The sequence below is a fragment of the Pinus tabuliformis genome, chromosome 4_2 (genome assembly GCF_031772625.1).
Source record: "Pinus tabuliformis cultivar Carrire ecotype Pingquan chromosome 4_2, CPIR1, whole genome shotgun sequence".
Classification (NCBI taxonomy): domain Eukaryota; kingdom Viridiplantae; phylum Streptophyta; class Pinopsida; order Pinales; family Pinaceae; genus Pinus; species Pinus tabuliformis.
The window spans coordinates 923,148,579-923,292,757 of record NC_142304.1 but is presented as its reverse complement, the minus strand read 5'-3'; the positions used below and the strand labels follow the sequence as shown (position 1 = coordinate 923,292,757).

General features: G+C 35.5%; 2 protein-coding genes and 1 long non-coding RNA gene across 8 annotated transcripts; all 3 read right to left on the bottom strand.

The window, feature by feature from the left end:
- Positions 1–31,614: 31,614 nt before the first annotated feature.
- On the bottom strand, positions 31,615–78,704 carry LOC149172705 (uncharacterized). Of its 5 annotated transcripts, none has more exons than XM_089424415.1 (9): positions 78,386–78,704; positions 78,110–78,303; positions 49,117–49,304; positions 34,691–34,762; positions 34,492–34,589; positions 33,592–33,795; positions 33,285–33,483; positions 32,844–33,113; positions 31,615–32,750 (listed from the first exon to the last, which is right to left on the bottom strand). In XM_089424415.1, the coding sequence occupies exons 6-9, from the start codon at positions 33,791–33,793 to the stop codon at positions 31,904–31,906; spliced, it is 1,518 nt and encodes a 505-aa protein (XP_089280541.1). In that variant the 5' UTR covers positions 33,794–33,795; positions 34,492–34,589; positions 34,691–34,762; positions 49,117–49,304; positions 78,110–78,303; positions 78,386–78,704; the 3' UTR covers positions 31,615–31,903. The 5 variants fall into 5 exon arrangements, with proteins under 5 accessions (XP_089280541.1, XP_089280540.1, XP_089280538.1 ...); XM_089424414.1 differs by having other exon boundaries at positions 78,435–78,704; XM_089424412.1 differs by lacking the exons at positions 78,110–78,303; positions 78,386–78,704 and adding exons at positions 57,017–57,177; positions 57,281–57,467.
- Positions 73,633–78,095, bottom strand: LOC149172706 (uncharacterized). Its single transcript, XR_016259091.1, has 2 exons — positions 74,648–78,095; positions 73,633–74,417 (listed from the first exon to the last, which is right to left on the bottom strand). It is a non-coding gene; the product is annotated as an uncharacterized LOC149172706 (long non-coding RNA).
- A 23,441-nt stretch (positions 78,705–102,145) lies between the features above and the next one.
- Positions 102,146–120,269, bottom strand: LOC149172704 (uncharacterized). 2 transcript variants are annotated; one of them, XM_089427793.1, is made up of 7 exons: positions 120,153–120,269; positions 119,553–119,740; positions 104,541–104,597; positions 104,106–104,353; positions 103,796–103,994; positions 103,345–103,614; positions 102,146–103,246 (listed from the first exon to the last, which is right to left on the bottom strand). In XM_089427793.1, the coding sequence occupies exons 4-7, from the start codon at positions 104,305–104,307 to the stop codon at positions 102,358–102,360; spliced, it is 1,560 nt and encodes a 519-aa protein (XP_089283919.1). In that variant the 5' UTR covers positions 104,308–104,353; positions 104,541–104,597; positions 119,553–119,740; positions 120,153–120,269; the 3' UTR covers positions 102,146–102,357. The 2 variants fall into 2 exon arrangements, with proteins under 2 accessions (XP_089283919.1, XP_089283918.1); XM_089427792.1 differs by lacking the exon at positions 104,541–104,597.
- Positions 120,270–144,179: the final 23,910 nt, after the last annotated feature.

The window sequence follows — 144,179 nt, the reverse complement described above, 5'->3', positions numbered from 1 at the left end:
TTAAATTAGAAAGTCGATAGTTTGAATTTTAGATAATCTACATATTTAGACATCCTTAATTAATTTTTCAATCCACATGAAATAATTGTTTCTAAAAAACAACATTTTTTAACAATGGACATAAAAAATAACCATTTTTAACATAAATATAACAAAAAAACTAAACGTTTTGATAATTTTTTGCTAGAATTAACATGTCAAAATCACAATTTTTATACAAAAATATTAACTAAAAATGGTCAAATAATAGTTTTTTTTATGAATTTCATGTCAAAAAGATAATAATAACTACTTTAAAAAAAAAAAAAAAACGATTAACTTAAAAATCAATGCAAAAATGACATATTACCAATATTGAACGTATAACAACTCTAATTGAGTGTTTATTCTTCTCATAAAATGTCAAAGTCAAAACATTGCAAAGCTTGAGTTACAAGCATAACTTAAATTTAATCAAGAATGTCACGTAATCCAAACTCTTCGTCCTCTAGAGTTTCATCATTGTCCTCTTCCACAATATTTTCTGTTTCATTTTGCTCATTTTGCTCATTTTCCTCTTCTAATGGGTATTTCATGTCTGCAAATCCCCCAATATGTGTCTTTCCATACATTCCATGTAATGGTGGTTGGGGTTCCTTTGCCTTTTTTGCCACACGTGATTCACTAAAGTCCCCTTTCTTCAACCCAATTCTTGCATTGCATCTGGAAGAAATTGAAGAGCATTAATTCTTTGCTGAATGAAATTGCATTGTAATGGATCTTTCTCAATTGCAATGCAATTTCTTCCTTTTTGAAGGCAGCATGCTAGTGTTGTACCTAATTATCAAGCACAAAAAAATAATGAAGTAAATTAGTACAATGACATATTAATTAAAAAAAAGAACATATTGAAATTCAATTCCATGTGGCAAAACGTACCTGAGCCAGAAAATAAATCCAGAACCCAATCTCCTTCATTTGAACATATGTCTATAAGATAGTTAATCAATAATTGTGGTTTCTGATAAATGTTAACTATCTCTCCTTTCATTTCTTTGTCTTCATATGTTAGTTTTCTCACAATAGCATCATAAGTCAGTATTTGGCTATGACTCTTTTTGTCCACCCGATTAAAAATCATAGACATATGGCTATCATCTTTTGCCCAACTATCAATATGAATGAACTCACAGTCATTTATAAATTGTTGATCTTCATTGTCAAGAAGATTTGACTTTTGCCTGTAACATAAAATAGTAAAAGTTCAATTAACTTGTACATAAATTAATTTTTCAACATTAATCAAATATACCTTTAAACATCTTACCATGTAAGTTGCATCCTTGAATTTGTTTTCCCCTTGAAGCTTGACAATAACATTGCCAATTGTGTGTCTGAATGAAATGTCACAAATCTCCATAATGGTGATGACGTCACTTCCTTAAATCCCGCCACCACTTTATTAAAAACTTGATAAGTATAAGGGTCAATATCATAGCAAATGTTTGGAATATTGAAACCATGGGGAATATCTGCAATAACCAGGGCATAATCCCTTTTTGGTACGAGTTTCGCAATGTCTTCACAGTCGCCTTGTATTACTTGATATTGAATAGTGTCTAGCCCATTCCAAATGAAATGATTAAGTGTTGGATCAAGTTCAACATTCTTAATACGTTGTTTTCTCAGTATTTCAATCTTTATTTTTTCAATAAAAGTCTTGAAACTGTCTGGTGCTCCATTATCTTCTTTCTTCATCTTTTACCAAACAAACAAATGTATGTGTAAGTTTTAAATTAAAAATAGTACACAGATGATTAAAACTGAATGTATAAATCAAGTTACCTTTTTAAATGCAAGATAAAAAGCTTTCAATGTTGATGTAGAACTTGAATCTGGATAGTTGCGTACAACATCATCCCAACTATCTTCATTCAACAATTTAACCATTTGTTCCTGAATTTTCATGTAAACTTTGTGACTGCATAGATAAAGTAAGAAAAAGTTAATATACTGATATGTATAACAAATACTACCAATAACAACATGTTTTAGTTAAAATATAACTATAATCCTGGAAATAAGTAAAAATAATTAAGCAAACTTACTTTTGAAATTCTTCAGACATTTCTTCCAATGATAATTCCCCCGACTTCACACGAGATAATATTGTTTTGACAATTTTTTCATCTTTCACTCCTTGCATCGCCCTCCAAGGCGTGATGGTCATATCGTCTGGAAGTTGCTTCAGTTCAGGCGTTGATTTATTGTTGCTACATATCAATGGCTTAGACTTTCTAACCCTCTGGATTTTAATGCGAATGTCTTCCCACATGCTAAAAATGTCATCAATCAAATTCCAAATATCTCCAGTTCTAAATGCCAATTGGAAAATGTTATCAACACCTCTGAATAAATCGCTAGATCTGTTGTCTTTTCCATTTTTTGAATTGCCTTTATCTTCAATTTGATACCCTATTTCCATACAACATTCCTTTCGGAAATCTGTAGTAATATTGATCTTATCCCCACCACATTTTTCTAGGAATTCACTATGAATAAATCTAACCTTTTGGATCAAAGTCATAGACATCCTATATTCATTATCTGAATTATGATCCCATGCCACTAACTTTGCTTCTGTTTCATTTAAACCAGCATAAATGATACATTTCATCGTTTCAAAACGTGGGTTATTAGGATATTCCTCCATCAATTGTCTTTGAGCTTCAACAGAATGGTTCCCCCCAAGCACATAATAATTGTATTCAAAACATTTTGACTTATCAAATGCTTCTTTGTTGGGAACTTGAAGTGGATCAACAAGAAGCACATAACTAGCCACATGAGCATATGGATTGTACCTCATCAATGTCTTCAAGTTGTGAACATGCAGATGATGTGGCTTTTGGACTTGATATTGGCATTGTCCTTCACTTGCCTTATAGGTTTGTGTGACATTTAACTGAAATGTACGACCACCATCAACTAAGTTTCTCTTTGTCAAATTCTGTCGAATGGCATTTTGTTTTGTTTTGATAATGCCATCACCTAAATCAGCTCCTGGTGTAATGATTTATCTGCTTTCTTTTGAAGTTTCACTAGGTTCTTGACTGCTGGTAATGACTACTTCAAGATCTTCAACTCTACTTTTTTTCGTCTTAACATTCTCAAGAGATCTATTCTTGGGCATTGTTACTTTTGGTCTTTTACGACCTTCCACAATTTCAATGTCATCTTCAGTAATGGCAACATATGCTTCATTGTCAATTTCAACTTCATCGTCCTCAAAAGTAACTTGTTTACCCTTGCTAGATTTATCCACCAGAGGCCTTTTTTTCTGATTCTTTGGATGTAGTTTTGTAGCATCATCAATTACTACATTTTCCATGTTTTGCATATCTTCTTCTGACACTGAGTAAAAATGGCTGACAACTTTCATGATATCATGATCAATGTAATGAATGCCTCCCAACATAATTGAACAGCTTTCAACAAAATTCTGCCAAACAAAATATCATATGTTAATATAATCAAAGTTAAAAAATATAGCGAGACATTTTCAAAAGGCAAAATAAAAATACAAATAACAATACTTACCGTGTTTTGTGTCATTTACGATTTGTTTACACAACTTTGTAGATACCTCTCTCCTGTCATATAATGAATATGATAGTCGATATTTAATCCTTTCATGTGACTTGGCAGCTTTTGTAAGTACGTAAACAACTTCAGTGTTTGGTACCGAACACATATCTATGACTTTTCCCATCACCTCCAAATTTTCATTATTATTGCGTGTATCAATGTATAGATATATATTCACAGTTGTGCTCTCTCTTTCTTTCACATACCAGGCTCTTGATGGAAATTTCACCTCTTTTGAACTTTTCCAATCTGAGATTAGCTTCTTATCACTTAAAGCAGTTGACATACTTGTAGGTATGAGCTCAGGTGGAGTTCGTTCACCAACGTTTTTTGAAGATACACCTTTAAGACTCCTTGCTCCAGAAAGATTCACAGAAATTTTCCTTGATGCCATTTTCCTAAATAAAAAACACATAAATTAGTAAATAAAAAAACATATTAACTTAAATTAACAACAAAAATATACCATAAATTTTTTATTTGTATAATCAAAATTGCCCTCCCCCTCCCCCGACCCGCCCGCCAGCCCACCCCTAGGCCCCCCGCCTGGGCCGCCCCGCCCCCCTCCCCCTTCGGCCCTCCGGGCCGCCCTGGCCCCCATCCCCCTGCCCGGGCCGCCCCCCCCCCCCCCCCCCCCTCTCCCTGCCCCTCCGGCCCCTCGGGCCGCCCCTCCCCCTCCCCCTCCCTCCCCCCCCGGGCCGCCCCCTCGCAACCCCCACCTCCACCCCCTTCCCCTCCCTCCCCCGGCCGGGCCACCCAAACCCCCCTCGGCCACCCTCGCCCGGGCCGCCCCACCCCCGCTCCCCCTCCCTCCCCCGGTCGGGCCGGCCCCTCCACCCCCCGGGCCGCCCCAACCCCCTCCCCCTGCCCCTCCCTCCCCCGGCTCGGCCGGCCCCCCGCCCGCCCGGGCCGCCCCCGCCCACCTCCCCCCGGCCACCCCCGCCCCCCTCCCCCTCCCTCCCCCGCCCGGGCCACCCCCTCCACCCCCCGGCGCCCCGCCCGGGCCGCCACACCCCCCTCCCCCTCCCTCCCCCGCCGGGCCGCCCCACCGCCCTCCCCCTCCCCCTCCCTCCCTCGCCCGGGCCGCACCCGGGCCCCCCCCCGCCCGGGCCGCCCCACCCGCCTCCCCCTCCCCCTCCCTCCCCCGCCCGCCCCGCCCCCCCCCCCCCCCCCTCGCCCGGGCCGCCCCCCCCGCCTCCCCCTCCCCCTCCCTCCCTCGCCCGGCCACCCCCGCCCGGCCGCCCCCGCCCCACCGGCCGTAGCCCCCCCCCCCCCGCCTGGGCCGCCCCACCCGCCTCCCCCTGCCCGGCCACCCCCGCCCGGGCCTCCCCACCCCGGCCGCCCTTCCCCCTCCCGCGCCCCCTCCCCGGCCCCGCCCGCCCCTCCCCCCCCCTGGCCCCGCCGCCCACCCCGCCCGCCCCCTCCGCCCGCACAGGGCCACCCCCGGGCTGCCCCGCTTCGCCCTCGGGCGGGGGCGGGGCGACCCGGGGGTGGCGCTGCATGGGCGGCACTGCGCGGGCGGCGCCGCCCGTGCAGTGCCACCCCCGGGCCGCCCCACCCCGCCCTCGGGCGGAGCGTCGATTCCCAGAATCGACGCTTCGCCCGAGGGCGGGGTGGGGCGGCCCGGGGGTGGCGCCGCGCACCCCCGGGCCGCCCCGCCCCGCCCCGCCCTCGGGCGGAGCGTCGATTCCGGGCGGGGGGGGAGGGGGTAGCCCGGGCGGGGGTGGCCGGGCGAGGGAGGGAGGGGGAGGGGGGTCGGGCGGCCCGGGCGAGGGAGGGCCGGGGGGGGATGGAGGGGGAGGGGGAGAGGGGTGGGGCGGCCCGGTGGGCGGGGCGGGGTGGGCGCCGGGTGGGCCGTGCGCCAAGTGGAGGATGGGCGGGCAGGGGTGCCGCGGAGGGGGCGGGGGCGGGCAGGGTTGGGTCGTGCGCCAGGTGGGGTAGGCGGGGGTGCCGGGGAGGGAGGAGGGGCGGGTGGGATGGGCAGGGGGGCCGGGTGCCGGGTGGGCCCGGGGTGGGGTGTGGGATGGGCAGGGGGGCCGGGGTGGGGGCGGGTGCCGGGTGGGCCCGGGGTGGGGTGGGGTTGGAAAATTTTTTAATTTGAAAAAAAATATGGGGGGGGGAGGGAGTTAGGGGGGCAGGGGTTGGAGAAGGGGGGAGGTGTGGCGGGCGGGGTGGGGTAAATAGCAAGATTAGGCTAGACAGTTACCGATTCACCATGTGGTAAAAAAAAAAAAAAAAAAAAAAAAAATTGGCTTGGAAAATTTTTTAATTTAAAAAAAAAATTATTTTTCATTAAAGTAATTTAATATGAAAATTTCGAAAAAATAATTGTACTTACCTTTCAATTGCGACAATTCTTCGTTGTATATATTGTTGATAGCAATATCGCTGCTCCACAAATTCACGAGTCTTTCAAGGGACTTCAGAAAACCTAGATGTGAGGAGAGTAATAGTGATAGCGAAATTTATTATATAAGTGAAATTACGAAGATGTTTTTCCATACGATTAATGTGGGATAGTTTGTTTTACATTATTATAGAGAGAATATTGTAGAGTTGTTTTACAACGGATTGAATGTGGGATTAATTTGTTTGAGAATATATTATAAAAATTAGAAAAAAATAATTGTTAAGTAAATATTATATACTTTAACTTTTAGAATAATTAATGTACAAGTTGTGATTTACAATTTGAATTTTAGTGATTTATTTCATAAAAATAAATTAGTTTACGTTTTTCAATCAATTGTAGAATAAAATAATAAAGGTAAATAAATCTAACAAACTTTTGGAGGGAAATATTTTCGCGAAAATTTTTGGAGGGAATATTTCATTCTTTAAGCTATATAATATTCTTAGGAGACTCCATTTGTATCATTCAACATTTTCTATTTGAAAGTGATGGATTGCTCTGATGGTGAAGTTTCGGTTTATACACCATCAACATCTTCATCGCGTAACAACTCTATTCATATTGATGAATATAGCGGGAATTCTTCCACTATGAATAGAAAGTCAATTCTTCCACTTAGTCCCGATTCTAAAGACTACGAGAGCAACACTGATGAAAGAGGGGATGGAGAATTTCAAATTAATAAAGAGACACAGATTCCACTTAGTCCAAATTCTAAGGACTATGAAAGCAGCGGTGATGAGGAGCATGATGGTGAAGTTCAAAAGAATGGGGTGTCACAATGTCCACTTAGTCCTGATTCTGAGGACTATGAGAGTAGCAGTTTTGAAGAATGTGATGGTGAAGTTCAAAAGAATGGAGGGTCACGATGTCCACTTAGTCCTAATTCTGAAGGCTATGAGAGCAGCAGTTTTGACGTGCATGATGGAAAATTTCAAAATAATGGAGTGTCAAAGTGTCCACTTAGTCCTAATTCTAAGGACTATGAGAGCAGCAGTGATGATGAATGTGATAATGAATTTCAAAAAAATGGAGTGTCAAAGTGTCCACTTAGTCCTAATTCTAAGGACTATGAGAGCAGCAGTGATGAAGAGCATGATCATGAATTTCAAAAGTATGGAGTGTCACAGTGTCCAGTTAGTCCTGATTCTAAGGACTATGAGAGCAGCGGTGATGAAGCACGGGATGATGATTTTCAAAAGATTGGAGTATCACAATGTCCTCTTAGTCCTAATTCTAAGGACTATGAGAGCAGCGGTGATGAAGCGCGGGATGATGATTTTCAAAAGATTGGAGTATCACAATGTCCTCTTAGTCCTGATTCTAAGGACTATGAGAGCAGCGGTGATGAAGCGCGGGATGATGATTTTCAAAACATTGGAGTATCACAATGTCCTCTTAGTCCTGATTCTAAGGACTATGAGAGCAGCGGTGATGAAGCGCGGGATGATGATTTTCAAAAGATTGGAGTATCACAATGTCCTCTTAGTCCTAATTCTAAGGACTATGAGAGCAACGGTGATGAAGCACGGGATGATGATTTTCAAAAGATTGGAGTATCACAATGTTCTCTTAGTCCTGATTCTAAGGACTATGAGAGCAGCGGTGATGAAGCGCGGGATGATGATTTTCAAAACATTGGAGTATCACAATGTCCTCTTAGTCCTGATTCTAAGGACTATGAGAGCAACAGTGATGAAGAACAGGATGATGCAGTTAGTCCTAATTCTAATCAGTATAAAGGTAGCAGTGACAAAGGACAGGATGTAGCATCTTCAATAAGTAAACAGCCACATTTTCAACATAGTCCTAATTCTATGGACTATGAGAGTAGCACTGACAATGTACATGAGGAAGAATATCCAGTAAACATCGAGTCAGATTTTCCATTTAGTCTGAATTCTAAGGACTATGATAGTAGCACTGAAGAAGGGGAAGATGAAGGGTATCCTCTCAGTCAAAATTTGAAAATCAGAGCAGATCATAGTGTGGATAACGTTCCTCTTAATGATGATGAAAGTCCTTATAAAAATGATGATCCAATGATGGAGATGTTGCCAATAAATATTGTATCGAGGAGTAGGAGTAGACCTTTTCGTATCGATGCAAGCTATTCTAGTTATACAAGGGGTAGAGCAGAATATCTGACGAGAAGAAGTTCTATCAGCGCTCTCATTTCAAGTGAATGTTGCCAAAAAAATTGCTTGAAACGTATGGATTTCACATTTGCATTAGAAAGCAGGAAGAGATATTTGTCAATGAATAAAAGCATGCAAAACTCATATTTAGTTGGCTGCATGCAATCTACATTGTCAGGTTATGATTATCATATTAGAAATTTTTTATTATGTAGAAAAGCTTTCAAAATGTTTCATTCAATTGGGAATTTTCGTCTCTCGAGAATTCAAGAAAATTTGGAAAAGGATCCCACATTTTATTCAGAAGTACGTTATAAAAGACAGTTTGGGCCATTATCAAATACTGCAATGTCATGGATGAAAGATTTCTTTTCAAAGCATGGAGAGTGTATGCCAAATAGAGAGACAATACATATTCCAGATAATTTTTCAAGACGAGAAATCTACAACTTATACAAAGAATATGCAGAAAGTGCTAAGGGACAGGGCCACTTTATTACATATCAATATTTTGTGAAGATATGGAAGAAAGAATTCAATAATGTTCGTATTCCTAAGAAGACAAGGATGGGGATTTGCAGTACATGTGCTTCTCTTAAATCAAAAAGGGACAAATGTGAAGGCTCAGAAAGAGGTAAGTGTTCATAACTTTTACTTTTAAAATTGTATAGTCATCAACTATGAAAACATATTTCTTAATGAATTTCTTTTATGTTGTGTAGATTTAATTGTCAAAGAACTTCAGGAGCATCGCGAACAACAAACAAATGAAAGGAAGAAGTTGTACAAACATCGAAAGAAGTTTTATGATAATCCAAATAAATATTTGGGTTTGATAATTGATGGTATGGACCAGAAGAAAACACTTTTACCACATTTTGTTCGCACACCCAAAAATCTACAAGAGGAAAATTTTATTCAGTTTCACTTGGTCGGTTGTATGGTCTTCAATGGGAAAATGTTGCCAAGGGTGTACTTCACAGCTCCAAATATTCATAATGATGCAAATCTGACCATAACCATAATTCATGATGTGATTTCTCATTGGTCTGGTAATCTTCCTGAAGTTTTGTATCTACAATTGGACAACACTTGTCGTGAAAACAAAAATCAGATTGTTTTTGGGTATCTGAACATGCTTGTTGAATTGAGAATTTTTCAAAAGGTAAAGGTTGGTTTCCTTCTTGTTGGGCACACTCATGACCATATTGATCAGATGTTCAGTCGTTTTTCAGTCACATTGAGGAGGAAGGAAGTTGGGAGCTTGCCATCACTAATTGAATGTATTAAGAAATCATACATGCCAGAGCCTGCTTTTGAAGTGTTGGAAGAAACTGTTGACACGCGAAGGTTTATTCTGGGATCATATGGTGAGGGGAAATGCATTGAACAACTTAATGACATTAGCTTCCAACATCAATTTCGTATCAAAAAAATTGATGGGAAAACACTAATATGGGGCAAGAAGTATTCAACTACTACAGAGTGGGCACCGTCATCAGGATTGCAATTTTTGAAGTTCATTCCAGATCATCCAATATTTGCATCAAAAATATTGTCATTACAATCAGTTGGTGAAGTTCAGAATGCACGTAGACAGAACAGGGCTATAAATTATTCTGATTGCCTGGAAGAAATTAAAAAATGTATTAGATATACATATGAGTACTTTGACATTGCTGATTCAGTTTGGTGGGAGTCGTTTTTCAATAATCAAAGTGATCTCATTTCGACAACAATAAATGAAGATATACCTTTGAAAAATCCATTTATTTGGCCACAAAATGTGTCGAATGAACATGAGGAAGTAAACATTGTTGAACAACAACAATCTCAAGGTATTATTAATTCTTCACAGGCAGAGGAAAGAGAGATGTATATAGGTTCCAGAAGATGTCGTGCACAACGTGAAGCCATGGAAGACCTTTATAGGGGTTCAGTACAGGATATTAAGGAGGGTTGCATGATTGCAGTGCTAGCAGATGGAGATCCCAATGGCTATCCATTTTGGGTTGCTAAAGTTTTAAAGGTCTTTACAGAAAATGAGGATGTTACAGGTGTTGAAGTACATTGGTATGCCACAAATACACACCCATTCAATGGTGTGTATAAGCCAGAGATGGTAGTTGACAAAAAAAATGGAGGAAAAAGAAAAAGAAAGGGTACAAATATAAATCGCCGCCGCACAGACATATTAAAATTGAAGGATGTTGACATACTTGTTTATGACTTCAATTTAACAAAGAGAGGAACTCTTCGCTTCAAGACGACAGAGATTCTGAAAAGGTTGTTACCAGAAGGAACAGTGTTGACATGGGACTCTGCTGAAACCAGTCGTAGATCTAGAAGACTTTTGAAACCTAGAATCTTGGGCATGCATGTGGACTCAGATGGGGCACTAGTTGATGACAGAGAAGAATATGGAACATCTTCGTCAGCATCCAGTCACTCATCTGAAGATGTGAATTCTGATGGTGTGCAAGAAAATATGAGTGATTTTGAATAATTGTTTAAGACAGTTTATATAACTGATGTATGCATCGTATCTTCAAATAAAATTAATGTTTTCCATATTTTGTTAAATGAGAAGTTATGAAGCATTTTTATGTTGTTGGATTATGTCTTAAGTATGATAAATTTTATTGTTTAAATATCTACAATGCAATATCAAATTAGAGATATAATGTCTCTTTTATTCAGTGTACAAATAAAGACTTTTGAATTCATTCAGTGATATAATTTGTTCATAATGTCATGTTTTTTTAGTTTTGTGGTCGAAAACATGTTAAATTTATACTTAGGAAAGAAAAATGATATTCTACCAGAAACATTAATGTGTTTTTCCTTAAAAGTTAACTTTGTTTGAGACATAAAAAATTGGTTTTATTAGCATTGTTTAAAAAGTATGAAAATTGACCCTAAAAGAAAAATCATTATTCCAGTATCAACACTTTCGTTCTGAAGCTATATTTTGCAGGAAAATTTCGTAGAAAATTTCATAGTCGCTGCCATTTTTAAAACAACCGCAAAATTGACACCTAAAAAAAAAACATCGTTCCAGTATACACACTTTTTGTTTTGAGCACTGTTTTTTGTGGTTTTTTTGGGGTTTTTGGGCCAGAGTTCCCGTTTCAAAGTTTACATTGTTACAAAAAATCTAGCAGCACAAATGAAGGTAAGACCATTGTTGTAGCTTCTGAAAGTGATGGTTTATTTACTATTTCACTCAAATAAGCTTGTTTATATATTTCTATAAGTAGCATTGACTCGGTACTTGACTCTAGAGCATCTCACCATGTGACCAAATGCAAAAATAATTTTGTTACATATGAATAAGTTTATCATGGTATAGTACAATTAGAAAATAATCATTTTTGCACAATTGTTGGAGTGGGAGATGTGTGAATCAAGACAAAGGATGGGCAAGGTATCTTGTTGAAACAGGTTAGGCATGTCCCACAGATGTGTATGAGTTTGATCTCTATGGGACGATTGAATGATGAAGGTTGTTCCACAACCTTTGCGAAAGGTGGTTGGAAAATTATTAAAGGGTCATGAACCCTTTAATAATGAGGGCAACAACAAAGATATCAGATGAAACTGTTGTTGTAAAAGAATAAAACTCATTGGAGTTACAACATAAGCACTTAGGCCACATGATTGAAAAGGGCCTAAAAGTTCTTCTTGGTAAAAATCTACTTCCATATTTGAAATCCTATGAACTTGATCTTTGTGAGCATTGTATTTATGGTAAGCAAAGAGGAGTTTATTTTTATGAGACGTGGTCATGAAAGAAAAATAAATTTGTTAGAATTAATACACTATGATGTGTTTGGTTAGTTGAATGTTAAGTCTTTAAGGAGCCTCATATTTTTTTACATTCATAGATGATGCATCGAGGAATGTTTGAGCCTACGTTATGAAAAGTTAGGGTGGGGTGTTTGAGATATTTAAGAAATTTCATGATGTTATCGAAAGGGAGACTAATAAATTGCTCAAGTGTTTGAGAATATGTAAAGGTGGAGAATATTGTTCCAATGCATTCAAGAAATATTGTAATAAATTTGGCATTAAACATGAAAAGATTGTTCTTGGTACTTTCCAACAAAATGGTATTATAGAGAGGTTGAATCACACTATTATGGTGAAGGTTAGGAGCATGTTGTCAAATTTAATATTGGAAAAGCATTTCTAGGTAGACGCAGTGCGGGAAACTTATTATATCATCATTCACTCACCTTCTATAGTCCTAGATGATGGTATTCCTGAAGAAGTTTGGACCGGTAAAAAGGAAAATTATTCTCACCTAAATTTTTTTGGATGTGAAGCATTTATGCATATTCCTGAAGAACATAGAACCAAATTAGATGATAAATCGAGGAAATATGTTTTTTGGGATATACGAATGGTGAGTTTGGTTACTGTGTATGGAATCTAATTAATCACAATCTTTTTAGAAGCAAGGATGTAATATTTAATGAATTTGAGATGTATAAAAGGCCTGTAGATGAAATGGAGGTCAACAAAAATGTTGGCAGGTTTATAGAACAACAAGAAAGTATCCCATCATTTGAGGAATTCGGGTTGTAGAAATTTTGAATAATTTAACACATATTCAACAGAGATTATTCTGATCATGTACTATTGCGGAATACATACACAATACATAAGCTCCTCTACGTTGATCATCAATATAGCAGCATCAATAACAATAAAACATCAAGAGCATTCACACATTAACACAGTACATAACCCGGGGAAAGCATCTCGCTAAAAACCCCACACTATCTGTATAATGATTGAGACCATGTAACATTACAAAGTACAATGCTTATCACAAGAAATCCAGTACCAGCTCCACCTGTTACACACAATACAGCTAAGATCTGATCTCCAAATCTATTCCACTGCTTGCCTGCCTCCACTGCTCAATTCCTGCTCAAGAATGAATGAGAATGGTCTACCAAACTCGTATTTCACCTCCAAAGAATCACTCACAATGTGTAAGACGTGAGCAGAAGCTACAAACTGGGCAAATACATGAGCAAACTCATTGGCATACTCAATCCCTTGATTGTGCAAGATCTGATGCACAACTAGTCACAACTGATAGCAATCTGATTCTCTAACACCTGTCCATGCTGAACTGAACATGCACTGACATGAAACTGAGTTAACTAATGTATTCTATAGTTGTATTATGAGTTAATAATTCGTTTAACAACTCATCATTAGTCTATTTGCAGTTAGACTAACTACAACTAGTTTAACCAAGTCAAACTGAACACAACTCCATCAACTCCACAATCAACTCCACCAAACTCAATTGATTGAGTTCTAACTGAAGTCATGCATGCAACAACTCAACTAACTCATAAGAAAAGCGTTCTTTCTTCTAAAATCTGCATGGGCCACATCTGTAGCTCAAACTGAAGTGCTCCAAGAGAATAAGATCAAGTTTATAGTCCAAATATTATTATGAGACAATAATATTTGACTTTTCTATTTTTGACAGCCAGTCTAAAAATAGACTTTGATCACCCACACTGTGATCACTCACACTTTGGTCACCCACATTGTGATCATCCACAATGTGATCACCCACAATGTGATCATCCACACTATGATCAAAAATAGAACTTGCGCCATAATTTGCCTGTGGGCCCACTTAGTGAAGGCGACTCTTTTCACTAAGCTCCATCATCTTGTTGCAATCTCAACACTCCCTCTCGACGAGATATGGATTATCAGCAACCCCTATCCTGCCTCGGTGGTACTCGAATTTGCTCCTGGTGAGAGCCTTCGTTAGAATATCAGCATCCTGATCCTCCGTTGGAATGTATGAAAGCAACATGATCCTCCGCTGCACACAATCTCTGATATGATGGTACCTGATGTCAATATGCTTAGATCTATCATGAAATACAGGATTAGCAGAGAGTTTAATGCAACTCTGGTTATCACAGTAAATCACAGTAGGATCCAAATGAGAACCGAACAAACCAACCAGGATCTTCCTCATCCATATAGCCTCGCATGCAGCCAAACTTGCTGCCATATACTTGGCCTCCGCTGAACTGAGTGCCACAAATCTCTGCTTCCTGCTGTACCAAGAAACTGCTGTCAATCCAATACTGAAGACCCCTCCTGATGTGCTCTTTCTATCCGTTGGGCTCCCTGCCCAATCTGCATTCGTGAAGCCACATAGCTTCACCTCATCCTCCTGTCTGTACCACAAACCATATCCCGATGTGCCTCTCAAGTAGCGCAATACATGCTTGCCCACCTTCCAGAAGAGCTTGGTAGGCTTAACCATAGCTTGTGAAAGCTGGTTAACTGCATAGCATATATCAGGTCGTGTATTGACCAAATACATCAACGACCCCACCAACTGTCGATAAACAGTGGCATCCACTTCTTCTCCCGAAGTGGCATCCTCCTTCCTCCAACCTCCAGGAAGAGGAGTATCAACAGGCTTGCAGCCATGCATGTTGAACTTCTCCAGTATCTCCCGAGCATACTTGCCCTGAGAAACAAACAGTCCACCACTGCGCTGCCATATTTCCAATCCTAGGAAATAGTGAAAGAGGCCCAAGTCCTTCATCTCAAACTCTGTAGCAAGATCCTTCTTGCATGACAGTATCAACAGCTCATCACCCGTTAGAATCAAATCATCAACATATAGTACAATGATAAGCAACTTACCCTCCACCACAATCTGGTATAGGTTAGGATCCGCCTCGCTCTTGGAGAATCCAAGTCCTGTAAAATAGCTTTCTATCCGTGTGTACCAAGCACGTGGTGCTCGCTTCAACCCATACAGCGCTCTCTTGAGCCTGCACACATGCGACTCGCTGCTGAAGACCTCAAAGCCTTCGGGCTGCTCAATGTACACCTCCTCCTCAATGACTCCATTGAGGAACGCAGTCTTCACATCCATCTGATGAATGTGCCATCCCATCTGCGCTGAGAGAGCAAGAATCGTCTGTATGGAAGAATACCTTGCGACAGGTGCAAAGGTCTCCTCATAATCGATCCCCTCTATCTGTGAAAAGCCTCGGGCAACAAATCTTGCCTTGTACTTCTCCACACTCCCGTCAGCTGCCTGCTTGACCTTGTAGATCCATCTCGAACCCACCACTGATTTCCCTTCCGGTCTAGGAACAGTCTCCCATGCACTGTTTCTGACAATAGAATCATACTCTTCCACCATGGCGTCTACCCATGCAGAATCCTCCACAGCTTCCTCGAAAGAGGATGGCTCATTCACAACACACTTTCTCATCAGAGCCATGTATCTAGTGTACCGATCAGGTGACTGTCTCTGCCTGCGTTGGGCTGTAGGTGGTCCTACAACTTTCTCTGAATCTTGAGCCAGTCGCTCAGCTTCTGTCAAGCGCTTTTGCCCTCTAATGGTTGGTGCTGCATGAGTGGTCTCTTCCACTCCATGAACCTCGTCCTGTGGCTGATCCACGTCCTGAAGCTCATCCTTAGGAACTAATAGCTCCTCATCTGCATGCAAGTGTAGCTCCCTCTCAAGCGAACACTTCATGGCTTTCTCCTCCTGAAATTTTATATCCCGTCGTACAACAGTTTTACCACTGTCTGGAAAATACACACGATAGTTGTGGGGCATATCAGTGTACCCCACAAATATCCCAACCTCTACGGTCGGCTCCAACTTCTTCCTGGCATCCTTCGTCACATGCATGTAAACGTTAGCACCAAAAATCCTCAAATGAGAAAGATCATGCTTCTTACCAGAATAAGTCTCCTCATGTGTACTCATGCCAAGTATCCTATGAGGACAATGGTTCTGCACATAAACTGCTGTATTGCATGCTTCCGCCCACAAGTGAAGGGGTAGGCCCTGATCATGCAACATTGCCTGTGCAACACCCACAATCGTTCTGTTCTTTCGCTCAACTACCCCGTTCTGCTGTGGGTTATGGCGAGCTATGAGCTCTCTACGAATCCCTTCTGCCTTGCAGAAATCCTTGAACTCGTCTGAGATGTATTCACCACCATTATCACTCCTAAGAGCCTTCACCTTCTTCCCCGACTCCTTCTCGACCAGTGCTTTGAATTCACAGAACTTTGAATATGTCTCGCTCTTCTTCTGCATGAAGAAAATCCAGCACTTACGAGAGAAATCATCAACAAAAATCACATAATACTTGTGTTTTGTTGTCGAAGCAACTGAGAAAGGTCCACACACGTCTGTGTGAATTCTCTCAAGGATCGTCGTGGCGCGACTATCCTTCTCGTGAAAGGTGGCTTTCACAAACTTCCCCAAAGTACACCCCTTGCACTGATCTGACCGCGCAAGTGTGCCTTTAGGAAGCCCTATAGTGATCTGCTGCAGTATCTTCAAGGCTCCATGGTGAAGGTGACCCAATCTCCTGTGCCACAACTCACCATCATCCCAGCTCACCAATCCTTCTACCTTGCCTGCCATTGTTGCGCATCCATCTACATGCAACTGATAAAGGTTCCTCACTCGAACCCCTATTTTCCGGGTCTCACCAGTTGTCTTGCTGCGTAGGAAAGCCTTTCCCTCACTAAAAACAACATCATACCCCTTGTCTTCTAACATCGCCACTGATATGAGATTCTTCGTCAATCCTGGAACATGCATGACTTCCTTCAATACGAAGGGTTTACCAGACTCCCTCTCAAAGGAAATGGTACCGATACCGGTCGCACTGTATCTACCATCATCGCCCATCTTGATGTGCACTCCAAGATCTTTGTCCTCTAGATCAGAGAACAAATCTCTATCTCCCGTCATGTGAAAAGACGCACCACTGTCCAAGAACCACACTGATCCCATCACACTTGAAACCAAGCATGCGATCAATGAAAAATCAAGCTCAAACTGTGAGGCTAGAGCCTCTCCTGCTGAAGATCCAACAGCCTGCTTGTTTTTCTTCTTCTGCGGACAATTAGTGGCATAGTGTCCGTGTTGGTGACAGTGAAAACACTTCACCTTGGACATATCCTGCTTCTTGCCTTTCGCACCAAACTGAAAAGCTTTCTTTCTCTTCCCTTTCTTTGCTTTGGCAGCCAAAGCACAATTCTCTTCATCAGATACCTTTGATGAAGATCCATTCTCATACTTATTGTTACTGAGTTTATCCTTGAGCGCCAGGTCGCTCTTGCTTTGGAATAACATTTGCAATCCGTTGAAAGACATTTTCAACAACACTGCTGCAAATTCGAATTCCACCAGCAACCAACTCAACCGCTTCCGATCTAAGATTCGTGAGAACACAATATTTATCGTACAAAGATTGACTGTATGGGCATTCACCAGATATCTCACCTTCCAAAGGAAGGATGAATCCAGAGGCTACCTGGCCCGATTACAGATTCTGCCTGAAGAAATAGAATGTAAACACTTCCTGAATAGTAGATCTGATGATCAACATCTCTGATACCATGTAGAACTTCTTCTACAAATCAGCTCGCTCTGATACCATGTAGAAATTTTGAATAATTTAACACATATTCAACAAAGATTATCCTGATCATGTACTATTGCAGAATACATACACAATACATAAGCTCCTCTACGTTGATCATCAATATAGCAGCATCAATAACAATAAAACATCAAGAGCATTCACACATTAACACAGTATGTAACCCGGGGAAAGCATCTCGCTAAAAACCCCACACTATCTGTATAATGATTGAGACCATGTAACATTACAAAGTACAATGCTTATCACAAGCAATCCAGTACCAACTCCACCTGTTACACACAATACAGCTAAGATCTGATCTCCAAATCTATTCCACTGCTTGCCTGCCTCCACTGCTCAATACCTGCTCAAGAATGAATGAGAATGGTCTACCAAACTCGTATTTCACTTCCAAAGAATCACTCACAATGTGTAAGACGTGAGCAGAAGCTACAAACTGGGCAAATACATGAGCAAACTCATTGGCATACTCAATCCCTTGATTGTGCAAGATCTGATGCACAACTATAGTCACAACTGATAGCAATCTGATTCTCTAACACCTGTCCCTGCGGAACTGAACATGCATTGACATGAAACTGAGTTAACTGATGTATTCTATAGTTGTATTATGAGTTAATAATTAGTTTAACAACTCAGCATTAGTTTATTTGCAGTTAGACTAACTACAACTAGTTTAACCAAGTCAAACTGAACACAACTCCATCAACTCCACAATCAACTCCACCAAAATCAACTGATTGAGTTCTAACTGAAGTCATGCATGCAACAACTCAACTGACTCATAAGAAAATCATACTTCCTGCTGACAGCTGCATGGGCCACATATGTAGCTCAAACTGAAGTGCTCCAAGAGAATAAGATCAAGTTTATAGTCCAAATATTATTATGAGACAATAATATTTGACTTTTCTATTTTTGATAGCCAGTCTAAAAATAGACTTTGATCACCCACACTGTGATCACTCACACTTTGGTCACCCACATTATGATCATCCACACTGTGATCACCCACAATGTGATCATCCACACTGTGATAAAAAATAGAACTTGCGCCATAATTTGTAATTTGCCTGTGGGCCCACTTAGTGAAGGCGACTCTTTTCACTAAGCTCCATTATCTTGTTGCAATCTCAACACGGGCAACAAATTCAAGAACAAGATGGACGTATCCACCCTCAAATTATATTTTTCTAATTGATGAAGGTAAACCTCATTGTTTTCAAGAAGCTTGTGAAGTGGAAACTAGCAAAAATTGGAAGAAAACAATGTGGGAAGAAATGGCCTCTTTGTTGAAAAATAAAACTTGGGAGTTAGTGAGGCTTCCAAAATGAAAAAATGGGTATACAATATTAAACATGAGAGTGAGGAGAAGAAGGAAATATACAAAGAAAGTTTGGTGATGAAAGGATTTGCACAAAAGGAATATATTGACTTTACATATAAAAAAAGTCACTTGTTGTTAAAATGTCATGCATAAGAGTTATCCTTGGTCTTGCAATCGCTTTAGACTTGGAATGTGAAGAATTAGATGCGAAGACATATTTTCTCCATGGAGAATTTAAGGAGGAAATTTATATGAAACAATCGAAAGGCTTCAAGGTAAAAGGTAAAGAGAATCTTGTCTACAGGTTGAAGAAGAATCTTTATGGGTTGAAACAGACACCTTGCTAATGGTACAAGAAATTTGATTCATTTATGCTTGAGCATGGCTTCAAAATACTAAAGGTTGATCATTGTGTCTACATCAAGAGGTATGACCAAGAAAGGTATATTATACTACTATTGTATGTGGATGATATGCTAATTCTTGGACATGATAAGAACATGATTAATAAGTTGAGGAAGATTTGGGTAGTCAATTTTCAATGAAAGATTTAGGTCCAACACAACAAATATTGGGAATGAGGATTATACGTGACATAAAGAAGATAAAGTTATGGAGGTCACAAGAAAAAATGAATGAAAAGGTTTTTAGATAGGTTAAATATGAAGGATGCCAAACCCGTTGGTACACCCATAACATGACATTTCAAACTTAATGTTGGTTTGTGCCCTTATGGTGACAAGAAGGAGGAGGAAATGAGTAAAATCCCTTCTGATTTAGATGTTGGTATCTTCATGTATGCCATGGTATGTACTTGTCCATATATTGCAAATTCAATGGGATTAGTGCGCAAAATCCTTGAAAATCCAAAAAAACAACATTCGAAAGTAGCAAAGTGGATTTTGAGGTATCTCAAGGGTATTAGTAATTAATATTTATGTTTTGGTAATAAAAATATTGTTCTTAAAGGCTACACAAATGCAAAAATGGCTAGAGATATGGACACTAGAAGTCCACCACTGATTATTTATATACTTTTGCAGGTGCAGCAATATCTTGGATGTGTAGATTGCAGAAATTAGTGCCCATCTTCACAACAGAGGCAGAATACATAGTTGCCACACAATATTGCAAAGAGATGTTGTGGATGCAACTATTTTTAAGAGAGTTGGTAATAAAACAAGATAAATATTTGTTGCATTGTGATAGTTAGAGTGTTACTCATTTAATAAAAATGCCATCATATCATTCTAACACAAAGCACATTATTGTTTGATATCATTGGATCCGTGGAGTGTTAAATGGCAGGCCGCTACAATTGGAGAAAATACACACTACATAAAATCCAGATAATATTTTAAGGAAGACTTTGACAAGGCATAAATAAGAACTTCGTAGAACCTTGGTTGGAGTAATGCAAATGTGATAAAAATGTACCTTGGGAAAGGGTTAGTAGCGAGAAGGGAAAACAATGTCAAAAACATTCACTCAAGCTGCTATTTGTTCTCAAGTGGGAGATCGCTAGGCATGAGATGAAATCAAGTCAAAGTTGCTAGTGCCCATGGTATTCACAACCCATTGTATTGTAATAAAATATTTTTTATATAGGGGTGTGAGTAAAAAGGAATCGTGAGTGAGAGACAGATATGAAGCGAGTGAAATGTAAGACGATTTTCATCGTTAATAAAATTATATTAAACTCTTTCCACGTGGTTTTCCCCAAATAGGATTTTCCACGTAAATCTGGTGTTCTATGTCTTTTTAGATTAAGTCTTGATTCAATGAGTGAAAATTTTATTTTTCAATTAAATTTTTCTATTGTCTTTTTTAACATATTATAAAAAAATACTAATATATTTACATATGTTACATTTAAATATATTTTTTGTTTTAAGAAAATAAAGTTGTAATTTTTATTTCATTTGAAAACAAAAATTAATAAAATACTTGTGTCCAAAATATTAAAATATAAATGTATATGTAATTTTAATTAGAATTACATAATTAATGAAAATCTCATTTCTTTCTTTTGAGATAGCCTTATATGCGGAAGGACAGGAAAATCAATGGTACATCGACAGTGGATGCTCGAAACATATGACAGGTAATAAAGAATAACTTCAGTCATATAGTGCCTTAGAAAAGGAAAAGAAGGTCTCATTTGGAAATGACACCCTTGCATTCATAAAAGGTAAAGGTTCTATTCGTTTGAAAGAAAAGGTCAAGGCTGTAAATGTTATGTATGTTGATGGCTTAAAGCATAATCTATTGAGTGTCAGTCAGATGTGTGATCAAGGAACTAAGGTAATATTTCGATCAAATGGTTGTATTGTTCGTGAGCTTGATACAGGAAAGACAGTGATCAGAGGCATAAGAACTCCTAATAACTTATATGTACTCAAGGGAGAACAACAACAATGTTATTTAAGAAAGAATGATGAACACTGGCTATGGCACAGAAGACTGGGGCATCGTAGCTTCTCTCAGATAAGGAAAGCATGCAAATATCAAGCAGTTCGTGATCTTCCTGACATCAGAATTCTAGACAATACAATATGCAAATCATGTCAATTTGGTAAGCAAACCAGAACTAATTTCCCTGAGAATGAAGGATCAACGAGCAGGCCACTTGAACTTGTCCACACCGATATATGTGGTCCAACTAGGAAGAGGTCACCTCGAGGAGAAGAGTATTTCATATTGTTCATTGACGACTTTTCAAGGATGTGTTGGATATGACTCATGAAGTATAAAGATGAAGCTTTCGAAAAGTTCAAGTCATTCAAAGCTTTGGTTGAAAACCAATCAGATCGCAGATTCAAATGCCTCAGTCTGATCGAGGAGGGGAATTTACCTCAAATGAATTTTTCAATTTTTGTGAAGAACGTGGAATAAGAAGGGAATTTTCTGCTGTAAGGACTCCTCAGCAAAATGGAGTTGTGGAAAGGATGAACAAAATAGTTCAACAAATGGCTCGTGCTATGCTTGATGAGTTTGGAACTCCTGCGACCTTCTGGGGTCAAGCCGCATTTGCCGCTGTTACTATTCTCAACAAGACAAACGTCCGGGTAAATAGCAATCAGACTCCTCATGAACTTTGGTACGGTAAGACACCCACGGTAAAATACTTCAAAATTTTTGGAAGCAAATGCTACATTAAAAGGACTAATGAAAATCTTGGTTAGTTTGAACCTAGAGCAGATGAAGGCATCTTACTTGGCTACTCTCCCCATAGCAAAGCTTACAAATGTTATAATAAAAGACTTGGTAAAATTGTTAAAAGCATTGATGTGGTGGTTGATGAAGGAAACACTCCTAAGCAGGTAAAATATGAAGATTTCGAAGATGGCGAAGACTATCTGTCAACATCAAATCAGATTCATGATGAAGAAGAAACCCATGAGGCACCAGAAGAACAGATAAGGATAGAAAAAAAGACTCCATCCAGATACGTTCAGAAGAATCATCCAGAATCTCAAATTTTGGGGAAGAAAGAGGCAGGTATACAAACAAGGAGAACCATTTCAGAAGCTTCAAGTTATCTAGCATTGCTCTCCTCCACTGAATGACAGAATGTAAGAGAGGCTTACAAAGATGAATGTTGGGTCAAGGCCATGGAGGAAAAACTCGAGCAAATTGAAAAGAATAATACTTGGGAGTTGGTTCCTAGAACAAAAGATAAGAATGTCATAGGGACAAAATGGATCTTCAAAAATAAGCGGAATGAAAATGGGGATGTGGTTAGAAACAAGGCAAGACTTGTTTGTAAAGGGTATGCGCAACAAGAAGGCATAGACTTTGAAGAAACATTTGCACCAGTTGCCAGACTTGAGGCTATAAGGATGTTCCTTGATCTATCTAGCTTTCAGAAGTTCAAAGCATTTCAAATGGATGTGAAGTCTGCTTTCCTGAATTGAGACTTGGAGGAAGAAGTATATATTGAACAACCAGATGGGTTTATTCTTGGAAATGATCCAAAACTTGTATGAAGACTCAAAAAGGCTCTCTATGGCCTTAAACAGGCTCCTAGGGCATGGTATTATCGGTTGGATAAATACCTCCATCAACAAGACCTTATAAAAGGATCAACTGATAGCAATCTATATATAAAGTTTGACAATGAAAAGTTGCTAATACTTGTTGTGTATGTTGATGATATCATCTTTGGTAGCAATGAAGAAGACATGAGTTAAAATTTGCCTTGGTGATGCAAAAGGAGTTTGAAATTTCCATGCTTGGTGAGCTCACATATTTTCTTGGTTTACAAGTCCAACAAAACAAAGACAATATTTTTCTATGACAAACCAAGTATCTCAAGCAGATCTTGAAGAAATATGGGATGGAGGATTCGAAACCAGTGTGTACCCTTATGGTGACAGGATGCAGCCTCAGCGCAAATGACGAATCGGCAGTAGTACATCAACCAACCTATAGATCCATGATTGGTAGTCTGCTCTATCTAACAGGTACCCGACCAAACATTATGCTTGCAGTGGGAATAGTTGGAAGGTTTCAGGCAAATCCAAAAGAAACTCATCTTCAGGTAGTTAAAAGAATTTTCAAGTATCTTCAAGGAACTCAAAACTATGGCTTATGGTTCCTAGAGGTACAGAGCTTACACTTCATGCATACAGAAATGTGGATTGGGCAGGAAGCGTGGATAACAGGAAAAGCACTAGTGGTGGTGCATTCTTCATGGGTCCTATATTAGTATCTTGGTTCAGCAAGAAACAAAGCTCTATTGCATTATCTACAGTTGAAGCAGAATATGTAACTGCTACATCTTGCTACACAGAACTCCTTTGGATGATGTAAAAATTGCAAGATCTTCAAATCACCTGCACTCCACCTATCTCTATTTTCTGTGTCGATACAAGTGCAATTAGTATTTCAAAGAATCCTGTCATGCATTCAAAGACTAAGCATATACCGATCAAGTATCATTTTCTCCAAGAACAAGTGCTTGAACAAAAGGTCAAATTGGAATATGTTCCCTCTAAGGAACAAGTTGCTGATATTCTCACCAAATCACTGCCCAGGGAGACCTTTGAATACCTCAGACAAAAGCTGGGGTAGTTGATGCATCATCTTGTTGTTGAATATTGTCTATTTCAGAGATTGTTGGTTGTACGCGAGTTTCATATGGGGTATATGCATACATATGTTGGTTTATGTGGGTACAGTCAACTTGAAGAAGAGCAAGGATGAAGAGTCTGATATGGGTCTGTCAGAGACAATCTGGCACAGGTTCAGGGGGAGCATATATTCTTCTAATAATGCATTGTTGGCATTATCATAGAAGATCTTGGTTCAATTCTTCGGTTGTCTTGATTTCAGGAGGAGCAAGTGAAGAAGGAGAACATGGATACTGATCTGAATAGTGCTTGACAGATGCTACTGATATTTTGTCTCTATCTTTCTTTTGTCAAGGTCATGTAACGACCTATCTTGGTTGCCCCACTATGCCTGGGATGGATAATGTCATATGCCTATGGGAGTCGTATGTATGAGTCTTTGGTGATAGGAAGGTCAGTTATGATGTATAAAGTCATATTTCTTTTGTAGATCATCTTCTTGCAGATCTTGCCTATATGTCAGGGGGAGCTTGGACAACACAGCCGAGCAGAGATTTCAGCATGTACTCAGAGGGAGCATAGCCCTTTTCCCTTGATGTCAAAGGGGGAGAAAAGACTTTGAGTGACTTTGGGTTGCCATCAAGTCCAAAGGGGGAGATTGTTGGCATTATGACACAGGTTTGGCTCGATGGCATAAGTGTTGTCCTTGATGGAAACTCGCTCAAAATTGCAGATCACAAGTTCAGGCTCTCAAAATAGAAGAAAATGAGATACCTGCAGGTTCCTATTTACGAAGCCGCGGATGTACGCAGGCGCGTCGAACAAAAGATGCGAACATATCCGCAGGTGTACCAAACAAAAAGTGCGGTCGTAAAGTACACGCATTTTCATGCAGAGAAAAACGCGCGCACGTGGGAAATCTTATGGTTGATCCATGGTATTTAGTCCGACATTTTTTATCTTATGGTTTTGGTCCGTGATTTTACTTCTAAAGTATTGAACCCAGGTTTTGGGTCCCTAGTAATGGATCTCTATGGTTCTGGACCATGGTTTGAGTAAGGCCTAGTCTATAAAAAGGAAATGAGATCATTTGGTTGGGCACTCATGTGTTGAATATCTTAAGAAGAGCAAGATCTGAACTACTAGTGATCGGTTGGTGAGTTATAGTTGGCCCTAAATCAAGGAGAAACCTGAGAATTAGAAGGTAAATCTCTGATGGGTCGAGATCTCTGTGGCGCATGATCAAATCTGTAAATCTGATAGTATGGGATATACTTGAAGTATGATAAAGTATCTATACTCACAAGATCACAGGCGTGACACAGCGCAGGTGCGGAGACCCGCATAGCAGAAACGGTGCAGGAGCGGAGAACCGCAGGCCAGACAGGACGCAGGTGCGGAGAACCGCAGGACAGACAAGGTGCAGGTGCGGAGAACCGCAGGCCAGACACAGCGCAGGAGCGGAGATCCGCAGGCTTGGCACGACGCAGGTGCGAAGATCCACAGGTTTCACATAGAGAGGGTGCGGATATCCGCATGTTTCTATTGGTGAAGTTGCAGACTTTTCTTGAAATATGTTTTAGCTGTTTCTGTCTATTACTGTTGTGTTCAGGGTTCTGAATTGGTGTCTGGTTGCTGTGTGTTGAGAAGTTATTGATTCAGTATTTGTACAAGGAAGTTGGTTGATTGCATATCTATTTGATGTTTGATTGATATTCATGGATCCAGTCTGAAAATTTATGAAACGTGGTCCCTGGAAGAAAAGAAAAGGTTGTATCCTTCTGCAGGTTGAAGCATGCGTGCTGGTATAAGACTGCACCAGTACAGAATCATTGTAAAAAAAAGTTTCTAATTGAAAGAAGATAGAGACATATTGCAGCAGGTGGTTTTCACCCACATTGGGTTTCCACCTTATATCTTGTGTTATTTGGTGTGACTATCTATTTTTCTTGTTTCTGTTTACTATTATATGGTTCTGACTCATAGATTAATGATCAACATCTGAAGAATATATTAAATTATAAGTCTGGAAGGTATACGCAAGTTTCATTAGTCAGATCTGCAAATATTTGTATAAATTGAAAAGAATTTGATAACACTGATTCACCCGCCCTCCCCCCCTCTCAGTATTATTTTCAACAAAAGTGGGTTGGAAGGTGTCTTAAGGGCCAGGGTGTGGAAGGGAAATATTAAAAGAAGGGTATCCTCAGTGCTTTGGAGTAGCAGAGACCAAGTTGGAAGGGTTGTAGCAATGGTTATAACATGCCCTAACCAGAGGTCTGAAATCTGACATAAGGACACAAAGTCATGTTGAAAGAGGAGTAAAGGACAAGGTATGTTAGTCTCCTTTTGGTGATGTTTTTCTAATGGATAGATGATCCAATATTACACAAATTGTTGGAGCATATTTTGGTTGTTGGAGAGCAGCAACTAGGTGTCCCTTGTGTGCTCTAAGTGTAGATATGAGAAGGATATTTGGTCGAAGTCTAGATGGATGGTTCTGAGAAAAATAAGTAAGATTATCACAATCAAGAAAGAACAAGACTACTATGTAATTTCAAGTTGAAAGAAGGACCTATTTTGGACGCCAAATTTCCTAGTAGGCCTTCCAAAACAAGGTCACATCTCTCTATGGAAACTACACAAGGAGAGGGTCCTTTGGTGAGGATTTTCTATTGTGTTTTGCATGTAGGAGGCCCAAGATAGGATTGAATGGTGCAATCTCAGATATGAGATTGTTTGGAGGGAAGCCTTGAAGAAACTCTTTGTACAGTGAACACAAGAGTTGGTTCACTATTGTATGGGCAAAATTTTGGAAACCCTAAGGATAGTGACGCAATGGAAATTCACTATCAAGTGGAGTGTGCTTGGAAGACCTTATGATAGTAATCTTGGAGTAGCCAAGTTATTATTGAAAGGAAGTTTAATTGATGCCCTAAGGACTGACAATTTGAAGCAACAATAGGACAGTTATAGGGTTGTCTATAGAAGAGCTAAGAATAGTCATCTAAGAGGCAGTTAGAGGAATAACAAGAAATTTTATTTGAAAACCTTGAGAGTTGAATATTTTTAAAGATGAGGATAATAGCTAGAGGGAAAAATTATTTGAGTTTATGAAACTACATTCATTGATAGACATTGATTAGACAACTTAACCAAGTTGTGTTTAAGGTTGACTAAACAATAAATTAGTTAACCTTGCTCTATGATAATCAGTGAATTGAAGGAATTTTGTGATGAACTGTCTTCAAGGAAGGAAGCAGTACAATGCAAGAAGTAGTGTTGGACACAGTTTAGGATGTTGTTGGTGAAGACCTCAAGTAGAATATCATTAACTATTAGGACGCAGATTTGGATCCCTAGTTCAAGAAGTTGCAAGATGAGAAAACTCAACGATAAGAGGGTTGGTTGAAGAAGCTACAACAATAACAAGTAGTTGATGTAAGGGAAATATGAGTACTCCTAACACAAGTTGAGGCTTGTTGGTGAATTCTCTCTGTTTGACAGGGAGTGAGCATGGATTTCTCCTCTCAGGTTGAGAGGGAGTAAGGTTGGACATTCGTTCTCCCTGTGTCATATACTATACTAGGACTAACTATTGTAAGTCTTGTGCATGCATCACGAATAGGGAGAAGGATGGATTGAATAAACATGGTTCTCCTTATGCCAGGTATTATGACAGATTAGGATTGATATCCCAAGTCAAATACATGGACATGGATAAGGAGAATGGTGGATTGGATAAGCATCTTGAACAAAAATTCTTGAGTCATGTACTGCAATGGATTAGATGGAGATCCTAAATCAAGTACATTGACTTGGATAAAGAATGGTCCACAGTGGACAAACATTTCCTTGAGGGAAATGGTCCAGTGGAGGACATACTTCAGGTATCCTAGGTGGAGTATGTACCTAGGTGAGGCAGTATGGTGTCGCATGTAATGCCTCCCAACGTCGTGCTCTAATCTTGTAGAGAGATAGAGTGTACCTGTCGAGGCCTTGGTAATGCGACATTGTTGGCTTGATGATACTATCATCTTTGATGCTTATCAATTCGGATCCCTTCTTATGAGAATATTTCAACTTGAGATAGACCTATTAAGTAGCTATGAATACCTCCCTAGTAAAGAGGGAGTGTTGGAAAAGTATCTAGGTTCGGTCTTCATTATTACCTTTGTACTTGTGTCATTTTGTATTTCATATAAAAGAAGAAAAATAATTTTATTTAAGCATGGGGTTCATGCTCAAATCTAGGTTAAGAGTGTTCTTCATACTCCTATGGTTTAATGAGTCAAAAGATTCTTTTTCATAGGTATAAGACCCATTTGGGCATTTTGAAACAAGAAATAAAATTTATTTTAGAGTCTAGAAAGTCATTTTTGTCTCCCAAGACCAAGTCGACCCTACCAAAGAAAGCCAGCCTAGGAGAGGCCTATTCAACCCCTTTAAAAGGGTATATATTGGAGGAAGACTTCAACTTATTGGCATATACACTAAATCATTTGATCTCTACACCAAGAAAGGAAGAAAAAAAAGCAAATGATAAAGAAGGAAAAAAATTTAATTTTTTATCATTTTCTCTCACATGTGCAAATATCCCAAGGTTTTTGTAGTTGTTGCAGCACCAAAGATTACAGGGAGAATTGCAGACCTGAAGTTGTAGGGCTGATGTTTTGACATAAACAAAATTTTGAGAGTTTTAACCATCGTTGACTTTGGTAAACTTTGACTTGATTGGAAGATATCTCATTAGAGCGCTGACTCAGTGCTTGGAAGGAATATTGACTTTGTTCTTTGGGTCTTGGAGGTCTCATTTCGATATGATTCTATAAGAAGAGGATTGTTTGGGTTTTCCCCAATTGTGGAGTTTTGCCCTTGTTTGGAACCTATTTGTTGTTCTTCGTTTCTTTATGATCTTATGTTTTGGTAATTCCCTAATGAAAAAGTAAAAATTATTTAATAAAGACCAACAAATATCACAAGTAATCATCAAGTAAGGAGAATCAATTATAATCTTCAAACACATTGATTTTGCAGAATTAACAACGCCATAACAAAGGTTATACAAGTTATCCAAATCCTTTGAAACACATGGGAAAAGGGCACACATGCCTATCCAAGTCTTACACCAATATACCCTCTACATGTTACATACATAGATATAGGTACATATCATTTACACACTCATGCAGAGACCAAATACAAGCTTTAAAAATGATGCTTAGGCACTATTATAATATTTCTCTCAAGTACCATCTCTAGACGATATACAAGCTTAAAATATTTTAATTACAATACATAAGATTTATACATAACATCTTTAACTTGCCATAAATATAAGGAGTGATTAACAATTCCGTAAAACATAATACATAAAGTTCATCTCATTTTCCCCACGCCCTTTGATTTCCACTACTACCACAAGACTATCATTGACATCCCTTGGACCAAGTTCAACAGATAATTCGATGTTGTATACAAGACAACATCCTTATCCTTTTTGTTGCAATCTCCCCATTCCAATTTAAATTTAAGTCTACCATCAACCTTGGGCTTCTACAAAGAGAACAAAGCAACTTTATTGTATCTATAACTACCATGATAATCAACCAATGGTTATTCACCCAAGCAACTCGCTTCCATCTTTGATTCAGGATGTTCACACTCCATTCACTCATTGGATTGTCATTTTGAATAACAAACCAATTGGGAACCAATCATATCTTAGATGAAACATTGGTACCACACAACTCAACTCAACTCAAAACATATATTCTAGGGCCCAACATCAACTTGACAATAAAAATTCAACAATTGACCATCCAATGAACATATTTTCATCTACCGAGACATTTAGGTATCCAACAATAATGTTTTGTTTGTTTTCTAGAGAAAAATCTATTTATAAAATACATCCGAATCAATTTTACACCCTTTACACCTATCAAAAGACTTGCAACACCTTGTTCTTCCAATAACCTTTTATCAAGGAACAATAAGACAAAAAGCCCCCTTCAAACTATAACACACGCATTATAAAAAAGACTTAGAAATAATTTTTAAGTTTACATAGTATTGTCATGCAAAGCTAGAAAATTTCAATAGTAAATAATGACACTTGTGACCACACCCATATATTTTCTTGGTCCACTTATGACCACACCCATATGTTTTCTTGGTCTCTGCGATTATTCATTTATTTGAAATCTTTATGTTTCTTTGACCTTTTGGCACATATGACCAAACAAATAGTCCTTTTTGCTCGTCTACAATTTTGTTCAAGTATTTGGAATCTTTATCCACATCTTTGACTTTTGCATATTAAACATTTCTATTCAATAATCTCCTTGAAAATTTTGTGATTGTCGAACTAGTCAATTTTAACAAAATTATATAGTTACATGTCAAAAAACACATACCACTTGAGCTACCAACATGAGTTCAATGTCGATTCAACTTTGTGACACTAATAACATTGTTGCATACTTTGTATTTTCTATGTGATTTCCTCACAACCGTTAAACACATAAAAAGCAATGGAACATGCTCCCATCAGTGATACCTCAATACATCGCCGATTTTCAGACATCAAACAATACACAGGCCCACGCATCTGCTCAATTACAGCTTCCAGCTTCTACGTACAGCCGTATTCATGAACAGATGAACTAGGCAGCGGGCAACAGCTCAAACAAGATCATCACCAGGGGTAGTTTTACTATCACTGTATCTCAATCACCACCAGCACTAAAAACAGAGAACGGTCATCTTGTTTGGTCAATTCAACAATCCACACTTTGGCCAGACACAGACACAAATTTGAATCTCAGCAGGCCATCATTTACAGAAAACAGCTTCAACCTGTGGATCTTTAATGTTATCTTCCATTATGATAAATGCAGCAACCCACCATGCACATGGTCTCATAACCCTTTATGAATAAGCAATCCACCTGTCATTGTTATTTGGCTACAGTCATCAAATTAATGAGAAGAACAACGCTCTCACAACAGCATCGGTAAACAATGGTTAAATAAATTGTCATGAACACATCATGGAAATCATTTAGAAAAGCAATCCACTGTTTTATCCTAGATTTACAATGTAGATTTGTATTATCACAGTTTCTTTTATCCTATATTTACAATGTAGAATTTGCATTATCAGAGCTCTTATTGTGAGAGTATCTGAGTTGTACCAGCTCTACTATCATGTAAAAAATCCACTGTTTTATCCTAGATTTACAATGTAGATTTGTATTATCACAGTTTCTTTTATCCTATATTTACAATGTAGAATTTGCATTATCAGAGCTCTTATTGTGAGAGTATCTGAGTTGTACCAGCTCTACTATCATGTAAAAAAATTGGGAAGTAAACATGTCTCTACATATCAAAAGTTAGTTTGTATATTTTATTTTCATAATTGTACACATATGGATACATCAAACTTTGCTTTAAGATGAGCACACAATTTTAACATACTAACAAAATCACACACCAACATTAAAATAAGAGTTGTTAGAAAAAAGCCTTTCATTATACAACAATCTTTTAGAACTTGAAAGCAAACTATTCACATAGAGACTATTTCTACTCCATCCCATTTAGCAATACAGTAGCTATTACATCTTTCAATATAATTACAGATAAAACAAGTAAGAATTAGTCATCCTAAACAATAAAGAACCCTGAGCTCAAGCTACATCGAGCATACTTGTCTGACAAATACTTACTTAGTAGCTCTTTGGCCAAAGTTTGTCATTATAGAGCAACATACAAATGCTTAACAAACATACTAACTCCACAATAATATATACAGGAATGGAAAGCAGGTTATAATATATAATCGCCATTGCTAGAGTCTTGCTCATTCTTGGAGGCTCCTTTAATTTTGTTTCTACATTTATGAAATAAAAATAATGCAAAAGCCACAGAAGAAGACACAAATGAGGGCATCATTCCTTTCTGCATCTGTATGGCAGTGTTTCTTTGTAGTCTGCCAGCTTCTTCCCTTTGACGGAGGGCCTCATCCCTTTGCTTTGTTAATTCATCATTTTTTTCGAGTTCCTTAATTAAAATCATCTTCAAGTGATTTAATGATGCCCCTAATTCTGCTTTTTCTGTTTCAGCATCCTCCCTTGCTCGCCTTTCATATTCAAGCTCCAAAATAGTTTCCTTAAGGCATGCCTCTTTTCTCAGAATTGCATTTTCTTTCAAAAGGGCCGCGTCCCTTTGCCTCTTTAATTCATCATTTTCGTTGAGTTCCTCAACTAAAACCAACTTCAAGTGGTTTAAACATGCCTCCAAATGGGCTTTATCTGTTTCAGAATTTTTTCTCGCTTGTCTTTCAGATTGAAGTTCCAAAAAAGCCTCCTTAAGGATTGTCTCTTTTCTCTTAAATGCATTTTCTTTCAAGTCTAAAGCTGCATCTAATTGCTCAGCAATTGTTGCTTTCACTCTCCAAGCTTGTGCAATTTGATGGAGGGTGTCAATCCTTTGCCTTGCAAATTCTTTGTCTACAAGCATCTTCAGCTGGTTAACTGAAGTCTCTGCATTTGCCTTTGCCAGTTCACCTGCCGTCCTCACTTGCCTTCGAAGTATTTCTGCATAGGCTTCAGATGAAATGTTTGGCAATACTGCTTGTATGGCCATTATTTCGCGCTTGTAAAGAATGTCTGGACTGCAAAATGGAAATTTCAGATAAGTACGTAACAATGCAATCCTACAAAGGAAAATGTCTCAAACAAAAAGCTTGTTCCAAAATATTTTTTACCCCAGGACAAACTTATAAGTTCGGCACTCTCCCAAGGAGAATGTTCCACCAGCTTTGGGTGGAGCTCCTCTTCTATTAACATAGCCAGGATAATCTTCCTTCGAAAAGTTAACTGACTCTTTCAAATGTAAGCCACATTCTTCAGCTTGTTTCACCAACTCCCACTTATTGTACGAGTCTCCTACTTTGTGAGAAACATGAATTTCTCCAATTTCGCTTACCATTGTCTGTGCATTCTTGAAAAACATCTTCAACAAGTGACGGTGCTTGCTGCAAATTACAGAATAACAAATCTGACCAATTATAATATTTGTTCATGCAATTGCGGCTAAATGCTCTAATCTCCACTTACAAAGGAAAGACCTTGATTTAACCAAAAAATTATATCACTTCAATATATTTTGTTGGAGAAGGAAATTATACAAGGTCCAAAAAACTCACTTGATAACTGTTGAATCGTATTCCTGTCCACAAAATCCTGCATGAGGGAAGTTATAGACAATTCTATGGAACTTCATTTTCCCTATGATATGGTGCTCCTCCATTGTGGTTACGTCAACACCATGCAATATCAGTGCTCCAAGCCTTTCCAAATTTGAGAGTGTTTCATGGGCCGATTTATAAAACTGTAACAGTTCCTCTGCATCAAGGGCATAAAAATAGAAACTGAAGCATAACACAAAACGTAAACAATAGCAATTATAAATACAACAAAAGAGACAGAAAAAATGGAGGAAACGTTTGAGACCTCTACTGTTAAGAGAGGTGGCAACCATGTTTTCTGCAGACCCAAATGCATTAGCCAGAGATAAAGAAAAAGAAAAGTCCCCTTCTCCAACTAATAACATCTGATGGAAGTTGGAATAATGCTTGATACTCCTCTCCAAAAAAGGATGCCCCTGTAGATAGCTCGATCTGTTCATATGTCGATCATGCACAGGATATTCCATATCTGAACAGACGAGAGATTCCACAAAATATTTCAGAATTAATCCCCTGCATCCCAAGTCAATTACATGATAATGCCCATTTCCAAAATTAAATCATTTGGAAAATCCTGTCAAAATGTATGGTAATTCATTAAAACATTAGACCTCTCAAATTGACATTATTCCTAGCCCTCGACAACCCAACCGTCTCTCCATTGAAACTCAACATACAAGCCCCAAAGCCTAAAGAAGTTAACATTGGATTCTCTCATCATAACATTATGTCAATAGATACTTGATATGTGCTTGAAACCAGAAACTTCATATGTGCTTGAATCCTACTCAATTACACAGTGCAGGCAATGGCCAAGACCTTTAACCTCGATAACTGTGGATTTAAGATTATTCTTGCCATCTAGGGAATCGAGCTATATACATAAAACATATAAATACAACATTAAACAAGTTTTAAATTTCTAAATTCAGGCTTCCGTGATCTATATTTTGTCTACTGTTTCGAACCATTTAATGTGGTTTATTGTCTGTGATCTATATTTTGTGACTTGTCCACTATTTCGAACCATCTAATGTAGTTCATTATCAGACAATATGAAAATCAAATTAACTAAAATATAATTAATTATAATAATTATATTTAAATTAATTATTATTATATCAACCTGCAATCATTCTGGAGGTTTGACAAGAAATAAACCTACTTTCTATGTTCAAAAGTATGGCAAGATCCTTTCTATGTTCAGAAATATGGCAAGGATCTGAAGAATGATGTCGCCCCTTGCTCCAACTCTTCTCTCCCCTACAAATCAGAAATAAAATGGCCATTACTGTCATTTTCTTCCAGCTAACATTATTAATAATTCCAGGTATTTTCTTAGTTAACATCCTAGCCAAACATACCTTAGCTTTCTGGAAAAATGTCTAAAAGAAAACTGGAAACCATTTTTGTCACGTGATTCAGCTCCTCTTCCACTGCAGTTAAGAAATGAAATGATCACTATTGTCATTGATTCTCTGCTCAAAACCATCTCCAACAAAAGATATAAAGAATAATGATGTTCCATGTTCTAGATCTTCTCACCCATCACAATCGAGAAGTGATTCAAATGATCCATTTCTCTATCATTTGTGAAATGATTATTATTGTTATTTTCATTTATCTACACTCACATAGATTATGCATGCATGCTTTCAACCTGCAACTATTTATTTCACAATTACTTAACAATTACTGCAATTTTTTTAACAAATAACAAACTTATCTCACTGGTAAACAAAGGATGTGAAGAATGATGTTGTCTGTTTCTCCACGTCTTCTCTCCCACTACATTAAAGAAATAAAAATGATCATTCATATCATTTCTCTTTTACGAATTCTATCATTTAACAGAGTAAAAATTCTCAGAATTCTCGAATTATAAAACATATCGTGTACCCCACTCACAAAATATAACACATAGCATGTACCCAACTCACTGATGTACCAAACTCCAATATTATTTGCCACTATATTATGTGCCACCAATCTGTTAGAATAATAATCACGAGCTGTCTGTCCTTTTTGTATGACAGCGAGTAGTTGGTGTCAGCCGGCGATATTCGGCCGAATTAGATAAGAAGTTAATGATAGTCCGTAAAACTTCTGTAACTGAGTTTTGTATAAATTTATGTATTTGGTAATGCAATAGCTAAGCTCTTCCATGAGTCTTCATGGTTTCTGTCATGGTATCAGAGCACAAGTGAGCTGTGTTTCGCAAGAGTAGTGAGGGTTTGGTGGCGGTGGCTCCGTGGTGTGAAGGGCATGTGGAGTCTGCCCGTAGTGTGATGAACTGTGATTGACTGGTTAGAGGGGCCGTTGAACTGCTGCCTTCAGCGCTGTCTAGAAGTGTTGCTGTCTTGCTGTCCGTAGAGCAACGTGAGGGAATGTTGCTGTCCTGCTGGGCGAAGAGGCGTTGTTGAACCTGCACTCTGTGGAGACTAGTGGAATGCCCAGGAGTTATTGTGTTAAGCAGTAGCACTGAGTTTAATGTGTGGAGCTTTGGCTCTTTTGTTGTGATTTCTCCTCGCCGGTTTTGCGTGTGGAGAGATGTTGGTATGAGCTGAGGGTATTCTTGATCAACGGAGTTAAGTGTTTTTTTTGACCGTGGAGTGTTCTCCTCTGGCTATGAGTGGAGATGCTTAGAGCAGTGTGGAGCTGTGTTTTGAATATAGAGAGTCCGCTGTGGAATAAAGCCAAGGGCCGAGTCTGTTGGTTATATGGTTGCTGTTAGTCGAAAAGGGCCTTGGATTGTGAAGTGCGGTGAACCTTGCGCTGTTTGATGTTAATCCTGGAGATTTTGTTATTTCTGCCTAGTGGTGTGAAGAGCCTTTGAAGAACTAGTCCTCTGTTTTTGAGTTTGCTGTGTATTTGGAAATGCTGTGAAGGTGGGGTTCAAGTGTGATAGTGCACTGCCCAGCGTGAAGGACCCTGAAGGCCGAGGAGTGGAGACACTTGTGAAGGTCTCAAGAAACGATCTGTGTGAAGAGTGGTGGACTGTGTGCCACCTGTTAGCGTTGTGAAGCTGTTCGATCCCTTTGAAGAAATTGTTGGAAAACGCTGATCAGAAGAGTGGGGCAGCGTAAGTGTGGTGCCCCATCCCTTTGAAGAAAAAAGTCATACCCTATTCGTGGCACCCTTTAGAGTAAGAAAAGTAAGAAGAATAAGAGTAAGAAGAGTTGGAGCCGGAGTCGGAGTCGGAGTCGGGGCAGAGTCGGGGCATATAGCTCAGCAGTAGAGTCAATAAGTAGGGTCGCAGGGTTCGAGTCTCGCTATGTCCAGCAAGGCATAGTGTTACTGGGTTGGGCCGCCATCTCAGGAATGAAATTGACTATACTCATATGCACCTCACCTCGTGCTGGTAATATTGAGCTTGAAGCAACACTGAGCCGTAAGCCATTGGGTGCAAAAAATAGTACGTCACACCTTTAAAAAGTGCTTAAACACCCCTATGTCTTGTCCAGTCGTCTGTGTCTGATTGTGTCTTGTTCGTGGGGTTGCTAGCACTTCGAAGGATGATTTGGCTCTCATTCCGTTAAAATTAGATGTCCCTTTAGCCTGTCCCTCTCCTCCAGTGCTCACGGCTGTGTCCTCGTTGTGCCCGCGTGTTGAGAGGGGTGGATGGAGTGACAGTGCGTTGTCTTCCTGTGAGCCTTCATTCTTGGGTATGGCGGCGATATGAGGGCTCAATCAGCCCAACGTTGGTCAGTAAAACTGACAGCTGGTGTTCCTTGGTGTCTAGGTCCAGGTGCCATATTCAAGAGGTGGTGCCTTGTGACCGGGTGCCGCATTCCAAGTGTGGTGCCTTTCTATGAAAAGATGTTTCTTAGTCCGGAGTGTTGTAGGGCAGGTTCCGTCAAAATCCTAAGCCTACCGTACGCTCTTCTAGGTCAGTGATTTGTTCCTTGAATGTCGGCTATAATGAGGAGGACGGTGTTGTTGGTCAGGAGTTTTTGCTCAAAGTTGATGGATAGTTTTTCAGGAGACCAAGGCTGGCCGAAGGCTCATTTCAAGACCCTGCCTTGACAGGTGGTGGAGATTTGTGGATGACCCAAATTTCATTTGAAGCAAGGCAAGGTCTTGAAATGAGCCTTCGGCCAGCCTTGAGCCTTTGGCCCAGGGTGGGTCTCCTGAAAAACTATCCATCAACTTTGAGCAAAAACTCCTGACCAACAAAATCGTCCTCCTCATTATAGCCGACACTCAAGGAACAAATTACTGACCTAAAAGAGCGTAGGGTAGGCTACTGTTGGAATATGCTGATCAGAAGAGGGGGGCAGCGAAAGTGTGGTGGCATCCGGGGAAGTGAGGCAGAGCCGAGAGTGGTGTTATTCTGAAGTCAAAGCTCCCCAGAGTTTAAGGGAAATTTGAGCCTAGCTAAGAGTTGTGTGGGAGCGTTGTTAGATTTCCAACCTGTCTTATTTGCTGGGTTCTTTTTGTGTGGTGGAGGTAAAGTAGACCCCGCTGATATGTCTATCTTTTTAGATTTTTTTGACAATGACCTTTTCGATGATCATTTTCTCAAGAACCCATTTGGAAACATTTTTGAGTCTTGCAGTGCTTTTGAGTTCGAATAAATCTTTGACAAACAATGTGATGCTATTGAAGATTATGTTATTGATTATCACGAGCTAAAATCTATTCCACATGATTCTGCAATCACTCAGAGTAAAACTTGCTTATCTCCTAACCCAATTGTTAGAAGTTTTATTGGATCTGCTTTCAAGATGACTGCTACTGTGGAGAATACTACCATGGATGTTGTTCGGAAGCTGCTCATGTTCAAAGACGAGTGCATTTTGGTGGCTCCTCATGGAAAGTGGGGAAAACATGAATTAGATTACCTTGTTCGAGATCTTGCATTGCATCCCAATCTGGAAAAGGTTGCTGATGTTAAATATGTAAGCAAGGAGCAAAGGAAGCTCATAAGGAAAGCGATAAAGGTGAAGATGAAACTGCACCAGCAAAGGAAAAGGAACAAGCATGGACCTTTTAGCAAAAAGACAAAAATGAAATGTTTTGTTGTAAACCTAACTGAGACTTAGACCAGCAGGGAAGTTAAAGTTTAGGTCGTCGTGATTAAGGGGAGGTGTTAGAATAATAATCGTGAGTTGTCTGTCCTTTTTGTATGACAGCCAGTGGTTGGTGTCAGCGAGCGAAATTCGGCGAAGTCGGCTGAATTAGATAAAAAGTTAATAATAGTTCATAAAACTTCTGTAACTGAGTTTTGTATAAATTTATGTATTTGGTAATGCAATAGCTAAGCTCTTCCATGAGTCTTCATAGTTTCTGTCATAAATCTACATATATAGTGACTAGAAATCATTCGCCACTATATCTACATTTATACTGACCAGAAATCTGCACTATTATTTGTCATTGTATCGAATAATATGGCCATTCATTTAATTTCTCTTCTACAAATTCCATCATTTTACACATACAATCCAGTAAAAAAATTCAAAATATAAAAAATATCATCTACACAACAGATTGATGTACCAAAGTTCACTATTATTTATCGCTATCTGCATCTTTTATTTGCCACTATATCTACATTAGTGGTATCTACATTCGTGGCTGGACATCCAAGTTTTCTCAATAATGGTACACTTTCCTCTAGCATTTAATATTTTTTAAGTTTAATAAATATATTTTTTAATTCGAATTTTTTTTTATAGCAAGTTTGTTGGACTTTCTGTATTAATCGAGGAAAACTAAGTTGTAAGTTCTGTATTAATTAAGGAAAACTAGATACCACATAAGCAGGGCTGTTGTTCTGTTATTACGAAAAGCAGATTGGGGAAAAAGTATTATGTTTATATGGTCTAAGTGATATTATCAGTACAAAAAATTTAGCTGTGAAATTGAAAGCTGAGAAATTTAAAGAGATATCCTATCCAATAAACCTGTGTTTAGAGATGGGAGAAGCAGTGCTCCCCAATTAGAAAACCGGGAAAAGTGTGCAGACATAGCATAGCAGAGCCTAAACAAGAGTATTGCCATTAGAGTCAGGAAACCCATCAGATGTCAGAGGTTCAATGTCCATAGTTTTTTACACCTGAGCAATAACTTTGTGATCCACTTCCTTGATTTACAGTCGAAGCTTATTCAGGTAGGGGCAGAATGGCCTGATATTCCTCACTTGTTCTATCAGAAGTTTGGCCATGGTTATCTTTACCTGCAAGTATAGATTCACTGTCATGAAATACTAGGTATCTGAGTTTTTAGAGGTTCTTGTGTCAAAAACCCACAGCTCAACCTTTTCAAAAACTTCCTCATTGCAAAGAAAAACCCTTATTATTAGATTCAGGGAACTGAACGTATGCAGCCTCAGATGGCAGAGGCTCAATGTCCATGGTTTTTGACACCTCAGCAGTGACTTTGTGATCCACTTCATTGACTTGCAGTTGAAGCTTATCCAGCAGGGGCAGAATGGCTTGATATTCCTCCTGCAAATATAGGTTCAACCTCATAAAGTACTTGGTATCTGAATTTTTGGAGGTGCCTGTATCAAGAACCCACGGTTCAACCTCCTCACAAACTGCTTTATCGCGAAGAAAAACCCTTTCCAGATGCATAGTCGCTTGGACCGCTAGACGGGTGCACCTGTTATAAACGGCCTTGGAAGATCCCACTTTGTGCTGAGCATGGGTAAGAGACCTTAAATGAGGACCTAATTTTCTATTTCTACGTATTCCACGAGCCATATTATTTTAACAAAAAAAATTCATCCGGAAGAAACCACTATTTTATAGATTTATAGTCGATTTCCAGCAAAGTCTGCAACTGAGAACCAGAGCAGAGAAATCCACTATTTTATAGATTTATAGTCGATTTCCAGCAAAGTCTGCAACTGAGAACCAGAGCAGAGAAATCCACAGCCTGAGAGTGTTGCCACGGTCCACGACACCAAACTAAAGCTAAATTAAAAAAATTGAAATGCGTGACACCACCACTTGAAAATATAATCAAATCCCTTGAAAACCGGCCAGAAGTGAGCCCTAATAAATTGGCAAAAAGATAATCAAATCCCTTGAAAACCGGCCAAAAGTGAGCCCTAATAAATTGGCAAACCCTTCAATGAACATTCAAACCTATAAAAGCTGCATATCTATACTGTCAGCGTGTATTCCTGGAAGGCTACTCAATCCCGGCTGGATTGTGTTCCTGGAAGGCTACTTTTTTACACAGGAAGAAAATTATTGTGTTCCTGGAAGGCTACTTTTTTACACAGGAAGAAAATTTATCATAATTTACAATATTGTTTTACATAGCTAAAAATATTATCATAATTTAGTTATAAGATGAGTAGTATTAATTGTTATTAGTAATGCAGGGTGACTCATCACTTTTATTTAAAAAAACCATGTCACTTGAAACAGTAATGCAGGGTGACTCATCACTTTTATTTTAAAAAACCATGTCACTTGAAATTAATTACGCAAGTGTGTAGAGTTTCACTCCTGCTAAACTGTGTGCATTCTTGGAAGGCAACTCAATCCTGACAGAATCACCTTTTTTTTTACACAGTGAGATAAGATAATTATATTTATGTCCAACTAATGCCCACAAAGTAGATCAAAGGGACTGTTGAGTACAATGATATCCATAAAATGCGGGAGAACCAAACAATCTCCTAAAAAAAATACAATGCATGAATATAAAAAGTACAATGCAGGAACATAAAAGATACAATGTATGGAATGCCCTAATGAAGAAGATCAAGGCGCTGATGGGTCTGAGGAGACCCATCTCTCTTAGCATCCCAGGCTGATTGAAGAGCACTGAAAAAAATTCCACAAAGTTTGTTGGCCAGATGAAAGGTCAGCCGGAAGTGCGGACTGTCCACTAACTCGTTCTCTGGGGGAGTTTGTGCACTGGTAAGGTCTGGAGATATTAATCTAAAACAAATAATATCTATAAAAATAAACAACAAGTTGGAAATGGGCTACACTAACCCTAAAAAAATATCTACAAGTTGGAAATGGGCTACACTAACAGTTTCGAATGTTTAGAGAAACATCATTAGCAAGACAACAGGTTTAAGAATTGAAGTATGCTACAAAACATTAAAGTTAGGTAACAAGAGAGGGGCAATGTTCTTTGGGCATGCAATTTTTGTAACCATTAATTCAAGAACATTTATTTTTGTGTGAAAAGACATTTATTGGGAACATCTTGTGGAATTGGAGCATTCGTAGGAGTGAGTCCATATGAGAGGAAAGAATTGATAGACTAATGTTGGCATGGCAATGATGGTTGCAACATCTAAGAAAAACAAGAATGAGGATCTCTTTGCATTCTCGAGGAAAAATAATCATCCATTCGAGAGTACCAGTGGGGGTGCTGGTCAAGTAACAAAAAGGAGGGCACTTGGTCCAATGGACAATATATTTCAACAAAGTCTGGAGAAGAGATTTATATTACCATTGCCTCTTTTTTCTTTTTTATATATAAACTTCAAATTATTTTGAATGTTGCATAATCACCTTTATTTATTGAGATGTGCCAAGCTCTAGCTCAAAGAGCTTCATTGATGTATGTGCCTCTTGGTTCAAAGAAGCTTAGAGCCACATTGTTGATTAAGGCAAAGAAGAGGGTGAATAAAATGTTTGAGCCTATTAAATCAACATGGCCAACATCTTGGGTTAGTATTATTTCTGATGGATGGACAGATATAGCACACCATCCACTCATCAAATTCATGGTGTCTTCCTTGACTGGACCAGTTTTCTTGAAAGCATTGGATGCTCTTGGAAAATACAAGGATGCACAATATATGGGTTCTTTGTTCATTAAAATTATTGAAGATGTAGGTGTTGATTCCTGTGTACAAATCATTATAGACAATGCATTTGTTTGCAAGGTTGTTGGCATATTTATGGAAGCTAAATATCCAAAAATATTTTGGACATCTTGCATTGTCCATTCCTTGAATTTAGCACTTAACTATATTGCTTTTGATGTGCCATGGATCATAAATCTTATTGAGGATGCATGACACATCCCCAACTTTGTATAGAATCATACCAATGCCATCACAATCTACAAAGGGTACACACATCTATCATTGTTGAAGATTGCAAATACATGTTTTGCCTCTACATTCATCCTGATGAAGAGATTGAGGGAGGTCAAGACTACTCTTGGAGCCATGGTTACTTCAAATTTTTGGTCTTTTTGATTAAAATATCCAAAAATATTTTGGACATCTTGCATTGCCCATTCCTTGAATTTAGCACTTAACTATATTGATTTTGATGTGCCATGGATCGGAAATCTTATTGAGGATGCATGACACATCCCCAAATTTGTATAGAATCATACCAATGCCATCACAATCTACAAAGAGTACACACATCTATCATTGTTGAAGATTGCAAATACATGTTTTGCCTCTACATTCATCATGATGAAGAGATCGAGGGAGGTCAAGACTGCTCTTGGAGCCATGGTTACTTCAAATTTTTGGTCTTTTTTATTAAAATATCCAAAAATATTTTGGGCATCTTGCATTGTCCATTCCTTGAATTTAGCACTTAACTATATTGCTTTTGATGTGCCATGGATCGGAAATCTTATTGAGGATGAATGACACATCCCCAACTTTGTATAGAATCATACCAATGCCATCGTAATCTACAAAGAGTACACACATCTATCATTGTGGAAGATTGCAAATACATGTTTTTCCTCTACATTCATCCTGATGAAGAGATTGAGGGAGGTCAAGACTACTCTTGGAGCCATGGTTACTTCAAATTTTTGGTCCTTTTTATTAAGCAACCTCAAAAAGAGTCAAGGACACAATGTTAGATGTTGCTTAGTGGGAAAGGGTAGATCTTACTATTAAGATCATGGACCCTATCATTGCTTTGTTACGATTTCTAAATACAGACCAACCCATCCTATGAGAGCTTTATGAGGGATGGGATTCCTTGATTGAGTCTGTGAGGACCATTATTTTTCAGAATGAGTGCCTTGAGTATGAGACATAAGGGGAGGCCTTCTTCACCACCATACAAGATATTCTTGTCAGCATGTGGGACAAGAATCACACACCTTTTTGCATTGCTTGGCTCGCTCATTGAATCCAAGATACTACAACCATGAGTGGCTCAATGGTGGACCTTCATGCAAATTCCCTCCTCACATGGATGACAAGATTTCACAAGGGTGGAAGGATGCATTGAGACAAATATTCCAGGAAAGAGCATCCCTTGATGACGTTGAGGATGTCTTTGCAGAGTTATCCACTGGGACTAGGCGATTTGTATGCTATGATGTGATTAGAGACAGGGGGGCTAAGAAAGCCTATGCTTGGTAGGCAACTCATGGGGCAACATGTCCTCCTCTACAACAGTTAGTCGTGAGACTCCTCTCTAAGGTTACTTCATCCTCTTGTTGCAAGAGGAGTTGGAGCACATATGGGAATCTATATAGGGGGGCTAAGAAAGCCTATGCTTGTTAGGAAACTCATGGGGCAACATGTCCTCCTCTACAATAGTTAGCCATGAGACTCCTCTCTCAGGCTACTTTATCCTCTTATTGTGAGAGGAGACACCTCTCTCAGGTTACTTCACCCTCTTATTGCGAGAGGAGTTGGAGCACATATGGGAATCTATATAGTTTGAAAAAGAGTAAGATTGATCAATCTAAGGCAGAGACAATGGTGTATGTGAACACGAACCTTCGTTTTATTTACAAGTAGAGGGGGGAATGGTTGAAGGGAAAGACAAAGATGGGGGATGTGTCTCCTAATGATATTGGTTTAAAGGACAGTGTTGAGTTTGCATTGGCCAACTTGGATTTTAATGCGCTAGTGTTAGGTCCAAACACTTTGATGATGGTGATACTCTTGAAGAATCATCCTCCACACCAACAGATGTAGATATTACATTGGATACAAAGGAGGAGAATGCAGAAGAGAGCAGTGGTGGTACTGATGTTGATTTTGATGTTGATAAACTATAGCCTGTTAGCAGTGGCCTATGAGATTCTTCCATCCCAATCTATGATTCTAGTATCTATGTTGTTTTATATTTGTTATTTTTCATTGGCATTCCCACATATAATATATGTGACTTATTTAGTCAAAGAGTCCTGAGGACTTAATATCTATGCAATACATTTTTATTTTGATGACTTAATGATAAAATTGCAGTTTATTGTTAATTTCTTGTGTATGTCAATTTATTGTCATTGATGTAGTACTAAATACTAGTTGTAAACTTGTATCATTGATGAATTATGATTGTATGCATCATCACAAGAATTTGTGTGTGTATATATATATATATATATATATATATATATATATATATATTGTGTCCTCTATGTCATGTTTTTGTGGTCATTGTATGAAGTGTCATATATTTATATTTTTGTGTCCTTCATGTCCCATGTCCTTGTGTTAAGGGACTTAACACAAAAATAATGTTATGAAATTAATCTAAAAATTTATTTCAAAAATAATATTTTTATAATTTTTTATTAATAATTTTAATAAATGAATAATATTTTTATTTTTAATAAATACTTAATAATTTTAATAATAAAAAAAACTACAAATATATAATAATTTAAAAAATTAGATCAATTTTAGAAAAAATATTTTCATATTTTATCTCAATAATATCATGTATCAAAATATACTTAAAATACCAAGCAAAACATATTATTGAGACCTTATATCAATAGAGGTTTTTCATGGCACTCAATTCATTTTTTATAAATTCAAAATTGCAAAATTTGTAATTTCATGAACATTAGTGTTATTAAACCTTTCATCACATTATAACTTAAACAAATTTAAAATTTTAATATTTAAAATTTCAATTAATAAAATATTTACGTGAAATATTTTATTATAAAAAAACTAATAATTATCATCAACACTATATAAATAAATAATTATTTATATTAAAAAATATATTTACCATTCAAATGTATATATATTATAAAAAAATATAAAAATACAATTCATTTTAAAATAATAATTATTTTAAATAAATAACTTTATATTAACATTTCATTAAAAAAAATACAACTAATCCTATTAATAACCCCTATAAGGTGGGGCCACTACAACTTGAAAGGAACCCATGGTTTTGCTTCCTTACATTTATGATCATAAATTATAAAATATGAGAGTTTATATCTATGTTTGTGTAAGCTACTCAAAAAAATAAGAGAAAAAACCATATAACGTGGAGTTGAAGGGATTTCAACTTTTTCCCTTTCAAGCTCATAAAATAGTAAGAATTAATCCAATGATTAGTATCCTTGATCTTTTCATCGTTGTAGACCTATTTAGATTTATCGTCTTTATCTAGAAAAATAGAGTTCGATGGGGTTCTTTTTCTTCGTCATTGTCATCATGACTCTCTATATAACTATGCAGTATAATTTTAACATTCTTTTTATAGGGCATCAAATTTTATTTTCATCACAATTAGCTTGTGTAGAATATTTTAGTTTTGGCTACCTTTCTCCTCTAGTGTTTGAGCAATGAAGGTTTTATTAAACTAATATATTTATATTTATATTAGTTTAAATATCTTTTTATTACATATTCTAGAATACTTTAGGTCAAAGATCTATTTTTCGAATTCTATTTCCACATGATTTTTGGATATTTGTTGACTTTTTTTGTTGACCATTTTTTGATTCATAATATATCATCTTTAGGTTTAGCTAAACATAGACTATGAAAGTTCTTTGTTGCACTCATAGGATATGTTTGGTTATGTGGTATGCATTGATGCGTTTGGGTATGCGATGCCACTGCAATGGGTGCTTGCCAATAATTGTGTTGCTTCTAAGAAGTTCATGTTTGCTACTTTCAAATGCAAAGTCTTTGGCATGGTTTTAGGCTTTGGGAGAGCTTAGTGACCACCTAACAAATGAGGTAATTGTCAACCTATCAACCTCAACATGAAGATTCCCAAATAAAGAACTTGGAAGCAAGTATATCTTTTAACAATGTAAGGGGACCTCCACTATGGCCAAGAGGGGTTAGAAAAGCCAAATCAATTATGATTAGAAACGTAACCACCCGGCAACTCTAAGAAATTAAAGGGTGAGGACCAAAATTAATACAAGCTAATGTCACCACAAACTACACTAAGCATTAAATGCTATGAGTAAGGCATTGAGGAAAACACAACTTCCTTACAAATGAGTAAATTAGGGAGGGTATATAGAGCTATTGCCAATAAGATGAACAAGGTAGTGGAATAAATCCACAACTCCAGCTTGAAAATAACCCAATTCTAAGTCAAACCACTCTCACCATATTAACAACTAACTATTATAATCACACTAACTCATAGAAAAGCATATACATAATGCTATGAACACAAGTTTAAGATGCTAACCAACTATGTTCTACTCAAACTGAGTATTCTGTGTGCATTGATCCAATGGTATCCATCCATAGCCAAAGCATTGTCATTCTAAAAATGATCCTTGCTTTAAGATGTTGCATACTTGTATTTTCCATAATTATAGGGGGTATCTTCAACCTATGCAAATAATGGATTGAGCTGTTGTCTAGACAAAATGCCCTTGTATGATTTCTTGTCATCCTTCCACTAAGGATAACCATTAACTTGGCTTCCCACTTCCCTTTGAGTTGTAAGGAATTGGAAACCTTTATAGAGCTAATCCCTACAACCCCTCTTTGAATATGTGCATAGGTACCTCATCCAAATAAATAATAATAATAATTTAATTTCAAAATTACAATTTAATTAAATACCAAATTTAAATATGAAACCATTTAGACCTTATTTATTAAAGTGTACATGATCTTCAAATCTATAATATTCAAATAAAAAACACATAATTTTAATAGTTAAGTTTACTGAAACTATTTTCTAAATTTATGAAAAGTAAAGAAATATCAAACTTTTTAAAACTAAAATTTTATAACTTACATCTACTTTTAAAAAAAAATAATCCTTTTAAACAGTTAATAAATCCACAATCAAAAGCATATGTCTCTCTATTGTTTGCATCTCAAACAAAACCTTATCACAACAATCAAAAGCATTAATGGATGTCTTTCTCTATGGTTTACATCTCAAACAAAACCTTATCACAAGGCCCTTTCCTTGATTGGGCTGGGGAATATGGCTGGATTGAAACTAAGTCGTCTTCAAAGATAAGTTTATTTTTACAACTAAGATTGTTATTCAAAGCCTAGTCATTGAACAAATTATTTCTTACCAAGAACTTGTTTTACATTCTCATCATCCTCTTGTTACAGATATACAGACATACACAATTTGAGCATTCTTGATAGCGCTGCACAAAGGACCCCTCTCTAGTGAGAATAACTGGAATTCTTAATCTTTCTCCAACAGTTTCCACATATTTCTTTACAAATATTGATCTGTTTCAAACAATTATGCTGAAATTTTTTGCTCTTAAATTATTGCTTCAGATGGCTATCTCACAAGGAATCTCCTCTATTTATGTCTTTGGGACTCTCAAGTTGTCATTATTTGGATAAAAAAAACTGCAAGAATCAGCAATTGTACTTTCTTTCAACATTTTTAAAAACTACAAGAGCAGATTCCTCACTCTACTCGCATTTAATTTCGTTCCAAAAAAAATTATTGAAATGAATTTTAACATTCATGAGACTAAATATAGTCTATGGGACCATTAGCTTTCCTGTTTTTTGCTTTAGCTCTACTCAGATTTAATTTCGTTCTGAAAAAAATTATTGAAATGAAATTTTAACATTCATGAGACTAGATATAATCTATGGGACCATTAGCTTTCCTGTTTTTTGTTTTTTGTAATTCAATGTGTCTTATTATTCAAATTAATGATGCGCTGACCCAACCTTCTAACAGTGCCCTCACTAAAAAGACAATGCCAAGGAACCAATGTTAACGTACTATTGTAACTTTCTCTGATGTCTCTTAAAGCATCACATTCCAAAATGAAATGTTTTTCCTATTCCACTGCCTCAGAAGTGCAAAAAGCACACACTCGTTCTTCTCAAGCTTCTTTAGGTCTTTTCCACCAACCTGTTTCCCACAATAGTTTATGCCAGTTAATTCTTAATTGAGTAATAAAAATCTTTGCTCTCTATGGAATGCTAGCTCCAATGTATTCTTTTTATTGAAGATCACAAATAAGATTGAATTCTTTATGAAGCTCCATACCAACCTAATACCATACATAATACCTAGAATTTATAATTTTATTTAAGAAAATTTTAAAAAATATTATAATATCCATTCAAATATACCATTGAAAAATAAATAAATAAATTCATAACTATAATGTGAGGATATATAAAATATAACCTTTATATACAAAAATTAAATACTACAGAGATATATTTTATATTTAAAAAACTTTTTGAGCGTCCAAGCCTAACGAGTGATTTCAATAAAAAGTTACATTTTAAAAAGTAAGTTCAGCAGGTGAAAGATAAATGAGTAGTGTATTTGAAGTATTAGTACTGTTTCTCTAAACCCATAATTGCAGAATGTGGTTCTGTGCAAGTCGTAATTACCAATGCGACTCTGATAATAAGCATTCTAGGGGAGGAACAGATTTCAATCAGACATTTTTCAGAATGTTTCATCAACTGCATTCAAGGTTTCATTCCTTATGTTCAAAAGTTCAGGAGGCCTTTCATGAGAATCAGTAATCAAAATATTTTGAGAAGAAAACTCAATCTGTAAAAGATGAACCCACACAACCTTTTGCTATTTATATAACCCTGTAAAACCCCAAAGAAAGTAATTGCAAATTTGCTTACCTTTACTCGGTGGGAGCTTTCTTCCTTTGGCAGGGGATTTGAAACCCAATCTTGTGAAGATGCCAAACCACCAATGGTAGTGGCAGCTGCTCTAGTATCCAGAAGTACTCTAAACGCGAGGAACAGGAACAGGAGATTTATTGGAAGGCTGCGCATTAAAGCAGTAACTGGGAGAGTTGCGCACCAGCCTGCAGAAAACCAAAATTAATAGACATTAATATTACTTTCAGAAATGATCGATTACCACGAAAAGAGCCCGCTCTCAGAAAAACCAAGGAAACAGGGTTAATCACTTATTGCCGAGAAAAAATACCAGAAGGTAAAGTGAAGCCCAGTTCGCAGAAATTTATTGCTGATTGTGACTTTAATGCCGCGTATGAAGAGCCAAAAAGTGGGGGCAAAACAACTGAGCAGTACCCATCCTTTAATCGCAGTCATTCATCAATCAGCTTTTAAGGTTTCTTTAATTTACAGTATCATTTCGTATCGAGACCCGAGGGCCAGGCGACTAAATTGAAATATTGGTCACACTTCGAGATATTTATCGTACGCCCATGTCAATCACTCAGTACGAAGATTTTAAGGTTTCCGTAATTTACAAATATATTTCATGTCACGGCCGGGTGAATAAAGGGAATTATTCTCCATGTTTTCAAAAGCATGGTATTTTTCGTACGCCCATGTCAATTTCTATTATAAATTATCCCATGGCTTGTTCCTGTGCCTAAAATGAAATGACAGTAAATGCGAAGTGGAATATATATGTATCGTAATCCAGGAACCCAGAAAGCACAGATAGTATGAGAAACGTTCATTCTGTGTAGTCAAGGTGGTGTGACAGAGGAAATATGGAAATTTATACTATCAAGAATACAGACTTCTAGAATACTCAATAATAAATAAAATGGTTTTTTTTGTTTTTTTTCTCTTTCTCAGTTTGTTTTTTGGCATTAATTTTGTTAGTAAATATTTTTTAAAATCATATGTTTAAATGTTGTTTGGTTTTTTGCTTTAATTTCGTTTAAAAGTTAGTAAATATTTTTAAAAATTATATGTTTGAGATGTTGCTTAATTAAAATAAAGAGAAAAATTTATTGGAATCACACGTTAATAATAAATCATTAGCGTGTGATATCAATGAAGGAATTGTGTATCCGTGAAGCCAGCTTAAGTGTGGCTATTGAAGCTCTCTGAAAAAAGTGTGGCTATTGAAGAATCTTTATAAACTTTACAAGTATACCTTGAGACACTTCACAGGTATAGTATAAAAGGAAGGGATGCGTGAGTGTGAAGAAAGTATATATATATAGAAACGAACGTTTTGTGAATTTGAAGAAAATACAGGAGTTGGGTGGAGTCATAAATGAATCTTGAGAAAGTGGATTCCGAGAACAATCTTGAGAATCTTGGAAATTTATTATCTAAAACAATAGAAATTAAAGAATTTCATGGATGATAAAACTATTTTGCCTCGAAATTTTAGTATGCAATTTTTTATTAAAAATATGTATATTATTAAATATTTATATTAATTATATATATATATATATGTGAATTTTTTTATTTTTATAAAATTAAATTAAAGTTGTGTTTAGTTAAAAAAATGAAAAGTTATAAAATTTTCATGTTTTTAAATTCTTAGTTCAGGGTTGAGATTAAATAGTGTCAAAGTTGTTAGTGCTTATGGAATAGTGGGTGAAAGAGAAATATAAAGTCACTGAAATGGATTTTCAATGTGATAATAAAAATTTACCAAGCACACGAGTGCATGGATCAATGGTTGGGGCAGTAGGTGCCACACACCCCATCAACGATAGAGTCCCGATTTGAGGCGCTGCACAGCACCGTATAAAGTTTCTTTGAGATGTAATGAGAATGTAATGAGATGTGACGGTTGTCAGCTTGTCTGCCATATATATGGACAAAAAAAGAGGGCCCAATTATGCTTCTTCTGGGAACTAGCCCCTCCATTTTTAAAATAAAAAATAAAAATTTACTAAACTCTTTCTCCATTGTTATTCTCTATATGAGGTTTTCTAGGTAAATTTGGTGTTCTTTGTCTCAGAATTTTTTTTAGGTTAATAACTTAATTCTTATTTGAGTGAGTGAAAATAATTTTTCATTTAAAATGTTCAACTATTAATAATATAATACATAGTTGGTATCAGACCTTGGTTGTTATCTAAATTTTGTTGTATGCCAGGGTATTGTTGGGGAGCATGGAGATAGTTGTGTTAAGTCATATGGAGAAAGCTTGGTTGTTCTTTTAATTCTGTTGTATGGCAGGTTATTGTTGGGGAGCATGGAGATAGTTGTGTTAAGTCATATGGAGATATTAAACCGGGTTAGTTTTGCCCTATGGAAGGTGCACATGGAGGACATAGTTATGAACATGGAGAAAGTTGTTATAAGTCATATGGAGAAATTAAACGAGGCTAATTTTTCCCTACGGAATGTACAGATGGACGGCATATTGATTTTAAAGGATCATTATTTGTCGATTCAGGGACACTTAGCAGAGAGGCCCTCATCAATGACAAATGAACACTGAATAAGCTAGACAAAAAGGCCATTGCCACAATTCGTCAATGTTAAATAAAGAATGTATATTTAATGTCGATGGAGAGAAGACAACAAAAGGCTATGGAAAAAGCTAAATGATATATATGACAAAAACACAGTGTCGAACAAAGTCTTCCTGATGAAGAACTTGTATAATATCATGATGAAAGAATGTGTTTCAGTGGTGGAGCATTTGAATGAGTTTAATATAATTACAAGTCAGCTTGCCTCTATCAAAATTATTTTGGATGATGAGATTGGAGCCATATTATTATTGTGCTCTATAGCAGATAGCTGGGAGAATTTGATAGTAGCTATCACCACTTCAACACCTACATGAGCCCTCAAGTTTTATGACATCAGTAGCAGTGTAATGAATGAGGAGTTGCGTCGCAAATTAATTGCGGAAAACCAAGGAGGAGAAGCTCTAGTCTTAGATGATCGTGGAAGGAAAATTGAACATGGTAGACAAGGGAATTCAAAATCAATGGATAGATCAAAATCAAGAATAGGAAGACTTACTTGTTTTCACTATGGAAGAGCATAACACAAGAAAAAGGATTGTTGATTTTTGAAAAAGAGACAAAAGGAGTAGAAGGAACAAAAATCACTCAACACAAATAAAAAATCAAGCAGCGCAAATGAAGGTGAGACCATTGTTGTAGCTTCTGAAAGCGATGTTTTATTTACTATTTCAGTGAAAAAAAGCTTATTTATATACTTCTAGAAGTAGCATTGATTAAGTACTTGACTCTAGAACATCTCAACATGTCACCAAATGCAAAAAAAAATTGCTACATATGAAAAAGTTGATCATTGTAGAGTACATTTAGGAAATAATCATTTTTGCAATAATGTTGGAGTAGGAGACGTCTAAATCAAGACAAGGATGGACAAGGTATCTCGCTGAAACAAGTTAGGCATGTCCCGCAGATGCATATGAGTTTGACCTCTATGGGACAATTGCATGATGAAGGTTGTTCCACAACCTTTGGGAAAGGTGGTTGAAAAATTATTAAAGGGTCATAAACCCTTTAATAATGAGGGCAAACACAAAGATATCATCAGATGCAGATGTTGTTGCAAAAAGAAGAAAACCAATTGGAGTTACAACATAAGCACTTGGGCCACATGATTGAAAAGGGCCTAAAAGTTCTTGTTGGTAGAAATCTACTTCTAGGTTTGAAATCCTATGAACTTGATCTTTGTGAGCATTGTATTTATGCTAGGCAAAGAGGAGTTTCTTTTATGAGAGGTGATCGTGAAAGAAAAACAAATATGTAAGAATTAATACACTATGATGTGTTTGGGCCGTTGAATGTTAAGTCTTTAGGATGAGACTCATATTTTGTTACATTCATAGATGATGAATCCAAAAAGGTTTGAGCCTACACAAGTAAAGGTGAGGTGTTTGAGATATTTCGAAAATTTCATGTTGTTGTCAAAAGGGAGACTAATAAATTGCTCAAGTGTTCAAGAATATGTAATGGTCGAGAATATTGTTCCAATGCATTCAAGAATTATTGTAATAAGTTTAGCATTAAACATGAAAACACTGTTCCTAGTACTTCCCAACAAAATGGTACTATAGAGAGGATGAATCATACTATTATGGAGAAGGTGAGGAGCATGTTGTCAAATTTAAGATTGGAAAAGCATTTCTAGGCATACGCAATAAGGGAAACTTGTTATCTCATCAATCACTCACCTTTTGTAGTCTTAGACAGTGGTATTCCTAAAGAAATTTGGATCGGTAAAAAGGTAAATTATTCTCACCTAAATTGTTTTGGATGTGAATCATTTATGCATATTCTCGAAGATCATAGAACCAAATTAGATGATAAATCAAGGAAATGTGCTTTTTTGGGATATACAAATGGTGAGTTCGGTTACCGTTTATGGGATCCAATTAATCACAATTTTTTTAGAAGTAAGGATGTGATATTTAATGAATTTGAGATGTATAAAAGGCCTGTAGATGAAATGGAGGTCAAGAAAAATGTTGGCAGGTTTATAGAACAAGAAGACAATATCCCACCATTGGAAGAATCTGAGCAACAAATCCAAGAACAAGATGGGCGTCAAGTCGAAAATGATGGACAACAACAAGAAGAAAACTTGTTGCAATCATTACAAGAGATTCAAGTGGAAAACACATCACCAGAGTTGGTTCGCAAGTCTACCAGGCCTCATAATCCCTTGCAAAGGTATCCACCCTTAAAATTTATTTTATTCACTGATGAAGGTGAACCTCATTCAAGAAGCTTGTGAAGTGGAAACTAGCAAAGAGTGGAAGAAAACAATGAGGAAGAAATGGCCTCTTTGTTGAAAAATAAAACTTGAGAGTTAGTGAGTCTTCCAAAAGGAAAAAATTCGCTACAAAACAAATGGGTATACAATATTAAATGTGAGAGTGAGGATAAGAAGGAAAGATACAAAGAAAGGTTGGTGGTGAAAGGAATTGCACAAAAGGAAGGTGTTGACTTTACATAAAAAAAATTCACCTATTATTAAAATGTCACCCATAAGAGTTATCCTTGGTCTTGTGGTCGCTTTAGACTTGGAATGTGAATAGTTAGATGTGAAGACATCTTTTCTCCATGAAGATTTGAAGGAGGAAATTTATATGAAACAATTGAAAGGTTTCAAGGTAAAAGGTAAAGAGAATCTTGTCTACAAGTTGAAGAAGAATCTTTATGGGTAGAAAGAAGCACCTTGCCAATGGTACAAGAAATTTGATTCATTGATGCTTGAGCATGGATTCAAAAGACTAGAGGTTGATCATTGTGTCTACATCAAGAGTTATGACAAAGAGTCATTGTATGTAGATGATATGCTAATATTGGACATGAAAAGAACGTGATTAATAAGTTAAAGAAGATTTGGACAATCAATTTGCAATGAAATATTTAAATCTAGCACAATAAATATTGGGCATGAAGATTATACGTGACAGAAAGAACATAAAGTTATCGGTGTCACAAGAAAAATTATTGAAAAGGTGTTAGATAGGTTCAATATGAAGGATGCCAAACTAGTTTGTACACCCATAGCATCACATTTCAAAATTAGTGCTGAGTTGTGCCCTTGTGCTGACAAGAAGGAGGAAATGAGTAAAATCCCTTATGCTTCAGCGATTGGTAGCTTGATGTATGCTATGGTATGTACTCATCCAGATATTGCATATTCAGTGGGAGTAGTGTGCAAGCTCCTTGCAAATCCAAACAAGCAAACATTGGCAAGTACTAAAGTGGATTTTGAGGTATCTCAAGGGTATTAGTAATTATTATTTATGTTTTGGTAATAACAATGTTGTTCTTAAAGTTTAAACATACGCAAACATGGCTAGAAATATAGACACTAGAAAGTCCACCACTAATTATTTATATACATTTGCAGGTGCATTGACCCAATGGTATCTATCAGGGGCATTGACCCAATGGTATCTATCGATAGCCAAAGCATTGCCATTCTAAAAATGAGCCTAGCTTTAAGATATTGCATACTTGAATTTTCCATAATTATAGGGAGTATCATCAACCTATTCAAATAATGGATTTAGCTATTGTCTAGACAGAATGCCCTTGTATGATTTCTTGTTATCCTTCCACTAAGGATAACCATTAACTTGGCTGCCAGCTTCCCTTTGAGTTGCAAGGACTTGGAAACCTTTATAGAGCTAATCCCTACAACCCCACTTTGAATACATGGATACGTACCTCATACAAGTAAATAATAATAATAATTTAATTTCATGTTACAATTTAGTTAAATACCAAAGTTAAATATGAAACCATTTCCAGGTTTTTAGAAAAAAAGACTTTATTTATTAAGGTGTACATAATTGTCAAATATATAATATTCAAATAGAAAACACATAATTTTAGTAGTTAAGTTTACCAAGACTATATCTTAAATTTATCAAAAAGTATAGAAATATCAAACTTTTTAAAACAAAATGTTTATAACTTCTACTTCTAAAAAAGTTGACCCTTTTAAACAGTTAATAAATCCACAATTAAAAGCATTAATGGATATCTTTCTGTATGGTTTGAATCTTAAACAAAACTTGATCACAACGCCCTTTTTCTGATTGTGCTTGGAGAATATGACTAGAAAGAAACTAAACCATCTTTGAAAATAAGACTATTTCTACGACCAAAATTGTTATTCAAAACCTAACCATTACACAAATTATTCCTTTCCAGGAACTTGTTTTACATTCTCATCATCCTCCTGTTACAAATATATATACAGACCCAATTTAGCATGGCAGGGACCCATCTCTAATAAAAATAGCTAGAATTCTTAATCTCTCTGCAGCAATTTCTATATCTTTCTCTACACATATTGGTCTATTTCAAACAATTATGCTGAACGTTTTTGCTCTTAAATTATTACTTCAGATGGCTATCTGACATGCAATCTTTTCTATTTGTCTTTGGTACTCTCAAAATGTCAATATTCAGATAAAAGGAACTACAAGAATCAGCAATTATACTTTCTCCCGACATTTTAAAAAACTACAACAATGGATTTCTCACTTTACTCAGATTTTTACTCAGATTTGCTTTCGCACCTCTATGGTTACACGAATATTTTAATACTTCTGCTTTTTATGTTTTGGAATGTATCTAAGACTCTCTTAAAGAGGGATAGTTGTAATTTTGTAAAAGATGGACAGCTACCATCTTCCCTTCTCTTCACAAAGAGAAAAGTTCCCTTTATAAGACCAAAAAAAAATATTGACTAGGCTCCCTGCCAACGTAATACCATATGAGTTTGGATAATATAGAGTTTGTAATTTTGTTTAGGAAAATTTGAAAAAATGTTGTAATATCGATTCAAATATACAATTGAAAAATAAATAAATAAATTTAGTTTATAATTTGACCATATATAAAATATAACCTTTATATACAAAAATTAAATACTACAGAGATATATTTTATATTTAAAAAACTAAGTTAGCGTACAAGCCTAACGAGCGATTTCAATAAAAAGTTACATTTTAAAATAATCTATGTAAAGTATTAGTACTGTTTCTCAAAACCCCATAATCCCCATAATTGCAGAATGTGGTACTTTGCAAGTTGCAATTACCAATGGCAGTCTGACAATAAGCATTCCAGAGGAACAGATCTCAATCAAACATTGTTCAGAATGTTTCATCAACTACATTCAAGGTTTCATTCTTTATGTTCAAAAGTTCAGGAGACCTGTCATGAAAATCAGTAATGAGGAGAAAACTTAATCTGTAAAAGATGAACCCAGACAACCTTTTGCTATTTATATTACCCTGCAAAACCTCAAAGAAAGTAATTGCAAATTTGCTTACCTTCACTCGGTGGGAAATTTTTTCCTTTTGCAGGAAATTTGAACCCCAATCTTGTGAAGATCCAAAACCACCGATGGTAGGGGCAACTGCTCTGGTATCCAGAACTACTCTAAACGCGAGGAACAGGAAATTTATTGGAAGGCTGTGCATTAAAGCAGTCACTGGGAAAGTTGCGCACCAGACCGCAGAAAACCAAAATGAATAGATATTAATATTACTTTCAGAAATGATCGATTAATTCGAACGCAACAGCAAGGAAATTACCAGGAAAAGAGTCCGCTCTCGGAAAAACCAAGGCAACAGGGTCACTCACTGCCAAGAAAAAAGACCAGAAGGTAAAGTGAAGCCCAGTTCGCAGAAATTCATTGCAGATAGTGACTTTAATGCCGCGTATGACGAGCCAAAAAGTGGGGGCAAAACAACTGACCAGTACCCATCCTTTAATCAATAATCAATCAGCTTTTAAGGTTTCTTTAATTTACAGTATCATTTCATATCGAGGCCCGAGGGCCAGAGGAATAAATTGAAATGTTTGCCACACTTCAAGATATTTATCGTACGCCCATGTCAATCACTCAATACGCAGATTTTAACGTTCCTGTAATTTACAAATATATTTCATGTCACGGCCGGGTGAGTAAAGGGAATTATTCTCCATGTTTTCAGAAGTAAAGTATTTTCCGTACGCCCATGTCAATTTCTATTATGACAGTAAATGTGAAGTGGAAGGAACCCAGAAAGCACAGGTAGTGTGAGAAACGTTCATTCTGTGTAGTTAAGGTGATGTGATAGAGGAAATATGGAAATTTATTTCATCAGGAATACAGACTTATGGCATAGTCTAAATAATAAATAAAATGGGCTTTTTGGTTTTTTCTTCTTTCCCCGTTTGTCTCTTTTTTGGCGGTAATTTTGTTCAAAATTTTAGTAAATATTTTCAAGAATTATATGTTTTTTTTGTAAAAGAGAGATTTGTTGAAATCACAAGTTTGATATTTTTTCTGTAAAAATTGTTTCAAGAAAAATTTATTGGAATCACAAATTTGAGTTGTAAAATCAAAATATTCAAAAAAATTTAAAAGTGCTAAATTTATATATACAATCAGAAATCCAATTTAAACAACAAAAAAAATTAACAAAAAATAAAAATTCAATATTTTTTTAAATATTTAATAATTAAACAATACAATAAAATATTATTTCAACATATTATTAAAAATACATTTTAAATAATAAAAAAATCTAATAATTAAACAATACTATAAAATATTATTTTAACTTATTATTAAAAATACATTTTAAATAAAAAAATCATAAAATACATTTTAAATAATAAAAAAATCATAAATTTCACTTGAAATTATATTTATATATTAAAAACATACTTTAAATGAAAAAATCATAAAGTTCACTTTGAAATTATATTTATATATTAAAAACATACTTTAAATAAATAAATAATTCCATCCTTAATTTTTTTCATAGTTGTTGATAAATACAATATAATAATAAACCATTGGTGTGTGATATGAATGAAGGAATTGTGTATGCGTGAAGCCAGCATAAGTGTCGGTATTGAAGAATCTTAAGAAACTTTACAAGGTAGGAAAGATGTGTGAGTGCGAAGAAAGTATATATATAATGTATATATCATACGAATGATTTGTGAATGCGAAGAAAATACATATGAGTGGGGTGGAGTCATAAAGCAATTTTAAGAAACATTATGAGTGGATTCCGAGAGTGATCTTGAGAATATTGGAAATTTATTATCTAAAAATAATAGAAATTAAAGAATTTCGTGGAAAATAAAATTATTTTGCCTCGAAATTTTAGTACGTAATTTTTTTATTAAAAATATGAATTATATCAATTATATATAAAACTATATTTGCATATTTTATATTTTTATAAAAATAAATTAAAGTTTTGTTTAGTCAAAGTTGTTAGTGGTTATTGTATTGGCAATTCATGATATTGTTTATGGTATTAGGCTTATAGTATTATACTTAAATATTTTTGCTAAAAAAAATTTATTTCAAGTTAAGGTGGATGGGAATTTGTTGAATTTTTTTTTAATTGAGGGTCTAGATTGATTGTCATATATGCTTAGTTTTAATGCTTATCAACGGTTGTAGTTTATTAAAGAGTTTGTCAGGTTGTATTGATTTTTAATAAATTTAAAAAATTATATTCCTCCCACGTTCCTCCCCCGGCCCATCAATTTCCTAGGGATTTGAGATTATTCCAATTCCAATAAGTTCCTCCATGATAAGTTCTTCATCATTATTTATAACATTAATTTATATATAAGCAAATTTTATTTAGCAAATTGGTCCATTACTTTTAATAAATTTAAAAAATTAGATTCATGCCACATGGCTCCCCACCCACCAATTTCCTAGGGTTTTGAGATTATTCCAATTCTAATATGTTCCTTCATGATAAGTTCTTCATTATTATTCATAACATTCATTTATAATTCCTTTTTTTCTTAAGTTAAAGTTGACCCATAAGGCATTCTTAGTGTTGCAATAGTTTTTTGGTTATATTTATGAAGCCTTCAGCTATTTCAACCACATTAATATTTGTAATGTGGTTGTACTAGTTTATATAGGGGTGTGAGTAAAAAGGAATGGCAGGTGAGAGAGAAATATGAAGCCAAGCTAGTGAATGTAAGACGATTTTCATTGTGATAATAAAAATTTACTAAACTATTTCCCCAATGTTATTCCCCATATGGGGTTTAGTTTTTTTTTGTTATATTTATGAAGCCTTCGACTATATCAACTACATTAATATTTGTAATGTGGTTGTACTAGTTTATATAGGTGTGTGAGTAAAAAGGAACATTAATATTTGTAATGTGGTTGTACTAGTTTATATAGGTGTGTGAGTAAAAAGGAATGGTGGGCGAGGGAGAAATTTACGTTAATTCTTGTTTATTCTTGTTTGAGTGAGTGAAAAAAATAATTTTCAGTTAAATTTTTCTACTATATTTATTAATAGTTGGTATCAGAGCTAGGTTGTTCTTTTAATTTTGTTGTATGTCAGGTTATTGTTGGGGAGAGTTATGAGCATGAAGATAGTTGTGTTAAGTCATGTGGACAAATTAAACATGGCTAATTTTGCCATATGGAAGGTGCAGATGGAGGACATACTGATTTTAAAGGATCAATGTTTGTTGATTGAGAGTAGCAAAGAGGCCCTCATCATGACAGATGAAGACTGAATAAGTTGGATATAAAGGCCATCACCACAACTCATCAGTATTTGGCAAAGAATGTATGTTTTAACCTCGCTGAGAGAAGACAACAAAAGGTTATAGAATTTTATACATGGTTAATCAGGTAAATGTGTGCATTAGTAAGTCATTCTTCATGTTGCAATAATTTTTTGGTTATATTTATGAAGCCTTCAGCTATATCAACCACATTAATATTTGTAATGTGGTTGTACTAGTTTATATATGGATGTGAGTAAAAAGGAATGGTGGGTGACAGAGAAATATGAAGCCAAGCCAGTGAAATATAAGACGATTTTCATTGTGATAATAAAAATTTACTAAACCCTTTACCAAATGTTATTCCCCATATGGGGTTTAGTTTTTTTGGTTATATTTATGAAGTCGTCGGCTATATCAACTATATTAATATGTGTAATGTGGTTGTACTAGTTTATATATGGGTGTGAGTAAAAAGGAATGGTGGGTGACAAAGAAATACGAAGCCAATGAAATGCAAGGCGAAGCGAGTGAAATGTAAGGCGGTTTTCATTGTGATAATAAAAAATTACTAAACAATTCCCCGTTGTTATTCCCCATATGGGGTTTTCAAGGTAAATCTGGTGTTCTATGTCTCACAAAAAAAATTATGTTAATTCTTGTTTGAGTGATTGAAAAAAAAAAAATTTAGTTAAATTTTTCTACTATATTTATTAATAGTTGGTATCAGATCTAGGTTGTTCTTTTAATTTTGTTATATGTTAGGTTATTGTTAGGGAGAGTTATGAGCATGAAGATAGTTGTGTTAAGTCATATGGACAAATTAGACATTGCTAATGTTTCCCTATGGAAGGTGCAAAAGGAGGACATACTTATTTTAAAGGATCAATGTTTGTTGATTGAGAGTAGTGAAGAGGCCCCCATCATGACATATGAAGCCTGAATAAGTTGGATATAAAGGCCATCACCACAAATCATCAGTATTTGGCAAAGAATGTGTGTTTTAACGTCATTGGAGAGAAGACAACAAAAGGTTATAGAAAAAGCTACATGATCTATATGAGAAAAACATAATATCGAAACAAAGTCTTCTTGATGAAGAAGTTGTATAATCTCAAGATGAAAGAAGGTGCTTCAGTGGTGGAGCATTTGAATGAGTTTAATATAATTACAAGTTAGCTTGCCTCTGTCAAAATTATTTTAGATGATGAGATTGGAGCCATCTTATTATTGTGCTTTATGTCGGATAGATGGAAGAGTTTGATAGTAGTTATCACCACTTCAGCACCTACAGGGACCCTGAAGTTTGATGACATCAATAACAGTTTAATGAATGAGGAGTTGTGTCGCAAATCAATTGTGGAAAACTAGGGAGGAGAAGCTCTAGTCTTAGTTGATCATGGAAGGAAAATTGAATGTGGTAAACAAGGGTGTTCAAAATCAACGGGTAGATAAAAATCAAGAACAAGAAGACTTACTTATTTTCACTGTGGAAGAGCAGGGCACAAGAAAAAAGGATTGTTGATTTTTAAAGAAGGGACAAAAGGAGTAGAAGGAACGAAAATCAATCAACACAAATAAAAAATCTAGCAGCACAAATGAAGGTAAGACCATTGTTGTAGCTTCTGAAAGTGATGGTTTATTTACTATTTCACTAAAAGAAGCTTGTTTATATATTTCTAGAAGTAGCATTGGTTGGGAACTTGAATCTAGATCATTTCACCATGTGACCAAATGCAAAAATAATTTTGTTACATATGAAGAAGTTTATCATTGTATAGTACAATTAGAAAATAATCATTTTTGCACAATTGTTGGAGTGGGAGATGTGTGAATCAAGACAAAGGATGGGCAAGGCATCTTGTTGAAACAGGTTAGGCATGTCCCACAAATGTGTATGAGTTTGATCTCTATGGGACGATTGAATGATGAACGTTGTTCCACAACCTTTGCGAAAGGTGGTTGGAAAATTATTAAAGGGTCATGAACCCTTTAATAATGAGGGCAACAACAAAGATATCAGATGCGACTGTTGTTGTAAAAGAATAAAATTCATTGGAGTTACAACATAAGCACTTGGGCCACATGATTGAAAAGGGCCTAAAAGTTCTTCTTGGTAAAAATCTACTTCCATATTTGAAATCCTATGAACTTGATCTTTGTGAGCATTGTATTTATGGTAAGCAAAGAGGAGTTTATTTTTATGAGACGTGTTCATGAAAGAAAAATAAATTTGTTAGAATTAATACACTATGATGTGTTTGGTTAGTTGAATGTTAAGTCTTTAAGGAGCCTCATATTTTTTTACATTCATAGATGATGCATCGAGGAATGTTTGAGCCTACATTATGACAAGTCAGGGTGGGGTGTTTGAGATATTTAAGAAATTTCATGTTGTTATTGAAAGGGAGACCAATAAATTGCTCAAGTGTTTGAGAATATGTAATGGTGGAGAATATTGTTCCAATGCATTCAAGAATTATTGTAATAAGTTTGGCATTAAACATGAAAAGATTGTTCTTGGTACTTTCCAACAAAATGGTATTATAGAGAGGTTGAATCACACTATTATGGAGAAGGTTAGGAGTATGTTGTCAAATTTAAGATTGGAAAAGCATTTCTAGGTAGACGCAGTGAGGGAAACTTATTATATCATCAATCACTCACCTTCTATAGTCTTAGATGATGGTATTCCTGAAGAAGTTTGGACCGGTAAAAAGGAAAATTATTCTCACCTAATTTTTTTTGGATGTGAAGCATTTATGCATATTCCTGAAGAACATAGAACCAAATTAGATGATAAATCGAGGAAATGTGTTTTTTGGGATATACGAATGGTGAGTTTGGTTACTGTTTATGGGATCTAATTAATCACAATCTTTTTAGAAGCAAGGATGTAATATTTAATGAATTTGAGATGTATAAAAGACCTGTAGATGAAATGGAGGTCAACAAAAACGTTGGCAGGTTTATAGAACAACAAGAAAGTATCCCATTATTGGAGGAATTCGGGCAACAAATTCAAGAACAAGATGGACGTATCCACCCTCAAATTATATTTTTCTAATTGATGAAGGTGAACCTCATTGTTTTCAAGAAGCTTGTGAAGTGGAAACTAGCAAAAAGTGGAAGAAAACAATGTGGGAAGAAATGGCCTCTTTGTTGAAAAATAAAACTTGGGAGTTAGTGAGGCTTCCAAAAGGAAAAAATGGGTATACAATATTAAACATGAGAGTGAGGAGAAGAAGGAAATATACAAAGAAAGTTTGGTGGTGAAAGGATTTGCACAAAAGGAATGTATTGACTTTACATATATAAAAAGTCACTTGTTGTTAAAATGTCATCCATAAGAGTTATTCTTGGTCTTGCGAATGCTTTAGACTTGGAATGTGAAGAATTAGATGTGAAGACATATTTTATCCATGGAGAATTGAAGGAGGAAATTTATATGAAACAATCGAAAGGATTCAAGGTAAAAGGTAAAGAGAATCTTGTCTACAGGTTGAAGAAGAACCTTTATGGGTTGAAACAGACACCTTGCCAATGGTACAAGAAATTTGATTCATTTATGCTGGAGCATGGCTTCAAAATACTAGAGGTTGATCATTGTGTCTACATCAAGAGGTATGACCAAGAAAGGTATATTATACTACTATTGTATGTGGATGATATGCTAATTGTTGGACATGATAAGAACATGATTAATAAGTTGAAGAAGATTTGGGTAGTCAATTTTCAATGAAAGATTTAGGTCCAACACAACAAATATTGGGAATGAGGATTATACGTGACATAAAGAAGATAAAGTTATGGAGGTCACAAGAAAAAATGAATGAAAAGGTGTTAGATATGTTAAATATGAAGGATGCCAAACCCGTTGGTACACCCATAACATGACATTTCAAACTTAATGTTGGTTTGTGCCCTTATGGTGACAAGAAGGAGGAGGAAATGAGTAAAATCCCTTTTGATTCAGATGTTGGTATCTTCATGTATGCCATGGTATGTACTTGTCCATATATTGCACATTCAATGGGAGTAGTGCGCAAAATCCTTGAAAATCCAAAAACACAACATTCGAAAGTAGCAAAGTGGATTTTGAGGTATCTCAAGGGTATTAGTAATTAATATTTATGCTTTGGTAATAACAATGTTGTTCTTAAAGGCTACACAAATGCAAAAATGGCTAGAGATATGGACACTAGAATTCCATCATTGATTATTTATATACTTTTGTAGGTGCAGCAGTATCTTGGATGTGTAGACTGCAGAAATTAGTGGCCCTCTTCACAACAGAGGCAGAATACATAGTTGCCACAAAATATTGCAAAGAGATGTTGTGGATGCAACTATTTTTAAGAGAGTTGGTAATAAAACAAGATAAATATTTGTTGCATTGTGATAGTTAGAGTGTTACTCATTTAATAAAAATGCCATCATATCATTCTAACACAAAGCACATTATTGTTTGATATCATTGGATCCGTGGAGTGTTAAATGGCAGGCCGCTACAATTGGAGAAAATACACACTACATAAAATCCAGCTAATATTTTAAGGAAGACTTTTCCAAGGCATAAATAAGAACTTCGTAGAAACTTGGTTGGAGTAATGCAAATGTGATAAAAATGCACCTTGGGAAAGGGTTAGTAGCGAGAAGGGAAAACAATGTCAAAAACATTCACTCAAGCTGCTATTCGTTCTCAAGTAGGAGATCGCTAGGCATGAGATGAAATCAAGTCAAAGTTGCTAGTGCCCATAGTATTCACAATCCATTGTATTGTAATAAAATATTTTTTATATAGGGGTGTGAGTAAAAAGGAATCGTGACTGAGAGAGAGATATGAAGCGAGTGAAATGTAAGACGATTTTCATTGTTAATAAAATTATATTAAACTCTTTCCTCGTGGTTTTCCCCAAATAGGATTTTCCACGTAAATCTGGTGTTCTGTGTCTTTTTAGATTAAGTCTTGATTCAATGAGTGAAAATTTTATTTTTCAATTAAATTTTTCTATTGTCTTTTTTAACATATTATAAAAAAAATACTAATATATTTACAAATGTTACATTTAAATATATTTTTTGTTTTAAAAAAATAAAGTTGTAATTTTTATTTCATTTGAAAACAAAAATTAATAAAATACTTATGTGTTCAAAATATTAAAATATAAATGTATATGTAATTTTAATTAGAATTACATAATTAATGAAAATCTCATTTCTTTCTTTTGAAAAATAATCAATGATCCTTCTCTCACCCATTCCCTCCCATTTTTTTTAACTTCCTCCCATCCCCATCAAAACAAGAATTACAATAACTCACTAAATCTTAAGAATCATTCCCCCTTTTCTTTTGTTAACTACAAATCATAATGGAGGAGATAAAAATTCATAAAGGGAACAATTTTTTCATCAAAGTATTAGTTTTGCAAAGTTTCTTTATTCTACATAAAGGGGCTTCATGTATAACCCTATCCATGTCTTGCAAATTTTCTTTATTCCATGTAAATGGGTTTCACATACAACCCTATCCATGACCGGATGCCCAATCAACATATTTAACTCATTCTTATTAGTGTCATTTTTCAACATTGGTTTATCTAAATAATTATAGAAATTTGGTTTTGACTTTGCGAAAGTATCTTGTAGATGTCACAAAAGTTGACATATCCAACATATGAATGATATACCCCCATAATCCAAGACTTGGATACATTTGAAATTTTTCCATTTGAGAAACATTTTCTCCAAAAAAAAAATGTATTAAAGTCTATCTCAACATAACTTATAGCATAAATTAAAGGAACTTAGCTCGAGTGATAGCAAACATTTTGTGTCCCTATTTGTGTGGGTTCAAGTCTCCGGAGACACGTTGTAAGCTGGCCCTTGTGGCATTTAAGAAGAATATGTTCTACTTGGTGAAATAGTGGTAGTTATATGTACGAATTTACCAATTCTGTATGGAGATCATTGAAAACATTATTTTTGGACTTTTGATGTTAAGTTTGGATGCCCTGTATTTGAAGGTATTTTTAGTTTAAAGATCTATCTCAAATGGAAACATAGGATATATGGTTGAAAAGCTTATTGCACTAAATTTCCAATGTATAAGGCTTTCCCTCTAACTCCATATGCATGAGGAGATATGAAATATATTATCAGTTCAACCCAACCAGAAATTAAAGGTTGGCTTAGCTAATTTTTATAGGTTGAACCCATAAGTGAAGACAAAAACACTATAAATAAGGAATAAATGAGCACATTTAAAGTGTATCCAAGCAAGAAGATCAAGTATAAGTGTGCAAAAGAGACCTAAGGTGTAGAAGAGGAGCTAAGGAGTATTCTTGGGGTTTAAAGGTTCACAAAAGGAGTTTAAGGATTTTTCGTGGAATATTAAGGGTGTGGTATGAAGGACTAAGGTCTATTATGGTGTGAAGTGCACTAGTCTAGGATTATATTATAGGGAATGATACTATGAGGTTCCCTATGACATGAAGCTTAAATATGACTAGGGATTGATGTTATGTCTAGGTTACGAAGTAGAGAGAGACGATAGAGAATGAGAGTTAAGAGTATGATGATGTTGTGAAATGAATGAAGTCTGAAGCATGTAGGTGAAGGCAAAAGTACTTTGTGTATGAAGACTTTACATTAATGCCTATATAGGTCTTACTAAGTTTGTCCTTAGCCAAGGAGATCGGTGTCTCTAGTAGGTTGGTAATATATCACCACCTAGATCACTCAAAGAAATAATGATCACTAAGGCAATATTATGAGCTTGAGTAATCCTGCTATGGACCTACAAGGAACCAAAACAACACCCAATATAAAGTTACATGAACGAATACAAGAAATGCATAGGGATACCAAAATAACACAAACACAACAAGATGCCAAACAACAACCATACCCAAGATCAAGGTGGCCAAGCAACAATTGTTGGACCTCATGTACAAATTTTACTAGGATGGGTGAATGCTCATATTTGGTTATAGTTGACTACATTTCTTAATAGATTGTATTATATGGTTTCCACTAATGTTTTGAGGATAAAACAGTAAAAGGAGATGAAATGTAATATGTCTACATAGGTATCTAGGAATGATAAATAATGTAATATTAGGTTCCTAGGGAGGTGCTTAAGTGAAATAATTAATGTAATGTAGCCATAATAAACAAATGAAGCTCACTTGGTAGTTGGTGCATAATAAATAGGCCCTCCAAATCGTTAGATGGAGTAAATAATAATGAATATGTCGAGGATTGTATTGCGACAAACATGGTTTTTGTAATGATTCTTTCTATAATGAGTAATTGATGGTGTCATCATATCTAATATATTTATCTATATTTTTATGTGGAAGTGATTAGTTATTTTAAAGTGAAGGGTTGTATTTTATCCTTTATATACCAATGTTTATTAGAACTTCAAAATGTAAGATAAGTAATCATTCAAGTAGTATAGTGAAGGAATAGGAAACATGTATGGAACTTATTAGTTTTTGTCTTCCCTTATATATATATATATATATATATATAGTCATCCAAACAAGGATATGGTTACAACTATCTCGACAATTATGTCACTTGAATCGATAGATGATAATATTTTAACTAGTCTGTGAACTAGTTGATATAAGTACACATACAATTGATCAATCAATGGGTTTGACCATGACATCAACATGAAAGAGATCTACCTACGACATATGTCTTAGCATTAAACTATTCTCTGTTCTAAAACAAAACAATATACAAATTTTCAAATGTTCAAACTTTCAAAATCTACCTATCTCAAAAAAACATAAAAATGTTCATTCATATTATACAGGGGCTCTACTCAACAACTTCTTCAATAATTCCTTCATCTTCATAATGTTAGTCAGTGTATATAATTTAATGAATTATTATACATAAAACAATAAAAATAGTAATAAGAATATTCCCCAAACCATTTGAGATGTTGATCACATATGCCTATGTATTCTAAATATTTGGAGGTTGCTATAAAGGAACAAGGCACCCAAGCATGATTGTAAATAAACACCAATCTAGATCCATGTTAACTTTAGATCTAGCAAACACCAATATATATTAAATACTTGAGTCATAGTATTTTTTTAATTTGATTATTATATATGATGATATGTTAATTCGTCAAAACTAAAATCTGAATAAATGTGTTAATCAATTATTTTAATTAAAGAAATAAATAATCCAAGACGTATATAATGACTAGAGAGTGAAGAATTTTAACCATACGATGATATTGAACTAAATAAGTATATTTAAAGAAAGTAAGTACATGGTATTGAAATCATTGTAACCTGAATGTATATTTTATATAAATTTTATTTTAAACAAGTCTAAAATGTAGTGTTGCTACTTATTACTTGCCTCTTATGCAAAAATGTAATTGACAATTGAAGTTATATTGATGACAAAAGTTATACACACACACTTAAGAAATTAGTATTTAAAACACTTTTTAAATTTTTATTCTCCGAATCAATACAACATAAAACTATAGAAATATAGGAAGTTTATAGTTATTAACATTTTACTATGTGACAGTGTTAACATATTTTGAAATTCCTTTGCAACTAGTAAACACATGATGAAAATAAATGTAATTAGAATTCCTTTACAACTTCTCGACATCAGTGGGGAGAATAACTATAATTGTTACAATATGGTATAAGAAGAACACGAATCATTGCAATTATCATAATAGGGACTAGGAAAAACATGAATAACTATAATTGTTACAATATGGTATAAGAAGAACATGAATCATTGCGATTATCATAATATGGACTAGGAAAAACATGAAGAGCATGCATAAAACATTTAAGTAAATAAGTAATGTGACAATCTTTTTTACTCAAAAAATTTGACCAGGTGAAAGAGACAAGATTATTAGGTTAAGTGATTTGGAGTATCTACAGTGATGGTCCATGGTATTGCATAATAAATATACTTTTAACTTGGAATTGTACATTGTGTGCTACAAGAAATAATGTTGGTTGTAATGAAGTGGCATGATGAGAGCACATAGTGTGAGTATGTGTGAGGAATGATAGTACAACAATAACCAAATAAAATTACTTTGCAAATGGAAATTTGCAAAGTACATGTAAATGGGCACTCTCTTGAAAAGTAGTTAGTACCCATAAAGTCTTGACATAGACCTAGGTGATAGGGAGAAGAGCATATAGGTTTTCAATAATCAAGTTTAAAGGAAAGATTGTTAAATAAACTTGACTTTGTAAAAGAATCAATGTTGTTAACTCATAATAAAAGTTTCAATCAATATTAATGATCCATAATTTTAAGTCCTTGATATTACATAGTTAAAGCATTTAAAAGATTTCATATTATATCCTCTCTTGATTTCCTATGTACATTGACTCATAGATACATACATGTAACATCTTTGATCTTCCCCTTCTCTATGTAGTAGTTTACATTGCATACCACTAAATCCCACTTTGGTGCCCCCCAACACAACTTTAACAGTTGTTGCTAAGACGATGACACTTGGTTGATGAATATATATATATATATATAATGTCACTTCGCTAGTAGAAATATAAAGAAACAAAATTACATGTTTCATATTGAGTCATTGGAGCATTTATGTCTCTTCAAAGAAATATGTGGATGGTAGCGGGTGGACAAAACCTGTTTAATTAATTTCAACACAAGTGTGAAAGAGTTGTGCACGGATTTTGATGAAGAAACACACACATGATTTGACATATTCCTCTAGCCACTCTATTTCTCCTCGCTTTCTTTGACACCTTGGACTTGATGTCACCACGTGATAAATCCATAAATCCATTCTTATTTTGTGAAGGCTTCACTCTTCAAGCTTTCATTTTTAGAATTTGGTTTTTCAGAGACGCAACTAAGGTAACACTTGTATTTTATCAACAACATTTATGGTATAATTTAAATAATGTAACTTTAATATGGACAACAAAATGTCGTGTGGATAATTGCCCATCATTTTTTGTGCAAATAATTGCTTAAATTATGACGGACAACTATCCATATAACATTCTGTTATGCAAAGTTATGGCACTTGCAAATATATTTTTTTCTTAGATTTTATATTTATTAATATAATTTTCATAATTCATAGTTCAATTTGAAATCACATAAAAATAATTATCAACCTCTATATATATATTCCTTAAATTTTTTATTTATTAATATAATTTTCATAATTCATAATCCATAATTCAATTTAAAACCATATAAAAATAATTATCAACCAATTAAAAAAAACATAAAAATAGTTATCAACCAATTAAAAAAAATTACATTTTTAAAAGGTAAAAAAACAACAAAATATTCCATTTAATATTTATTTTTTCCAAAATTTTAATAAATTTCATAAAATAAGTTAAAAATTTAAAAAATAAAGAAAACCAAAAATTTTTAATATCTCATTATTATTTTATGCATTTTGAAATAATTTAGAAATTTGTTAAAATTTTAAAAATAAAAAAAAAACCAACAATTTTTAATATCTCATTATTATTTTATGGATTTTGAAATAATTTAAAAATTGGTTAAATTTTTAATTATTTAATTTTAATTATATAGATATTCTAGAATTTAAGATTTAACATTATTCAAATATTTTAATATGTATCCTTACCTAAATCAATATTGCTTATAAAGCCCTTGTTTTACATCTCCACTTCATAACTTTATTGAAATTGAAGTTCGTTAATTTTATTGGGAATTTGAAAGTTTTTCAAGCCGACCAATTTAAGAATGGCTGGAAAAACTAAACGTTAATATTGATGATGTACCATATCTATGGATTCCCCTTATTAAAATAAAAGTGAATAGGGAAATTGTATTATGAAGATTCAATCCTACTGGGATTATTTGTAAATCAATTTTAAACACTAAAGTTTTAGAGGTCGGAGTAGGTGATAAGATTTATACTTATATTGTTTGTATCTTCTTAAACTATGAAAGTATATGTGACATCTCTAGAGATTTGAACACCAGTAAAACTACTTGCAAATCAATTCCAAACACTAAAACTCGAGAAGCCAAAATTGGTGATAAAACTTGCACTCATATTGAGTTATTTTCCTAATTACATTCCAAATGATTACAAATATTGTTTTAACCCCTATATATATATATATATATATATATTTTTCAAATATTATTCTTAAAATAAATTTTTATTTAAAAAATATTATAATTAAATAATTTAATGTAACATAATTTTCTATTAAATAAGATAACTCTTTTTAATGAATTTTTTAAAATTAAGAAAAACTTATATTCAATGAAACTAACTATAATAAAATTATTTATATAAAATATTTAAGAAAAAACATTGCGCCCAAGTTAATGGGCATATAATATTCATATAATGGTCATAGAACGTCACAAAATATTCATATAAAAATATTAAAAAAGATATTCTGGTCAAGTTAGTCAAGTTAGGCGAATATAACATTATATAATGAGTCTATAATGTTACATTAAATTAAATTATTTGAAAGGCTCGAAAAATTTTGTAGTTGGTCAACTTAGGCGCATATAACATTCATATAATGTGCCTATAACGTTAGAACAGATCATTTAGAAGCCATGCATTGCAATATACTTGAGTTTGAGTATGGGTAGAACTTACGTATTTGTTGAATGTATAAATAAATCCGTGTATGTGGTAACAAAAGCGTGGAGAAATGGATCCATGGAATACAAATTTAAATCATAAACATTCAACAGAAATTCAAATTATTGAAAGAAAACTATGCTAGGAGTAAATTACACCCATTACCTGTAACTAATGTCATAAGTAATTATAAGTGGTTGAAGAAGATTTTTTATTGGAAAGAAAAAATTATATAATGTTATATTAAGTTTGAATAATCAGTTTCAGATTGTACATATTATGCATATAAAAAAACATTGGACAAAAACCAGAAGAGAGGTTTTTCTGTGCAGATTGCCAATAAACTCAGAGATACATACATGCAAAGGACAAAGTCGTTGAAGAAGATTGCGATAACAACAGATTGAGGTTTGACTCGGCGGTGACAAAATTATAATTTTACAATAATTATTACCCAAATGTTTCTCATTTTGATATATTATTTATCTTTCTTTTATAAAACACAACTATTATGGATCATAGTTTTAATATTTTAGAATAGTCAGTGGGTTTTGATTATTTTATGTAATTAATAATAATAAGAATTTCATCTTTATGGATCATAGTTTTAATATTTTAGAATAGTCAGTGGGTTTTGATTATTTTATGTAATTAATAATAATAAGAATTTCATCTTTATATCAACACATTGTGTATCTATTTTGTTCATTTTTTCTGGTTTTCTACTTGTTACATAGTTGGACTATGTCAATTTAAGACTAATATTTAAGACTGTACATAGTGTTGGGAGAAATTGGGAGAAATTGGGAGAAGTTGGGAGAAATTGTTAATACATAGTGTTGGGTCATCTATCTTCATTAAGACTGTAAAAAACATTTTTTGAAATGTACTTAAGTGAATATGGATCATAGTTTTTGCAATGTGAGTGAACTCCTTGTACTATATACTTATCCACTTGTGGATTAGTAGTTTGTGATATGGATGCAATCACATTCATGTGATTGATAATTTTGCAAGACGGATGCATAAACCTTTGTAATATTGGGTTTAATTGAATTATCAAGATGGCTGCGAACTTTTTCGGAGAAAGTTGCAAGCAATGTAACGAGTGCAACAACCTATTGAGTGATTCTTTGACCTATAGTGTTAATGCCAATTTCTTTTTAAGTTACTTGGTATCCACTCAAGTTTTAGGTTAGACTTTCATAAGCAGCTTAAAGATCAAGACCCCGACCTTCAACCCAAGAAATCTAACTAGACAAATTGACAGAAGAAAATTAAACTAGAGGGGATTAACGATCTATTGCATGGAACTAAAACAAAGCAGAAGTAGCGATAAACTGTACAATTAAGGCAGATATAGTACTAAGCAAACAATATTTTGCAACCTTATGAATTTTGAAAAAACGAAACTTTCCTGTCAAATGAGTGCTAAAGAAAAGACATATTTCATTTACCATTAGTGCAATACAAAGACGGGGACATTATAGAATCTATATAATGAATTAGTAATAATGCAGGAAATAAACAAATTTGTACATTAAAAAATGACAATTTGACATTGTGCCATCTGTTATGTCTTTACTTGCCAAGAAGAGCAAAATTGTACAACCAATTTATACCAGTTTGTAAACAATACAAAAGTATAGGCCTTTATGGAGGAAAATACAGTCCGTAATGTCCAAATTACCCAGTTGACATTTCTTTTGAACAGAAAACACAACAAAGAAACCCTGTAGTGCACAAGAAATGAACCCGACTATACTTATGTGGGTTCCATATTTACACAGTTTGAAAATCAACCCCCAAAATCTAGGATCTAGTAAATTACAAATTGCAGTCAAATTGACTCGTCCCGGCATAACCTATGAGATAAATTTGAACCAAACCCTACCCAAAGGTGGGTGACACCATTATATCAGTGAGTGGCTAAAAGAGAAATGGAATAGTGCAAGAAATTCTTCTCTCAGGGACAATAAACTAACTAAGAAGTGCCTGAGTTAAACAAGAAACAAATCCCATGCACAAGAATCAACTAAATTGATACCTGGTGTGCACCCATAGAAAGCTAGTTAGACTTGAACCTCAAGTAAACAAACAAATTGGGAAGGTGAATATAAAACCCTTACCTGTACGAGAGACTGTAGTGAAGAACCATCTGGGCAGGGGATGCAACCTGAAAACACCAATAATGGTAAGAGGACCTCGTTATCAGTAACACTGGCAGCAAGTAGCTGAGACTTTCTACCTATCAAGATCTTGCGAAAGTGCTTGAATGCATATGAAAACCCCTCTTATGAATATATGTGTAATGTAAATTAGTTAGAATTACGTCCCAGAGAAAAGATGGGCAGAAGAGGATGAAGTGGTTGGTTAACTGCATGAGAAAATTACATGTGGAGCCAAGAGATGAGACCCTTGTTGTTGCAGAGTATTCATACCCATTGCCCACCTCAAATCTGCAATTCGAAACGTGATATCTGCCTCCCTCACTCGAGAACCATCTAGGCAGGGGATGCAACCTGAAAACACCAATAATGGTAAGAGGACCTCATCACCAGTAACACTGCCAACAAGTAGCGGAGATTGTCTACCTGTCAAGAGAAAAGCAATGAGTCTATGAAAGTGCCTGAATGTAGATGAAAACCCCTCTTATGCATATATGTGTAATGTAAATTAGCTAGAATTGCCTCCAAGAAAAAGGATGGGTAGAAGAGGATGAATTGGCTAGTTAACCGCATGAGAAAATTACCTGTGGAGCCGAGAGATCAAACCCTTGTTGCTGCAGAGTATTCATACCCGTTTCCCACCCCAAATCTGCAATTCCAAACCCAATATCTGCCTCCCTCACCCTGAAGACAGATCTGGCGTTTTTGTAAATCGAATGCTCTAGAAGGGGTGTAATGGCCATAACCATTTTTAACTGCACCAACATCATAATAAACAATTCCAACCACCCAAATACTTTCGAGTGATCAAACAATCGACAATTTTCCAATCGTCTAACACACAATCTAATCCAATCGTCTAACACACAATCTAACGGTTCAGAGTGATGATAGGTAGCTTTTAGAAAAGTTCTTTTCAGAAAGAACACCTTACGACGTAATTGTTAAGAAAAAATAAAAATAGAATACATTTTATTATATATATATATATAAATAATATAAAAAGTTTATGTTACTTAATAATTTAAATTTAAATTATTTAATTTATTGAAAAACAAAATATTATTAAATTATATATATATATATATATATATATTACACAATTAAGATGCTTTGGGTAGGGGTTAGCTCATCAGGGGAATGCTATTATTAGGATTTTGTGAAATTTGATAGGATTTAGATGCTCCTAGTGATAATTTAAATTTTCTAAAAATAGTTTCATTCTTAATCTTTTCCATGAAGTTTTGAATTTATATTATTTAAAGGTAACACCATCCAAATTCTGCCTGTGAGCCATTATAACATTTGAAATTGCAGAAAAAGACCACAAGCCAACGAGTCTGGCAAAGTTATTAAACGAAGGGGCTGAAAGATTACAATCTGGCAAAGTCTCAACAGCAGTATTGCAGTAGTCGTATGAGGTTAACTGTAATGTTAATGTCAAGGTATGAAATTCTGGCATTCAATTTTAAGAGCTGGTAAGCAGAATGGGAAGGGCGCACTTATATATTTGATATTGGTTCATTTAGAATAATGTTAAAGTTAAATGATGGGGCATTGTCTCATTGACTTCTGAGTATATGAAATTAGATACTGAAACCCATATATAAATGATTGTGGAAATGATTCAAGAAGAAGATTTTGGGGTTAAAACCAGAATTAAAAGGGTTTATAATATGGTTCTGCCAAAAGGGCTATTGTATTGAGGTTTGGTTGAGACAAAACTTTGTGCAATTTAATGTGAAATGGAAACCATATAGATAATGGCCAAGAGTGAGTGAAATGCCAAGCTTTTGATTGAATCTAGCATATGTGAATGTAATTATGGTAATGGATCTGAAGTATGAGAGCATTCGAAGTTGATGGGATTGATAGTTAAAACAGAATGAGGATGAAGGAAACTTCACATACAGTGATTGATTTTTATTGAGTTTTCATGAACCATGAAATATGTGAACAGGTGTTTGAGAAGCTTCCGCGTGCAAATGATAAAATGTGAATTTGCCAGGAATTGAAAGGTAAGCTTCCGCATATTAATTGAGATTGCCAGTGGTAGAAATTTGCCAGACATTGAGATACTGATTGAGCATAGGCCGAGATGCATGTTCAAAGGCATTTGAAGAAAGATTCTGGGTATTGCAGGTTGGCCCTGCATCAGAAAGTAAACCAGCAAGTCAATTTAATCAAGGTCAATTTAACAGGGCGATGTTCTATTCCCCCCACCTGAAGGCCCTTACTCTGCATATTTATTTTTTCAGCAAAATTGCGGGAAGGCGACGAGGAGCAGGGTGCGTGCTGTTGGGGTTGCTGCTGTAACGAGTTGCGAGAATTGCACACGGATAGAGTGTATTTTATTCCAGTTCTAGGCCAACCCATCTCCTCCAATCGGTACTACGTTGTTCGAGCTGAACGCAAGTACAAAGGGTGAGCATTTCTGCTATTTATCATTGTTTTCCGCTATAAAACCCTGCATTATTGTTTTAATCGCAATTAAAAACAAGCAGAGGGTTACTTGACTGAGAGGATGCTAACAGGTTGGTACCTGGGTGGCGAGCTGCAGAGCGGAATTGCAGAGCGAGAAGTTCCGGGTCGAAGAGTAATGTGAGGGAGCAGCGCGCGGGTGACCATTTTCTTCTCAATTCGAATTGGAACCTGCAATAATACTCCGCGGATGACGATCGGTCAGGGGATGTCATGCCCTCCGGCTGCATTCGGATTTTTTGGCAGGTAATGTCAGGATTGTCAGGGGAGGGTGGTGGAGAAGGAGGGTTGCGGAGCTAGGGGATGGTGGCAGAGGGAGGGTGGTGGAGAAGAAGGATTGCGGAGCTAGGGGATGGTGGCAGAGGGCGGAGAGATTGTCGGTGGCCGGAGTCGGACGATTTTTCGACCGGTGACTGAAAATGGGCCATTCTATCACCTAGGTAAACTACTCCAATAAGAATAGCTGGAATTCTTAATCTTTCTGCAGCAATTTCTATATCTTTCTCTACAAATATTGGTCTATTTCAAACAATTATGCTGAACGTTTTTGCTCTACAAATATTGGTCTATTTCAAACAATTATGCTAAACGTTTTTGCTCTTAAATTATTACTTCAGATGGCTATCTGACATGCAATCTTTTCTATTTGTCTTTGGGACTCGCAAAATGTCAATATTCGGATAAAAGGAACTACAAGAATCAGCAATACTTTCTCTCGACATTTTTAAAAACTACGACAATGGATTTCTCACTTTACTCGGATTTTTACTCAGGTTTCCTTCGTCACCTCTATGGTTTGACGAATATTTCAATACTTTTGCTTTTTATGTTTTGGAATCTAGAGAAGACTCTCTAAAAGAGGGATAATTGTAATTTTGTAAAAGATGGACAGCTACCATCTTCCCTCCTCTTCACAAAGAGAAAAGTTCCTTTTATAAGACCAAAAGAAAGTTATTGACTAGGCTCCATGCCAACGTAATACCATAGGGAAAATATAGAGTTTGTAATTTTGTTTAAGAAAATTTGAAAAAATGTTGTAAAATCGATTCAAATATACAACAGGAAAATAAATAAATAAATTTAAACTAGACCATATATAAAATATAACCTTTATATACAAAAATTAAATACTACAGAGATATATTTTATATTTAAAAAACTAAGTTAGCGTCCAAGCCTAGCGAGTGATTTCAATAAAAAGTTACAATGTTAAAAGTAATTTGGGACGGTGAAAGATAAATGAATAATCTATGTAAAGTATTAGTGCTGTTTTTCTAAACCCCATAATCCCCATAATTGCAGAATGTGGTACTGTGCAAGTTGCAATTACCAATGCCAGTCTGACAATAAAAATTCTAGAGGAACATACGTTTTTCAGAATGTTTCATCAACTGCTTTCAAGGTTTCATTCCTTATGTTCGAAATTTCAGGAGGCCTTTCATGAGAATCAGTAATCAAAATGTTTTGAGAAGACAGCTCAATCTGTAAAAGATGAACCCAGACAACCTTTTGCTATTTATATAACCCTGCAAAACCCCAAAGAAAGTAATTGCAAATTTGCTTACCTTTACTCGGTGGGAGCTTTCTTCCTTTTGCAGGGGATTTGAAACCCAATCTTGTGAAGATCCCAAACCACCGATGGTAGGGGCAGCTGCTCTGGTATCCAGAAGTACTCTAAACGCGAGGAACAGGAACAGGAACAGGAGATTTATTGGAAGGCTGCGCATTAAAGCAGTAACTGGGAGAGTTGCGCACCAGCCTGCAGAAAACCAAAATGAAGAGACATTAATATTACTTTCAGAAATGATCGATTAGTTGGAACGCAACATCAAGGAAATTACCACGAAAAGAGTCCGCTCTCAGAAAAACCAAGGAAACAGGGTCACTCACTTATTGCCAAGAAAAAATACCAGAAGATAAAGTGAAGCCCAGTTCGCAGAAATTCATTGCAGATAGTGACTTTAATGCCGCGTATGACGAGCCAAAAAGTGGGGGCAAAACAACTGACCAGTACCCATCCTTTAGTCGCAGCCTATAATCAATCGGCTTTAAGGTTTCTTTAATTTACAGTATCATTTCATATCGAGGCCCGAGGGCCAGAGGAATAAATTGAAATGTTTGCCACACTTCAAGATATTTATCGTACGCCCATGTCAATCACTCAATACGCAGATTTTAACGTTCCTGTAATTTACAAATATATTTCATGTCACGGCCGGGTGAGTAAAGGGAATTAGTCTCCATGTTTTCAGAAGTAAAGTATTTTCCGTACGCCCATGTCAATTTCTATTATGACAGTAAATGTGAAGTGGAAGGAACCCAGAAAGCACAGGTAGTGTGAGAAACGTTCATTCTGTGTAGTTAAGGTGATGTGATAGAGGAAATATGGAAATTTATTTCATCAGGAATACAGACTTATGGCATAGTCTAAATAATAAATAAAATGGGTTTTTTGGTTTTTTCCCCTTTCCCAGTTTGTCTTCTTTTCTTAAGGTAATTTTGTTCAAAATTTTAGTAAATATTTTCAAGAATTATATGTTTTTTTCGTAAGAGAAAGATTGGTTGGAATCACAAGTTTGGTCTCTTTTTTTTTTTAATTGTTTAAAGAAAGATTGGTTGGAATCACAAGTTTGGTCTCTTTTTTTTTTTAATTGTTTAAAGAAAGATTGGTTGGAATCACAAGTTTGGTCTCTTTTTTTTTAAATTGTTTAAAGAAAGATTGGTTGGAATCACAAATTTAAGTTGTAAAATCAGAGTATTCAAAAAATTTTGAGGGTGCTAAATTTATATATACAATAAAAACCCAATTTAAACAACAAAAAATAAATATAACAAAAAAATAAAAATTCAATATTTTTTTAAATATTTAGTAATTAAACAATACAATAAAATATTATTTCAACCTATTATTAAAAATACATTTTAAACAATAAAAAAATCTAATAATTAAACCATACTCTAAAATATTATTTCAACCTATTATTAAAAATACATTTTAAATAAAAAAAATCATAAAATACATTTTAAATAATAAAAAAAATCATAAATTTCACTTGAAATTATTTTTATATATTAAAAACATACTTTAAATAAAAAAATCATAAAATACATTTCAAAAAAAATCATAAAGTTCACTTGAAATTATATTTATATATTAAAAACACACTTTAAATAAATAAATAATTTCATCCTTAATTTTTTTATAGTTGTTGATAAATAAAATATTATAATAAACCATTGGCGTGTGATATGAATGAGGGAATTGTGTACGCGTGAAGCCAGCATAAGTGTGGGTATTGAAGAATCTTAAGAAACTTTACAAGGAAGGAAAGATGTGTGAGTGCGAAGAAAGTATATATATAATGTATATATCATACAGAAGCGAACGATTTGTGAATGCGAAGAAAATACATATGAGCGGGGTGGAGTCATAAAGCAATCTTAAGAAACATTATGAGTCGATTCCGACAGCGATCTTGAGAATATTGGAAATTTATTATCTAAAAATAATAGAAATTAAAGCATTTCGCGGAAAATAAAATTATTTTGCCTCGAAATTTTGGTACGTAATTTTTTTATTAAAAATAAGAATTATATCAATTATATATAATATATAACTATTATATTGGCATATTTTTTATTTTTATAAAAAAAAATTAAAGTTTTGTTTAGTCAAACTTGTTAGTGTTTATTGTATGGTATTAGGCTTATAGTATTATAATGAAATATTTTTGCTAAAAATTTCTTATTTCAACTTAAGGTGGATGGGGATTTGTTGAATTTTTTCTTTTAATTGAGGGTCTAGATTGATTGTCACATATGTTTAGTCTTAATGCTTATCAAAGGTTGTAGTTTATTAAAGAGTTTGTGAAGTTGCATTGACTTTTAATAAATTTAAAAAATTATATTCCTCCCACGTTGCTCCCGTCCACCAATTTCCTAGGGATTTGAGATTATTCCAATTCCAATAAGTTCCTCCAGGATCAATTCTTCATCATTATTTATAACATTAATTTATATATAAGCAAATTTTATTTAGCAAATTGGTCCATTACTTTTAATAAATTTAAAAAATTAGATTCATGCCACATGGCTCCCCACCCACCAATTTCCTAGGGTTTTGAGACTATTCCAATTCTAATAAGTTCCTTCATGATAAGTTCTTCATTATTATTCATAACATTCATTTATAATTCTTTTTTTCTTAAGTTAAAGTTGACCCATAAGGCATTCTCAATGTTGCAATAGTTTTTTTTGGTTATATTTATGAAGCCTTCAGCTATATCAACCACATTAATATTTGTAATGTGGTTGTACTAGTTTATATAGGGGTGTGAGTAAAAAGAATGGTGGGTGAGAGAGAAATATGAAACCAAGCTAATGAAATGTAAGACAATTTTCATTGTGATAATAAAAATTTACTATACTCTTTCCCCAATGTTATTCCCCATATGGGGTTTAGTTTTTTTTGTTATATTTATGAAGCCTTCTACTATATCAACTACATTAATATTTGTCATGTGGTTGTACTAGTTTATATAGGTGTGTGAGTAAAAAGGAAGGTGAGGGAGAAATTTACGTTAATGATTTTAAAGGATCATTATTTGTCGATTGAGGGAGACTTAGCGGAGAGGCCGTCATCAATGACAAATGAAGACTGAATAATCCAGACAAAAAGGCCATTGCCACAATTTGTCAATGATAAATAAAGAATGTATATTTAACGTCGCTGGAGAGAAGACAACAGAAGGCTATGGAAAAGGCTAAATGATATCTATGACAAAAACATAGTATCGAACAAAGTCTCCCTGATGAAGAAGTTGTATAATCTCATGATGAAAGAAGGTGCTTCAGTGGTGGAGCATTTGAATGAGTTGAATATAATTACAAGCCAGCGTGCCTCTGTCAAAATTATTTTGGATGATGAGATTGGAGTCATCTTATTATTGTGCTCTATGGCAGATTGCTGGTAGAATTTGATAGTAGCTATCACCACTTCAACACCTACATGAGCCCTCAAGTTTTATGACATTAGTAGCAGTTTAATGAATGAGGAGTTGTGTCGCAAATCAATTGCGGAAAACCAAGGAGGAGAAGGTCTAGTCTTAGATGATCATGTAAGGAAAATTGAACGTGGTAGACAAGGGCATTCAAAATCAAAGGATAGATCAAAATCAAGAATAGGTAAACTTGCTTGTTTTCACTATGGAAGAACATGACACAAGAAAAAGGATTGTTGATTTTTGAAAAAGGGACAAAAGGAGTAGAAGGAACGAAAATCAATCAACACAAATAAAAAATCAAGCAACACAAATGAAGGTGAGTCCATTGTTGTAGCTTCTGAAAGCGATGTTTTATTTACTATTTCAATAAAAGAAGCTTATTTATATATTTCTAGAAGTAGCATTGATTGGGTACTTGACTCTAGAACATCTCAACATGTCACCAAATGCAAAAAAAAATTGCTACATATGAAAAAGTTGATCATTGTCGAGTACATTTAGGAAATAATCATTTTTACAATATTGTTGGAGTAGGAGATGTCTGAATCAAGACAAAGGATGGACAAGGTATCTTGCCGAAACAAGGTAGGCATGTCCCACAGATGCATATGAGTTTGATCTCTATGGGACAATTGGATGATGAAGGTTGTTCCACAACCTTTGGGAAAGGTGGTTGGAAAATTACTAAAGGGTCATGAACCCTTTAATAATGAGGGAAAAAGCAAATATATCAGATGCAGATGTTGTTGCAAAATGATGTGTCCAGCCCCCTCTTTACCCTTAACAAACTATATAAATTGGGTGATGATTAATATAATGATTTCAATGGTGATTAGTTTAATCAGCTCGTGATTACAATGATTCGCATAGACATTTTGGTTCTGGATTTGATTGTTTGTACCTGCATCATTGGATGATGGACATGTGTCCCTGCCTCGTAAAACACCCTCCCACCTTGGTTAATGCTCTCAAACCCTATTCACTTGGTCATTTGTTCATTGTTCTGTGGTGGCTCGAGGGTTTCTACTGTTTGTTCTCTGGTGTTGGTTTCTCTGTATGAATGTGCTGCTATCGATGTTATTATTCGCCTTGGTTTGGTTACGTTCTCTGCTCTGCCAAGTGGTAAGTATGCTCGTCATTTTGTGCTTATTTTATTCCTTTGTCTCCGCGTTTGATGAGCTCTGTCACTCTATGGAAAGTGTGCCTGTCGTGGAGGCTTTCAGCTCCTCTGTATACATTCTCTGTCGATTGTTTTTCCTAACTGTTAATGGTTGCCTTTTTCTCGGTTTCTTCCACTCAGTTGCTCTCGAAATTTATCAGTTTATGTTGCTCGGTTGCATTTGCAGGTTGTGGTCTTGGGGATTTGTGGCTTCGGCTCTGTCCACAGTAACAAGGTAAGTCGTTGCTCCAAGCTATCACTAACTTATGCTTTTCCCTCCGTTAACTGACACAACTGCTCCTTGTGAGCAGAGTACCCTCCGGTGGCCGCGACCTCGAAACTCTGTCTCCTCTCTGGTAAGTTTCGACCCCTGGAACTCTCTGTCTTTTCGTTCCTACAACTTGCTTTACTATGATTGTCACACCCAGTTCTTAGTGAATGCTTGCAGGTGGAAACGGCTTTGGAGACCCTGGCTTCCAATCTTATGCGTGCTGGCAAGACCTGGTAGGGTCGCTCCTTGATAACTCTGTCTATTTAGTTGTTTCTATGGTCGTTGGTTTAATATTGGCCGGTTAGGTTGTAGGCTTAGAGATCTCTGCCTTTACTTCTGCATAGTGTTACTGTAGGCCTCTGGCCTTGCATTGTCACAGTTGATGTTTGCGACTGTAGGGTTTACATGTTAGGTTTCTCAACCCGTTTTCCCATTGTGAACTTGTTGAACTTGGACAGCGTTTAAATTTTGTATGGATTGTAATTTATATTGACAGAGACTGTACTGTTTCTTTTTATGAATAAAAGAAAAGGGTTTCGTTGCTCAGGAATTACCTGTGTTGTTTCGTTCTGTTTCGCTGTCTGGAACTATGTGTTGTTAAGGCTTCCTTTCGCTCTATTTGCTTTGTTCTATCTGGAGCTCCAACGTCCGTTCGGCTACTGTAGGTTCTCCTGCTTTGACACTTAAGAAGTATGGCTATCTATAGGCCTGTTAAATTTATGCAGATAGGAAAATATACATGCTCTGTAGAATAAAAAAACTTTCTTTCACTATATTAAGTAACTCAAATTGAAGGACTGTGAATGGACTACTTGGGAATTCAAAATGTAAACTTCTGTGTATTCAAAGATTTCTATTACTTTCTTTTCTTCAAATCGAACCCGTTACAATACATTCTATTGTCTTTTGAATGATTTTGAAAAACAGTTTTCTCTTAACTGCTGTTAGTTACATTTTATGGTTTTCTCAGTTTCTAAAATTGTTTGTTTTTCCTACGCTGTAATTTGTAAAAGATAACATAATAATAATATTAAAAAACAGTTAACTACAATAGTTCTTTTAACTTGACCTTTACCTTCCTGAATGCTACATCACTAAGAAATAAAGTAAAAATGAAACTAAAATGTTCACTTGAAAGTTTCTCCTCGGTCCTCACAGAGACCAAATGACCCTCTGTCATGATGATCCCCTTCAGCTAGATGCTCCTGCATCAGGCTCCTGGGGTAATAAAAAGTCATGGCTCTGTTCCATGAACTCCTCCACAGAATAACCTACTTGTTGTCTTTGTGCCGCGTCGAGCCACAAACTATCCTCAATGGGATGGTTCTTCCACTTGACAAGGTACCACAGATACTCCTTTCTGCGAGTTCGCTTGGCCACATGTGTGTCGAGAATCTTCTCGATCTCATGGGGTTGAGCCGAAGGCATTTGCCTCATCCAAGAACCTCCTTCCACCTGGGTGTCTCGTTCTGGCTGTACCACACTCTTATCTTCAGGATTGGCAGTATATGGGAACAGATATGCCACGTTGAAAATAGACGATATGCCTATACCCGGTGGCAACTGCAGTTCATAAGCATTGGTTGAGAACTTACGCAGAATTTTACAGGGGCCAATCTTCTTAAATTTCAGCTTATTATATGCGCCCTTAGGAAACCGTTCTTTGCGTAAGTGTGCAAGGACTTCATCCCCCACATTAAACTGCACTTCCCGCCACTTCAAATGTGCCTGTTGTTTATATCTTTGACTGTTGTCCTGTAACTTTGATTTTACTTGCTCGTGTAGATCATTCATTGCTTTGGAGAAATCTTCCCCATCAACACTTCTTTTTTCCAATTTTCCCAGATCCTACAACTCATGTACTCCGCGAGGGTGCATGCCATACAAGATCTGAAATGGACTGTGCCTTGTGTTGCGGTTCGGTGAATCGTTATAAGCGAATTCCCCCTGAGCAATCGCACGATCCCACAACCATGAATTTTCTCTAGTTAGGCTTCGTAGCAAGTTTCCCAAACTCTTGTTCACCACTTCTATTTGCCCGTCAATCTGTGGGTGATATGCGGAACTGAAACTTAATTGTGTATCCAATTTCTTCCATAGGGTACACCAAAAGTGTCTTGTAAATTTCACGTCCCTATCAGAAACAATAGATCTGGGTAGGCTGTGTAATCTGACAATCTCAGTGAAAAACAAGTGAGCTACATGAGTGGCATCACTAGTTTTCCTACAAGGGATGAAATGTGCCATTTTCGAAAACCGGTCTACCACCACCATCACCGAGTCGAAACCTCGTTGCGTTCTTGGCAGACCCAAGACAAAGTCAATGCTGACCGAGTCCCACGGTCTACTTGGAACAGGCAGTGGTGTGTAAAGTCTTGTGTTTTGACTGTGTCCCTTCGCCAATTGGCAGACTTTACACCTACTCACATATCGTTGCACATCCCTTCGCATTCTTGGTTAGTAATAAAAGTGTCCGAGCTGATCTAGTGTTTTGTCTATGTCGAAATGTCCGGCTAGACCTCCACTGTGCTTCTCCCGAATGATATTATCTTTCATCGAGCAATCGGGAATGCATAACTGTCCCCCTTTAAACAATAGCTTCTCCTGTAAATTATAGTCCAACCATGGACTATTGTTTTTGAGCAAGGGATTCTGACACGATTCATAAGCCTCTTTGAAATCCGCGTCAGTCTGATACAAGTCTTTCAAATGCTCAAACCCTAGCACTTGTATCGTACTTTCTTGTAAAAGCAAGGCTCTTCTGCTCAACACATCTGCCACCTTGTTGGCCTACCCGCTAATGTGTTTCAACACAAAGGTGAAACTCTGCAAATATTTGACCCACTTAGCATGCTTGTGATTCAGCTTATGTTGTTGCATTACATATTGCAACGCAGAATTATCAGAAAATAAAACAAACTCACTCCCCAGCAGATAGTGTCTCCAATGCTTCAATGCTTGGACGACAACATAGAATTCTTTGTCGTAAGATGAATACTTCTGCCTGCTCTCATTCAACTTCTCACTAAAAAATGCAATAGGTTTGTCTTCTTGGCTAAGTACAGCTCCAATAGTTGTACCGCTTGTATCACAGCAAACCTGGAAAAGCTTATTAAAATCGAGAAATCTCAGAATTGGTCTTTCTGTAATCTTCTTCTTTAGTAGCTGAAAGCTTTTCTCTGCTGCCTCGGTCCAATGAAAAGGTTGACTTGCTTTTTTTATAGTGTCCAACATAGGTGCGCAGATTTCACTGAAATTTCTTATAAATTTGCAATAAAAACTTGCCAACCCATGAAAACTACGTACCTCAAACAGGCTTTTCGGGGATGGCCAGTTAATGATCGTTGCAATCTTCTCTGGGTCCATCTTCAACTCGTTCTCTGCAATCACAAAACCCAGATAAACCAGTTCTCTTTGAAGAAAAGTACATTTTTTCAAATTTATCAGCAGCTTATTCTGCTGCAATTTTTCCAGCACACTTCGAACATGTCGAAAGTGTTCCTCCTTAGTCTTGCTGAAAATTAATATGTCATCAAGATACACTATTACAAACTTTCTAATGAACTCTTTCAGCATTTCATTCATCAGTCGCATAAAGGTACTAGGGGCGTTACTTAAACTGAATGGCATTACTAGCCACTTGTACAGCCCTTCATTGGTCTTGAAGGTTGTCTTCCACTCATCTCCTTCCCTGATTCGAATCTAATGATAGCCACTCTTTAGATCAATCTTTGAGAAGTATGTTGCCCTGCTCAGGCAGTTCATCATATCATCCATTTGTGGCAGTGGAAATCTGTACCTGATGGTGATCTTATTGATGGCCCTCGAATCTGTGCACATTCGCCATTCTCCTCCTTTCTTGGGAGCGAGAACTGTTGGTACTGCGCAGGGGCTTAAACTCTCCCTTATTAGCCCTTTATCTAGCAATTCCTACACATGTTTTCGGATTTCCTCGTTATCTTTGGGGCTCATCCGGTATGCTACCTTGTTCGGTAGACTTGCCCCAAGTATAAAGTCAATATGATGATTGATACTTCTCTTAGGAGGCAACTTGTCTGGTAAATCGTCCACTAAAATATCGTTGAATTCCTACAGTGTTTTCTGAATTTTTGCAGGTAAATCAGACATTTTTGTGTGCAACAGCATTGTCTTTGCCCTCCTCACAACAACATAGTTCACTTCACTATCTTCAATCTGCTTCAAAAATTGTTTTCCACCCATTAGTAACACTTTCGTCCCACTTGTTTCTGTTGTCTCCTCCTCCTTGATGGGCACAAGTGTGTGCTTGATCCCATCTTTGACAAACTTGTAACAGTTTGTCTTCCCATCATGCACTACCTTCCGGTCATACTGCCATGGCCTTCCTAGCAGTATATGACATACATCCATTGGCATAATATCACAAATAACCTTGTCTTTATACCTGCCAATATGGAACTCAACTTCACACTATTCATCCACCAACAGCTGATGGCCTTTCTGCAGCCACGATACCATGTAAGGAGTGGGGTGCTTCAGCCGCTTCAAACCCAACTTCTCTACCATCTCTGTGGCAACCAGATTATCCATGCTCCCACTGTCGATAATCAACTTGCAGCATTTTCCGTGCGACTTACAAATTGTTCGGAATAATGCCTTCCTTTGAGTTCGTTCAACTGTTTCTTTAGCTGGTTTCAACAGCACTTTATTCATAACTAAGGCTTCCCCTATTTCCGACACATTTTCTACGTCCTGGGGCGATGCCTCTGTTTCCTCTGGCTGTGCAACAAACATTCCTCTCTGTCCAGCTTGTTCCGCTTCAGGACATTCAAAAGATCTGTGCCCCCACTTGTGGCACCTGTAGCACTGATAGTTAGCTCCTCTGCCTCGGTCATTCCCTCTTCCTCGCTGATATGGCCTGCCACCTCTAGTGTTGTCCCCTTTTTCTGTTGTTCCTGAAGTCTTGGAACTGCTGCCCTCTTCACTATTACTGGCAGTTCGTCCTCTGCCATAGGACTGTCCTCTTCCTCTACCGGTTCCCCGTCCTCTCCTAGCATTTTGTTTTCTGGTGATCTTCTCCTCTGCCTTCATGGCACTCTGGTAGGCTTCCTCTATATTTTTTGGGGAAAGAATGTTGATTTCATCCAATATTTCCAATCTCAGACCATTTACATACCTTGTTGTTTTCTCCGGGGTGTCCTCCGTGTAACCAGCTCTTAAATTTACCCAGTAGAATTCTTCAGTATACTCTCTCACTGTCATCCCTTTTTGCCTCAGATTTTGCACTTGCCGATGTAGTGCAATCTGGTAATCTTTGGGCAAAAATCTGCCCTTCAGCTTGGCCACCATTCTTGGCCATTTCTTTATTGGCAACTTGTTCATCCTTCTTCTTTCCGCTTGGACACTGTCCCACCACAGGGCTGCATGTCCTTTCATCTTTGTTGCAGCAAACTTAACTCTCTGATCCTCACTGACCTCTTCACATTCGAAATATTTGTCTGATTCACTAATCCAGTCCAACAGAACTTCTGTGGACAATCTGCCATCGTAATTTGGAATCTCTGGCTTAGGCTTGTTGCTAGCCGATAGGACCGACCTCAACAATCTCATCTCCGACCCTTCTTCATTCGATCCATCTGTTGTAACTATGCCTTCTTCGTTGTCATCTCCTACCTCCAGATCCCTTCTCCTTCCTGCTTCAACTGCCTCCAAACAGGCAGTAAGGATCCTTATTTCCTCTCTCAGTCCTTCATCTGCTGCTCTGCGCACACCTCTCCCATAACCTCGTCTTCCAACTTCCATGTCTATCCTGGCAATTTTAATTTCTTGCTCTGATACCACTTGATGGGTCCAGCCCCCTCTTTACCCTTGACAAACTATATAAATTGGGTGATGATTAATATAATGATTTCGATGGTGATTAGTTGTGTGATTAGTTTAATCAACTGGTGATTACAATGATTCACATAGATATTTTGGTTCTAGCTTTGATTGTTTGTACCTGCGTCGTTGGATGATGGACACATGTCCCTGCCTAGTAAAACACCCTCCTGCCTTGGTTAATGCTCTCAAACCCTATTCACTTGGTCATTTGTTTATCGTTCTGTGGTGGCTCGAGGGTTTCTACTGTTTGTTCTTCGGTGCTGGTTTCTTTGTATGAATGTGCTGCTACCGATGTTATTGTTCACCTTGGTCTGGTTACATCCTCTGCTCTGCCAGGTGGTAAGTATGCTTGTCGTTATGTGCTTATTTTATTCCTCTGTCTCTGCGTTTGATGAGCTTTGTCACTCTATGGAAAGTGTGCCTGTCGTGGAGGCTTTCAGCTCCTTTGTATACATTCTCTGCCGGTTGCTTTTCCTAACTGTTAATGGTTGCCTTTTTCTTGGTTTCTTCCACTCAATTGCTTTCGAAATTTATTAGTTTATGTTGCTCGATTGCATTTGCAGGTTGTGGTCTCGAGGGTTTGTTGCTTCGGCTCTGTCCACAGTAACAAGGTAAGTCATTTCTCCAAGCTATCACTAACTTCTGCTTTTCCCTCTGTTAACTGACACAACTGCTCCTTGTGAGCAGAGTACCCTCCGGTGGCCCCGACCTCCAAACACTATCTCCTCTCTGGTAAGTTTTGACCCCTGGAACTCTCTGTCTTTTCGTTCCTACAACTTGCTTTACTATGATTCTCACACCCGATTTTTGGTGAATGCTTGAAGGTGGAAACGACTTTGGAGACCTTGGCTTCCAATCTTATGTGTGCCGGCAAAACTCGGTAGGGTCGCTCCTTGATAACTTTGTCTATTTAGTTATTTCTATGGTTGTTGGTTTAATATTGGTCGGTTAGATTGTAGGCTTAGAGATCTCTGCCTTTACTTCTGCATAGTGTTATTGTAGGCCTCTGGCCTTGCATTGTCACAGTTGATGTTTGCGACTGTAGGGTTTACATGTTAGGGTTTTTCAACCCGTTTTCCCATTGTGAACTTGTTGAACTTGGACAGCGTTTAAATTCTGTATGGACTGTAATTTATATTGACAGAGACTGTATTGTTTCTTTTTATGAATAAAAGAAAAGGGTTCTGTTGCTTAGGAATTACCTGTGTTGTTTCGTTATGTTTCACTGTTTGGAACTATGTGTTGTTAAGGCTTCCTTTCGCTTTATTTTCTTTGGTCTATCTGGAGCTCCAATGTCCATCCGGCTTCTGTAGGTTCTCCTGCTTTGACACTTAAGAAGTATGGTTGTCTATAGGCCTATTAAATTTATGCAGATAGGAAAATATACATGCTCTGTAGAATAAAAATACTTTCTTTCACTGTATTAAGTAACTCAAATTGAAGTAATGTGAATGGACTGCTTGAGAATTCAAAATGTAAACTTCTGTGTATTCAGAGATTTCTATTACTTTCTTTTTTTCAAATCGAATCCGTTACAATACATTCTGTTGTCTTTTGAATGATTTTGAAATACAGTTTTCTCTTAACTGTTGTTAGTTACATTTGATGGTTTTCTCAGTTTCTAAAACTATTTGTTTTTCCTACGCTGTAATTTGTAAAAGATAACATGATAATAATAATAAAAAAATAGTTAACTACAACAATTCTTTTAACTCGACCTTTACCTTCCTAGATGCTACATCACTAAGAAATTAAAATAAAGATGAAACTAAAATGTTCACTTGAAAGTTTCTCCTCGGTCCTCACAGAGACCAAATGACCCTTTGTCATGATGATCCCCTTCAGCTAGATGCTCCTGCATCACAAAAGAAGAAAACCCAACGGAGTTAAAACATAAGCACTTGGGCCACATGATTGAAAAGGGCCTAAAAGTTCTTGTTGGTAGAAATCTACTTCTAGTTTCGAAATCCTATGAACTTGATCTTTGTAAGCATTGTATTTATGGTAGGCAAAGAGGAGTTTCTTTTATGAGAGGTGGTCATGAAAGAAAAACAAATATGTTAGAATTAATACACTATGATGTGTTTGGGCCATTGAATGTTAATTCTTTAGGAGGAGACTCATATTTTGTTACATTCATAGATGATGCATCCAGGAGGGTTTGAGCCTACACAAGTAAAGGTGAGGTGTTTGAGATATTTCAGAAATTTCATGTTGTTGTCGAAGGGAGACTAGTAAATTGTTAAAGTGTTCGAGAATATGTAATGGTCAAGAATATTGTTCCAACGCATTTAGGAATTATAGTAATAAGTTTAGCATTAAACATGAAAAGATTGTGCCTAGTACTTCCCAACAAAATGGTGCTATAGAGAGAATGAATCGCACTATTATGGAGAAGGTGAGGAGTATGTTGTCAAATTTAAGATTGGAAAAGCATTTGTAGGCATACGCAATAAGTGAAACCTTTTATCTCATCAACCACTCACCTTCTGTAGTCTTAGACGGTGGTATTCTTGAAGAAATTTGGATCGGTAAAAAGGTTTTTTGGATGTGAAGCATTTATGCATATTCCCGAAGAGCATAGAACTAAATTAGATGACAAATCAAGGAAATGTGTTTTTTTGGGATATACGAATGGTGAGTTTGGTTACCCTTTACAGGATCCAATTAATCACAATTTTTTTTATAACTAAGGATGTAATATTTAATGAATTTGAGATGTATAAAAGGCTTGTAGATGAAATGGAGGTCAAGAAAAATGTTGGCAGGTTTATAGAACAACAAGAAAATATCCCACCATTGGAAGGATCCGAGCAACAAATCCAAAAACAAGATGGACATCAAGTGGAAAATGATGGACAACAACAAGAAGAAAACTTGTTGCAATCATTACAACAGATTCAAGTGGAAAGCACATCATCAGAGTTGGTTCACAAGTCTATTGGGCCTCATAATCCCTCACAAAGGTATCCACCCTTAAAATTTATTTTGTTAACTGATGAAGGTGAACCTCATTGTTTTCAAGAAGCCTGTGAAGTGGAAACTAGCAAAGAGTGGAAGAAAACAATGGAGGAATAAATGGCCTCTTTGTTGAAAAAGAAAACTTGGGAGTTAGTTATTCTTCCAAAAGGAAAAAATTCCCTACAAAACAAATGGGTATACAATATTAAATGTGAGAGTGAGGATAAGAAGGAAAGATACAAAGCAAGGTTGGTGGTGAAAGGATTTGCACAAAAGGAATGTGTTTACATTGCATAAAAAAATTCACCTGTTAATAAAATGTCACCCATAAGATTTATCCTTGGTCTTGTCGTCACTTTAGACTTGGAATGTGAACAGTTAGATGTGAAGACATCTTTTCTCCATGAAGATTTGAAGGAGGAAATTTATATGAAACAATTGAAAGGTTTCAAGGTAGAAGGTAAAGAGAATCTTGTCTATGAGTTGAAGAAGAATCTTTATGGGTTGAAAGAAGCACCTTACCAATGGTACAAGAAATGTGATTCATTTATGCTTGAGCATGGATTCAAAAGACTAGAGGTTGATCATTGTGTCTACATCAAGAGTTATGACAAAGAGTCATTGTATTTAGATGATATGCTAATTGTTGGACATGAAAAGAACGTGATTAATAAGTTGAAGAAGATTTGGACAGTCAATTTGCAATGAAATATTTAGATCTAGCACAATAAATATTGGGCATGAAGATTATACGTGACAAAAAAAACATAAAGTTATGGATGTCACAAGAAAAATTATTGACAAGGTGTTAGATAGGTTCAATATGAAGGATGCCAAACTAGTTCGTACACCCATAGCATCACATTTCAAACTTAGTGCTGAGTTGTGCCCTTGTGCTGAGAGGGAGCAAATGAGTACAATCCCTTATGCTTCAGCTATTGGTAGCTTGATGTATGCTATGGTATGTACTCGTCCAAATATTGTACATTCAGTGGGAGTAGTGCGCAAGCTCCTTGCAAATCCAAACAAGCAAACATTGGCAAGTAGTAAAGTGGATTTTGAGGTATCTCAAGGGTATTAGTAATTATTATTTTTGTTTTGGTAATAACAATGTTGTTCTTAAAGGTTAAACATACGCAAACATGGCTAGAAATATAGACACTAGAAAGTCCACCACTAATTATTTATATACATTTGTCGGTGCATTAACCCAATGGTATCTATCGATAGCCAAAGCATTGCCACTCTACAAATGAGCCTAGCTTTAAGATATTTCATACTTGTATTTTCCATAATTATAGGGAGTATCATCAACCTATGCAAATAATGGATAGAGCTATTGTCTAGACAGAATGCCCTTGTATGATTTCTTGTCATCCTTCCACTAGGGCTAACCATTAACTTGGCTCCCAGCTTCCCTTTGAGTTGCAAGGACTTGGAAACCTTTATAGAGCTAATCCCTACAACCCCACTTTGAAGACATGGATACGTACCTCATCCAAGTAAATAATAATAATAATTTAATTTCTTGTTACAATTTAGTTAAATACCAAAGTTAAATATGAAACCATTTCCAAGATTTTAGAACAAAAGACTTTATTTATTAAGGTGTACATAATCGTCAAATCTATAATATTCAAATAGAAAACACATAATTTTAGTAGTTAAGTTTACCAGGACTATATCTTAAATTTATCAAAAAGTAAAGAAATATCAAACTTTTTAAAACAAAATGTTTATAACTTCTACTTCTAAAAAAAGTAATCCTTTTAAACAGTTAATAAATCCACAATTAAAAGCATTAATGGATGTCTTTCTGTATGGTTTGAATCTCAAACAAAACTTGATCACAAGGCCCTTTTTCTTATTGGGCTTGGAGAATATGACTAGAAAGAAACTAAACCATCTTTGAAAATAGGACTATTTCTACAACCAAAATTGTTATTCAAAACCTAACCATTACACAAATTATTCCTTTCCAGGAACTTGTTTTACATTCTCATCATCCTCCTGTTACAAATATATATACAGACCCTCTTGTTACAAATATATATACAGACACAATTTAGCATGGCAGGGACCCATCTCTAATAAGAATAGCTAGAATTCTTAATCTTTCTGCAGCAACTTCTATACCTTTCTCTACAAATATTGGTCTATTTCAAACAATTATGTTGAACGGTTTTGCTCTTAAATTATTACTTCAGATGGCTATCTGACATGCAATATTTTCTATTTGTCTTTGGGACTCTCAAAATGTCAATATTCGGATAAAAGGAACTACAAGAATCAGCAATTATACTTTCTCCCGACATTTTTAAAAACTACAATGGGTTTCTCACTTTACTCGGAGTTTTACTCAGATTTCCTTTCGTCACCTCTATGGTAAAGAGAATCTTTTCTACGAGTTGAAGAAGAATCTTTATGGGTTGAAAGAAGCACCTTACCAATGGTACAAGAAATTTGATTCATTTATGCTTGAGCATGGATTCAAAGACTAGAGGTTGATCATTGTGTCTACATCAAGAGTTATGACAAAGAGTCATTATATTTAGATGATATGCTAATTGTTGGACATGAAAAGAACGTGATTAATAAGTTGAAGAAGATTTGGACAGTCAATTTGCAATGAAATATTTAGATCTAGCACAATAAATATTGGGCATGAAGATTATATGTGACAAAAAAAACATAAAGTTATGGATGTCACAAGAAAAATTATTGACAAGGTGTTAGATAGGTTCAATATGAAAGATGCCAAACTAGTTCGTACACCCATAGCATCACATTTCAAACTTAGTGCTGAGTTGTGCCCTTGTGCTGAGAGGGAGCAAATGAGTACAATCCCTTATGCTTCAGCTATTGGTAGCTTGATGTATGCTATGGTATGTACTCGTCCAGATATTGTACATTCAATGGGAGTAGTGCGCAAGCTCCTTGCAAATCCAAACAAGCAAACATTGGCAAGTAGTAAAGTGGATTTTGAGGTATCTCAAGGGTATTAGTAATTATTATTTATGTTTTGGTAATAACAATGTTGTTCTTAAAGGTTAAACATACACAAACATGGCTAGAAATATAGACACTAGAAAGTCCACCACTAATTATTTATATACATTTGCAGGTGCATTGACCCAATGGTATCTATCGATAGCCAAAGCATTGCCATTCTACAAATGAGCCTAGCTTTAAGATATTGCATACTTGTATTTTCCATAATTATAGGGAGTATCATCAACCTATGCAAATAATGGATTGAGCTATTGTCTAGACAAAATGCCCTTGTATGATTTCTTGTCATCCTTCCACTAGGGCTAACCATTAACTTGGCTCCCAGCTTCCCTTTGAGTTGCAAGGACTTGGAAACCTTTATAGAGCTAATCCCTACAACCTCACTTTGAAGACATGGATACGTATCTCATCCAAGTAAATAATAATAATAATTTAATTTCATGTTACAATTTAGTTAAATACCAAAGTTAAATATGAAACCGTTTCCAGGTTTTTAGAACAAAAGACTTTATTTATTAAGGTGTACATAATCGTCAAATCTATAATATTCAAATAGAAAACACATAATTTTAGTAGTTAAGTTTACCAGGACTATATCTTAAATTTATCAAAAAGTAAAGAAATATCAAACTTTTTAAAACAAAATGTTTATAACTTCTACTTCTAAAAAAATTAATCCTTTTAAACAGTTAATAAATCCACAATTAAAAGCATTAATGGATGTCTTTCTGTATGGTTTGAATCTCAAACAAAACTTGATCACAAGGCCCTTTTTCTGATTGGGCTTGGAGAATATGACTAGAAAGAAACTAAACCATCTTTGAAAATAAGACTATTTCTACAACCAAAATTGTTATTCAAAACCTAACCATTACACAAATTATTCCTTTCCAGGAACTTGTTTTACATTCTCATCATCCTCCTGTCACAAATATATATACAGACCCTCTTGTTACAAATATATATACAGACACAATTTAGCATGGCAGGGACCCATCTCTAATAAGAATAGCTAGAATTCTTAATCTCTCTGCAGCAATTTCTATATCTTTCTCTACAAATATTGGTCTATTTCAAACAATTATGCTGAACGTTTTTGCTCTACAAATATTGGTCTATTTCAAACAATTATGCTGAACGTTTTTGCTCTACAAATATTGGTCTATTTCAAACAATTATGCTGAACGTTTTTGCTCTTAAATTATTACTTCAGATGGCTATCTGACATGCAATCTTTTCTATTTGTCTTTGGGACTCTCAAAATGTCAATATTCGGATAAAAGGAACTACAAGAATTAGCAATTATACTTTCTCCCGACATTTTTTAAAACTACAACAATGGATTTCTCACTTTACTCGGATTTTTACTCAGATTTCCTTTCGTCACCTCTATGGTTACACCAATATTTTAATACTTTTGTTTTTTATGTTTTATGTTTTGGAATCTAGAGAAGACTCTCTAAAAGAGGGATAGTTGTAATTTTGTAAAAGATGGACAGCTACCATCTTCCCTCCTCTTCACAAAGAGAAAAGTTCCTTTTATAAGACCAAAAAAAGTTATTGACTAGGCTCCATGCCAACGTAATACCAGAGGGATAATATAGAGTTTGTAATTTTGTTTAAGAAAATTTGAAAAAATGTTGTAAAATCGATTCAAATACACAACTGAAAAATAAATAAATAAATTTAAACTATAATTTGACCACATATAAAATATAACCTTTATATACAAAAATTAAATACTATAGAGATATATTTTATATTTAAAAAACTAAGTTAGTGTCCAAGCCTAACGAGTGATTTCAATAAAAAGTTACAATTTTAAAAGTAAGTTTGGACGGTGAAAGATAAATGAATAATCTATGTAAAGCATTAGTACTGTTTTTCTAAACCCCATAATCCCCATAATTGCAGAATGTGGTACTGTGCAAGTTGTAATTACCAATGCCAGTCTGACAATAAACATTCTAGAGGAACATATCTCAATTAGACGTTTTTTCAGAATGTTTCATCAACTGCTTTCAAGGTTTCATTCCTTATGTTCGAAATTTCTAGCATATAGTTGTAGCTATGGCAAGAGTTATTTATGGTGCTCGTATAAGGAAAACAAGGAGGCAAGTGACCAAGGGTGCCCAACTACGATGCACTTCATCAAATGAGGACAAAGTGGATCATGTGAATGTCAACAATGCTCCCAACAATGTTGTTGAGGATGACCATGTGATAGAAGATAATGGTTTGCCACCAAAAACCACAGTTCAAGGTGTAAGTTCAACTAAGAATGTCAACGCTATAAGAAGACGAGAAAAAGAAGACATGTTAGCTGTAATTAGCGATATATAGTTTAATGGATATTCAATTCGGGCAACTGCAAAAAAATATGGTATTTCTCCCTCATCAATACATTATTGGATAAATGGGATCACTCATACAAAATGTAGAGGGCCTCTTACAATTAATTTTGAAGAGGAGGAGGCCTAGGTGGTTCAATGGTGCAAGGAGATGGCATAATTGGGACATGGGCTAGAGTTGATACAACTCAAATCCACAATTTCTCAAATCTGTCAGAGGAAGCCAAACCCATTCAGAGATGGGTTTCTTGGTAAATCATGGTGGTTTGGGTTTGGAAAAAAGCTTACAAACCTTGTATTATGTACAATCGAGGGCCTTGATAGAGACAATTAGCTTTAAATCTACGACCTGCAATTGTGTCTAAGTTCTATGATACTCTTTCTAGTGCATACGAGAAACACTCTTATGCTCGAAACCATATATGGACCTTTGACGAAACATGTTTACAGGGAAGAATGAATTATGGCATGCGGGTAATTGCTAAGAGGAGTCAAAACGTGCCAAATATTTTGCCTAAAAGCAGGGAGTGGATCACTATTCAGTGTTGTGTCAATGTAATTGGTCTTTCAATCCCAAGATTTTATCTATTCAAGGGTAAAACTCAACTGAAAATCTATATACAAAATTATGAATCAGGGGCATGCATGGCTGCACATCCCCATGCAAGGATGACTAAATAATTTTTTTTGAGTTGGCTTTGTCCCTTTGTTGCATCTATACTAGGTGGTGTATCACCTAAAAAAAAACACCTATTAGTTTTAGATAGCCATGGAAATCATATTGCTAGGCAAACAATTGAGGAGGCTAATAATTTGGGCATCGAGCTATTAACACTGCCTACTCATACCACTAATAGATTGCAACCCCTTGATGTGAGTGTGTTTGGACCTTTCAAGAACTATTTCAGGTAGAGCGAGATTCATGGATGGAAAATAATCCAGGGGTTGAGGTGAAAAGGTTTGAGCTAGATGAGCTTGCAAGTAAAGCCTTTAAAAGGGCTCTCACACAATCAAATATCAAGGTTGACTTTAGGAAGACTAGAATCTGACCACTTTTGATTCTCATATGCATGATACTGGTTGTAATGAGACATTTCATGTGGATGGTCAAGAAGATGGGAATGTTCAAGCACATGTTGATGCACAAAAAGAAGTGGATGAACATGAAGATGCAGTTGCAATTGATAATATGATTTCCCTCTCTCAATGACACTTATAAGGTGATGATGACGAATATGTCAGTGAAACACAATATAATCATGAACCAACTAACAATAACATGGAATTTGTTCTACCAACTGAAGTACATGCAACTTCTACATTTGATATTCTTAATGACTCTTTTGATCATGCCGCTAACAATGAGAATGCGTTTGAAAATAACATTGTTGATATTACACTAGGAAGAAACAGTGACCAATTGATATTGCCAAGTCAAGTAACCCCACCACCATGGCTGGTAGAAGCCACGATGAATATGAACAAACATAATGTCTCAAGAACCAATGGAAAAATCATAAACATACCTTCACAACCAACATAATCAAACAATGAAATTGCTCATTTTTTGTGGACAATAAATCAATGGAAAAAGAAATTGTACATAATGATGAATCAAATGAAGAGAACAATATAGTTCAATCAGTTGTCCCAGATTTTGAAAGTCAAATGTTAAGCATGGAGTAACAAGTGTCAAGGAAGGAGCAGATGAATAACATTTGAGCTGCATTTTGCCCTCTCAAATCCTATGCTTTCACATCTTTTAAACATAATGGTTTTTTTAAATTGTACACTTCACTCTTTACTCCTGGTCTCCTTTATTGACATGAATCAAGATGGAAAAATTTATAACAAAGTAGGAATTCATAAATAATGTTATTAAAGGCATAACAGGGCTGCAAAGAAACGAGAGATTAGGCATTGTTTCCACAGACCAAAACTTAATTGTTCCGCTCTATTCAACAAAATAATTCTAGACATTTGAAGACATCAAACATTTTTTTAAGATAGACACACTAACAAACTATTGAAATAATATCTCCACCGCACATAAAAATAGGAGTTAACTCACTAAAGAGAATCTCTTATATCCAACTAGATCTAACCACCTCCTAAAACTTACAACTAAACTATTGACATAGAGACAAACTCTACCTTGCATTGAGAAATACAATAACAATCACAACCTTTCATATACTACACATTAGACAAGTAAGAGTTACTCATTCTAGCACTCCCCCTTAACTAGCACTTGTCTCAATTTTTATGAGGTCAAGTCTTCATCATCAATTGTCATTGATTCAATGCATCAAATGCTCCACATATGTTGAGGACACTTATAATTTGCAAAGTCTATATCTAGTCCAACCTGGCACTTGCATCTTATACCTCATTCATGTAGATATCAACAAATTTTCAAAATTTATATAAATGAACAACCATCCATCTTAATACATGGGTTCCTAACATTGCAATCACTGATCTAGTATGGTGTCCTTCATATACATGATTCATACAACTTCTTGATAAACTCCCTTTGAAGTACATAAAAATTCTACTTTTTAAGACTATCTTTCCTTTTCAATTGTTGAGGTATCTGGAATCTTCAACCACATCTTTGACATTTCTATTCAGTAGTCTCCTTAAAAAAAAGTGAATTTTAACAAACTTTATAGCATAGTTACCAAGTTCGAATTCGAATTCGATACGATAAAAAATCGGATGAAAAAATTTCAATTCGGAAAAAATTCGACACTATATATATATATATATATATGTAACTTAAATACTTTGTCTTCATTTTCTTCTCATTTATTTTGAAATTTAAATAATTTTAATCAATATAATATACAAAACTCAGAAGTATATTGGTCATTAGTTTCTGATTTTATTTTAAAATCTTTTTTATAGTTAACACATTTAAAAATTAAATATTCAAAACTTATTTTTATAAAATTCCTCTTAACATAAATATATATAGAAAATCAATTCTTAACATAAATATATATAAAAAAATCAATTATTTTTTATAAAATTTGCTTAACTTCAAAATTTTCCTTCCTTGTTAGCTCAGTTTTTTAAACTATTAAAAGAAACAGTAAAATTTTGAAATCTAGGAAAATTTCCCATTTTACTTGTTAGCTCAGTTTTTTAAACTATTAAAAGAAACACTAAAATTTTGAATTTGGGAAAATTTCCCATTTTACCAGCTATTTTGTCTCTATTAACATTGACCTATAATGAGACTTTTTGGAAGCCTTTCCGATGGGTTTTTCCGGTCAAAATCCGGCAGCAATTTATTGGAATCACAAGTTTGATAGCTAGTTTTTGCACAATCAATGCGTCCCAGGGGTTTTTCAGGGTGCTGAATCCAAATATGCAATTCAAAAAACCATTTTAACTGCAACAAATCAAGATTTAACCTCAATTTCTTCCCCCGGATTCCGTCACCGGAATCTCCAAAAAATCGCATTATAGACGACTCCCATCTATTTTGTGTAAATTTTAAAATCTAGGAAAATTTTCTCACTATTAGTTTTCATTTTACATGAGTTTTCATTTTACCTACTATCTTGCCTCCATTAACATATATTTTGTGTTTAGAAGTAATTGTATTTACCATTCTAGACATGTAAATTAATAGATCTTATAGGTAAACTATGACTTTTTGTTTGTTTATCTGATTTAAAAAAACTATGATTTTATTTGTTTATCTCATTAAAAAGATTAGATTAACTAAATTTTAGTTGCACCTTTAAGTCCCAGATTAAGTATTACCCCGCGAACTTACAAATAACAGATAATAAATAATATGAATGTGCAAAAAAATAGGCTCAGAAATAATAAGAGCCTGATTAGGAATGCACACCCTCACAGCAGGCAGCGACTATAAACGCGATCGAATTCTTATCTAAGTATTCGAAATAAGAATCGAACTCACGAATTTCCGTTTTTTTTTGGGGGCAGATTCGGGAGTATTTGGTAACTATGCTTTATAGTGACATATTAGAAAACACATTTCCTTTCTCCTACCATACATTCTTCATGAGTTCAATGTCACATCAATTCAACTCTGTGACACCAATAACATCTATGTCATATTAAGGATTTCCCATGTGTTTTCCTCACACAACCATTGAACATATAAAACACAATGGAACATGCTCCCATCAACGATATCTCAATGTATCTCTACTCAATTACGACTACCACGTACATCTCCATTCATGAAATAGGCACCGGGCGACAACTCAACCAAGATCATCACAGGTAGTTTAATGTCACTAGATCTCAATCATCACCAACACTAATAGCAGATTACCGTCATCCTTGTCTGGTCAATATAACAATCTGCACTTTTTGCAGATGGGCATTCAGTTTTGTATCTCAGCAGGCCATCTGTGTAACACCAATTACACGATTTTTGACGATGTATTCCAACGATTAGGTGAGGAGGTTTAGTCTCTACAGATAATATGGTTCAATCTGAACAAAATTATTTATGCTTAGAGTTGTTTCAAATACAATTTCTTTAATTAGAAAAACAAAAAACAAAATTAAATCTTAAATTAAATCACAAATTCAGCAAGCCACCATGCACATGATCTCATAGCCTCTATGGTTAAACAAACTATCACGAACCCATCATAGAAATCATTTATAAAAACAATCCACTTATTTATGCTAGAATTACAATGTAGAATTTGCATGATCAGAGTTACTACTGTGACAGCATCAAGGTTGACTGTTGTACCAGCTCAAATACCATGTAGAAAAATGGGGAGATCATCATGATTTTATCCAGTCTAATACCATGTATAAAAATCGGAAAATAAGCATGTCTACACATCAACATTTTGTTTATATATTTTATTTAACAAAATAATGGTAACAGATAAGTACATCAAACTTTGTTTTAAGACAAACACACAATGCTATTCACATAGAGACTATTTCTACCTGCCTCCCATTGAACAATACAGTAGCAATTACATCTTTTAATATAATTAAAATCAAAACAAGAATTAGTCATCCCAAGGAATGAGCCTTGAGGCCAAGCTACATAGAGCATACTTGTCTGACAAATAACTCACTGTAGTAGCTCTTTGGCTAGAGTTTGTCATTATAGAGCAACATATAAATGCTAAAAAAGCACACTAGCTCCACAATAATATACACACGAATGGAAAGCAGGTTATACTATAAGCATATAATCGTCATTGCTACAGTATTGCTCATCCTTGGAGGCTCCTTTAATTTTATTTCTACATTTATGAAATAGAAATAATGCAAAAGCCACAGCAGAAGACACAAATGAGGGCATCATTCCTTTCTGCATCTGTATGGCAGTGTTTTTTTCTAGTCTCCCAGCTTCTTCCCTTTCACGGAGGGCCTCATCCCTTTGCTTTGTTAATTCATCATTTTTGTTGAGTTCCACGATTAAAATCATCTTCAAGTGGTTTAACGATGCCTTTAATTCTGCTTTTTCTGTTTCAGCTTCGTCCCTTGCTCGCCTTTCATATTCAAGCTCCAAAATAGTTTCCTTAAGGCGTGCCTCTTTTCTCAGAATTGCATCTTCTTTCAAAAGGGCCGCATCCCTCTGCCTCTTTAATTCATCTTTTTCGTTGAGTTCCTCAACTAAAACTAACTGCACGCGGTTTAAACATGCCTTAAAACGGGCTTTGTCTGTTTCAGCGTTTTTCCTGGCTTGTCTTTCAGATTGAAGTTCCAAAATAGCCTCCTCAGGGATTCTCTCTTTTCTCTTAAATGCATCTTCTTTCAACTCTAAAGCTGCATCTAATTGCTCAGCAATTGTTGCTTTTACTCTCCAAGCTTGTGCAATTTGATGGAGGGTGGCAATCCTTTGCCTTGCAAATTCTTTGTCTGCAAGCAGCTTAGAGTAGTTAACTGAAGTCTCTGCATTTGCCTTTGCCATTTCACCTGATATTCGAGGGCATGTTACTTGCCTTCGAAGTTCCGGTTCCAAAATAGCTATGTGAAAGTTTTCTGCAGAGATTTCGTAAGAAATGTTTGGCAATACTGCTTGTATGGCCATTATTTCGCGCTTGTAAAGGATGTCTGGACTGCAAAATGGAAATTTCAAATAAGAAAAAGTATGTAACAATGCTATCCTACAAAGGAAGATGTCTTATACAAAAAGCTTGTTCCAGAATGCTTTTACCATAGGACAAACTTATAAGTTCGACACTCTCCCAAGAAGAATGTTTCACCAGCTTTGGGTGGAGCTCCCCTTCTATTAACGTAGCCAGGATAGTCTTCAATTCTAAAGTTAACCGACTCTTTCAAAAGTAAGCCACATTCTTCTGCTTGTTTCACTAACTCCCACTTATTGTATGGGTCTCTTTCTTTGTGAGTAACATGAATTTCTCCAATTTCGCTTAACATAGTCTTTGCATTCTTGAAAAACATCTTCAACAAGTGGCGGTGCTGGCTGAAAGTAAAAAATAAAAAAAAATAGACCAACTATAATATTTTTTCATCCATTTGTGATCAGATGCTCTAATCTCCACTTACAAAATAAATACCTTGATTTAACAAAAGGATTAATCATTATATCACTTTCATAAATGTTGTTGGAGCAGGAAATTATATAAAGTCTAAAAGAAACTTACTTGATAACTGTTGAATGGCATTCCTGTCCACAAAATCCTGCATGAGGGAAGTTGTAGACAATTCTATGGAACTTCATCTTCCTTATGGTATGGTGCTCCTCCATTGTGGTTACATCAACGCCATGCAATACCAGTGCTCCAAGCCTTGCCAACTTTGAGAGAGTCTCATGGGCTGAATTATAAAACTGTTGCAGCTTCTCTGCATCAAGGGCATAAATATAGAAACTAAATCATAACACAAAACGTATACAATAGCAATCAGAAACACAACAAGAAAACACAGAGAAAAATTGGAGGAAACGTTTGAGACCTCTACTGTTAAGAGAGGTGGCAACCATGTTTTCTGCAGACCCAAATGCATTAGCCAGAGATAAAGAAAAAGAAAAGTCCCCTTCTCCAACTAACAATATCTGATGGAAGTTGGAGTAATGCTTGATATGTTTCTCCGAAAAAGGATGTCCCGGCAGATAGCTCGATCTGTTCATATGTCGATCATGCACATGATATTCCATATCTGAATACAGGAGAGGTTCCACAAAGTGTTTCTGAATTAATCCCCTGCCATCCAAAGTCAATTATTGCCAGAAATAAATCATTTGGAAAATCGTGCGGAAATGTATGTCAACCTGCAACTATGTTTTTGCAATCAATTAACAAACTGCAACATTCTTTCAACCGGTAACTATGTTTTTGCAATTAATTAACAAACTGCAACATTTTTTAACAACTAACGAACTTATCTCACTTGCTAACAAAGGATGTGAAGAATGATGTTGTCTCTTGCTACACGTCTTCTCTCCAACTACAGAGAGGAAATAAAATGATCATTCATATCATTTCTCTTCTGCGAATTCTATCATTTAACAGAGACAATCTAGCCAAAAAACTCAAGTACGCATGGACCAAACTCCAATATTATTTATCACTATATCCATTAACCCATCAATGAACATTCAAACCCATAAGAGCTGCATGCTACACATAGTCTATATTATCAGCGTGTTGTTCCATCGAAAATTAAGAAGGCTCCTCAATCCCCAAGGGATCACACATCCTTATTACCTGATTCGGAGTATACTTTTTATTTTTAATTTGATTGTTATATAGGGTGATTGCTAATTCATCACAAGCGGAAGGTATAATAAATGTGTGAAACAGAAAGCCTTATCAATTATTTTAATTAAAGGAATAAGTAATCCAGGATGTACAAAGTGAATCATATTGAAAATGTTGTAGCGTGAATTTATTTGTTATGTAAACATTTTATATAAAAGATGGCTCTCTCCTCTACATCTCTCCTGATATTTTAAAGTTATCTATTTAAAAATAGAGTAGTTTTTCATAAACTTTAATGGTACCAGTTCGTTTAGAAATTATTTTTTTATAAATTAAAGTAATTTGTAATAGATTTTAAATTATTAAAAAATACTAAAGTTATTAGTTTTTTAATAATTAATTGGAATTAAAATAATTTGTTATAAAATTTAAACCATTAAAAAAAAATATTACAGTTAGTTTTTCAATAATTAATTTTTAAATCAATGTGGACAACTTTTGTTGTGATTGTTAAATTTTCAATATATTATAGAATATTTAAATTTGTATTATAATAATTTTATATTTCTAATTATATATATATGATAAGAGCTTTTGAGGAATCTGTAATTTGGAAAGATTGACTGCTATTTATGGAAATTTTAGAGGCTAATATTCCCAGGTGGGCTAATTTTCTATGATTTTTCCAAAAAAAAAATTACAATTTCCATTTTTTATAAAAATGATTTGTCCAAATTTTACAATATAAAATTATTTGACTATATATAAAATCATTATAAATTTGAATCATTTTACAAGTTACACCAATAAACATTTTATAGTTTGCATATTAGGGACTAGTGAGCTTCACCAAGGTTTTTAAACATCAAGATAATTTTCTATCCGTAAAATCTCCCCTGCCCCACTATTACACCAAATATAACTAATTCATAAATGCAAAGGAGAATCTTTAAATCGCAAAGATTGAAGGTCACTATTACACCAAATACAACTATTTCATAAAAAACACATAACCTCCCAAGACTTGAACCCACAACTAGACAAACCAATTGTTCACAAAACCACTTAAGTTAAAGATCCTTTGACCATTTTATATACCATTTCAAATATTATTTGAAAAATAAAAAATAGAAAAATTAATAATATTAAAATTTATTGGGACGTGACCCTCTTGGGGGTGGATGAACGGAGGGGACATCATATGGTTCACGTTGGGTGGATTAATGGGGAATGACACATGCTTCGAAGTGGCGAGGTAGCCATGACAGGTGGCATCGAAATGGTTGAACTATCGAGAAGGTGAAAAGCTATTTAAAGCCTTGGATGATCTACAATTGCATACATTTTTGGTCTCTTGGTATGGGCAATAGGGAGTGAGGCTTTACGAATGTTGAGTATCCACAGGAACACCTATGCATGCTTGTTGGTTTTGGAAGCTTTGTCTTGGTTGGTGATTATGGATAACATATTTATCTCGGCTTTGTGCTTGGTCGAGTGCATTTCAAGGTGGTGTGAGATCCAGGCGAGGGGGTTCTTGGATGCTTGAAATAGCCTTTTGAATCGTGGGTGGGAGCTCCTATTGCGCAACTTCATTCTACAGAGATCAACTCTTGGAGAGACTTTCGAACCCTTGGTGGTGTAGTGGTAATTTTGGTACCTCCTGTTAGTTTCAATTATCATTTTGGTCCTGGGGTTGGAACGTGGTTGGTATGCTCAGTTTAGTTTTTGTACTAGGAATATGATTTTCTGTTGTGAAGCTTCGAATTGGGGTATTCGAGGAACACAATTGAAGGGCATTTTCATCTTAGTGATTTCACAGAGAATCCCTTTCTCGACACTGGTGTTAATTGGACTCTGTGTAAGGGCCTGTGTCAATGTTGGTACTTTGGATGTGTCAGGAAACATTGGAACCATAGTGTGGCTTAGTCTTATTTGGAGGTGTGGAGCAATGGGCCCTAGGGAAGTGGGTTGCTTCCCTGTAATTTTAAGGTCCTTTCCTGGTGTCTTGGAGATACAATGTCCATGTTGCGCTAATGAGGTCGAGCCTGGTATAGAGTAAGACATCGAGGGCAACCACACAAGTGGGCAGGAGTGGCAAATGCGGATGTGACTGGTGGTGTGGATATGGTGGGGGAAGTGGCCCAGATTTAGGCCTAGTCGTCAAGTCGAGTGGAGTAACCACCCACACTAGACTCTATTGTTGAACATGTGCGCAACATCTCGACTGTTGTAGAAGACCTTTGGCTACAACATTATGATGATAAGAATGGGGTGATTGCATTGCTCAATGAGATTTAGTATAATCAGTGGGACATGTTGGACCGTTTGGTATCTTTGTGTCAGAGCCAGTGTCGAGATAGTGAACGATTGGAAGAGATGAAGGTGTGCCTAACTTACATTGAATTTCATGCTCACAAGGGTCATGGCCCTGTTGTGGCCCTAGACGCTTCTTAAGTACCAGACATTCACCTTTGAATTATGTTGTTTGTTGGTTGTTTTATAGTTCTTCACGTGTTTTAGGTAATCTGCCTTTTTTGTCTCTCGGGATTATGTAAAAAATGACACTTCCTACTCAATTTTTGTACCACTCTCGTGGCTAACAAATCCAGTTAGAGTGAAGTCATGAGAGCAGTGGGCTTTATGTCCTTATGTTGTACCTTTTTTATGAATTAATGAAAAGATTTTGGCTGAAAAAAATATATATATTGAGACGTGAGGAATCCCATTTTTCCTATTTGAAAAAATAAAAATGATTTTATATATCATTTCATATTACTTAAAGAATATTTGGCACGAGAACAAGTGTTAACATAGGTTGAGAAGGGTGCTTGCCACCCCACCACCTCCCACTGCATTAAGAGGGGGTTGCATGGACAACCCCTCCAATGCACGAAGCATGCGAGGCTTTATTTCCTTTGGGGTGATGGTTCATTCTTTGTAGGGCCCTCGACTTGATTTCTTATTGCATATATTATGGTATTCATGTCTCATTTGGATTCCACCCCCATCGCTGTAGGGATTATATTTTCATCTACTCAACATAATGGATTTTAAAGTCCAGGACAACTTGGCTAAGTCATGGAGTAATGTTCGGTCTTTATTAATGTGAGGGTCGCATGCCTATGGTACAATAGTATTTGTGACCCATGACAACATACATATTCTTCTGCTTTCAAATTTTGGGCACTCACATTGTCCATTCAGGGGAGTGGGTGACAACTCAATACCAGATATTGAAGTTGTCACAACTCTAAGAGTCAAAATTCTGTGCAGTCTACAAAATCTTAAAGTAGAGTTTATCAACACCATCGATTAGCGACCAAGGTTAAGGATTCTGTCAACCTCGAAAATCCTAAGTAGCAGTTTTTGGGTATTGGTTTCCCTCCTACTCTATGAATTTTATCTTCCTTTTTATATTTGTGGGTGGTTCCTTTCTAGTAGTCCTACTACAGTACATTCGAAGTCTCCCTCTCTTTTGGATCTCAAGGTCTTTGGGTCTTTGGTGGTTCCTGTGATATCTTCAATTTTTGGTCCTTTCCTTCTCCTTTTGTGGATTTTATGGCTTAATACGGATGGTGTCTCGCTCTTTGGTCTGACCCTGTCCTGCACATTTCAACCTATGGTTGCATGGTTATTTGGAGTTCATGCAAGGCATCGTTTATGTGGGTAAATTCTATATTGGTTTGTTGTTTCTTCGGGGTAGCTCGTGGGACTCTGTTGTCTCTACTATCACTGGTTCATAGTCAGGGGGGACTTGATTAGATTTTTCACTCTTTGGAGGAGTCGAGTAAGGCCTTGGTTTTAGGCCTGGTATCCTTTTTATTTGACCTCAATGCCTCGTTAGAGGATGCATAGTCATAGAGGGGCTAGTGGGAGTAGCCAACAAGGTCAACCGCATGCTCAGACCCAAGCCTATGAGGTGGTTGCCATTTATCACTCATCGAATTCTCCTAGCATTTGGGAGAAGATTCATCAATAGGAGACCTATGCCATTAGTGATCACTAGGCCTATTTAGCTTCAAAAGTTATCGAGGAGGTGTCAAATTTTCTCCCTGACCCTAGTCATACCATGGGAAGAAGGAACCAATGCCTACATTCTATCACCCTACACTAGTAGCTGAAAATCCTTAACTAAGTTGAGTTATGAAGGAGAAACATGAAGATAGGAATGATATCATTTCATCCTTGAACGAGATACAAGTGGTGCAGCATTATCAATGGTATTGTCTAAAGAGATTAGATGTTTGCTTGGCTCACTTGGAGAGTCACCTCCAATGTGAGCTCAATCCCTTTGCGCCAACTGGTATAAGTGCAAGGGACCCTGCTCTTATGAAATCTTTAGATTCGTGAGTGTGTTGTTTTGAAGTTTTTTTGTTTTATCTTATAATCATGTTTTGATATGGCACCATTGTGGTTCTTTGTTGTTTCTTTATGTTGATACTTTATCTCTCTTATTATCAACCAACATATATGGTTTCCTTTGTGGTGGATCCAGGCCACTTTACTTTCTAAGATAATATAAAAATTAACTCACAAAAAAATATTACTTAAAAAAATGTGAATACAATTGAGTATGAGAGAGAAAGATGTTGTATAGTAATATTACATTAAAAGAAATAAAATAATAGCTATTTATAAAAAAGAAAGAAAAGATTACAATGGAATCTTCACCAAAATAAAAAAAAATTCAATGTCCACTAGAAATAAAATCTTCAATGTCCACCTTAGGTAACATTGTTTTACATGAATTTCATATATAACGAGAGATAAAGTAAATGATAGTTAAAAAAAATCAATTTGTTCCATAAGTGCTTTTTACTTTCTAGTATGAGATGTGTGATTAGTTCAATATCTACTTCAAATGATATAATCTTACATCAACTTTATATAGAGAGAGATAAAGTAATTGATATTTTTTCTATAAGTACTTTTGACTTTTTAGAATGAGTGAGATGTGTAGTTTCTTCATTGAAAATTTTAATTATTTGTCACTGCTAAGTATGCTAGAGGTGTGTATATTAAATGTACACAATAAATAAAATATTTCAATATCATGTATGTGTATATATATGTTTGTTTATATGTGCTTTTCAATATCAAAGATATGTGTGTGTAGAGAAAGAGATTTCTTGTCCTTAAGATTTAACACATTTTTGGAGTAATTGTCAAAATTAAAGAGATGCGGAATTATTTTCATGCTTAGCAAGGAGTTGACTAATGGTGCATATAGAGCCAACATAAATCTATTTTAAATTTGAATCTATTAAATGAAAAAATAAAACAAAACTCTCTAGATGTAAACATTTTTTAATTATATTTTTTACTATAAACAAAAACAGTTTACACGTTAAGAGATTGGATTTATCTTCCCTTGATAAATCCAAACTTAAGGTAAATCTATATAATATATATATATATATATTATAATAAATAAAAACATAAAACTTTAATTTCAAAATTTACTTAGATTTTAATTTATAATTAAATATTTATTAATTAATAATTATTTTAAAAATATTATTAAAATTTGATTAAATAATGATGATGATGATGATGATGATTAACGTCCGCTGAGACCAAATAATGGTCTATCGGACCTAAAGAAACAAATTATCTATTTTGATTTAATATTTTATTCCTATGCTCAAAAAGCTTGGAGAGAAGCCTCTCGAGCTCACTATAATTTTGACATTGTAAAAGGCTAGGAAGGTCAGTATTGTAACAAAGATTGTGAAACTGAGATCTAATGTGGTTATACGCAGGGCATTCTAAGAGGAAGTGGTTTTCATCCTCGATGTTCCTATTCTCACATATATGGCAAATCCTTTCCGTCCATGGCGTTTTAGGAACTGCCCAACGACCTGTTTCACTATGGAGCTCATGAGAATTCGTTCTAATCTTTGCTATATTAATTTTCTTCTTTGAGCTAGTTAAAATAGAGAGATACTTTTGATCTTCTAGGGTGGGGTTGATGACTTTCTTATAATAACTTAATTTTCTTTTAGCTGCTATGTCTTTCTCACACCACATTTTTTCTTTGAACTTAGAAGTAACAATATCTTTAATGTTATTTATGTTTTGCAATGCATCATTTTCGTTGATCTCCCAATAGTTTAACCAGGCCCTTGTGTCTTTATGCCACCCTCGATTGAGCCTTAGGTGGTTTTGGCTAGAATTTAAAGCTAGCTTAGGAAGTCTATGATCGTCTACGTTACTGATTTTGTGCTTGTACAACAGAAACCTAAGCATAGCTACGCTCTCAATAGGGGAAAGACCTGCTTCTATAAGGAGAATAGGATAGGGTGTATTACTTTTAATTTTCAGGTTATAAGTTATAAAACGCTTCTGGATTTGCTCAATCTTTCTCCATGATTCTCTGGAGATGCTGCAACCCCAAACCTCACAGCCATATAAGATAACAGGAGTGACTAAATTTTCAAAGAGGAACTTCTTTTTATCCCACATTACAAGGTTTGCTATTTTACAATTCTTTTCAAGACCAAAGTAAGCTTTCCACCCCCCATTAATCCTTTTCTCAATGCTATGGTTCCAGTTGAGCTTGTGATGAATATCAATTCCTAGGTACTTGTAAGAATACACTTCCTCCAAGTTATTATTGTCATACATAAAATTAGCATAAGTGTCCTTCTTGGATTTGATAATCATAACTTTTGTTTTGTCAGTGTTAACAGTCATACCCATGGTAGAGCAGAAATCCTAAAGAAGCCTGAGTTGCTTATTAAGATCAGATGGGCACCTTGACAAAAGAACTATATCGTCAGCATAAAGAAGAAGGATGACGACTATCCCAGCTAAGATCATGCCATCACATCCTGCTTCCTCTAAATAGCCTTCGAGCTTATCGATGTAAATTCCAAATAGGGTAGGGGAGAGGGGGCAACCTTGTTTAACTCCGATGTTACACTTAATATCTTTCGACCACCCTTCATTGCTCTTTAGCTTGGCAATTACATTCTCGTATAACCTTATAGCGACAGCTCTCAACTCGAGAGGAACCTTTAGCTCTTCTAATCTATTCCAAAGGTTGTATCTAGGAACCGTATCGAAAACCTTTCTAAAGTCCACAAAGCAACAAAATAAATTGGATTTCTCATTACGACATTCCTCCGCAATGATCCTAAGCGTAACAAGGTGGTCTATTGTTGAGTGATGCCTTCTGAAACCTGCTTGGCCTTTAGCCCGCTTACCTTCACTTTCAAGCCATATGCTTAACTTCTTTTCCAAAATACTACCATATAACTTGGCTAAGAGAGGGCTGATCATAATTGTTCTATAATTAGAGGGGTTATTTGTATCCCCACTTTTAAAAATAGGGATAATGAGGCTCTCAGTCCAAGGTTTAGGGAACCCTTGATTGACTGCTTGATTGAAAAGCTTGTGGATTTGGGGGATGAGGACAAGACCTCCAATTTTTAAGATTTCCGCTTGGTAACCTTCAATGTCCTTAACTTTCCCATTAGCAAGGCGATTAACCCCAAACTTAATGTCTTCTAAAGAGAAAACTTCTTTCGTTGTGAGAAGGGTTTCCAAATTATCCATGACATTTGGAGACTCATAAAGCTTTTTAAGATGGGAATTCCAATCGCGAAGAGCAATTTTATTATTATCCTTAGTCTTCCTAGTTAGAATCTGCCTCCAAAATTTCTTAGGAGCTACCTTAGAGAGGTGTAAGAGATTCTCCTGTCTTTGACGGATGTACTGCCTCTTTTTCCTTTTAGTTAGGGCTTTGTATATTCTTATCTTGTCCATTTTAAGAGATTCATCAACAGCTTCCTTAATTGTTCTCCTTTCACTTTTACAATCTTTGTCATACCATGGATTGGTTTTGCTATTTCTTTTATTATTTGAAACTTCAATTGAGAACTTGTTAATAGAATATGAGAGGGTTGTAGTAAAATTATGATAGAGGTCTTCTATGTTGTCTATATTAGATAAAGGAAGCAAATTAGTTTTTAATTCATTTAGAAAGAGATCATTTTTATTTCTATCAAATATTAAGTTCTTTTGGCTACAAGTATTATTTTCTATGGGAACTCTATGCATGACAAAATTGAGAGTTATAAGTAAAGGCCTATGATCAGAGTCAGGTTCGTGGTCGTTTAAGATGCCAAAAATTATTATTTCGTTGTATAATGGGAGATCGGAAATAATGTAGTCTACCACACTGCTACCAAGTCCATGGATGCAGGTCATCTTGCTAGAATTGGACCACTTCTTTAGACCGTTGCAAATTATGAGATCTTGGGCACTATAGAGCTTGACTAGCTCCGACCCAAACAAATTTTCCCCGAGATCTTCAGAGTTCCTTTTGTACCTGCTAGCCAGAGTAGCGTCTTCATCTAACCAAAGAGGATTAGGGTCGGAATGATTGCTTAGAATAATAGCTTGGTTGTTTGAAGTTCGAGCATTAAAGTCACCTATTAAAAGGATATTACCGTCATTCCTTAGGCTAGAAATATCATTCTCTAAACCATTGTAAGGGTTAGTTTTATCTAGATTCTTCTTCTTATAGAAGTTAGAATTAATGGGGGGGAAATAACATATTGCTATGTAGGACTTTTTATTATTATTGTCTTTGATCTCTATCCAACTATATTGGTTGTGAGGGTCGTTTTTATAAATCCTAACATGGGGGAAGATGTTCTTCTTAATGTAACAAGCTATTCCCCCAATGCCTCTACGTGAGGATCGCTTGTTCCAGGTAGACCATAGCGTAAAGCCATCTATGTTAGGGACCTTAGATTCTTCGTGCTCCCAAGTTTCAACAAGCAAAATAATATCAACATCATTTGAAATCCAACTTAGCTTGGGGCCTTTGTTCCATGGGAAGCCCCGACAATTCCAAGAAAGGATCCGGAGCATGTTTAATTGCTATTGATTACTATCTTTTTGGTTTCTATCTCGAATAAAGGCTTTTCTATTTCTGATTATTGCCCATTTTCCTTCCTTTCTAGCTTCTTTTACCTTTTGAACCTCCTTTCTTAATTATGCTTGGTCTTCTGGAATGAGATCTTCATTTATGAATATTCCCGTTCCTTTTAGACTTGAGGTTTTACTAAGTATGTCGTGCTTATGATCAGTGGAGCTCACCTTTATGCAGATTAATAATATAAATATTAAAATACGATTAAATAATGGTTGATTAATAATTATTTTTAAAATGTTTGGTAAACAATATAGAAAAATGATTAATGTAATTTGTCCCACGTTTATATCCCTTTGTATAATGAAATTGATATTGATCGAGTAAAACAGACTATGATCTGAAATATAATAGTAAAATTTAAGTTCTTAAATCATTGTAATGTGATGAAGAATGCTATTATTTATTTAAAATCATAATGCAAAAAATGATTTTTTTATTAAAACATATGTATAATTTATGATATTTGAAAAAGTTACTTACTAGTATAAAATTTATCGGATCTCTATTATATATATATATATATATATATATATATATTTTTGAGCAAAGCCAGAGTTAGAATCGTATTTGAAATTTTGAATAAAGTTAAAAGATAATGATTAAAGATAAAAGATGAGGGTTCTACTTCCTTCGAAGTGTCATTGTAAAATGATAAAGTTTTGGGTATTAAATGAATCTCTATTTCAATTTACAAATGTTAAAATTGATAATTTTAATGGTTTTACTATATTATATTATATATATATATATATATATTATTTTATTTTAGGTAGAGGGAGGAATTATTGAGATTTTTTTATCTAAGTTTATTTTCACAAGTGATATGCTATCACAATGTAATGGGTTTGAGTCTTGTTGTTGAGAATAAGTTTTGATGTAATGGCTTTAAGCTTTGTTTTTGAGAAATAGTTCCTAGAGGACTAAAACATGCATATTTTCCATATAAAATATAAGAATATTTTACATTTGAAAAAATAAAATTATTTTTACAATAGATAACTTTTTAGCAAAAATATTTTATTATAATGCTTATAATTTATAAATTATTAGAATTCAAATAAATGTTTAAATGTATAATATTTTTTTGTGGAATAAATATTTGTATTGCCTTCTAAACAATAGATTGCATTGGGGTCACTATGAAAACCTAATCATATCCAAAAATGTACATGCATAAGAGAGGCAATAGACAAAAAATTGCCCAAAAATTCAAAATATACCATGCATATGCTAATATGCGGGCCCTCAGGGCCATAACAGGAAGACAAGTAAACAAGGAATTGCAAAACCAAAGACATAACAAGAGTGAGGAGACTAGGAAGAGGGGTTTGAATCTGTTGTTGCAACTTGGATCGGTTCCTTGTTGCTTCCTGATGAGTAGCTAGTAGTAGAAAGGATGTCAAGGTGCTTCTCTATGCACATCAATCATTGATTCAAGTTCGTCATCTGTCGACGCAAATGTTCCATGGAGAGGTGAAGGTCGTCTCCCTTCACATGTCGATCAAGGAGAACCTTGTTGAATAGGAATTTCATGTGCCAGTACAAGTCCATCATGTGCATATACTGATTGAAATGATCACGTGTGTGCCCTATATCAAGCACCCAATCAACCAAGTCTATCATTACCTCCATGTTCGAGAGAAGGTGCCTCAGGTTGGTTTTGTTCTGTTTAGCATGCGTGATTTCTTCTTTAATAGGAGAAGGGGGTAAGTTCTTGAAAGTGAGTTGATGCTTCCTCCACCCTATGATGAGTTCGTGTGCTTCCTCAACTAGCCCATTCTTGATAGTATGTTGCGCTCATATGGACACAGGCTCACTGGCCTAGCATGTCGACTACATAGGGAGAAGAGAAAGGCCAAGGAACACTACTTATGTGTCAAGGAAGAAACAAAGATTGATAGGTGTAAAGGCAGTAACAATAAAGAAAACCTAGGTCCATGACCCAAACAAAAGTTAGTCGTCAAACAAGAGGAAAATTGGTTGGGAGGGTGCTAGCAAATGAAAGAACCAACAAGAAAGAGCTCTGCAAAGATCCAATGACCATGAGAGGGAGAAGTCTCCATGGAAGTGCAGGGGATTAGCCATCGACAGATAAGAATACGAGACCATGTTGTTACTAGGACTGAAGGTCAAGGCAAGAAAACCAGTGAAAGAGGACGAAATAGAGAGCCAAGAGGAGAATATGGTAGACTTCCCCTAGTGAAAAGCCACCTGGCTGTTGTAATACATTTTCACCAATGTAGAATGCTTTGGCTGGTTCCGGGATGCTTGATAGACTGCTATATAGTAAATATTGTTGCAGAGCGAGTTAGGTTTCTAGTTGAAGTTAAGGAGGGAAAATGTCAGCTTCATGGAGTAAATCTTGTTAATGAGCTATCTTTCCCTTCTATGAATTTTTCCTGGAAATCTAGGAGCGTTGGAGCATTGCAAACATGGCTTAGAGGACCAAGCCAATATAATCTATTGCTCAAGAGCTAGGCTTCCTTGTTTAGAGGAGGATTGAACCATCAAAGCACTTGAATTAGCCTTTTGGAATTTCCCCATCTTGCCTGATATCCTTCCGTCAAAGGTTTCTGGTGATAGTGGAGCTATGAATTACCAAGACTGTGACATAAAATGGCATACTTGGTGGCGACAGAGTCTGCTCAGTCACGCCAGATGAGGAGATCAAGCGATTAGATAGTAAGATTGTTTGTCAGGTGGACTATCGCATTGAATGCCATACTTAGTGGCAACAAAGTCTACTCGGCCGCACGAGGGTAGGAGATCAAGCAATCATGCAATAATTTGTTTGCCAAGTGAAGAAAATTTGATAGAGGTTTGAAGGGCAATGGTGGTGTTTTAGTTGCATGGTGTCGGACAACAAAATTATGTTTTCCCTCATGCTAAAGCTCATGTGGTTGAATGAATAGCTAAGGGGGTGTGCTAACACGTCCTTGGTCAGATGACCAAGTAGGATGGAAAAATCCTCACCCCCACCCTCTTGCATGCGAAACACCCCATCCAGGGATAAATGTATGCTATAAAATAATTTAAAAATATTAATAAAAATAGAATTCATTTTAAAATAATAATAATATTTTTAAGCTAATGAATCTTTATATTAAATTAACATAAAAAAATGAGTACCATTAATTTTATCAATGACCTTCCACCTTATAAATAAACTATGACAATTACAAGTTAAAGAAACTCATGGCTGGGCCTTGTCACAAGTCTAATAATAAATCATAAAATGTGAGAGTTTATATCTATGCTTTTGTAAGCTATTCAAAACAAGAGGGGAAAAAATCATAGAACATGGTATCGAAGGGACTCCAACTTTTCTTTCAATCTTACCAAAAAAATAGGAATTACCACCTTATAAATAAACTGGGACCATTACAAGTTAAAGAAACTCGAGGCTTTCCCTCATCACAGGTCTAACCATAAATCATAAAATGTGAGAGTTTATATCTATGCTTTTGTAATCTATTCAAAACAAGAGGAAGAAAACCATATAACATGGCATCGAAGGGACTCCAACTTCTTTTCTTTCAAGCCCACAAAAATAGAAGGAATTATTCCAATTACTCATGTCCTTGAACTTGCCATCATTGTTGACCCATCTAGGTTTCATTGTCTTCATGTATGAAACTGGGTTTCAATGAGGGTCCTTTATGAATTAGAACTTAATCATTTTCTTCTTTGTTTTTAATCTGATTCTCTAAATGAGTATGCATTATAATCTCAACATTCAAGATATTTTTGTGTAGGGTATCAAATTTTCTTTCCATCACACTTATCTTGTGTAGAATATTTTGGTGTTGGCTACATTTCTCCTCCATTATTTGAGCAATGAAGGATTTATTCAACCAATATAAATATGTTAGCATAAATACCTTTCTATCACATGTTCTAGAATACCCTAGGTCAAGGATCCATCCTACGAACTCTACTTCTACATGATTTTTGGGCGTTTGTTGTATGTTTTCTATTGACAACTTATATCCATTTTTAACATCTCGTCTTTGTTTTTAGCTAAGAATCAACTATGAAAGTCCTTCGTTTCACTTACATCACATGTTTGGATATGTGGTATGCATTGATGAGTTTGCGTATGCGATACCACTGTGACATGTGCTTTCAGACCAATAGTTGTGTTGTTTCTTTTACAAGTCCAGGTTTTGAATAATCAACCTGTCAACCATAGTGGGAGTGTAAGGGGATCTCCACTATGGCCAAAAGTGATTGCAAGAGTTAGAGATAAATTACAATTAGAAGAGTAAGGCAAGGACTATGCACCTGGAAACTCTAAGAAATTAAAGGGTAGAGGCCAACATTAATAAAAACAAATGTCACCACAAACTAGAGTAAGCATTAAATGCCAGGAAGGTGGAGAGCCAAGTTAATGATTATATAGAGAAAACAAAATTGCCTTATAAGTGATTAAATTAGGGAGGGTATATAAAGATACTGCAAATAAGATGAATAAGGTAATGGGATACCTTCACAACTCTAGGTTGTCAACAATGCAATTCTAAGTCTAATCACCCTCACTCCATTAAAAACTAGCTATTCTAATCATGTTAACCCATAGAAAACCACAAACATAAAGATAAGAACAAGAGTTTGAGATATTAACCAATTAAGTTCTAGTCAAACTAAGTATTTTGTGCTCTAACCCAGTGATATCCATCCATAGCTAAAGCATTGTCATTTAAAAAAAAATGAGCCTAGCTTTAAAACATTGGGTACTTGTATTTTCCATAATTGTAGGGGCTCTCATCAACCTATACAAATAATGGATTGAGCTGCTCTCTAGATAGAATGAATTTGGATGATTTATTGTCATCCTTCCACTACAAAGGAGAATCATTAACTTGGCTCTCCATCTTCCCTTTGAGTTGCAAGGAGGTGGAAACATTTTTAGAGCTACTCCATCATTTTGAGTGCATGCATAGATACCTCGTCCATGTAAATAATAATAATAATGATAATAATTTAATTTCAAAGTTACAATTTAATTAAATACCAAATTTAAATATGAGGTCATTTCCTTTACACAGCAAAAAAACCTTATTTATTAAGGTGTACATAATCTTCAAACATATAATCTTTACTAAGGCTATATCTTAAATTTATCAAAAGTACAGAAATATCAAACTCTCTGAAGCAAACATTTTATAACTTACTTTTACCTTTAAAATTATATATTTTTTGAAATGATTTATTAATAAATCATATTTAAAGTATTGATGAATGTCTTTCTTTATGGTTTGCATCTCAGACAAAACCCCACCATAAGGCCCTTTTTCTAATTGTGGTTTGGGGAATATGGTTGGAAAGAAACCAAGTCATCTTCAAAGATAAAGGCTGCTTCTACAACCAAGAGACTCATGTAAAAGCTACATTTTAAAAACTAAAGTTAAGGCGGTGAATGATAAATGAGTAATTTACATAAAAGTATCAGTACAGTTTCTCTCAACCCCACAAATACAAAATGTGTTACTGTGCAAGATGTAATCACCGATGCAAGTCTGATAATAAGTGTTCTAAAGGAAAAGATCTCAACCAGACATTTTTCAGAATGTTTCATCAATTGCATTCAAGGTTTCATGGCTTATGTTCGAATTTCAGGTGGCACTTCATGAAAATCGGTAATCTGAAATTTCTGAGAAGAGAACCCAATCCATAGAAAATGAACCCAGACAACCTTTTGCAATTTATATAACCCTTCAAACCCCCAAAGAAACTAATTGCAAATTTGCTTACCTTGACTCGGTGGGAGCTTTCTTCCTTTGGCAGGGGATTGGAAAACCCAATTTTGTGAAGATCCCAAACCCGCAATGGCAGGGGCAGCTGCTCTGGTATCCAGAAGTACTCCAAACGTGAAGAACAGTAACAGGAGATTTATTGGAAGGCTGTGCATTAAAGGAATAACTGGCAGAGATGAGTGCAGCCTGCAGAAAACCAAAATGAATAGACATTAATACTACTTTCAGAAATGATCGATTATTTCGAACGCAACATCAAGGAAATTACCACGAAAAGAGGCCGCTCTCAGAAACACCAAGGAAACAGGGCCACTCACTTATGGCCAAGAAAAAATAACAGAAGGTAAAGTGAAGCGCAGTTCGCAGAAATTTCAAACCTAGATTTGGACTATAATGCTAGCTGAGATTTCAATACTACCACATTCATACTAAGACACCAAGTGATCTATAATGTTAGCTGGGATTTCAAACCTAGAATTGACTATAATGCTAGCTGAGATTTCAACCATAATAGCCATTCCAATTAACAGCTTCAAATAAAAAAAATATTTCATTTACTGCAGCCAAATATATTGTCATGGCGTTGAATTTTACGTACACATTATTGTTAATGGGCTCCTCCTAAGTGGACTGGTCAGGTAATCTAAAATACAAAATATATAAAGCATTAGTGTGTGATATTAATGAAGGAATTGTCTGTGAGAGAGAAGCTAGTATAAGTATGGGTATTGAAGAATCTTAGGAAACTTTACAGGCATAGTATATTATTACGAGGAAGGAATGATGTGTGGGTAAGAAGAAAGTATCCTATATTATATCAGATAGGAAGGAAGGAACGATGTGTGAATGTGAAGAAAATATATGAGTGGATTTAGAAAAGCAATCTTGAGAATCTTCATGAGTGGCTTGGGAAAGCAATTTTTAGAATCTTGTAAATTTATTAAGTAAAATAATAGAAAGTAAAGAATTGAATTTTAATATTTAAAAATATATTTGAATTTTGTTATTAAATATATGATTATATAAAAAGTTTATGTTAGTTTTATATATAAATATAATATTTGGTTTTTTTTTTTCTTGTTTCACAAAATAAAATTATAAATTTTATTTTATTAAAGAATGAAAATTACTAATTTTTTAAATTTTAAAATATTATTAAAAAACAAAAATACAAATATTATATTTGAATATTTCTTTTGTTTTAAAAAAATAAAATTGCAATTTTTATTTTATTAGAAAATGAAAATTAATAAATTATTTATGTGTTTAAAGTATTAAAATATAAACTTATATTATATTTACCAAATTAAAAGTACATAATTAATGGATATATAATTTTTTTCTTTTAAAAAATAATTATTAATTTTTTTTCTTCGTTTTTTCTTTTAGCTTATTGTCATCACTATGAAGAAATAATTATTATTTTAAAACAACTTTGATACCTTTATCATAAAAGAGCCACAACAACTAACTATAAATCATAATGCCCGAGATAAGATTTCATAAAGGGAACAAATTCTTTGTCTAGATAAAAATATTATCTTTGCAAAGTTTCTTTATTCCACTTAAAGGGCTTCATGTATAACCCTATCCATGTCTTTTACTCTATCACATTAAGAAGGAGTGATACTCAATCAATATATTTACCTCATTCTTATCAGTGTCATTATTTGACATTGGTTTCTTTGAATAATTCTAGCACTTTAGCTTTGATTTTCCCCCTTTTTATCCTTTGACAAAGAGCTCAAACATGCAATGTAGCTCACATATGTCACGGAAGTTGACATATCTAACATCTGAATGCTATACTCCCATAATCCAAGACTTGGATACATTTAAAAAAATTCCATTTGAGAAACATTTTGTCAAAAAAGACCCTTATTAATTTCTATATCAACATAAATTCGAGCATATGTACACAACCCCGACATAATTTTCTCAATTATATATTTATCATGATATTTGTCTAAATGAAGAAAATAAGAACCATTCTAATTGTTAGACATTACATCATTACATTACAACTCCTTTAACATTTATCAACAATCAAATTGGATTTCAAAAATATGAAAGTATCAATTAGAGGAAATTTCAACTCAAAAATAGCACCTAATAAAAAAATTAAGAAATTAATAAAATAATGCTATGTAGATTTTTTTATAATATATAATTTTTATTATTTTACTTTTGTCAAAATTAACCAAATAAATGTTACCTTTATCAAAATAACTCTCTCTCTCTCTCTGTCTCACACACACACACACGAAGAGTTAATATTTTAAAAAACTTGGTATTATGTTTCTAAATATTTGTGAATAGAAAAATATGTTATTAATAATATATATCTATATATATATATATATATATATATAAAAGGTAATATTTAAAAATTTGAAAATAAATTTGTGAAAAGCTAATATGTAAAAAAGTTCAAAATATTGCTAATTTTTTATATTCTCTTTCTAAATATTTGTGCATAGAAAAATATGTTATTGGTTACACTGAAAGACTTTTTTGTCTACAGGATTCTGGTGTGCAAACAATGATTACTCCAATGAATCAAAGAGCTTAATTTTTGTCCTCCTCGCAATTTTATTTTTTTAGAAAATCATGGGTGAGAGGAGGGATAACAGAAGCATTCAAGAATTCTAGAGGAGGGTTTGGTCAACCTGAAACATGACCTGCATCCCCGCATTGATCAGAACATGATCCATTTCACTTATGCTTACTAAACAATCCAATAGTGCTAAGTTGCAATTGAATAACAGAGATTAGATTGATTAGAAGTACACTTAACACAAGTTCAACAATGATCCAACATAGTAGAAATAACATTATTCTAACATCTCTATTGAAGATATAATGCGAACTTGCAGTATATAACAAGGAGGCACTATAGTGTTTAATTTGATTAAAAAACAGATTGAGAAAGAGTAACCTATGCAACATTTAGTCAAAGCAATATAAATAGGGATTTTGTAATTAATCAGACAATCGAGGTTAATAAGAAAAACATCTATGCATACCTAAGCGCTAGAAGAACTACTTGGTTACTCAATTATGAATTGCAACCATACGTGGAACATTTCAATGTTTTCTCTATTGATGTTTCTTTCCGCCGATGTCATGTTCTCCCACATAAACACATCTCAAATACCACTGAATTCAAGGCTTCTCGTTGTTATCAACTCCGAACAAACCATTGTTAAATAAACTATTATCCACAGTCAAGAGAGCACATTAAGAGTGATGAGCTTGCCACTAACCATATTTCATAGATTGGCTTCTCATCATTTACATATATGCTCCTCACATTATTTCAACAAAGCTTGCAATAAGCATTATCACCCACCACAGCACATTACTAACTACAATTTATTCAAATCAAAATCAATTTAGGGTGTATTATCTATTCATCAATGAGGCATTAGGTTTATGGAACTGTTATTTCATGGTTTGGTATCATGATTATACGAGCAATATCATTCATCTCTCCAGCAACAAAATGAAATTTTGGGAGAATAACATTGATGCATAAGAAGCATAGATAGTATATGGAAGAGAGTATTTCAACATGTAAGCTATTTTATGTTTATATGGGCCTTACATATTTAAAAGAGAAACCAAAACATTGCAAGGAAGTATAAAACTATTATCATCAACCTAATGTTTTCCAAACTCATAATAGGAATTACAAATTAAAAGAAAAAGGACTAATGAGCTTGAAAGGAACAATTTTTCCTCACCAAAGTCGTCCATCATGCCGCACTTGGGTGCACACACACACATAGATATAAAATAATTATGATACTGAAGCTAAAGAACTATGGGGTTTTTTTTCGATCTCAAAGAAACTTTCATTGCCATCTATAGGGAGAAACCACAATAGACATTGATTAAAATGGTGTTCCCAAATAGTTGGAAAGGTAGTTGTAATATCTTGCCTATATAAACATGGAAAGCCTAAAATTAGAACCACTCAGGGTATTTTATAGAGCTTCAACATTATTTCCTAAAACATTCCTTTGCATGCCACATTCCTCCACTTCTCCTATTGGTGTTCCTTTACACCTCTCGGTGCAATTGCCAGTGTTATATGGGCTGGATTTTCTTTTTCTAATTGTTGACACCTAATCCTCTGCGATTGGGTAAATGTGGAATGTGAACAGTCATCAAGAAGATGAACTGATCAGTCACATTCATGTATATAACAATAGCTACCTAATGAAATAAACACATCAGTTTTTCTGCCAAGTCTGGAGTTACTCCTGGCCTGACATGGTATCAGAGCACAGGTCCCAGGTTCTAAAAATAGTCGTAACTCCCTCTGTCCTGAGCACTGCCACTGCCTCTGTCCTAAAATAGTTTGCCTCACCAGACATATCGCTGCTCTGCCTCAATCCATGGCAGACATGGTATGCGTTGGTGCCTGTAACGTAATCCTATCGAAAAGACTACGCGACAGGAAGGTCTGTTTCCTGCATTTCTGCGGCGTGAACTCGGCCTGAAGCTTGCGAGCCATTCCATAAGCGTGAAATTGCTTGCATTTTCCACCGAAGAGGTCTCTGCTTGAAGACATTACTCCTCCCTACACTCAAATTATTTCATTGAAAGCAACAACCAGACGTTCCGGAGACCGATTTGCCAAAAAAAAAAAAAAAGGCATGCTATCCAACGTTTCTCTGTTTTTTTCTGGCATTTAGATGGCAGCTCTAGTGCATAACTTCTCCAAAGGTATCCAAAAGAATTCCCTTCTCTGATACCCATTTCCCATACGGCCGTAGGGGGCATTATAATTTGGAATAAACCCTACAGTTCAAGAGCTCTTTGCCCTTTTAGCAGGTTGTGAACTGGCCTGTATAATTTACTGTATATTTGCAAACTTTGGACTGTATATTGTGCATAAAATGCTCCATTTTGGACTGAATATTGTGCATAAACTTCTGGCCCACGAATGAAGCCTGAAAACTTCTTTTACCTTTGAATGACCGAAGCTGGGACTCCACTGCGTGGGAATGTGAAAAGATTGATGCGCTGTTTTTGCTGATGCGTTGAAACATGGCTATCGTGCGGTGCTCCTCTTTGCTAAGATAATGGTGCTTGATTGATGCGTTGTTTATCTGATGCATTGAAACATGGCTATCATGCGGTGTTCTTTTTATTTGAGATAGAGTGCTGAATTAATGCGTGTTACTATGGCTATATTAAAGCAGTGATTTATATGTGCGCTAAAGTTGTGTGCTATATTGATCACTATATATATATATATATATATATATATATATATATATATATATATATATATATATATATATATATAGATATAGATATAGATATAGATATATATATATATATATATATATATATATATATATATATATATATATATATATATAGATATAGATATAGATATATATATATATATATATATATATATATATATATATATATATATATATATATATATATATATATATATATATATATATATATATATATATATTATGGTTTTCATTTGAATGAGTTATGAACTGAGTTTGTAGATATGGAATATAGTGGATACATTATCCTCGGAGGGATTTGAAGAAACAGTACATAAAAGTGTTTGAATTTTTTTTTGCCCTTTTGAGTACAATTTCACTGTATATCAGCAACAGAAGTATTTTTTTTACAGAATGCATTCAATCATCTCTATGGTAGGAATAGTTCTCACTGGCAAGGAGAACTATCCTGAATGGTCCCGGATGATAAAACACACCCTCATCTTCAATGAGTTGTGGAAAGGAGTGTGTGTCGGAGAAGAAGACAAAGACCCAGTGCAGCCTACATCAGACAAAGAGCTCGTCATTTGGGAAAACAAGAACAACAAAGCCTATGCATTAATCGCAACATCTGTAAATGAAGAAGTAAGTCGCCATATTTCATCATATTCAACTGCCTTTGAAGCTTTACAAAAGCTGAAATAACTTTATGACTCACATTCTGCACTTGAAGTTGTTCAGCTCATGATTAAACTCTTCACTCTTGAACTGAAAAATAATGATCCTCTTGCTCTTGCATCTGAAGTAAAATCCATAATGCATGATATCAAATCCACTAAGGTTGAGCTGGATAGCCCTCTTATTGCTTTTCTCAAGGCACTCTATCCTACTTACTCCAATTATCTTGAGTCTTTACAAGCAAATGGAAATCTTAAAGATTTAACCTTTGACTCTCTTGTGAAAAATTTTGCTGAAAGAGAGAAAGCCTTTGGAAAGAAGACAGTCCCTGAATCATCTGAAGAGACGGTGTGCTTTGCTCATAAAGAAAAGCATCCTGCTCAAGACTCTACAAGAGGAAGAGGTGGACGAAGAGGAAGAGGAAGATATTTCAGAGGCAGGGGGGGCAGACATTCTCAAGGAGAAAAGACAGATTTGCATTGCATTCGCTGCAAACGAAATGGACCACATGATGCTTCTACATGCAAGCTACCATGGGACAAAATTGAGCAGAAAAGAATCTAGCAGAAAGGTAAAACTGATGATACAGACAAAGGTAAAGCACCTGAATCCGCTCACTATATTGAGGCACAATGTAACATTGGAGTAAATGAAGATTTGTTTAATGCTTCACTTGCTTCTTCGAAAAATGATTGGTTGCTTGATTCAGGAGCAACCTGTCATATGACTCATAGGAAAGATTTTTTTGAAGATTTCACTGACAATGTTGATGGAGCAATATACTTTGCAGATCAGTCAAAAATCAAGCCATCAGGGCTTGGCACAATCAGGCTTAAACTGCCTGGTCTTCCAGACTTTCTTCTAGATCATGTTCTATATCTCCCACAGCTCAAGAGAAACTTGCTGTCCTTGGTCCACATCCACCAGCAAGGTCACTCCATTCATATGTTTGATGGCAAGCTTGAGGTAAGAAAAGCATCTGACCACTCATTTGTCATGAGGGGAATAGAAGAAGAAAGGCTTCTCAAACTGCAAGGAACCTCTGCTCATGCACAACATTTCTCATATATTTCTCATCATGAAGAAGGTACACTTCCATCAAGTTTATTATGGAATGCTAGATTTGGACATTTAAACTATGACAGTCTCTGCTTATTGAAGAAAAATGGTGCTGCTGGTTTGCCTACAATTCCTAGGAAACATAAGCAATGTGATGCTTGCATTCTAGGAAAGCATAGCAAACAGTATTTTCATGATTCACATTCAAGAGCATATAGGAAGCTTGAACTCATTCATTCAGATTTATGTGGTCCAATGCCTGTTCCTTCTGCAAATGGAAATAAATATATCATGACATTTATTGATGATTACACCAGAATGTGTTGGGTTTATTTATTGAAGAAAAAATCTCATGCTTTTCAAACATTCAAGAATTTTCATAAATGGATTGAAAATGATGCACAATCTCATATTGGGTCTATTCGCACTGATAATGGAAAATAATATACATCAAATGAATTTGAAAACTATCTCCGCCAACATGGGATCAAACATCAAACAACTGTGCCTTATAATCCCCAACAGAATGGTGTAGCTGAAAGAATGAATAGAACAATCTTGAATATGGTACGATCCATGCTTTTCTTTAAAAATGTAAAGATAATGTTTTGGGCTGATGTTGTTCTATGTGCTGCATATATAAAGAATAGATGTCCATCTAATGCTATAAGAAACAAGACTCCTTATGAATTGTGGTATGGACATGTTCCTTCGGTAAAACATCTCAGGATCTTTGGTTCCACCTGTTATGCTTTGATACCAAAGGTACATAGAAACAAACTTGGTGCTAGAAGTCGTAAGTGTATCTTCCTGGGGTATTCAAACACCTCTAAAGCATACCGCCTCTATGATGAAGTAAATAAAAAGTTTGTTGTATCTAGAGATGTCATTTTTCTTGAATCATCCAAATCTGACAATGTTGTTGAGCGGCAACTTGATCGCTTGGATAGATTCGCAAAAACGAAATCATTTCAAGAATTTGATAATCAGATTCCACATCTTGAAGGGGGGATTCCTATACTAGATCAACATGTGGAATCTTCTTCTGAAACACAATCTCCCCTGCATGAAACTCCAACAACGGATGATGCTTTAAGTGATGTAATTGATAGAATTGGGAGACTCAATCTTGATTCAGTCCCAACTCAATCAACAGAGCAGCCTGGACCATCTCAGAAAGGTCCCCCAAAGTGGCTGACAAAGACACTTGAAAGTGTTGATCCTGATGAAATTAGAAAAATAGGAACCAGAAATTCAAACCGACAAAATGGAGGTGATGTAGATGACTCTAATTCACCTCTTGATATGGATGTTACTTATGATTGTGAATTGAACTTGTCTACAGATTTTGAACCAACTTCCTTCAAAGAAGCTGCTTCTCATGATGAATGGAAAGAAGTGATGCAAAAGGAGTATGATGCTCTCATAAAGAATGGCACTTGGAAGCTGATTAACCCTCCATTTGGAACCAAACCAATTGGCTGCAAGTGGGTCTACAAGAACAAGTACAAAGCTGATGGCTCACTTGACAAACACAAAGCTAGGCTTGTGGCACAAGGTTTTGCATAGAAGGAAGGGGTCGATTATGAGGAAACTTTTGCCCCCACAGAAAAATGGGTCACCATCCGGACACTCTTTGCACTAGCAGCTCAGAACGGTTGGAAAGTCCATCAAATGGATGTAAAGACTGCATTCTTGAATGGAGATCTAAAAGAGAATGTTTTTATGTCCCAGCCTGAAGGATTTTCTGTGAAAGGACATGAACAAAAAGTATGCAAACTTGTGAAGTCCTTGTATGGCCTCAAACAAGCACCGCGAGCCTGGTATGAAAAACTAACTGAGCATCTTCTGAAACTCAACTTCAATCATTTTGATCTTGATGATGCAACTTTATTTGTCAAGAAAGTTGGCAAAACAGTTGTATATCTTGTGGTATATGTAGATGATATTTTAATGACAGGGAACAATGAAAGCTATATTGCATCCATAAAGAAAGAATTAGGAAAAAGTTTTGAAATGACTGATTTGGGCTATGTTCATTACTATCTTGGCATTGAAGTAACCCAACGTCCAAAATCCATATTTCTTTCTCAAAAGAAATACATTGGAGATTTGTTAAACAGATTTGGCATGACAAAGTGCAATCCTCTTTCTACTCCAATTGTACAAAACTTAAAGCTCACATCTATTGAAGGAAAGGAATTTGAGGATGCAACAAAGTATAGACAACTTATAGGAAGTCTCATCTACCTCACTACTACCAGACCACACATTTCATTTGCTGTTGGAATCCTCTCCAGGTTTATGCAAAAGCCTTGTGAGGGACATTGGTTTGCTGCAAAAAGAGTTCTAAGGTACTTGAAGGGAACTCAAGACCTTGGAATCAAGTATACACAGGTGGACGACTTCAGCTTGATTGGATACTCTGATTCAGACTTCGATGGAGACAAAGAAACTGGAGTATCTACTTCAGGATATGCTATGAGTCTTGGATCAGGAGTTGTCTCTTGGAGATCACGCAAACAATCAGTTCTAGCAGATTCCACAACAGAAGCAGAATATGTGGCAGCAGCTGAAGCAACGAAAGAAATTGTGTGGCTCAGGAAAATTCTTGAAGATTTACAGGTAAAACAAGTACAATCAACTCCACTCATGATTGACAACACCTCTGCAATAAAGTTGGCCAAGAACCCAAATTTCCATGATCGTATAAAGCACATCAATACTAAATATCATCTGATCCGACATCATGTTGAGGCCAAAACAATCCATCTTCGTCATTGTTCCACAAATGAGCAAATTACAGACATCTTCACCAAAGCGCTTGGAAGAGAAAAGCTTGAAAGATTCAGAACGATGCTTGGACTCACCAACATCCCTTCAGATTAAGGGGGGGAATGTTGACACCTAATCCTCTGCGATTGGGTGAATGTGGAATGTGAACAGTCATCAAGAAGATGAACTGATCAGTCACATTCATGTATATAACAATAGCTACCTAATGAAATAAACACATCAGTTTTTCTGCCAAGTCTGGAGTTACTCCTGGCCTGACACTAATTAATGACCAACCCACGATTTACCCTTCACTAAAAATATTTTAGATATTCTAATTTATATACATTAAGATATTAATTTTATTTTTAATATTTAATAGGCGTAGTCTAACTTATAGATGAAATGATCTTTTCAACATAATTGGGTAATATAATCTCAAGCTAGATTGTGATTTTTTGTATATTTTGAATGCATATATTGATTTAGCACCTTGAAAAACCCTTGGGGCACTCATAATTCTATAAATTAAACAACTTAAACTCAAGTTTTAAAAATATATGCGAGATTTTGATTAAAATTAACATGAAAAATACTCTGAAAAAAATCCTTTCATTTATAAGTTAGACTACACCTATCAATATAGTTTTAGGTTACTTGGACACCATTCACACTTAAGGTACGTAAATCATATTATTAAATTAAATTAATTATACCCAAATTAAACAATTAAAATTTACAATGTCATATTAGGTATCTGTATCTCTTTTAAATTTTAAGGTTTTATTCGACTTACAAACTATGACGTCGAAAGTCAATGTTAACTTTTTAAAACTAAACTTCCTCTAATCTTAGTAAAATTAACACTTGGCTTAAAAGGAGTTGAAGAAAGATTTGGAGATAATATATACAAAGACATAAGATTTGATTCGACCTGTAAAGAAAGATGGGAGGGTGGTATTTGCCTACTTTTTTCCTAAGTTAAGAAAAAATTGCTAGTACATCCTAGTTAATATGTAGTCTAAGTTGAATCTCAATTTTAGATTGTAAAGAAATTTAACATTCTTGTTATCTAGATAATTGTTTATGTTAGAGAAATAAGTATTATAATCTATTACCAATTGTTCTACATGTGTTCTCGTACATATACAGATTGTAATATAATATTAATATTACTAAATATTAGGTACTCAAGGAGGTGTTTAAGGGGAATAATTAATATGATGTGTATATAAGCATGAAATAAGATTGATTTAGTAGTTTTTGGACGATAAATAGGTCCACTAGGTGGTTAAAGGGAATAACATAATAATGATGAGTAATTGATATAAATCTATGAGAATAGCCATGGAAATATAAGTGTGTGTGTGTGTCTTTGTGTGACTACCATTGTATTGGATTTGTTGAGGATTATATTGTGACAATCATGACTTATGGATTGATTCCTTTCCTACATAGTAGTTAACGATGTTACTTTACCTTGAAGATTTTCTCTATATTCTTTGTTTCTTGTTGCAAGGAGGTATTTAATAATTTTGAAGTTTAGGGTTACTTGGTTATTTTGAAGTTAAAGGTTATATGTTATGTTATATATGAACAAGCTCTTTCTTATAGAAGAAAAGTAAAGTAAGTATTATAGAATCTACAGAACTACTATGTCATAAGGGGACCAAAATTGTTGGCCTTCACCAAATATTGGCAAAATTGGAGCACTTGTGTTTATGGATTCATGCACACATCTTTCCTACCCTCTGTAACAACCTAGGGAAGAAAGGGAAATCATGTTGTCCTAGCTATTGAGGTTTACTATAAGCGGTATTAAATCTTGTTGGAAATATTGTTTTCTTTGATTTCAAAGATAGGAGAAGACTATAGATGTTCAAGATAAAGATTACAAAATGGAGATCGTTGGAAATATTATTTTTGTACTTTTGATGCCATGTTTGGATACCTTGTCTTTGAAGGTATTTTTACTCTAAAGATCTAACTCAAATGGAAGCTTATGATATATAGTTAAAAATCTTATTCCAAGACCTCTCTAATGTATAAGGTTGTCCCTCTAACTCCATAGGAATGGGAAGATATAAAATATTATGTTAGGTCAACTCAACGAGAAAGTAAAGGTTGGCTTAGCTAGTTCTTACAAGCCAACCCCATAAGTGAACAAAAACACTATAAATAAGGGATAAGTGAGCACATTTGAAGTGTATCCAAGTAAGAACATCAAGTACAAGTATGAAAAAGAGATCCAATGTGCACAAGAGGAGATATGGAGTATTCTCGGGGTTTAAAGGTTCACAAGAGGAGTCTAAGGACTTTTCTTAGAGTGTTAAGGGTGTTTTATGAAGGACTAATGTATACAATGGTGTAAAGTCCATTATTTTGGGGTTATGATGTTGTGGAGTGCACTAGTCTAGGATTATATTATGGGGAATGATAGTATGAGGTTTTCTAAGGCATGAAACCTAAATATGACTTGGGTTTGAAGTTATGTATAGGATATGAAGCAAGGAGAGGTGATAAAGCATGCAAGTTAAGAGTATGATGATGCAGTGAAATGCATGAAGTCCGAAGTATGTAAGTGAAGTTAGATGTACTATGTGTATGAATACCTTTTGTTAGTTCCCATACAGGTCCTGCTAAGTTGGTCATTAATCAAGGAGATTGGTGTCTCCAGTAGTTTAGTTCTTACACAGTATCTTGTTAAGTTGGTTCCTAGCTATAGAGATTGTTGTCTCCAATAGGTTGGTTCCTACAAGCTTTGTAACAATGGGTTGGTGCCTATAAGGATTTATAAAGATAACTTTTTGTGGTTTTATCCTGCAAGGCTTTACACGTTAAATTTTATGTGTTGTGCTTTGACTTTACAAGCATTTAATGTATTGAAGTTAGTGAATGATTGATGAATTCTCATTTAAAACAAAAAAGGATCTTGTGCTAATTAACCCTCCCTCTCAGTACATGAATAAGTTCAGAAGAGAAAAGTTGAGGGTTTTTTTGAGCTCCTTATTTAAAAAATAATGGAGAAATTGCTTTTATAAGCTATTTTATGGGAAAAAGATGGGGTATTTGTTTTCTTCTTTTTATTTTATTTTTTCTTTTTTCTTTTCCCTACATTTTTCCAATTGAAAACTAGGTCGTGGGGTTGAAATTCATTTTTGAAAAATTATGTTAGAATCTAAAGCAAGCAATTGTGGCTCTAAAGGAACTAATTGTGGCTCTAAGTTCCTCTCAAAAAATACCTAAAGTTAAAAAAAAAATATCCAAATCAAATTCCGAGAAGTGAAGATATATATGATTTAAAATCAACTACTTTAGGGTTTTCATTATGACAATTGCAAGTATTATAAAGTAGATACATTTTGATAGATTGCCAATATTGTAGTAAAATCAATGCTGGTTGAAGTAAAATGGTTGTGACATTCAAAATATGGTTCATAATAACAATTTTGATAGATATTGAGGGAGATATGATCATTTCAAATTCATTTCCCAAAAACCCTAGCCAAACAAATGAGCTCCATTGAAAAGTAAGTTGTTTCTTCAAAATCCTAGTTAAAGTTGAAGATGTTTTTTCCAAGAAAATAATTTTTAGTAGAAAATTTGATGGTCCTAGTTTTGAAGAATTCAACTTTAAGAAAAGATTCAAGTGGAATATTTTTCTATTCTTAAATGTAAGTGATGGAATTGTAAATGGTGGAAGTTGGTTAACACCAGGGAAATATTAGGGTCTCCAATTATAGAATATGAAAATAACTTTTAAGCAGTTAGTCTCATGCCATGAAGAAGGGTCAAGAACATTGTAACAATCTATTTTCATGTGACAATTACATATTACATATTCATGGTTTCCTTGAGCAGGGGAAGGTCGTTATTTCTATTAACACTAGTTACAAACATGATTTCACCAATGTGAGACTTGGATAAAAGATTGCAGGTGCCCATAAATCATAGTCAAAGAATGAGTTGAAGGTAAGAATGTTCAAATTTTAAATATTTGAAGCTTACTATGATTAGATATGTTTCTACATCCAAAATTTTATGCCAAAGATATGGATGATGTGGCTATTATTCTTGAATATCCTTGGATGAACCTAGTTTGTATAGTTAATATTAATGTACAAAGAAGCCTTACAAAGCTTTGGTATAAGAAATAAGTAATAAAACTATAGAATATTTATTTTACTAAACAACAAGGCCCTAAGGTTGCACATGAAGTAAGGATTGCAAAGCAACTGATTATAACACCTAAAAAGATATCAGATGAAGACTCCAAGGATGAATCAAATGAGGAGTCCATAAAAGCACCTAAAGGAGACCACTAAGAAAGGCATAGTAAAAAGGATGAAGAATATACAATGCTACATTCTTCAAAGGAACCATATGTTGAAGATTCAAAGAATGAAAAAATAATAGCTAAGGTAGTATATCACCACCCAGACCACTCGAAGAATTTATAGTATCATTTCTATAGGGAGGCCATTGAGGCGACTCTTATTTCAGACTCTATAGCATTTTAAATGCGGCTTGACATGACCGCTTGATACCCAGAGCATATTGATCTCCGTTTCTTTTTCAATGGTAGTGGCATGGCGGCCTGTTATAATGGGGTATCGAGCAACCATGTCAGGGCACATTTAAAATGCTATAGGGTCTGAAATAAGAGTTTTCAAACATTGAAATCTTTGCCACACTGGAAGGTGTTTCTCGTACACCCATGTCAGTCAATCAGTACGAAGTTTTTAAGGTTTCTATAATTTGCAGATATCTTTCATGTCGATGGCCAGATGACTAAACAGAATTCTTATCCACGTTTCAAAAAAGTAAAGTATTTTTCGTACGCCCATGTCAATTTCTTATAATTTATGCCATCGCTTGTCCCTGTGCCTACATTGAAGTGACAGTAAATGTGAAGTGGAATAAATATGTATGGTAATCCAGCAGCTCAGAAAATACAGTAGCATGAGAAGACGTGCATTAATCTGTGAAGTTAAAGTGGTGTTAAAATATATAAAGCATTAATGTGAGAGAAGCATTAGTGTATGATATTAATGAAGTAATTAATTGTGTGCGAGAGAAGCTAGTATAAGTATTGAACAATCTTAGGAAACTTTACAGGTATAGTATACAAGGAAGGAATGATGTGTAAGAGTGAAGAAAGTATGTAGTATATATGAGTGGATTTAGAAAGTAATCTTGAGAATCTTTATGAGTGGCTTCGGAAAGCAATTTTTAGAATCTTGGAAATTTATTAAGTAAAATAATAGAAGGTAAAGAATTGAATTTTAATATTTAAAATATATTTGAATTTTGTTATTAAATATATGAATTATATAAAAAGGTTATGTTAGTTTTGTATTTAAATATAATATTGGGTTTTTTTTCCTGGTTTCACAAAATAAAATTATAAATTTTATTCTTTAATATAATTTTATTTTATTAAAGAATGAAAATTAATAATTTTTTAAATTCTGAAATATTATTAAAAAGCAGAAATACAAATATTATATTTGAATATTTCTTTTGTTTTAAAAAAATAAAATTGCAATTTTTATTTTTTAGAAAATGAAAATTGTTGGACACCTAATCCTAAATGGGTTAGTGTGGAAGCCGAATAGACCAAAGCAGTCCAAGAGACCTTGGGATCTGAAACCCAAGAGTCACGTATTGTACTATAAATGTATATCTCATGTTAATAAAAAAATGTACTGCATGATTTATCTTTCATATTGTCTTTGCTGTCCATATGTGTTTAACATGGTATCAGAGCGGGCGTATTCCTGCCCTGCATAATTAATGTGAGCCATTTGTCTTATGATCTTTCTGTGTAGTCTTTTCTACCATCAATTCTGCATCTCAGGAATATTTTCTCACGAATATTTCTTCAGCTAAATGTTAGCTGCTCCTGACATTGCCAGCGCTGTCCAACACTGTCCAAGCGGTTCTGAGATGTCTGTCTGTCAATTTTATTGACTGCACCCTTTGTAATATGCGTTTTTAAGTAAACAACGCTGTGGTAGGAGCACTGGTATAACAGCACTGTGATTATTCTCTGACACGGTATCTCTGCGCTTGTCAACTATGCGTTTTATATATTCTCCCATGCAAAAATGCAAAAACGCTTCTGCCATTATTAATGTAACAATCACTTGCAATTTCAAACCCTCCAATTCGAGTTAGCTGAGGAATATGAACTAATGACGGTATGACCGCTTGTATGTCTCTCTAAGAGGTGAGGAGTGAATCATGTAATTTTAAGGTGGATTTGCCAATTAGTGATCCAACTTCCGCAGAATATGCTTCAATATATATGCTAGATCCATTTCTTGTCCGTCTTTTATCTCTTGGTAATGAGAAGAATGTTCCTTGGGAGCGATCCATGTCTCAAAGGGAAGTGAATCTACATAAGGAACAAATGCAATGAAATGTGTGGATTCTTCTATAAATCAGCACCTGGAATGTATCTCCCTGCTCAAACATTCATAGAGGTTGTATTTTACTGTCTTGGTAAAGTACTCCCTTGCATTATTAAGCCTGCATTCTACATTAGTTGGGACAATGGGAAGACCAATGATCTTACTGTGAGAATGCCGCATTGATGATCCTGCTATGACTCCATGATTTTTCAAAACTTGGATGTATTTAATAATCTCTTCCCAGGTTTCTTTCATTTCCTACTACACTTCCTGCTCTTGGAAATATTCCTCTGCCACCTCTCGGCACCTATCCATCCTCTGGTTTCATAATGGTTCCGAAGTAAACTTGGTCGACCGTGTGGCTTGCCGACGGTGTTCAAGTATCAGTTCCATTTGCCGAGCGCTGGTATTTCGAACCATATCTCCCATATGTCATTTCTAGCTTAATATGCAGAGATTCCTTCACGCCTGTTATCGTCGCAAGTTTCAGAAGACTCTCCTCCCTGGTGATGTGAGTGGCTTATGCCCTTGAGCCAGTGTAGCTCCATGTCTAGTCTTAGCGATAGAGCCGTGTATTTAACATCTCCTCAGAATTGTATCTTTTGAACCGATGACTCGTCAACAAGTATTGAGGGCAACTTATTTTATGTTGCAATAACAACTCCATTTGCAGCTTTGATTCCCAGTGATGTTTGACCAGATCCGACGACCATTAGAGCATGCTCAATCTGCACGAGCTTTCCCGATGGGTTGAAAGTGGTCAGCGAAAACGAGTACTGACTGTCTCCCATAGCTCCTAAATTTCCTGTTGCCTTTGCAAAAACAAAAACGTAGTGTGGAGGAGAGGAGAAAGTGGGGCGATACTTGTGAAGGTATTCCCTCCTGAATTCGAGGAATGCAAACAGTTTGGTGTTGAAGCACTGTTGCTGTGGGTGAATTGCGACTGGCCGAAAAACTACTCTCTTCTTTGGGGTAGAATTCAGACGTGAAGGTTTGGCAAATTGGGGATTCCAATGCGAGTTTTGGACTGGTGCGGTGACCATATATGAAACGATGCATATGCGAGTCAAATGCTAAATCCAGCTTGAACGGTTCCGAAAGAGACTCTACAGTAGTACAAGCCAGAAACAGAAGAGCACTTTTATAAAACTCAGCAAATTCTTGTCTCGACTTATGATACTGAGATGAGACCCAATGGTAGCTTGCATAAACAGAAGGATCAATATCAGTGATACTGTCCAGTTTGGATAAGCGCATCACCAGCCTGAAAAACTGCGAGGGCTACGAACTGTTCGAGTTTGAGTAAGTGGATCCTATATGGCATACGTTCAACAAATAGTGCGCATATAATTGTGGCTTCTAATCATGGATCTATTCTTAAGCGGAAGAGTTGTTTTAAATTTTATTATTCATTGCTGTTAACATATTGGATAGATTTGTACGGAAGGTGTTTAGTTCCATGACAACCATAAAGAATGATCTAGTCCCAAGGCTACAAACTTGTATTTTCTGTGGTTGTTTCAGTTCAGCAGCATATCACTGTACCTGTGCTTGAAATCGTAATGAGTATAGACAATTGGAAGTGATGTTTGGTGATGTACCTCTGCTATAGAGGGTCTCAAACTTCCTCATCTCATTGGATGTGTGGCTGTGAATATATTGAAGACACTCCATATTTATTTCTCTGTCTTGGAGCTGAATACGTTGCATATATTACCACTATGGTGTTTTCTCTGTAATGATGGAGCTTCTTTGATGTTATAACACTTATCTACAGCCATTGTTCTTCCTAACATTTGCTGGTATATTCTACTCAGATCTCTGTTATTATTAGAGTTGATGTAATCCATTCCTGTAGTTGAAGTTCGAATTTCAAAGAAGAAAGAAGTCATTTAGTTGTGCATCCATACAAAGCGTATCTTGGTATACCTGAGCATTTTAAGGGTGAAACATATCTATTGTATCTATGTTGGAAGGACTTTGAGCCTCTCATTCTTGCTGGACACAAATCTGTTAGTGATTGGCTAAATTCTTAGCTGGAATTAGTTGAGTGCCTTTTGAATACCTTCGGTGAAGTTTTTACATCATTGGGGTCATTTCCAATAAAAAAAAGGGGTTGAGATTCTTGGATTTATTATTGAAGGAAGAGGTCGAGCTACCCTTGTGTATATTCGTGGAGTTTGAGCCGTGTCTCCATTGCTGGTATTCGCGGATTTTTTATTCTTTTTGCATTCCTGAGCTTCCAGAAGGGATATAGAGGCAAGTTCTATAAAGTTTGAAGGAATCAGCTACGTAACTTAATTTAAAAAGTCTAGTCAGATGTGAAATTTCTACAGAATTTAAAGAACAGAATCTCTGAAAGTCTGGTATTGGACAATGTATTTTTCAAACTGATATTCTTAATTTTTGAAATCTTCAATAGCTGGGGTTTGTCTAGACTTGCTGAGTGTTCATTTCTTTGTTGAGACAATGGCTAGATTTGATGATGTATTAGAGTTACTGAATACACTAATACACTCCACTATTGGTGGGAAGGTAAATGTTAGCAAAGACACTCTTTGTGACATTCAGACCTGCCTGCATGATGCACAAGAAAAGATTGATTTTTTGCAACTAGAATCTCAGTTCCAACAAGATGAGCTTCAACAGATTTGTCATTCCAAATTTTTTTCTTCTCAAAACAATTTGTTGTTCAAGGTTAAACCAGCAAGTGGTGAAATTAGTAAGATTGAGGTTGAATCAGATCCAGAATCCAATAAAGCAGCAGTTGTACATGCAGATGCAGAAAATCAGTCTGCACTTCCCAAGCCCATCATCAGACCTTGGGAACAACTTGTCCACAACAAGAACAGAACTGGTCTTGGATATGACAAGGACTTGTCCTTTCATATTCCAGACTATGCCAAGCCCATTCAGTTTCAGAGTGCTGGATTCATTCATGACAGTTCAGCTGCTCCTCATGACAGTTCAACTTCAGCTATTCCAGACTCTGCCCCTCTTCTACAGCAACAACAACAACAACAAAAACAACAGATCGTGAAATGCCAACACTGTGATCGAGTTGGCCATTTGAAAGATCACTGTTTTGATCTTCAACCATGTAAGCACTGTCATAAAACCAGTCATTCTTCACACAGATGCTTCAGAAGCAAACGTCCTGCAAGAATAAAGATTCATCTTGGATGGATCGCTTCTTGGCAATGGGCATCAACAGCCAAGAAGATATTCCAAACACATGTCAGAACTTGTTCCAGAATATTGAACAGTCTTGCAGTCGAGTTTTCTCCATCATCTCACCTTGTATCTGACAGGGGGGGAAATGATGGCCATCTACAAGCTTCAAAGCCACATCAAGCGAGCCTGAGCCACAACCTGCCACACCAGTTTCAGAGTTTTAGCCAGCGACAAAGATGCCCCTGAACATGCCTTCAGTTGGCAATCTGGGACACTTCCTCTAGCAGAAGACTTCAGCTTCTTGCCAGTTTTGGAAGCATTCTAGGAACAAAATTGAGAACACTTCCTCAAGCAGAAGACTCCAGCTTCTTGCCAGCTTTGGAAGAGTTCCAGGAATTGCATTAAGCATTCCAGAGTTGTTGGTCATCCTTAAACCATCACAGGTTGAGACTTCCCTTTTCAGGTTGAAGTTTTACCTTTTATGCGGGGTGAGACCTCCCTTTCATGGTTGAAGGTTTCCCTCTTTAAAAAAATAGGATCACTTCCTCTAGCAGAAAACTTCAGTTTCTTGCCAGTTTTGGAAGAGTTCCGGGAACTGCACTAAGCGTTCCAGTGTTGGTGGTCATCCTTAAACCACTGCCCTTTATACCAACATTTCATAGAGCACATTCAGCCTAGTGCTGCCATGCATTTTTTGCACATTTTGTATTACAGCTCTCTTCTTGGACTCATACATAACCCTTCGGATTAAGGGGGGAATGTTGGACACCTAATCCTAAATGGGTTAGTGTGGAAGCCGAATAGACCAAAGCAGTCCAAGAGACCTTGGGATCTGAAACCCAAGAGTCACGTATTGTACTATAAATGTATATCTAATGTTAATAAAAAAATGTACTGCATGATTTATCTTTCATATTGTCTTTGCTGTCCATGTGTGTTTAACAAAAATTAATAAATTATTAATGTGTTTAAAGTATTAAAATATAAACGTATATTATATTTACCAAATTAAGATTACATAATTAATGGATATATACTCTATATATTCTTCGGTGAAAGAGTTCTGAGGCTCGGTGAAAGATTTTTGAGGCTCGGTGAAAAAGTTAAACATGTACTCTATATATACTTCGGTGAAAGAGTTCTGAGGCTCGGTGAAAGAGTTAAAAACATACTCTATATATTCTTGGCATATAATCTTACTCTATATATTCTTCGGTGAAAGTGTTCTGAGGCTCGGTGAAAAAGTTAAACACGTACTCTATATATTCTTCGGTAAAAGTGTTCTGAGGCTCGGTGAAAGATTTAAAAACATACTCTATATATTCTTGGCATATATTCTTACTCTATATATTCTTCGCATATATTCTTCGGTGAAAGTGTTTTGAGGCTCGGTGAAAGAGTTAAAAACATACTCTATATATTCTTGGCATATATTCTTATTCTATATATTCTTCGCATATATTCTTTGGTGAAAGAGTTCTGAGGCTTGGTGAAAGAGTTAAAAACATACTCTATATATTCTTCGGTGAAAGTGTTCTGAGGCTCAGTGAAAGAGTCTGCGGGTTGCGGTGGGCACGAGCGATCTGCAGTCAGTTACCAAAGATTACCAAGGGCAGACGGGCGATCTGCAGTCAGGTTTTCTGATATCAGGTGCACACATTCCTTATCTTTTTCTTTTTATAATACAAATTTGCTCATATAATTTCAAGTATGAATATTTCACCACAGTTACCAAAGATTACCAAGGGAAGACCTATCACAGTTACTCTACAAGGCCTTTATGAGTATATAGAGTCTTTAGAGAAACGTAGAGAAGAAAGAGAAGCCAAGCTACAAAAAGAGTTAGAAGCCATGCTGGAAAATAAATTTGCATCTCTTGAAGACACGATCCAAAAACAAATAGAAAATAAAATAGAACTACTAGAGAATAAAATGGAGGCAATGGAGACTAGACTGCAGGTTATAGAAAAACATAACCAAGATACTAACCAACCATCCCAGCAAGGAGATGCTGATACTTTAGAGAGTCTTAAAATGAAAGACATGATTAAAGAACTAGAAGAAAAATTTAATAGCCGCCTCACCCTAAATATTGTGGTAGATAAGTTAGATATCAAACCAATTAAAGATGAAATGAAAAAATTAATAGAATTAGACCACGAACATAACAAAAGGGCCTTAAACCTTATAATATTCGGTTTAAAAGAGGAAGTAGATAAGGATACTTTAGCCTTAGCCCAGACAGAACTACATAATAGATTACAAATTGAAACATTGTGTCTCACAGAAGCAACAAGGTTGGGGAAATTAACCGAGAATAAAGGAAGACTAATCCGCATAAAGGTGAGCTCCACTGATCATAAGCACGACATACTTAGTAAAACCTAAAGTCTAAAAGGAACGAGAATATTCATAAATGAAGATCTCATTCCAGAAGACCAAGCAGAATTAAGAAAGGAGGTTCAAAAGGTAAAAGAAGCTAGAAAGGAAGGAAAATGGGCAATAATCAGAAATAGAAAAGCCTTTATTCGAGATAGAAACCAAAAAGATAGTAATCAATAGCAATTAAACATGCTCCGGATCCTTTCTTGGAATTGTCGGGGCTTCCCATGGAACAAAGGCCCCAAGCTAAGTTGGATTTCAAATGATGTTGATATTATTTTGCTTGTTGAAACTTGGGAGCACGAAGAATCTAAGGTCCCTAACATAGATGGCTTTACGCTATGGTCTACCTGGAACAAGCGATCCTCCCGTAGAGGCATTGGGGGAATAGCTTGTTACATTAAGAAGAACATCTCCCCTCATGTTAGGATTTATAAAAATGACCCTCACAACCAATATAGTTGGATAGAGATCAAAGACATTAATAATAAAAAGTCCTACATAGCAATATGTTATTCTCCCCCCATTAATTCTAACTTCTATAAGAAGAAGAATCTAGATAAAACTAACCCTTACAATGGTTTAGAGAATGATATTTCTAGCCTAAGGAATGACGGTAATATCCTTTTAGTAGGTGACTTTAATGCTCGAACTTCAAACAACCAAGCTATTATTCTAAGCAATCATTCCAACCCTAATCCTCTTTGGTTAGACGAAGACCCTACTCTGGCTAGCAGGTACAAAAGGAACTCTGAAGATCTCGGGGAAAATTTGTTTGGGTCGGAGCTAGTCAAGCTCTGTAGTGCTCAGGATCTCATAATTTGTAACGGTCTAAAGAAGTGGCCCAATTCTAGCAAGATGACCTGCATCCATGGACTTGGTAGCAGCGTGGTAGACTACGTTATTTCCAATCTCCCATTATACAACAAAATAATAAATTTTGACATCTTAAACGACCACGAACCTAACTCTGATCATAGGCCTTTACTTATAACTCTCAATTTTGTCATGCATAGAGTTCCCATAGAAAATAATACTTATAGCCAAAAGAACTTAATATTTGATAGAAATAAAAATGATCTCTTTCTAAATGAATTAAAAACTAATTTGCTTCCTTTATCTAATATAGACAACATAGAAGACCTCTATCATAATTTTACTACAACCCTCTCATATTCTATTAACAAGTTCTCAATTGAAGTTTCAAATAATAAAAGAAATAGCAAAACCAATCCATGGTATGACAAAGATTGTAAAAGTGCAAGGAGAGCAATTAAGGAAGCTGTTGATGAATCTCTTAAAATGGACAAGATAAAAATATACAAAGCCCTAACTAAAAGGAAAAAGAGGCAGTACATTCGTCAAAGACAGGAGAATCTCTTACACCTCTCTAAGGTAGCTCCTAAGAAATTTTGGAGGCAGATTCTAACTAGGAAGACTAAGGATAATAATAAAATTTCTCTTCACGATTGGAATTCCTATCTTAAAAAGCTTTATGAATCTCCAAATGTCATGGATAATTTGGAAACCCTTCTCACAACGAAAGAAGTTTTCTCTTTAGAAGACATTAAGTTTGGGGTTAATCGCCTCGCTAATGGGAAAGCTAAGGACATTGAAGGTTACCAAGCGGAAATCTCAAAAATTGGAGGTCCTATCCTTATCCCCCACATCCACAAGCTTTTCAATCAATCAGTCAAGCAAGGGTTCCCTAAACCTTGGACTGAGAGCCTCATTATCCCTATTTTTAAAAGTGGGGATACAAATAACCCCTCTAATTATTGAACAATTATGATCAGCCCTCTCTTAGCCAAGTTATATGGTAGTATTTTGGAAAAGAAGTTAAGCATATGGCTTGAAAGTGAAGGTAAGCGGGCTAAAGGCCAAGCAGATTTCAGAAGGCATCACTCAACAACAGACCACCTTGTTACGCTTAGGATCATTGCGGAGGAATGTCGTAATGATAAATCCAATTTATTTTGTTGCTTTGTGGACTTTAGAAAGGCTTTCGATACGGTTCCTAGATACAACCTTTGGAATAGATTAGAAGAGCTAAAGGTTCCTCTCGAGTTGAGAGCTGCCGCTATAAGGTTATACGAGAATGTAATTGCCAAGCTAAAGAGCAATGAAGGGTGGTCAAAAGATATTAAGTGTAACATCAGAGTTAAACAAGGTTGCCCCCTCTCCCCTACCCTATTTTGCATTTACATCGATAAGCTTGAAGGCTATTTAGAGGAAGCAGGATGTGATGGCACGATCTTAGCTGGGATAGTCGTCATCCTTCTTCTTTATGCTGACGATATTTTTCTTTTGGCAAGGTGCCCATCTGATCTTAATAAGCAACTTAGGCTTCTTAAGGATTTCTGCTCTACCATGGGTATGACTGTTAACACTGACAAAACAAAAGTTATGATTATCAAATCCAAGAAGGACACTTACGCTAATTTTATGTATGACAATAATAACTTGGAGGAAGTGTATTCTTACAAGTACCTAGGAATTGATATTCATCACAAGCTCAACTGGAACCATAGCATTGAGAAAAGGATTAATGGGGGGTGGAAAGCTTACTTTGGTCTTGAAAATAATTGTAAAATAGCAAACCTTGTAATGTGGGATAAAAAGAAGTTCCTCTTTTAAACTTTAGTCACTCCTGTTATCTTATATGGCTGTGAGGTTTGGGGTTGCAGCATCTCTAGAGAATCATGGAGAAAGATTGAGCAAATCCAGAAGCGTTTTATAACTTATAACCTGAAAATTAAAAGTAATACACCCTATCCTATTCTCCTTATAGAAGCAGGTCTTTCCACTATTGAGAGCCTAGCTATGCTTAGGTTTCTGTTGTACAAGCACAAAATCAGTAACATAGACGATCATAGACTT

Excerpts from the sequence above, each read along its gene's own strand:
- LOC149172704 (XM_089427793.1), bottom strand. The coding sequence starts at position 104,307 with ATGGAATATCATGTGCATGATCGACATATGAACAGATCGAGCTATCTG. Across the intron at positions 103,995-104,105 it reads CACCTCTCTTAACAGTAGAG|AGAAGCTGCAACAGTTTTAT; the intron begins GTCTCAAACGTT and ends CCCTTGATGCAG. Across the intron at positions 103,247-103,344 it reads ACTTATAAGTTTGTCCTATG|TCCAGACATCCTTTACAAGC; the intron begins GTAAAAGCATTC and ends TCCATTTTGCAG.
- LOC149172705 (XM_089424415.1), bottom strand. The coding sequence starts at position 33,793 with ATGGAATATCCTGTGCATGATCGACATATGAACAGATCGAGCTATCTA. Across the intron at positions 33,484-33,591 it reads CACCTCTCTTAACAGTAGAG|AGGAACTGTTACAGTTTTAT; the intron begins GTCTCAAACGTT and ends CCCTTGATGCAG. Across the intron at positions 33,114-33,284 it reads TACGATTCAACAGTTATCAA|CAAGCACCGTCACTTGTTGA; the intron begins GTGAGTTTTTTG and ends TGTAATTTGCAG.